Source organism: Pinus tabuliformis, chromosome 4_2, assembly GCF_031772625.1.
Source record: "Pinus tabuliformis cultivar Carrire ecotype Pingquan chromosome 4_2, CPIR1, whole genome shotgun sequence".
Lineage (NCBI taxonomy): Eukaryota > Viridiplantae > Streptophyta > Pinopsida > Pinales > Pinaceae > Pinus > Pinus tabuliformis.
Window position 1 is genome coordinate 526951312 of NC_142304.1, and position 144179 is coordinate 527095490.

The 144179-nt window shown below is 39.5% G+C and overlaps 1 protein-coding gene across 2 annotated transcripts; it reads left to right on the forward strand.

The window, feature by feature from the left end:
• Nucleotides 1-502: 502 nt before the first annotated feature.
• RPS15AE (ribosomal protein S15A E) lies at nt 503-106879 on the forward strand. 2 transcript variants are annotated; one of them, XM_089428990.1, is made up of 3 exons: nt 503-862; nt 52159-52319; nt 72012-72222. In XM_089428990.1, exons 1-3 carry the CDS (start codon nt 733-735, stop codon nt 72084-72086), a joined length of 366 nt encoding a protein of 121 aa, XP_089285116.1. In that variant the 5' UTR covers nt 503-732; the 3' UTR covers nt 72087-72222. The 2 variants fall into 2 exon arrangements, with proteins under 2 accessions (XP_089285116.1, XP_089285115.1); XM_089428989.1 differs by lacking the exon at nt 72012-72222 and adding an exon at nt 106029-106879 and having other exon boundaries at nt 529-862.
• The last annotated feature ends 37300 nt before the right edge of the window (nt 106880-144179 follow it).

Sequence of the window (144179 nt, forward strand, 5' to 3'; positions counted from 1 at the left end):
TAAAAGAAGCAACTAATTGACATACATTTTGCTAAATTTTAGATTAACTTTGTAGAATCTATACTATTGATATGTACTATTTTTTTGGTCAATAAACATATTAAACTCGATTATAAATTGGCAAATAGTATGTCATTTTATTACTATATAAAAGCTTTAATACAAACTTAGATGTATTTTCTTTATACTTTTATTGAAATTTTTGATTGATATAAAATATCCCTATTACCACGTGGTTAAGAGCATGTGTTTCCTCCTAAGAAGTCATAGGTTCAACACTTGAAGGGTAGAGTATGTATGCCTTCCTAGACTTAGCTATCAAATAGCTGGGAGGTGGGTCCCATGTCCCACAAACAAGGGGTCTCATACATGTTGAATAATAATAATATATGTAATCTATAAAAATAACGGTTATGAATCTGTCCTAATTGCTGAGTTATGATAGGTTTTCTCTATTGTGTAAAAAGAACATGTTTTTTTGTAACCTGGGCTCTAGTGGACAACCAAAACCACCTCGATTATATGCACCATCTTAAAATTAACTATAAAAAAAGGTATTGAAAACGAACCAGGGTATCAATCGAAGGAAACCAAAGTTCGGCTGTCTGGCGCAGTTCAGTGGGAAAGCTTCACCGTCTGCGAGTGTGGAAGTGCATTCCAAGTAGTAACATTTTGATATTATTTTTTAAATCCTCAACCCCGAGGGAGGGAGGGAGCGAGTGATAAGCAGCAATGGGGATGCGAATACTGAACGAGGCGCTGAGAAAAATGGTGAATGCAGAGAAGAGAGGTTTCTCCTCCGTTGAGCTCCAGCCGATGTCATTCCTCATGGTCAATTATCTCAAGGTCATGAAAAATCGAGGTAATTATCAGATATCTCGCTAAGACTATATTTATTTATTTGGTTATTCTTATCCACTCTCTCGATGCCCTGAACTTAACCAGCTTTGACAAATGCCTTGAATGGTGTCAAAGTGTCGGAACTTGAATAAATCGAGGCAGCAAGGTGTCATTTCCCTATCCAGGTAACGGGCATGGCATGGTTGTTAGATCCTATGTTATCTATATGGGTTTTGGTGAGCTTCACCAGATTTGGGCAAATCTGGTCTTTACAGGCAGATTCTACAGTAGTCGAGTTGGCAGACTTTCCGAGTACGTAGTTTAGAAAATGAAGGAACATTTTTAAGAAAGTAGAACAAATATTCCATTAAAGAAACATTTCACACTAAAGAAGGCTACTCCTAGCATTATTGAGAATGCGTTTGCTATCACAATCTTTCATGAAAAATAAAATGAAATAGTACTCCAAAATAACGGTCCATAGTAACAGTGGAATAGATGAAGAATGGGCACCTGTTTATATAAGTACGAGAGAACATGGGAGTTACACTTCACATGGGGGTTACAGAAGTGAGGAGAGAATAACCTAAAAATAGTCCATGACATATGACAGTCTACGGCAAGTCTATATAGAGCGAGGACACATGGAAGATGAGTTATAAGGTTGAAAAGAATACCATCTCATGAATCTCAATCGAATATCAGGACCTCACACTTAGGATATTATAAATTACAATCCTAAACATAGGAAGTAATCATTAACTTTAACACCCACCCATAACGCTTAATTCATTATCTCTCACATTAATGCTTTGTAAACTTCTCCGATTTCTCCATTTCAAAGCCTTTGTGAAAATGTTGGCCATCTGATCCTCAGTTGGAATTGAAGCCAACTCAATGCTCTGCTCTGCGTTTCCTTTAGAATGAAATGGTGATTATCACAAGACGATGTTGTAGAATCATATTGTAGAAGCTAAAGTGACTAAGTAGTAAGAATCCTTCTTAGCCAAATTGTCTCATATTTAGCCAAAACAATTACCTTATATTCTAATACTGTTATTGACAAGGAAACAATAGCTTGTTTCTTATTGCACCAAGAAATCACACCAGAACCAATGGTGAGTGCATATCCTAGTGTAGATTTCGTCTCATCAATGTTGCCAATCCAATCTGAGGTTTGTAGCCTTGAAGGTTGAAGTCGTCGCATATAGTGAAGAGGAGTCTGAATATGAGAGTTCCTTTCGTTTATTGCAGAATTCCCTTTGCAGCTTTCCAGTGAGAAGGAGTCTGAATATGAGAGTTCCTTTCGCTTATTGCAGAATTCTCTTTGCAGCTTTCCAGTGAGAGATGGATGGAGCTCTCATAACTGTGACACAACATCAACAATATAACTAGTATCTGGCCCAGTGGTAGTCAAATAAATGAGGTTCCCACTAGTTGCCTATACAACGTACCATCAAAACGTTCACTAGAACTATCCAAAACGTTCACTAGAACTATCCAAAGCAACTCAACACTTTCTTCATACGAGTAGCCGTGGGTTTGAAGTCCTCCATATTTAAATATTGTAATAGACTATGCGGATATTTAGACCGAGATACAAATATTTCTTTTGCCATACTTCCATGCCTAAGCAGTAGTGCAAAAGATCTAGATAAGTCTTCTCAAAAGCTTTACAACGTGGCTCTTTGAGAGAGATGATCTTACAAAGGCCACTTCAAATGAGCATTAAATCATCTTCTACATATAGTGCAACTATAATAATCTGACCTTCCTGATTTTTTACATCCAATGAATGAAACCATTCGCATCTTTAGGGAATCAATGGGAAATAAAGTATTCATAAACGTGAGAATGCTGAGCCCTTGGAGCTTGCTTTAACCCATATAAGGCTTTCTTAAGCCAACAATCAAGATTTCTTTACCAATTTGAACAAAGCTTTCAGGTTGCTCCTTGTAGGCTTTCTTTTCAAGAATGCCACTGCGGAAGGCACTCTTTACATCCGTCAAATTGTGCTGCAATATTAATCAACAATTTTGATTGTAATCATCTTTGCCACTAGTGTAGATGTTTCTTGAACTCTACATCTTCAACTTGAGTATAACCTTACCACAAGTTGAGCTTTTTACCTACCAATAGAACTTTTGTTTTGAGTCAAACTCAATCCATAAACCCATCAACAACCCACTGTTATTTTGTTTGGGGGAAGTTCAACAAGATCACAAGTCTCATTTTTCAAGATAGAATTGAATTCTCCTTTCATGTCGTCTTCCTATTGAGGTTGACTTTGAGCTACTTTATATGACACAGTTTCATCAATGCATTAAAGCATTAGACATTAATGCATAATTAATTTTTATGCAAACTTCTTGTTTGAAAAACTTCATTGGCATTGACATATTCCACCTTCAAGTCTTTATGGTGGAATTTCCATGCACCCTAGGTCTGGTTTATGCCTTAGCTAAGAACACAAACACACTAGAGATGCCCAACTTTAAACAACTTTGCACAACGAAATATGACAAGAAGTAGATCAATATCAATACACAAGATTTATGGTCCAAAACACGTTCCTTATTAGCCCATCAATAAGAAAACCTTAGGACTCCTGTACTAGGGATCATGGCCTTCTACAAACCCCAGTACAATGCTAATAGACATAGTCAGTCCTTTGACCAATACAACCAGGGTCGAGGCCTAGTCCATCAGGCTCTCCTTTGCACCCATACAAGAATATATAAATGTACTTCTTGTTGCTGTCCTTGACAATCAACCCTTTCAGTCATCTTTAGTCCATAAGATCTATTCCTTTAGACCTTTTTCACTTGCTGTAGCTCTCAGCCTTCCTTTGTTGATATAGCCTTGTAATAACTCAACCAGTCCTTTTACACCTTGATTAGCCTTGTAACCAGCCACCTGACAGCCCTTATCCTCCTCCTTGACTTTGTGCAGTTGATCTAGGCACTTTCTAGGCCTTAGCTGCCCTTCTGTAGGTCTTGGCCTACTTTATAACCATAACCAACCTACTGTCATCACCTCGACCTATTTTTCTAGGTTGTGACCAGCCCTTAACAGGCCCTCGTTATCTCAACGACTGCCTTGCAAAGCACAATACAGACTCTCGACCTACTGTGGTCCTTCCGCCTGATCTTGGTCCCTTTCTCTGGCAGATCCTTGGTCTGCTTAACCTTCAAAAAGTCCTCTTGCTTCCTGAACTAGCCTCGACCCTTTCCTCTTGGCAGCGACTGGCTTTACCAGAGCTACAAACCACCTGCGGATTGCTAAACTTGCCTCGACCTTCCAAAGCTGCCTTCCACAGACCTGTGACCAACCTAACTAGGTCTGCGACTTCCTTTGGTTGTCCAACAAGCCCAAACATATCTCCTTTACAACCACAAAAACCACAAACAACTTTCTCCTAGGCTCGGCTAAGTCTCCAACCTCCTTGGCCTTGCTTCAACAGACTTCGACATCTCTCTTTAGCTTTTTGTCTTCTTTTAGGGTATACGACTAGGTCACATTAGCCTCCTTTCTCCACAAGATGAAGTCCTTCTCAGCTTGTGATTAGCCTCTCCTTTGGCTCCATATTTATACTTTTCCATAGGTCATTTAGGGAACCCCTTGGTCCATTAAGGTGTTGCCCACTCTGCCTCTTAACATTAAATTAGAATATAAAATTCATTATCTTGGGTTCTGTTACCACTCAAACCAGCAGGGGACCTAAAAGGGGTTCCTAAGAGGGCAACTGCTAGGTTAAGGGCAACGGTGGAGGCTTAGCCCATTGTCACCACAGCTAAGTCTCCCTGCTCTTTATGGACTTTCATCGATGGGAGGAGTCTCGATAGTGTAAGGATCACTTGTAAAGTATATGTCAACAGATAGGTGGAAAGTGACCCTGGAAACCCTTTCCCAAGGATGGAGTGAAGAATGGAACTTGCTTGCTCTTTAAGCAAGGGACTTGGTCCTCCAGGGGTAAGGGGTGAGGATTGGAGGGTTGAGGGAGAAGGAATAGGCTTATAGATGAGGTTCTCAATCCCTATAATCCTTGGGAAACTTGGATTCCCAAATGGTCCTTGACAAATAATCTTTATTGAGAAGTGGGACCACACGGGGCCAAGTGGACCCAGTGTAGGTTTGGGGATGGAATGTAGCAACCAATGATGTTCCTATTCTGGACAAGGTGAAAGGAAAGGACCAAACAAGAATATTTACTTCAAAAGGTTGAATTGATCCTGTTGAGGTCTAGCCTTAGGGATGCCTAGGCAAAATTCGATCCTAGTGCTAGGGCTTGGGATTCCTCAAGATTCTACCGTTAGAATTGCCTCAAATTTGGAAGGGAGGGAGGGGACTCACCAACACAGTAGCCTGTAAGAGATCGAAATTTTTCCTTGGGTCAATTCTCGGGAAATTGATGCCCTAGGTGACCTAATGGGGCTAGACCTAGGGAAAAAGGGGAAAATGGTAAAAAGAGGGTTAAAATGATCACCCTTTTTGAGGGATCAGTGCCTAATTCACTTGGGGATATGGAGTCAAGGATGATGATGAGTAAGAACTTGGTTTCTTGATCAAGGAGGCTCGGAAAGTCAACTTCATCCAATGTTGAGAGAAAGAAAAGAAAAGTGACCTTCAAGCATTTATACTTCAAAGCAAATGATGCAAGCTTATCGAGACAAATAATCTCTAGGACATTTCATTCATATAACATTGGCCCATACATTAAATTAGCTAAAACATGCTTAATTCCACATTTCAATTATGCAACAACTAGCCCTAATTTTAGCAGTATGCAACAACAAGAATAACAACGTCAAAATTTACTTACAACGTTATAGAATATATCCAACCAGCATTTCGTTTGTAAGACAAAGCTCCAAGATAAGAAAAATAGCCCAAATCCATACGTCAAAATTCATCCATCTCCCAAAAATATCCTCCAAGGAAAAAATGCCAAGTTCTCCATGATTAGAGAGATCCCTAGTCCAGTGATGATCCAAATGAATGTATCTAACATCAATATATAACCTCCTAAGGAGTTCGAATTAGCCTATGGGCATACATTAGCCTCTAATGATAAAATAATGTGCAAATAAAACCCCTATTGGTGACAAGCCCACCAAACTAGCTCACAAGTGTAAAAATAAGCCTCAGAAGGGGCCAAATAATAACATTATATGTCGTGGGGCCCTCCAAAGACCTAATAATGTCCTGAAGTGCCATACTGAGGAAAAAATTCCTTGGAATATGATGGACAAGGGGGTGGCCCCTTGTTCTCCAAGTAGTAGACCTGTGGTGCTCCTAGTGGGTCTGAGGGCACATAAATGACCCCATGGGTCTCCATATGAATCAGAGATGCCTGTAGATCCTCTGCAAGGGTCCGAGTGGTGGAATGAATGCTGTCATGACATCGTACAAGTTCTGGGACACCTGCCAAGAGTGTGGGGCTCCTGTGGGGGCCTGTTGGGCATAATGTACCAAACATATCACCATCATCCCAAAAGTGGATTGCTAGTAGTACTTAAGCATAAATGAAGATTCGTGGAGTGCTGTCTGTTGATGTGGAGGCCAATGACTCTCTATGCCATAGTTTTAAAAACCTGTCGGCTTGAACCAAACACTGGTCAAACCAGCCGGTTCATTGGGCAACGGGTCAAACTGGCCAAAAAATCTGGTTGAAGGGTCCATTTCGCCCAAATTTCACAAAAATGGGACCTAACCGACCGGTTTATGGTCAAACCAGCCGGTTTATTGCCAGGGTAGCTATAGACCCCACATAATGCAATTTTGTGAGTTTTGAAGCTGTTTTGAGGGAAATTGGGTGTTGTTTTTCTCCATGAATAGTCCCTCCAAGAAAAGCATGCCTAACCTCTCATTTGCCTGATACCTCTCAACCGTAGCAATGTTGGCAATTAATGGTAATGTTAAATTCTTCAAGTAAAAGTGACATTTCCTTTATTTTTCATTTTCATTTTCATCCTTTATTTTTCATTTTCATTTCCTTTACTTAAATTTTTAATATTACCATGAAATGACTAAGGATGTTTGAGAGTGGTTTTAACCTCATTGGATTTCATATGGAGAAACTAGAATTTTAGATTTCACTCAAAATTCAACAAACTTAATGGTTTTCAGGATTTCATGGTTTGGGGGTTTGCAATGTTTCCATATGATTCTATCACGCGTGAGGGTATGAGATTGACATTTGATCAAGAGCATGAAGCCCTTTAAGAACCTTGATGTTGGTGGCATTGATTGTTGAACTTTGTTGATGCTAGTGGTATTGATTGTTGAACTCCTCTACCATGGCCTTAATAAGAATGTACCCTTCACTCAAAGGAAAACAACTAGTTAGGCATGCTAATCTTTTTCTACGACATTATAAGGTTGAGGAGATGAACCCTTCACTCAAACCAAAATCATTGGTTAGGCATGTTAAACCTTTTCAATTTCTATTATGTTATAAGGTTGAGTGATCCAAGTTTGAAGACTTTGAGCTAGATGATGTTTATGTATCTCTTGTTGTTAAGTTTAGGTATGTTCTATGCTGAGAGCAAATTTACTTCAATTTTCCATATTAGCTCAATATCAATTCCAGATTAGCAATCACATTTAGCATGATAGTAAAATGTAAATAGAACATAAACATGAATCTCATAAAACAAGCCAGGACAAGAGGACACAAGATGTGGCGCCAGCCAGGGACAAACCCCAATGTGGGAAAACCCTTGATCAATTCTTCTTATGTTCTTCAATAGTTCAGCAGAGAGAGAGATAGTACATATACATCAGAAGTCAACATTTTGACTTATCAAAATAAGAGTAGAGATCTTCTCTAAGAAGATGACACATGAGGTAGCAGATCTGAACTCAGGTGATTCCATCACCATGCTATACCTATCACTGTGCTGCACCCATCATCACTGTGCTGCACTATGCTGCACCCATCATCACTGTGCTGCACCATGTTGCACCATCATACCATGTCCATCATCACTGTGCTGCACCATCACTGAGCTGCACCATGCTACACCATCACTGAGCTGTACCTCATCATGCTGCTCTTCATCATCATTATGCTGCATCCTTCATGCTGCACTATGCTGTACCCTTCATTGCACTATGCTTACTGCAATACATCATCATCATGCTGCTGCAATACATTCTTGCTGTTGCACTACTTACATCATGCTGCTCTATAGGATTGCTTATGAACACAACTCCTAAAAAGGTCTCCACTGCTGGCTATGGCTTGTGTCCTAGCCCAGTTGTGAACTGCAACTAGGTCTCTCCATACAATGATGCTTCCCATACAGAGGAGCAATGTGAATTGATGTCATATCCTAAAGAAAACCAAAGCATCTTGATTCCAACCATATTATAGAGAAACAAAGTGTATTGATCAAGAGAAACAATAATACATACTGTGGATCGTGATACATCAAGCTGTCCACCACGTCTACAATATCATGTTACTAGGGAGACTACCCTGTCATGGATACTATGTTTGCCATGTCATATAATATATATACTGTCTGACATACCAAAATCCTGTCAGCCATACCATGTATATACATGTTATTCACTGCCTGCCATGTCAAAGCACTGTCTGCCATATCATGTATATACATGTTGTTTGCCATACCATGACACTGTCTGCCATATCATGTATATACATGTTGTTCATTGTCTGCCATACCATGCCATACACAATGTGATGATAATATATAATGCAAACAGAGTGCAATGTGTGTTTATACAATGAGTGCGATGTTAATTACAAATCACAAATTATACCATACATATTGAATACATGTATTACAGTGTGTTGTAATTACATACGTTCTATGGAAATTTGATGCTAGCTTGACTGTGCTTTTCAACTAGTCACTGGTTATTCCATATGCGGGCCAGAGATTATGACATACACAGATATACCTTATGAGAGCCAGAGATTATAATGAACTCCATCATACCATATGCGAAAATGGATCTCTCTTCATGATAACGTCAAGATCTAGGGCATCTCTGCTTGGGCAGCGTATCCTCTCTAGATCTCTCCTCCCACCAAAACCCAATGACAAGTGGAGAGAGATCACAAGAGATGATTGTTTAAATGACTAGGAGGCCACCTCTATTTATGCTAAAACATTGAGGAATCCAAGAAAAATATCAGCTGCCATAAATAAGTAGACCCACATGGAGTTTGGCCCTAGTTTCCAATTTTAAGACTTGTTGATGATCCCATTTCTAGTAGCACTGAATCAATGATTTGTTTCATGAGTGACCATGTTGATCAGTGATTTGTAGTTTTGATGTCTATTTTAGCTACTACTACTACTAAAGTTGTAGAGGAGTTTTAGGAGTCCTCAAACTTTGAGCCATATTATTTATGTAGCTCACGTTGTTGATCTCTTGTCTAGTAGTGGTGATGAGTTCGATCATGATGAGGAGTGATCATGTTGTTGATCACTAATATGTAGAATTGTAGTAGGCCAGTGGCCCCATAGCTTAGAGCATTGTTTTCGGACTCTAGAGGCCATTTAGAGCCTCATTGATTATGTATTTTGTTGCTGATGTGTATTGCACTTGATGCCATTTTGATATATTCACCTTTACATGGTAGTATATAGATGAGAAAACCTTGCATATTTTGTCTCTATTGGTTTGGAATCATGGTTTTAAATCTTAAAAAGTTTTTTATTATTATTAAAAACTAATTATTTCATGTATTTTTTGAAATACCGGTTCATTGAGATTTGACCAGTCCCGGTTTGACTGGTTTTGGTTTGAAACTTGGTTTATTAGGTGGACCAGTCTGGTCACCAGTTCCAGTTTTTAAAACTATGCTCTATGCACACCCTATATGTGCCAATGTAGACCTCTGGGGGTTAGGATCCCGTATAGGGAGACCAAACCCAAATGGAAGCCACCTGTAATCTTGCATAAGTTCCAATGCGTCCCCTAGGCTTCCAGTACAACCAATCATTAAAATAATCAGATAAAAGAGTTTACAAACCATAGATAACAAAGTGGGCACTTCATAATGACATGCCCTTCCGTAGTGGGCTTTGGCATGTGCTAGTGTCGCCAATCTCCAAAGGGGGTTAACCAAGTACCTTATTAGGTGGTTTCAACCTTTAAGGGGATAATATGTCCAAGGTACATCCCTTTAATGGGGGTGGCAAGTGATAAATAGGTGGAATGGAGTAGGGAATGAGAGGGGCAACCCTGGGCCACATATTGGGGCATAAGGGTAGCTAGATAAGGGGAAGCCCACATCTGGGTATGTAATGTGTAGGAGGCAACAATCGTGGTACATGAGGTGCCCCGACCTTGATTTTTGCGCCCTTCTTTATATGCCTTTTGCCTTTTATGATTTTTCTTTAATTAACTGTCCGGGGCTCAAAGGACAAGAGCATGATGAATAAGATATAGCAGTGATTACCCCTTTTTAGGTAGGGCGGTTCATTGCCCTCCAAGGGTTGGGACAATCATGGGTTCTTGAATGATTAAGGAGGCTCATCTAGGCCTATGGAACCAGGGTGATGACCATGGATTGGGGCAGAGCTCATGCATTGGCTTTTGCCCACGTGCTAATTATTTTTGTCCTGATCATCTTTTGCATTTTGTGGTACAATTTCTGGTTAAATGTGGTCAATTATGCTTTCTTATTTTTTCTTTTCGCTGCTTCAACCTCCGGGGCATCATTCCCGGCCAGACACAAGGTGGGGGCAAGGGGGTAGGGAGTCTGGCCCTATGTGGACCCAGGGGGGAGAAATGATGAATGGGGGTATAGTGAATGGAGCGGGACCACGCACCCAAAGTCGGGTTTTCCCAAGTAGTACCACCCTAGAACCAAATGGTCGATAAAGTCGATCCCATTGGACTAAGATCCAAGGGTAACATCCAAAAGAGATCAAGGGGACAAGAGCACAAACTAAGCCCACCCTTTCTGCCAAATCCCCCACTCAATCCATACCTAGAAGTATACATGAGAAGTAAACCCAATACTCAATTACCAAATGATAGGACTTACCTTTAGATTTGGGAGGCCCACCTTCAAACATACGATCAATACAGGTGGGTGAGGGACCACATGGCTGGCTCAGGTGGCAGAGAAATGGCACAACGAGCTAGCAGGAGGTTGCAAGGGGCTGCTGGCTGCTGGCTGAGGTCCATCATGGAGAAAAGTTTCTCTTGGGGATATCATCCACGAAGTGGTGGGTAACATCTGGCTCCAACCGGGATGTGATCTCTCTCGAAGTGGATGAGGCCGCTTGAACGGGAGGTCACGAGAACTCCAAAAATCTCTTGGTCACCGTAGACCTGCTATCTGCACATGTCAAAGATCAAAGCCACGGGGCAACATGTTTTTCATGGTGTCTTATGATCACCCTGATCCAGGTGGATATTGGTGGCCACTCGCCTATTCCACTTGGATCCTCACCATTGTTCTTTCAGTTTCCTTAATTGTAGCACAATTTACTATTTTTGGCAGTTTTTTGGGTCTTGAACTTCCGGAGTCGTTTTGAGGCCCTAAACGACGTTTTTTTTGGCAAAATAGAAATCCTGCGATTTCTATGGAAATCGCGTTAGCAACTGTAGTCCTTGGAGAGATCTTTCCAACGAGGCATCATCCGCATCAAACAGAGATAATATGACCAAGTTACGACCCCGAGAAGTTGGTTGCCCAACTAACCCCAACGGGGCCCATAAACTCTTGGTGTTTCATCTCCTCGGGTTAAGGTTTTGGTTGTTTAGGGTTTTCTCTTATTGTTGAATAATAAAAAAGGCCATTGAGCCTCATTGTAACTCAATTCAGAGGCATGTAGCTGCCACATCTCTTCTCAGAGATAAGCTACCATTGCTCGAGCTAGTCTTATTTCCATTATGTTTGTAAGCATATTTCAGTATTTGATATTAATGAAATGAAGTATAATTTTTGCTGCATCTTTGTATTTATGGTTATATCTGTAATTTGTTGCATCCTGTTTAAATCTGGATCAGTGGTATCAGAGTGGTTTTCTCTTTCTGTATTTTTCTTTGCATGTCCCCAACGAGGTCGGGATATAAGGAGTTAGGGCTTGATCTGGTTGAACCTTTGCAAGATCAGCCTCGCAAACCCCGACGATTACCCATGGGGAAAGAAAAGAAAGACGAGGGAGCAGGAGATCCTATCAAAATATTGCTCGAGGATGCCCTCGAGAAACAAAGGAACTCGATGATGGATAACTTTGCCTAGATCCTTCAACGGTTGCCCACCGACGGTGCATCCACATCTAGCAGCCACCCTGGAGGCTCCACACCTTTTAAGGTACAAGTAAACTTTGACATTCCCATACTTGAGGGCCAAATAGATGCAGGCATCGTAGATAAATGGTTAAATATGCTAGAAGGATATCTTTCTGTTCATGATTTTTGCAGATGGGAAAAAATTACTTTTGCTCTTCTCAAAGCCGGCCCCACGGCAAGGACTGGTGGGAAACCTACTGTGAGCAGAAGGATGAAAGTACGACTTCACTGTTTTCAGCTGCTCCCACTTGGAATTCGTTTCGGGATGCCATCAAGGAGCAGTACTACCTTGTCGGGAGCTATGAGGACAAATACATAAAGTGGACCATGCTGCGACAGGGAAGGGACCAAGATGTGCCGGAGTTTACCAATGTTTTTCATACCCTTCGCATGAAGTTGGGTATCAAGGATTCTGATTAACATTTGGTACTCAAGTACCGCAACTGCCTACACAGATACATCCAGGACGAGATGGAGTTCCTGGACATCTCCTCGCTCGGCACGATGTACCGATACGTCGTCAAGATCGAGTAGAAGTTTAAACAGAAGAAGCGAGACTTTGGATCTGCGAATCCGAAGCAAGGGAAAGGTGCTCCCAAACTGCATAGCAAAGGACAAAGCCAAGGCGGGACGACTCAGGACAACCCGCCAAAGCCACAAGCAAAGGACAACACTGCGAAGTCGAAGAAGGACACGGGAAAGTGGTGTGAGTTCCATAAGAGCTCCACTCACAACACAAGTGAGTGTCGGGCCAAGCAGTCACTAGTGGCCAAGATGAAGGCTTCGGAATCAAATCCATGTTCCGACTCTGGGTCAGAACCCGACAAGGGGAATGACAAAGGGAAGCAGATTATTGACGCGGAGCCCAACACCACCGTTGCCACCACGAAGATCCAGAAGGAGTAACCCGAAGATCCAGAGGAGGAGGAGCGTCTCTTCCACTCCCAGATGTGGGTAAAGGGTTCCTCGCTACAATTCATTGTCGACAGCGGGAGCCAAAAGAACCTCATTGCAGCAGAGGTCGTTAAGCAGTTGGGCTTACCGACCACAACACACTCACAACTGTACACCATCAGGTGGCTTTACCAAGAACATGATCTTCGCGTGAACCAACAGTGTCGCTTTCCATACAACATCAAGCCCTTCACGGATGAGTTATTATGTGACGTTGCTCCCCTTGATGTTTGTGATGTATTATTAGGCCAACCATACTTGTGGAAGAGACAGGCTATGTATGAGTCAAGGCCTCGTGCTGTTATTTATACCTTGGGAAATAAGTTGTATAGGATATTGGAGGTAGCACTGCCTACTGCCATTTCTCTAGTTACTGCAAAACAATGCTGTAAGCTCATTTCCAAAACCGAGAAATTTGTTTTCCTGATGATACGCCCTCAGGGAAAGAAGACGGTGGCCACGACCTCCAAACAGGGCCCTTCCGCACGATAACAACTGATGGACAAGGTCGTGGAGGAGTACGAGGACATCTTCACCTCCCCCACAGGGGTGCCTCTGCACTGTCAGATCAAGCACTCCATCAATCTGACCCCAGGTGCGCCGTTGCCTAATGGACTAATCTATTGGCGCTCCGTTCTCGATAATGATGAAATCAAGAGGCAGATTCAAGAGCTGCTGCAGAAAGGTCACATCCAGCCGAGTTCATCGCCCTGTGGGAGCTCGATCATTTTGGTACAGAAGAAGGATGGGACTTGGAGACTTTGTATTGACTATTGGGCGCTGAACAAGATCACTGTCTGGAATAGGTACCCGATCCCATGGATTGATGACCTTCTGGACCAACTCAAGGGGGCAAAATATTTCAGCAAGATCGATTTGAAGTCTGGATATCACTAGGTACCAATCGAACCCTTTGATGTGTGGAAGACTGCCTTCAAAGCCAAGGAGGGCCTTTTCGAATGGTTGGTTATGCCTTTCGGGTTGACGAATGCTCCTGCAACCTTCATGAGGCTAATGGATGACATCTTGCGACCATTCACCAACTCATTTGTAGTGGTATACTTGGATGACATCCTGATCTTCAGACGGAGTTGGGAAGAGCACCTCCACCACATCCGACAGGTTCTCCAAACACTGCGGCAACACAAGCTGTGTGCCAATTTGGAGAAATGCACTTTTGGCATGACCCAGGTTCAATATCTGGGATATATTATTGATGAACGAGGGGGTGCATGTGGATCCAGCCAAGATCCAAGTCATTCAGGATTGGCCAGCCCCAACCACTCTGATAGAGCTTCACAACTTTCTGGGTCTTGCCAATTTCTATCGCAGGTTCGTGTTGGGGTTCTCTCATATCACTTGGCCCTTGAGTCAAGTCACCAAGGGAGGAACGAAAACAAAATTCTTTTGGTCTGAATCTCAACAGAAGGCATTCACAAAGTTGAAACATTGCCTCTGCTCTGCACCAGTGCTCACATTACCAAACTTGCAACAACCATTTGAGATTGAGACAGATGCCTCTGACTATGCTATTGGGGTAGTCCTTACTCAACAGGGCATCCAGTGGCATATCACAGTGAGACACTTTCAGACACAGTCTGAAAGTATCCCACTTATGACAAAGAGATGTATTCCATTGTGCAGGCTTGTCGACAATGGAAGCATTACATTTTGGGGAAGGAAACGATCATCCACACAGTCCACTGACCCTTGTAGTTCATACAGACGCAAGGGAAGTTGTAGAATGATCGCCATCAAAAGTGGTTCACATACCTGCAACAGTGCTATTTGAATATCAAATACAAGAAGGGCATCACCAATAATGTTGCAGATTGCCTCAGCGGACCACCGATCATGGCGTTAACCACCGTGCTCAACTCTTGTGGGCATAAGAATTTTGATTGGCCACTTCTCTACAAAAGCGACCCAGAATTCGGCCACACATACCATATGCTCTTGGAGGGTCAGGAAGTTCTTCACCTCCAGGATGCTCTGTTATGCCACCTGGGACACCTTTGTGTTCCTTCAAGCGAGCGTGCCAAGATGATTTGGGAAGCGCACTACAATAGGGCCTCTTGGCATTTCGGGGTCAAGAAAACGGTGGCAATACTGTAGAAGTATTTCTATTGGCCGAATCTTCGACATGATGTCGGGAAGTACATCAGATCTTGCATTGCCTGCGCCATTGCCAAAACGACCATCAAGAAGCAAGGCCTCTATACTCCGTTGCCTACCCCTAGTCAACCTTGGGAATCCATCTCCATGGATTACATGTCGGGCCTTCCTTCTACTAAGCATGGAAACGACTGTGTTTTTGTGGTTGCCGACAGATTCTCGAAGATGGCCATTATGGCAGCCTGAAGGAAGAATATCACAGCAGAAGCCACTGCTAAACTCTTCTTTAAATGAGTGTGGGTACACTTTGGGATTCCACAGTCTATCATCTTAGATCGGGACAATAGGTTCCTCAGTACATTTTGGTCCAGTCTAACCCTGGACACCAAGCTCACTAAGTCCACAACTTTCCATCCCCAAACTGATGGCTAGACAGAGGTCATCAATAGGATGATCGTACACATTCTGCACATGTACTACTCAAAGCATCCACGCACATGGGATGAGAGCCTCCCCTATGTCTAGCACAGCTATAACCGGGCTCTCCACAACTCGACTGGCCACAACTCTTTTCAGGTGGGCTTGGGATTCCAACCATAATGTCCCATTGATGTGGCCATACCATTTACAGCGACTCAGGCAGATTTGGCTCATGTCCAGTCCGAAGCCGACAAGATAAATAACTTCATTGAGCACATTCAACACATCCGCCAATAGGTCCATGACATATTGGACAAAGGCAATGCTAAGTACAAGCAGTGACATGAGCAACATCGAGTGTCACAAAAGTTCCAGGTGGGCGACAAAGTTTTGCTACATTTGCAGAAGGAGCGCTTCGCTGGGCCCCACCGCAAGATTCGCTCGCTTCGATATGGGTCATACACCATCACCAAGGCTATGGGAGATAATGCTTTTGAGCTCAGCATTCCCCCATTCCTTGGCCTGCACCTAGTGTTCAATGTGGATCGCCTTTGGCCATACTTTCCACCATTACTGGACACATCCGACATTGCAGAACAACTCGCATCAATAGATTTAAATCCATACTGCATGGAACAAGCTGCAACTGATCGGATCATGGACATGCAAATCAAGAACACTCGCCAGCAAAAGATCCAGCTGTATCGAGTTGTCAAAGCCGACCAACTCCTACACCAAGGCAAATGGCTCACTAGGGACCAAGTTCAACATAAGTTTCCTCATGTCATGGAGGAACTCAACACAATGGAGACCATTGCTTCTTAAAGGGGGAGGACTGATCCAGGTGGATATTGGTGGCCACCCGCCTATTCCACTTGGACCCTCACCAATGTTTTTTTTACTAGTTTCCTTTATTGTAGCACCATTTACTATTTTTGGCAGTTTTTCGGGTCTTGAACTTCCGGAGTCGTTTTGATGCCCTAAACAACATTTTTTTTGGCAAAAAATAGAAATCACATCAATAACTGTAGTCCTCGGAGAGATCTTTCCAACGAGGTATCATACACGTCAAACTGAGATAATATGACCAAGTTACGCCCCCAAGAAGTTGGCTGCCCAACTAACCCCAACGAGGCCCATAAACTCGGTGTTACATCTCCTCGGGTTAGGGTTTTGGTTGTTTAGGATTTTCTCTTATTGTTGAATAATAAAAAGGCCCTTGAGCTTCATTGTAACTCAGTTTAGAGACATGTAGCCGCCACATTTCTTCTCAGAGATAAGCTACCATCGCCTGAGCTAGTCTTATTTCCATTTTGTTTGTAAGCATATTTCAGTATTTGATATTAATGAAATGAAGTGTTATTTCTGCTGCATCTCTGTATTTATGGTTATATCTGTAATTTGTTGCGTTCCTATTTAAATCCGGATCACACCCATGCTTAATGTTAGCCCATAAATCAACAAGAAATAAAATATGCAAATTTTTTAACCTAAATGCAATCTAATCTATCATAAGAAACATCATATGCAGTTAGTTCTAATGCAAAAATCATCATGAAATGCATCTTACCCTAACATGCATATCACGAAGCTATTATTAAGTGTAATCATAAAACCAGTGCAACCAACATATCATCAAGTGAATATAAATATGCTTGCTTATATGATTACTCGTGCATCAAATCCAAAAGTAAATGCAAATCCAAACACATGGAGGATGCTGTGGGCGGGAGGTGGGAAAATATGATGCCCACACATGGATGATTGTGCGAGAAGAGGTAAGAAAAGGATGTAATCTAGTCCATGAGATCTTCTCTTGCAACCAAATATAGAGATGTCAACAACCAAGCTCATAAACCTTTTATGGATGGCAACCTTAGGCATATCACTTCCACCATTGTCATTATTATTTACGTCATGGCTTATGGCCTTCATTGTGGTATGATTAGTAGGAAAGGGAGGCCGATGAGATGGAGAAACACAAGTATATGCTTACACTGGAGAAGGGGGACTATGGAATGATCAAAACCTTGAGGGTCCGTCCAAGGAGAAAAAGTGTAATCAATGAAGGGCTTCTCCTTGACACTATACCCAAGAGGGGAAAAGGGCTCACAATTACTTGAGATTATATGACCAGGGGTGAGGGAATCACTTGATGAAGACTCAAGATGATGACTAATAGGAAAAAGGGAGAACAAAATATTGTATTCAACGGGTTGTGCTTTTCCAAAATCATAATCTAAAGGCTCAAGTGATTTGAACATAGAATCATACTCAAGAGAAGTGGGAGCCCTATCAATGTCCTTAGTACCAAAGATTAGGTCTCTTCTAAAAGGAAAATTGATCACTTCCAACTGCTCCTCTTTATGCAAAGGAAAATGAAGATTCTCCTTCCCAAGTTGGGTATGTCATCATAAGTAGTGCTTGAGGGGAAGGAAGATCAATCTCATTCTCATCCTCCTTGTTGGTGTCATAAATGGGAGAACAATCAAATTGAGGACTAACAATTTCCCATTTCTCCTTTTCAATGTGGAAATAATCTTTCATGTCATATTCCAAGGGGCTAATGGGATCATTTCTCTCAATGTTTTCAAAAGAGGTTGATATCCTTGAGAAAGGTAAAGTTGGTCTCAATTTCTCTTTCCATAAATACACCCTTCCCAGCACGTGTCCTCAAAATCATCATTTTCGTTATGTGGACCCAAGGAGGACTCATCTTCTTGCTCATTACCTAGATTCTTAATGTCTTGATGATGCTTGATGAAGGCTTCCTCTTGGATGCTTAATGCAGGGTGTACTTGAAAATGTCTAAGAAAGCCCTCAATGAACTCTTCAATAGATGAGATGCTCCTAGGTTCATGATCATGCAACCATGAGTTATAACCACTGAGAGATCCCATGAACAATAACACAAGGACATCTTGGTGGACAACCTTCTCTCTTGAAGCATGTGCATTAAATCTTTCTACGTGGTCAATTGCGGAGAATGGATCACCGTCAAACATGGGCATGCCACATACCATCCTTTCCGGGGCATGATTGGGATGTCCAAAGATGCTAGCAATGTCCAAATCAGGAAATTTATGAAAGAATGACAACCTATTTGAGGTATACATGAAACATATGTAGGAGTCGCCAGGGTGAAAGTAAAGACGCCTATAAAAATATTTGCTTCACCCTACAAGCATCGACTTTAAAGTTTAATGAAGAACTAGGACTTCGTTCTTCCAATGGAGTCGCCAAGAATGATATGTCAATATGTCGTATGGGGAACAAAACACACGTTTCGTGTCCTCGACAATGACGCCATAAATGTTACCACTCAAACCAGCAGGGGACCTAAAAGGGGTTCCTAAGAGGGCAACTGCTAGGTTAAGGGCAACGGTGGAGGCTTAACCCACTGTCACCACAACTAAGTCTCCTTGCTCTTTATAGACTTTCACCGATGGGAGGAGTCCCGGTAGTGTAGGGATCACTTGTAAAGTATATGTCAATGGATAGGTGGAAAGTGACCCTGGAAACCCTTTCCCAAGGATGGAGTGAAGAATGGAACTTGCTTGCTCTTTAAGCAAGGGACTTGGTCCTCCAGGGGTAAGGGGTGAGGATTGGAGGGTTGAGGGAGAAGGAATAGGCTTATAGATGAGGTTCTCAATCCCTATAATCCTTGGGAAACTTGGATTCCCAAATGGTCCTTGACAAATAATCTTTATTGAGAAGTGGGACCACATGGGGCCAAGTGGTTTAGGGATGGAATGTAGCAACCAATGATGTTCCTATCCTGGACAAGGTGAAAGGAAAGGACCAAACAAGAATATTTACTTCAAAAGGTTGAATTGATCCTGTTGAGGTCTAGCCTTGGGGATGCCTAGGCAAAATTCAATCCTAGAGCTAGGGCTTGGGATTCCTGGAGATTCCACCGTTAGAATTGCCTCAAATTTCGAGGAGAGGGAGGGGACCCACCAACGCAGTAGCCTGTAGTAGATCGAAATTTTTCCTTAGGTCAGTTCCCGGGAAATTGATGCCCTAGGTGACCTAATGGGGCTAGACCTAAGGAAAAATGGGAAAATGGTAAAAAGAGGGTTAAAATGATCACCCTTTTTGAGGGATCAGTGCCTAATTCACTTGGGGATATGGAGTCAAGGATGATGATGAATAAGAACTTGGTTTCTTGATCAAGGAGGCCCAAAAAGTCAGCTTCATCCAGTGTTGAGAGAAAGAAAAGAAAAGTGACCTACAATCATTTATACTTCAAAGCAAATGACGCAAGCTTATCGAGACAAATAATCTCTTGGACATTTCATTCATATAACATTGGCCCATGCATTAAATTAGCTAAAACATGCTTAATTCCACATTTCAATTATGCAACAACTAGCCCTAATTTTAGCAGTATGCAGCAACAAGAATAACAATGTCAAAATTTACTTACAACATTATAGAATATGTCCAACCAACATTTCGTTTGCAAGACAGAGCTCCAAGACAAGAAAAATAGTCCAATTCCATACGTTCGAATTCATCCATCTCCCAAAAATATCCTCCCAAGGAAAAAATGTGAAGTTCTCTATGATTAGAGAGATCCCTAGTCCAGTGATGATCCAAATGAATGTATCTAACATCAATATATAGCGTCCTAAGGAGTTCGAATTAGCCTATGGGCCTACATTGGCCCCTAATGATAAAATAATGTGCAAATAAAATCCCTATTGGTAGCAAGCCCACCAAACTAGCTCACAAGTGTTAAAATAAGCCTCACAAGGGGCCAAATAATAACATGTACATGTCGTGGGGCCTTACAATGGCCTAATAATGTCTTGAAGTGACATACTAAGGAATGAATTCCTCGGAATATGGCGGACAAAGGGGTGGCCCCTTGTTCTCCAAGTAGTAGACCTATGGTGCTCCTAGTGGGTTTGAGGGCACATAAATGATCCCATGGGTCTCCATATGAATCGGAGATGCCTGTAGATCCTCTGCAAGGGTCTGAGTGGTGGAATGAATGCTGTCATGACATCGTGCAAGTCCTGGGACACCTGCCAAGAGTGTGGGGCTCCTATTGGGGCTTGCTGGGCATAATGTACCAAACATATCACCATCATCCCAAAAGTGGATCGCTAGTAGTCTCTGAGCATGAATGAAGATCCGTGGAGTGCTATTTGCTACTGTGGAGGCCAGTGGCTCTCTATGCACACCCTATATGTGCCAATGTAGACCTCTGGGGGTTAGGATCCCGTATAGAGAGACCAAACCCAAATGGAAACCACATGTAATCCTGCATAAGATCCAACGCGTCCCCTAGGCTTCCAATACAACCAGTGATTATGATTAAAATAATCAGGTAAAAGAGTTTACAAACCATAGATAACAAAGTGGGCACTTCATAATGGCATGCCTTTCTGTAGTGGGCTTTGGCATGTGCTAGTGTCTCCAAGCTCTAAAGGGGGTTAACCAAGTACCTTATTAGATGGTTTCAACCGTTAAAGGGAACAATATGTCCAAGGTACATCCCTCTAATGGGGGTGACAAGTGATAAATAGGTCGAATGGAGTAGTGAATGAGAGGGGCAACCCTGGGCCACATATTGTGGCATAGGGGTATCTAGATAAGGGGAAGCCCACACCTGGGTATGTAATGTGTAGGAGGCAACAATTGTGGTACATGAGGTGCCCCGACCTTGATTTTTGCACCCTTTTTTATATGCCTTTTGCCTTTTATGATTTTTCTTTAATTAACTGTCCGGGGCTCAAAGGACAAGAGCATGATGAATAAGATATAGCAGTGATTACCCCCTTTTAGGTAGGGCGGTTCATTGCCCTCCAAGGGTTGGGACAATTATGGGTTCTTGAATGATTAAGGAGGCTCATCTAGGCCTATGGAACCAGGGTGATGCCATGGATTGGGGCAAAGCTCATGCATTGGCTTTTGCCCACGTCTTAATTATTTTTGTCCCGACCATATTTTGCATTTTGTGGTACAATTTCTTGTTATATGTGGCCAATTATGCCTTTTTCTTTTTTCTTTTAGCTGCTTCAACCTCTGGGGCATCATTCTGTGCTTGACCCAAGGTGGGGGCAAGGGGGTAGGGAGGCTGGCCCTATATGGACTCAAAATGGAAATGTGGACCCAGGTGGGAGAAATGATGAATGGGGGTTTAGTGAGTGGAAAGGGAGTAACATATGTGGATAAAGGAGCGGGACCACGCACCCAAAGTCGGGTTTTCCCAAGTAGTACCACCCTAGAACCAAATGTTCGATAAAGGAAATCCCACGGGACTAAGATCTAAGGGTAGCATCCAAAAGAGATCAAGGGGACAAGAGCACAAACTAAGGCCACCCTTTTCGCCAAATTCCCCCATCAATCCATACCCAAAAGTATCCATGAGAAGTAAACCCAGTACTCCATTACCAAATGACAAGACATATCTTAAGATTTGGGAGGCCCACCTTCAAACATACGATCAATACATGTGGGTGAGGAACCACATGGCTAGTTTAGGTGGCAGAGAAAGGGCTGACAATTACTTGAGATTATATGACCAGGAGCAAGGGAATCACTTGATGAAGACTCAAGGAGATGACTAATAGGAAAAAGGGAGTACGAAATATTGTATTCAATGGGTTGTGCTTTTCCAAAAACATAATCTAAAGGCTCAGGTGATTTGAGCATAAAATCATACTCAAGAGAAGTGGGGGCCCTATCAATGTCCTTAGTACCAAAGATTAGGTCTCTTCTAAAAGGAAAATTGATCACTTCCAACTGCTCCTCTTTATGCAAAGGAAAATGAAGATTCTCCTTCCCAAGGGTATCAATGGGTATGTCATTATATGTAGTGCCTGAGGGGAAAGGAAGATCAATCTCATCCTCATCCTCCTTGTCAGTGTCATAAATGGGAGCACAATCAAATTGAGGACTGACAGTTTCTCATTTCTCCTTTTCAATGTGGAAATAATCTTCATTGTCATATTCCAAGGGGCTAATGGGATCATTTCTCTCAAGGTTTTCAAAAGAGGTTTCATCAGGAGTAATATCCTTGAGAAAGGTAAGGTCAATTGTCCAACTCCAAGTGGGGCAATAAGGAGGACCTATCAAAGGTCAAGTGCTATGCTTGTCACGAATTTGGCCAGTGTGTCAACAATTTCCCGCAGCGAAAGAAAAGTGACAAGAAGGCCAAAAAGCAAACAACAACTTCAACGAATGCAAATGAGCTTTCAAGTTGGATGGAACAGGAGTTGACACTCATAGCTTGCTTGACTAGCTCAACCTCATAGGGCGTTTGGTACATAGACAGCGAGGTGTCATTCCATATGATAAGAGTTAGGGAGTACTTCTCCATTTACAAGGAGGAGGAAATAAGATTCTAGATTGATATGGGGAACTAGTCCAAGTGTAATCCAGTTGGGAGGGTGACAGTCCTATTTCAGAGGGAGTCTGGCAAGATGATTCCTATCCCTGATGTGTTGCATGTGCCAAGAATGGGGATGAATTTGATTTCCGTTGCTATTTCTTCAGGAAAAGGGGTGCAATGTGCTCCTTAGAGGACAAAAGGTGTTCATTAAGTGCTAGAAGTGAAAGTCTCCCATAGTAACTAGAGTCAGGAGCGAAAAACTTTACACGTTGCAGATGGATACTCCAAAGGCACTAGTATGTGACAATAATCTGAGAGATCAAGGAGAGCTTTGACATAAGCTCTTGGAAGCTTTGATCAAATTGGAAGTGATCAATTTTCCTTGGGCCATATTTCACAGGGCACTTAAGTTGCTTTGGGAAACAGTGATAGGTGTTTCAGAGGTGAGCATGAAGCATGATGATGTGTGTAAGGGATGTGTGTTGGGGAAGTTTGCTAAGGAAACTTTTCCAAGGAGCGACACTAGGTCCAAAGGTGTTCTTGATTTGATTCATTTTGAAATATGTAGTCCAATGTTGACTCAGTCTCTTAGAGGGTACAAATATTTCATTACCTTTATTGATGATTTCTCTGGGAAGACCTGGATTTACTTCTTAAAGACCAAGGATGAGGTCTTCAATCGCTTCCAAGAGCTCAAAAATCTTGTGGAGAATACGACAAGTAGGAAGGTGAAGGTTCTTCGTTCAGATAATGGAGGTGAGTACACAGGGAAAGTATTCCAGGAGTTGTGGACCAGGGAGGGCATCAAGAGGGAGTGGACGGTTCCTTACAACTTGAAGCAGAATGGGGTTGTTGAGAGAAAGACATGTTCCATATCAGATGTAGCGAGGGCTATGTTGTATGACTCGAATACGCTTCGATACATGGGCAAAGACATCTAGCGCTGCGATATATATTTTGAATAGAGTCCCACATAAGGCGTTGGGAAAGATGACACTAGAGGAAGCGTTTATATGGAATAAGCCATATGTCAGCCACTTCAAAATATTTAGTAGCTTGGCTTATTGTCACATTCTAGGAAAAACACATTCCAAGTTGGATCAGACTGTAGAGAAGGGCTACTTTGTTGGGTATAGTGAGACTTAAAGGCATACTGGATATTTATTCCAACGACGGGGAGGATAATTGTCAGGAGAGATGTCCGAGGCATGGAGGACAATGTATATTGGAGGTCCAGAGATCTGCCAACAACAGTGGATCATAATGAGAAACTAGCAGAAGCTCCAAGGGTAGAACAACAAAATTAGGGACAAGATAGTATGAGTATTGTTACTAGTACGAGCACAGGATCAAGTACATGTGTTTGAGAGTTTGCAGAGCGTGGGGTAGATGCAACAAATACGGGAGATGCATCAGGAGGATGTGGAAGTCCAAATTCCACCATCTATAGTTAACAGGAGGAACCGAAAGGTTCAACATACACTCGGGGATGCTTAAGAGTTTGTGGGGACTCCCAAGACGGGCAGGAGAGAGCAGAGACAACCAGACAGGTACACTGGCTACATGGCATTGGTGAGTCAGATCGTGGATAACGAGCCTTCTAGCTATCAGGAGGTTGCACAACAATAGGTGTGGCGGGATGCAATGGTTGAGGAGTATACCTCAATCATGCAGAATGATGTTTGGGAGGTGGTGCCTAGACCAACAGACAAGGCGGTGGTTGGATCATGCTAGATCTTTAAGATCAAGCAAGATGCAAATGGTAGCATCGAGAAATACAAGGCGAGGTTTGTGGCCAAGTAATCCCTCAGGAGCGAATAGATTATGATGAGACTTTTGCTTCTGTGGTCAGGTATACTTCCATCAAGGTCGTGATCTCATTTGCAGCACAAATGGGATGTCAGATCCATCAAATTGATGTCAAGACAACGTCTCTTAATGGTGAGTTGGAAGAGGAAGTGTACATTGAACAACCAAAAGGCTTTGTTGCACACAACAGTGAGACCCACGTGTGTAGATTGAAGAGAGATTTGTACGGGCTCAAGCAGGCTCCTAGGGTGTGGTATGAGCACATCGATAAATACTTGCAGGGGATGGGCTTCGTGAAGAGTGAGGCAGATGCAAACCTCTACTATTTGATGGTTGGGGGTGAGGTACTCATTCTCGTCCTATATGTGGATGACTTGTTCTTGACAGGTTCATTGGGGCTCATAGAAGAATGCAAGAGGGACCTTGCAACAGAGTTCGAGATGAAAGACTTGGGGTTAATACACTACTTTCTAGGCATGGAGGTGTGGCAGATAGATGGGGAGATTTTCCTTGGGCAAGGGAAATACTGCATCAAGATCTTGAGGAGATTCAAGATGGAAGATTGCAGAGCCATGTCTACACCCATGATAACCAATTGGAGGAAGGTAGATACATCTAAGGAGAAGGATGTGGACCCCACATTATATAGACAGTTGATTAGCTCTCTTATGTATTTGGTCAACACTAGGCCAGATATATCCTATGTGGTGAACTCTTTGAGTCAGTTCGTGGTTGATTCAAAGAGGGTGCACTGGACAACTGTGAAGCATGTGGTGCGTTATTTGTGAGGTACAATCGAGTATGGCATTAGATAAACTCAAAGTGATGGTGTTAGATTGATGGGCTATACTGATGGAGACTAGGCAGGTAGTACAATGGACAAAAAGAGCACATCAGGGTGTTGCTTCAACACGGGATCGGGAGTTGTCTCTTGGTAAAGCAGGAAGTAAAATTTTGTGGCACTGAGCTCTACGGAAGCAGAGTATATAGCAGCTAGCATGGCGACATGTGAGGCCATTTGGCTTCGAAAACTGTTAGTAGCCTTGTTTAGACAGAGGGTGGATATGACATTGATACATTGCGACAATCAAAGTTGCATTAGGCTATCTGAGAATTTGGTGTTTCATGACAGGGTTAAGCATATAGACATTAGATATCATTTCATCAATGATTGTGTATAGCGCGGGACATTTCAACTACAATATTCCCCTACAAATCAACAGGTAGCAGACATCCTAACGAAAGCCTCGGGGAAGGCGAGGTTCATCTTCTTTAGAGATAAGTTGGGTGTTATACAAAGCACCTTCTTTGCTAAGAGTGAGTGTTAGTTTATGGCTTGGACAAGTGTTCTAGTCTTAGGAGGTGTCAATGAGGCTAGGAGCAGAAGAGGATAAATTATCTCCAAGTCCACTAAATTTTTCTAAGGGAAAGTGTCTTAATTAGATTATTAACCAATTTTTAATTATTTTCCTAAGGCTCACTTAGGAAAACATGTTAATTAATCAGTATTAACTGAGACAAGTCGATTTCTCTCTAGTGACTGCTAAAAAAGTGATTTTATGATCTTAGCCATCGATTGGGATTAGATATTAGCTATTGATTGCTCAACAAGAGATTATAAGAGGAAGTCAATGAGCATCTAGGGGACACATAGAAAGCGAATGAGCAAGGGTGCAATGGTAACGTGGGTTGACACCAATGGGGGCTTTAACAATGATTGAGGAGAAATTTGCTGGAGAGATTTCTTCACAGTGATTTCCAGTGTCTTAGAGACAAAAGGATTTTGAATTATTTTGCAGAGAGCCAATTTACTCCAATGGTGCGAATTACCAAAAGGAGGTTGATTTGGTAGAGAGCATGAATTTGCCAGAGATGTCGATTTGTAAGAGTAAAGCCGAGTTTGCTAGAGAAGATAGATTTGCTAGTGGAGGCCAAAATACTTCTCCAAGGGTGGAAGTTGCCAGTGGAGGCCCGAGTTTTCTCCAGGCCACATGTGTGGGTTGAGCCAGTGCCGTACAAGAGGGTTGAATTGATTCTAAGGGGTCGAATTGCTTCCAGGTGGTCGAATTTACTTGCAAAAGTGAAGAAAATAATTTGTTGGAGTTTTGTCAATTTTACAACAAGCAGTTTATGTAATTTTCAATTACAAATTTGCTAAAAAATAATAAAACCCACACCTATTTAATCGGTTTTCCCCACATTGGGGTTTTTCAAGGGACAATTTGTCCAAAAATCTCGGTGCCTATTTTTTATGTGTGGTTTTCTCAATTCCTGTGATTTATTAATTAATGAATATTGCATTAGTGTTTTTAATCAATATTTGCAATAAATTAATTTGTTGGGACAAATAATCTTTAAAGGATAGGAGAATAATTACCAGTTAACTGCAATAGAATTTTCACAAGATTCCCCCCAACCTTGATTGTGTTGATATTTAGGGTGTCTTCTATATGGATAATTACTTCTAATAATTTTGATTTTTCCACACACATATTTATTCATTATTTCATCATTAAGCTATTATAGAGAAGACATCAACAATATATGACATTAGGATCATGAAGAGACCATCACCCAAAGAGATTACCCTGGGAAAACCCACATGGGGGAAAAACCCAACAATCCTTTCCTTAGAGAATCAATTCATCAAGAAATATCAAAGTCAAAGGTATGGACAAACTAATCGGCATGTGCATCCATCAAGTGTCCAAGTCAACGCTCTCAATCTGATTGCAACCACAGAGATAACACAGAATGTTGCTCCCTCTTCCACATAGATATATTACAGACTTTCGACCCTTCTTCCTCAAAGACTAGCCATTGAACTTCAACCTCTTTCCATAGTAATAAACCTCAGAAATGTATTGCAGGAATTTCATCCTCCTTGCACAGAGATGGGCAAATAACTTTGGCTTCCTGGATCAACAAAAATTTGGCCTGCTAGCATAGAGAGATACTCGGCCTTTCCAAGAGTTATATCAAAGAGAAAGTTTGACCCTTCCAAGAGACTTGGCTTGCCTTCTAAATCTTCGATTTGTTTCTTATCTTCATTCGTATGGTTAGAGATAGCAGTGCTTGATGAGCAAAGTGAGTGATAGTTGGAGTGGAGGACAAATGTTATCAATATATATTGAATCCATGGATCAAATGGGTGCCAAGAGTCGCTGAGCCAACTTGAAGTGTTGAGGGCCGACTTGGACCTGTGGTGCTAAAACAAAAGTTTAATTTTTTCTTTGATAAATAAAAAATAATTTAATTTTTCTTTTGAGCATGAAGAATGTGCTTTACATAAATATCAAAAGTATATTATGAAGACTGACCATAGCTACAAACTTCAACACTCCCTCTCAGTTAGGGAGGTATTCATAATCACCATCAAGATGATCTCAAGTTGACAATTTTTCTAAGGAAATATCAAGATTAAGATAAGCATCATCATCAATATTAGAATCACCGACATCAACATAATCACGGTTCACCATCAAACAACTATAGACATAGTCTAGATGAAACACCAAAGACGTCATGAATGATAAACAAGCTCACTCTAGAAAGAGATTTGAGCATGATTTTGGGAGGCTCTGCTCACTCTAGAAAGATATCTAAGCGGCCTCTAGGACTATTCTCCAACCAAGGTCTTGTTGAGAAACCAAGATGTTAATAGATTAGGATTGATTTCTCTTAACTTGGTAATAACTTGTGAATGTTTGTTGGCTTCTTATTCGATTTATGTTCTCTTCATAAAAAAATTACCAAAAAGTACATAACATGAAGATCACAAAGAGACAAAGGACACAAGAAATTAGGCTCCGCAAAACTCCGAGGGGGGGAAACCTAAGAAAGTTTGCTTATAAATCAGATCAAAGTGAGATATCCAAGACCCAAGGCCAAGACCAAGATTGCCACAAAGATCCCAAGTCATCCCTCCTCGAAGTCTTCTCCAACAAGTCAAAGTCAAGAAATTCAACGCTAATCAAACTTTTGAATTTCTGGTCAAACTGCAGAAAATTTTGGTCCTGCAATGAAGGTCGAATTTCAGCCTTGTAACAGCCCAAGAAAACCTCAAAACATCTCGCATGTGTGGACAAAATTAGGGAAAAAACTAAGATTTCTCTCCTTTAACTTCACTCTCTCTCCTTTGACTTTTGCTGATTTTCTTCCTTTTCTTGCAGATAAATCAACGTGTACGGATGAGTGAATGAATTTCTCCTCAAGTGGTCAAGTTGACTCATATTTATAACTGTCCAAGAGGTTGAATAACTGCCTCTTTAGGCTGACTTGACCAAGGAGGGCCGACTTGGTCTTGTGGATGATACTTTGACTCTTTAACTCAAGGTAAAAATAATTTTCCTTTTCTTATAGGAATTCCAAATGGGACTTTGACACAATTACATTTCTTTGACTCATTATAATGTTTCTTTTGACTCAATTGACCCTATAAGCATGAAGAACATGCTTTGACTAGAAATAAAATAATAATAATGAATATAATAAATACATCAATAATACATTTGAATTACATTATGAAGACCGACACTAGTTACATTTTCAACACTCCCTCTTAACTAGGGAGGTATTCATAATGACACAAGATGATACTCATAATCATACTCTTAAGTTGAAATATTCTCATAAGAAGGGATTGAGATTGATAAGAATCAACATAACCAGCATTGTAAAAAATAGCAAGGCCTTGACTAACAAGCTCTATCTCTCCGCTAGATCAGAGCACAATGTTGGGAGGCATAAATTTGGACACCATCGCCTCTCTAGGCACATACCTCATGTTGATGTTCACCAGGTATGTCCTCACGGGACTATTCTTTTCTTGGATACACATCCTCAAAGAATATCGGCCCTCGGGACTATTCTTATCTTGGATACAAATCTTCAAAGAATATCGGTCTCAGATGCTTATCCATTCCACCATTCTCCTTCATGCCTTTACTAGGCTTACCACTGTAGTCCTAGCCATAGTACATGACACAAGGAAAATATGGTGCCCACCCTCACTCCCTTTTAACTAGGGAGGAGACATCGACAAGCCTAAGCTTGTCCCAAAAGTATTCATCAATGGATCGGCTCCCTGTTCTTTCGTGAAGATTTGTTTGTAGCTTTTGAGCTTCTATCTGCATCACTTTATAATGAGCTTCGACCTTCCTGGTTTTCTGACAATCTTCATATCGAAACCGTTTAATGCCTTATGGAGCCAAACTTCTTCATAGTGGATTTGCACAAGCCTTCACATCTTCTTTCTTTGTATTGTGATAGAATTCTGCTTCATACGCTTCCGAGAAATCATATCAACTCCCAATTATCAGTAGGTTCTCTATCAACATCAACACTGTCGACTCAATCAATGTGTTCCTGAATTGAACCAATCATAGCTCCCTCTTTTAGGCTGAGGTAGTTGAACTTGTTTTATGTTTCCATCTATTTTACTTCCTCTTCCTTTTTAATCTACATGCTTTGCCATGTTCTTCCAATTCTTGCTTTTGCTAATCAAGCTTAGATAGATCTTGTCTTGACTTGCAACCTTTATTAGAAGACTATGAAAGAACAAAAAGGCAAAGTACAAAGATAATAACAATAATAGTAATCAAGGAGATGTAGAGTACTTATCTTTTGAAGAAGGTTAGCTCCCTTTTAATCTTGGACCTTGTTCCCACATCGACATGATGTCATGCTTGTCATTCTCAAGAACTAGGTTTTCTTTTTATAGCGGAAACAATTAGTTAGGGTTTTTGTTCCTAGAGTTTTCTAACTCAAACCTTAGCTAGGGTTTACAAACCCTAGATTCTCCAAAGCCTTCAAGATTTGCTATTTAAGAATTGCAAATTCTACAAGCATACTAGAGAGTTAGTTGCAAAACTTTAGAGACATTGACAAGCCTTCTATACTAGAGATTTCATTTTTTGACCATAAAAACCTAGTCCTTATATGCAGGGAGAGATTTCAAATGCTATATCAATGAACTCTAACATATCTAAATATGACACTAACTTTCAAAAGAGCATAAGATCATTAACTTTTTCCTCATGTGAGTTCACCATAATCTAGAAAACTTAGCATTATATGCACAATAGTTTGTAAGACAACTATGAAATGAACAAGAATGATACATACCTCTTTTGACCTTACCTTATCTCTTCTTGCAAAGATCCGATCCTTTGACTTTATGTACCAATTTTCTTTCAACAAAGGTGTCTCAATCCTTCAACCATTGCACGAACCACATAAGTTTCTTTGAGCTGCTAGCTATGTCTTAGCTCCTTTAAAACTTCGTAGATAGGTCGACTTCGTTGATGTAAATCGTCCTTCTTTTATGTATAGGAAAGGAATCTTGGTAGCATTGCTGTTTCACATACTAGTGCTTCATAAAACTTTAGATATCTTGTAATAGTTCTTTACAAAGTTTGCAAGGTATCGGTCTCTAATTGTTTCAATTTCTACAACAAGGTGACTTATATGCATGTCACCAACTTTCTAGGAACTTGCATATAGTCATAGTGCCTCATAAATGCATATAGAGAAGAATTTCTAGGCTTAACAATTTCAAATGTCTTTCTGAATGTCATCGTAGATGCTTTGACTCTTAGAAGTATGTTGCCAAAGTGAGTTTTTGTCAACATGAACTTGTCCATAGAGATAGTTTGCCACGTCACAGAGATATAGGTGCCATGAGAAGCATGCTTTATTGTAGGAAATGTGAAAATTTCTGATCTACACATCAGAAATCCTACTGCAATAACTGGTTTATCATCTCCTACTTGTTTTTACATTCAACAAGTTAATTAATTATTTAAACACTGATGAAAAACACGACTGCAGACTACACTGTCATACAGATCATAAACTGAAATAGATACAAGACAAACACACAAGGGACATCGTTATTTTTGGACAAATGTCCCCGGAAAAACCCAATGCGGGAAAACCGGTGCAGCAGCTCTGAGGGTTTTCTATTATTAAGCAGTGGTTTTGAATACAACTCTGGATGCCCTCTCGGCTATCCAGTTACAGAGATAAAATATACTGGCAGAAACCTGAGTGAGATTACCTCACTTCACTCGGAAAAATCCCTTTGATTCGACAACTGGACTGACTATCCTCGGCTACAACTGCGCTGCCCCTTCACAGTAGCTGCGTGGGCCTGCGTGGAGCACTCTGAGACTTTGCGTTAGCACTACGCTGCCTCCTCTGCGTCTTGTAGCTTTGATGCTAGCCTTCTCGGCTGATCTTGTTGCTCCCCGACTGAATTCAGACTTCTGCAGGAGGAAAACTCTTCCCCTTGCTGACACTGTGTCAAGCAATGTGTGGGTCCTCTTGACCCAGTGTTAGCCTCCTTGGTTTGCGTTGCCTGCTCTGGCTTATATCTACCTCTCTTTGTTGTGTATTCAGGGTCTCGGAGAAGATCCTCCAACCCCAACTATCCCTGCCCCTCTGCTGCAACTCAGATTACCAGTTCGATTTTCTCAGCGAACCACGCCCTAGAAAAATCGAACTTCTTTGATCACTTGGTGTATCTCCGGCTGACCCTCAAGCCTCCTCTTATACTTTTCCTGTTGATGAATCAACGACCGAGATTAAGTCCCTAATCAACGGCTAAGATTAAAACAGATTTGATCCTCATCACTTAGAAGTTTCTCATCCATATTCTTATTAATACCCATTAATATTTTTATTTTCCTAAGTTTAGACTTAGGAACCCCATTAAAAATATTAATTATTTTAATAACTCCTCATTCGGGTGGAATTTCTCCAAACGATTTCTGTGTCTTGGAGATCTCATGTGTTCTAGCCCCTCCACAAAATTTCGGAGCTAGAGCACATCCGATGCTACCCAAAATCAACACTCCCTCTTAGCGAGGAATGTGCTCTGGCAATACTTCCCAATAGAAGCATTGCACTGATCCACTGCATCGGTCCTCTTTGCTGCTACTGCTTGGCTTGTTGCCCTTCATCCACTGCACTGCTGCCCATGACTCTGCGATTGTCACTGCTACATCTGTACCATAGCTCCCTCTCAAAATGCTACATCATGCTACCCATAGCACTGCCACTGCTAACTGCTGCACTGCAACTCAGTTACTGAGAAGTAAGTAATTGAAACGTCACTCCAAAACTGACATGCTGGTCAGTATGGATGCCTCGTGATGCTGAAGCTACCTCTGCTGCTAATCTGTGCTGACCCTCTGCTGCTACTGAGCTGCTGCAATTTGCTCTGTGTCTCTCGCACTGCTACAACATCCACTGTGCTACTTCAGACTTTGGCACTCTAGCTCTGCCATTGTTACTGCATCACACCTCTCCCCAACTGACACCCGTCATTTTTCTACTGTCGTTAAGGGCTCCCATAGCAGTATGTGATCCAAGAGTTTGGGCACCTCAAGGATCCTGCCCTTTTGTGTAGTCCTCCCGACTACAACTCGATGTCGCCCCACCTCTTCTCTAGAGGTGCATGAGCACTCATGGCACAATCCTCGTCATCCTCCTCCTTGTCGGCTTTCGTTGGAGCAACCTTCGAGTCAGAAGCCTCTTCCTTGCCCTTCTTTCGGGGGCACTGAGTGGCGAAATGGCGATATATCCCCTTTTCTTCCTTTTCTGCTGCCCACGCTGTACCGATGATGTGAGAGCTGCATCCTCCTCCTTCTCCTTCTTGACTCGAGCTCCTTTTCCGCTACTCCCTGCCTTGGTCAACCTCCTAATCTCTTCCTATCGAAGAGCTACCCACATTTCCTCCCAACTGGGGAGAGAAGCTCTGCCCAAGATACTCTGGACAAATGTATCCTAGTCTTCGGTGACAACATTCAGGGCAGTCCTGACCATGAACTCAGGATCTGGTGTAGACCCCACGGAAGTCAGCTGGTCTCGAATCCCTTGCAATCTGAGAATGAAGGGATTGATCTCTTCTCCCTTCTACATTTGGTACTGTCTTAGCTGATTCTCCAATAACATCTTCTGTTGAATGGAAGTCCCCTGGTACAAGGTGGTTAGCGTTTCCCACATGTCCCTTGCTGTTTCCTTCTCAACAATGTGTGGGACCACATGATTTTTGACCCCATCTAGAATCATGCATTTAGCCTTCGCTTAGGCCGCCTCGTATTTCTGCAGCATATCAACATCGACCGAAACAACAACTATCTTCAAGGTATAGTCCTTGATGCGATTCTTGTCTAGGACTGCTAGGATCTTAGCCTTCCAGATGACAAAATTAGATGCTCCATCCAATCTGTCCTGATCACTCAGTCCATTTACAGCGATCTCTGCTCAACAAATATAGGACTGGTTCTCTTCTCCCTCTCATGCTGTTAATCCAGCAAGACTCGAAACTGGATTTCTTTGGCGCTAGAAATCCTCTAAGGAACAGGCTCCTCTATACTTCCTCTGAGTCCTGATTTCCTTCACGGAAATCCTCTAGCCAAATGTCGAATCACTCGTCTCCAATCCTCCTTTGCTGCTGCAACCTGAATCTAGATTTCTTTGGCTAGAAATCTGTCAAGGCAGCAACTCCCTCTACCTCGGCTTTGTCTCCACAGACATTGTTCTGCATCGACAACAACAATGTCCCACTAGCTCCACTGATCGAATCTGCTCTGCTCCTCCAACCCCGACAACTGACTGATTTGAGCCTCTCAGGCTTTGTGCTGGCCCAAAGAGCTAACGCAATCACTGCGTGAGCTCCTCTCGAGTACTGCGTCACCCTCTATAGGCTCGAAATGCTGATGCAGGCACTGCGTGAGCCTCTGCGTCACTTCTCTGGCTCTACGTCACTCCTTCAGCTGCTCCTCTGCCTCTGAAACAATGCTGTCACTCGGGACAGCTGCTTCTCTGCAGCAAATTCACTGGATCTCCCGGCTGATGTCTTCAGTGTCCTATGATCTACAATGCTCTGATACCATGTGAAAATTTCTGAATCTACACATCAGAAATCCTACTGCAATCACTGGTTTATCATCTCCTACTTGTTTTTACATTCAACAAGTTATTTAATTATTTAAACACTGATGAAAAACACTACTGCAGACTACACTGTCATACAGATCATAAACTGAAATAGATACGAGACAAACACAAAAGGGACACCATTATTTTTGGACAAATGTCCCTGGGAAAAACTAATGCGGGAAATCGGTGCAACAACTCTGAGGGTTTTCTATTATTAAGCAATAGTTCTGAATACAACTGTGGGTTCCCTCTCGCCTATTCAGTTACAAAGATAAAATATACTGGCAGAAACCTAAGTGAGATTACCTCACTTCACCAGGCAAAATCCCTCCAATTCGGCAACTGGACTGATTATCCCCGGCTACAACTGCGCTGCCTCCTCTGCACCCTGGAGCTCTGACGTCAGCCTTCTCGGCTGATCTTGCTGCTCCCCGGCTGAATTCGGACTTTTGCAGGAGGGCAACTCTTCCCCTGCGCTAGCACTTCGTCAAGCAATGCGTGGGCCCTCCTGGCCCAACATTAGCCTCCTTGGTTTGCGCTGCCTTGGCTGGCTTATCTCTGCCTCTCTTTGCTCTGTATTCGGAGTCCCGGAGAAGATCCTCCAACCCCAACTATCCCTACCCCTCTACTGCAACTCAGATCACTAGTGCGATTTTCTCAGCAAACCACGCCCTAGAAAAATCGAACTTCTTTGATCACTTGGTGTATCTCCAACTGACCCTCGAGTCTCTTATACTTTTCGCGTTGATGAATCAACGGCCGAGATTAAGTCAATAATCAACGGCTAAGATTAAAACAGACTTGATCCTCGTCACTTAGAAGTTTCTCACCCATATTCTTATTAATACCCATTAATATTTTTATTTCCATAAGTTTAGACTTAGGAACCCGATTAAAAAAATTAATTATTTTAATAACTCCTCATTTGGGTGGAATTTATCCAAACAATTTCCGGGTCTTGGAGATCTCACGTGTTCTAGCCCCTCCACAAAATTTCGGAGCTAGAGCACATCCGATGCTACCCAAAATCAACAAGAAGATGTATCACTGGAACTAGCATTAGTATTGAGAGATATGCTACAAAAATTTGCATTACTTCCTTTCTTTATGTATAGGAGAAGGTTTTCGAAAGTATGGTTGCTTCACATCACATAGATGGGCCTTATATCTTAATAAACTAGCATATAGATTCTATCATGGAGTAGCGTCCCTTACTGAAGTCAGATTCTTTGATGACTCAAAACTTTTGATGCCTTTAGATCTTGAATAAATTATAGATGCCTTTTGGATGTCTTAACACGAAGAAGAAGTTTCAGAATTTCACTTGGATAATCTTCGATCCTTTTATAAAGATGACTGTTATAAACTCGACCTTCAACCTTGAGCAAGAGTGAGCTAGAGGAGGCTTCATTGGATACTCTTCATCTTCCTCCACAAATTCCAGAGAATTAGATGTTCAAGATTTCTAGATAGTTCGAATGGACAAATTTGGTTTCCACACAGTTCGTATCTTTGTTATATCACAGAGACTTTGGACTATTGTGACACAGTTCTAATCTTCTACCACAGATAATTCAGATTACTTCTTTTCCAGAGTATCATCATGTTAAAATTGGCAACTAGGGCCAAACTCCATGTGGGTCATCTTATTAATAGAAGCTAATATTTTTCTTGGATCCCTCTCATCGAGAGGTGTAGGATTGATCTAAAGATCATCCGATTCCAATAAGTATTCATGGAGATATGAATTTATTTGTGTTATGGGACAATTCGTCAAGGTCAGCCAGTAAACAAATAAACCCCACTTGTGCTCAACGTTTTAGTATAAATAGAGGTGGCCTTCAAGTCTTTTCAACACACTTGGGATCTCTTCCTCTCTACTTGTCTTTGGGTTTTAGTAGGAGGAGAGATCCTAAGGGACAACACTGCCCTAATCCAGAGGGCAGAAGCCAGAATTGTCGGGAACTACCAGAATTACCGGAACTACCGGGAAAAGCCGGGAAAAGTCAGAACTGCCGGGAAAAGCTGGAACTGCCGGAACTATCGGAAACAACGAGAATTGCCGGAACTGCCGGAACTATCGGAAACAACGAGAATTGCCGGAACTGCCGGAACTATCGGAAACAACGAGAACTGCCGGAACTGTCAAGAACTGCAGGAACAGGCGGGAAAGCTGACACAGAGGGCAGAAGCTGTAATTGTCGGGAACAACTGGAATTGCCGGAACAACCGGAATTGCCAGAACTGCTGGGAACAGCCGGAACTGCTGGGAACAACTGGAACAGCCGGAACTGCCAGAACTGCTGGGAACAGCCGGAACTGTCGGAACTGCTAGGAACTGCCGGAACAGTGAGAGCATCTGTCTTCGAAGGAGAGCAGCATGCAAGGGACAGCTAACTAACATTGGGACAGTTGTATGGTACTTAGCAACAAATACACCAAGCATGCAATGTTACAGCTAGCATGCAAGGGACAGCTAGCATGCAACAACAAGCATGCTAGGGACAACAAGCAAGCAAGGGACAACAAGCAAGCAAGATGCAGCCAACACATAGGTCAATATGGCAACATGGTGCAACAATGGCACATAATGCAATATAGTGATGGGTACAATCATGATTAATGAAGCGTGATGAGATGCAACATAGTGATGATGGGTGCAGCATGGTGCAGCGCGGTGAGGTGCAACATGATGACGAAATGCAGCACAACGATAGGTGAAGGAGTCACCTTGGAGAATCAGTTGAAGCAACATGTCTTCAACTGATCTCATGTATCATCTTCTTAGAGATGATCTATGCTCTTATCTAGATAAGTCAAAGTGTTGACTTCTGTTGTAAACGTACTATCTCTCTCTTTCTGCTAAACTATTGAAGAACATATAAGAAGAATTGATCAAGGGTTTCCTCACATTGGGGTTTGTCCTTGGCTAGCGCCACATCTTGTGTCCTCTTGTCTTGGCTTGTCTTCTGCGATTTATGTTTATGTTCTATCTGCAGTTTACTTTAATGCTGATGTGATTGCTAATCTAGAAAAGGTATTGAGCTAACTGTGAAAATTGAAATAAATTGCTCTAAGCATAGAACATACCTAAAATTAACATGGTATCTGAACTGAGGTGAAGACAATGCCCAAGCAAGAGTGAAAGAGCAATCACCAAAGACAATTGGGAAAGGACAAAAGGATCAGTGGATTCCTCATCCCTCTTCAAATTCATCGAGGGTGAAGTCGAAGCAGAGAATATTATCAGAATGGCGTAGCAGAAGTTTCTGATGGCCTACCTAAAGATCACTTCATTGGGAAGTCCGGATCTAAGGGTGGAAGGAAAGGCAGATGCCTTGGTTGCAATAAGTTCGACCATTATGCGAAGGAGTGCCCGAATGGTAGAGACACATCTCTTGATGAAGATAACAATCATTCCAGGGACATCTTCAATGATTAAAGGAATGACAGGTAATGCAGGTCATCAAGGAAATGGCTGACTCTTCAAAGAAAGCAAGGAACCCCAGTGCTTCAAGGCACTTCATTGGATATAAGGGTGCACTCTCTAATTTGGTAGAGATGGAAACAATCGTGGGATTATACTTGGAGCCGATGCCACCTATACCAGAAAGGGTGTAGGGAATGTTACCCCTCAATTGAATGAGGGTAACTCTATTCATTTACATAATCTCTTTTATGTACGTGATCGCAAGAAGAACCTGGTGTCCATTTCAGCAATGGAAGTCAAAGGTTTCTGGGTGGCATTCATTGATGGAAAGGTACGTTTTAAAAAATAGAATTTTCAAAGATGCTTTTTCTCATGGGTTCAGGGTTGGCAATTTGTATCAAGTTGCAGGATGGTCCATTAGGGATCATGTCAATTGACATATCGCATCTATAACACTGGAGGTCTACCTTTGGGGCCCTACCCGATGTGAGTCAGATGGTGATAGGGATGCCTGAATTCAAGAAGAGCATGAAGGTACATGTCTGAGATGTACCAAAGGAAAATATTATAAGGGGACCATTCCCCTCATGTAGCAGGTCCACAGGTTTGGAACAACCCGAGGGGTTTGAGATTCATGATCAGGAATCTCACGTATGCAGGTGGAAGAAAGCCCTCTATGGCTTGAAGCAAAATTCCTTGGGCGTAGTATGAGAGGATTGATAACTGTCAGATGAAGCTAAGATTCACTAAGAGTGAAGCGATCCAAACCATTGTTTGAAGGTTGTGGATGATAGACCTCTCATACCAGCACCTTCTGAGGACGACCTATTTCAAACAGGTGCAGACCCTCTCACTTGCAGAAGTAAGAGGGAGTTGGATTCCAGATGTGGAATGGTAAACTGCAAGCCGATGACTACCTCAAGGATCTTAACTTTCAGAAGTTATATGGTGATGATGCCGGACCAGATTTGGGAAATGCCTCTAAGTTTCATAAACTCATTTGCATTGATGTTCTCGGTGAACTTCCATCTAGACACATGTTTTGTAGTTAGCATGGTGAGCTCATATTTGGTTGAGCCTCATTGGATTAGTGCCAAGAATCTTTTGAGATATCTTCGGGGCACAATCTCTCATGGATTGAGATACACTGCCGGAAATATGAAGCTGCATGACTATTCGAATGTTGACTGGGCAGGCAGTGTGGAGGATCACTAGGGCACTTCTCAGTGCTGGTTCTCTTTGGATTTTGCTTTGATATCATGGATGAGCAGAAAGCAGAAGTTAGTTGCTAGAAGCACTGCCGAGACCAAATACATAGCTATGAGTATGATCTCGTATGAAGCTGCCTAGTTGTGGAAGCTCTTGAGTGAGCTGTTTGTACACATGATGAATACCATTGTGATTCTCTGTGACAACTAGAGAGGGGATTCAATTATTGAGGAATCTCGTATTTGATGATTGCTCCAGCAAATAGACATCAGACACTGCCTTATCTGAAATATGGTAAGTCAATGAGTGAGGAGGCTCCATCGCATTGAGACTGATGTATAGGTTGTAGACATTTTGTTAAAGCCTTGGGAAAGGTCAAATCTGTGACTTTCTCGAACGACTTGGAGTCGTTGAGAGACCTTCTTATAAGGGTCCTGCATGTTGCATGCATCGAGCTCTGGGAGCTCTGGGGGCTTAGGGTACTTACTGGAGCAACATACGACCACAGGACGATTCACCCTCCCTTGGTGGTGCGCTATGTACAGGATGACAGGTTCAACCTTCCCCTGTGATACCCCGTGGCGACTGTGGAATAGGATGATTAGTTCTCTTGTGGGCCTGGATGATTAGTTCTCCTGTGGAAACTGTGGAACAGGTTGATTAGTTCTCTTGTGGGCCGGGATGATTAGTTCTCCCGTGGCAACCATGGAACAGGATGATTAGTTCTCCTGTGGGCCGGGATGATTAGTTCTCCAGTGGCAACTGTGAAACAGGATGATTAGTTCTCATGTGGGCGGGGATGATTAGTTCTCCCGTGGCGACTGTGGGGTAGGATGATTCGTTCTCCTGTGGACAGGATGATTAGTTCTCCTGTCGAGGCATCATACCCTATCTAGGACTCATGGGAGGACTCATGGGAAGTACCTCTCATCTGATCAATGAGCAGGGAAATGGGGTTAGGGACCATAGTAGTACTATCGGTGGACGCATCGTTGTATCTATCGTACTCCCTATGCTAGGATGACCTCCATTGATCTGGGATCAGTGTGAGTGGTTTGAGACTCTCTTGTGATATTGATCTGGGATCAATAAAACTGACTTCGGGTTAGTGAGAGTGATGTGATAAACTTTCTTCAGATGAAACTGACTTCCGGTCAGGAGAGAATGGTATGAGACATTCTCGATCAATTCTTCTTCTTCATGGTTCAACAGAGCAGAGCAAAGCAGAGCAGAGTAGAGCAGAGAAAAGTAGAGCTCAGCAGAGCAAAGTAGTGCAGGGCATTAATGGCAGAGATAGTACAGTCGGACATATGGATCAGTGGATGGAGTTCTCCCTAGTTGAGAGGGAGTGTTAAAATTCGCAACTAGGGCCAAACTCCATGTGGGTCATCTTATTAATAGAAGCTGATATTTTTCTTGGATCCCTCTCATCGAGAGGTGTAGGATTGATCTAAAGATCATTCAATTCCGATAAGTATTCATGGAGATATGAATTTATTTGTGTTATGGGACAATTTGTCAAGGTCAGCCAGTAACCAAATAAACCCCACTTGTGCTCAACGTTTTAGTATAAATAGAGGTGGCCTTCAAGTCATTTCAACACACTTGGGATCTCTTCCTCTCTAGTTGTCTTTGGGTTTTAGTAGGAGGAGAGATCCTACTGGATAACACTGCCCTAATCCAGAGGGAAGAAGTAGGAACTGTTGGGAACTACCGGAATTGCCGGGAAAAAGAGGAACTGCTGAAATTGCTGGGAAAAGCCGGAACTGCCGGGAACAGCCAGAACTGTCGGAACTGCCGGGAATAGCGGGAATTTCCGGAATTGCCGAAACTGTCGAGAATTGCTAGAACAGGCGGGAAAGCTGACGCAGAGGGCAGAAGCCGGAACTGTCGGGAACAACCGGAATTGCCGAATTGCCGGAACTGTCGAGAATAGCCAGAATCGCCGGAATTGCCAAAACTGCTGGGAACAGCCGGAACTGCCGGGAACTGCTTGAACTGCGGGGAACAACCGGAACTGTCGGAACTGTCGGGTACTGTCGGAACAGACAGAGCATTTGTCTCCAAAGGAGAGTAGCATGCAAGGGACAACTAACTAACATTGGGACAATTGTATGGTATTTAGCAACAAATACACCAAGCATGCAATGTTAGAACTAGCATGCAACAACAAGCATGCTAAGGACAACAAGCATGCTAGGGACAACAAGCAAGCAAGGGACAACAAGCAAGCAAGATGCAGCCAACACATAGGTCATTATGGCAACATGGTGCAACAATGGCAAATAATGCAATACAGTGATGGGTACAATCATGATTAATGAAGCGTGATGAGATGCAACATAGTGATGATGGGTGCAACATGGTGTAGTGCGTTGAGGTGCAACATGATGACGAAATGCAGCACAACGATAGGTGAAGGAGTCACCTTGGAGAATCAGTTGAAGCAGCATGTCTTCAACTGATCTCATGTATCATCTTCTTAGAGATGATCTATGCTCTTATCTAGATAAGTCAAAGTGTTGACTTCTGTTGTAAACGTACTGTCTCTCTCTCTCTGCTGAACTATTGAAGAACATATAAGAAGAATTGATCAAGGGTTTCCCCACATTGGGGTTTGTCCCTGGCTAGCGTCACATCTTGTGTCCTCTTGTCTTGGCTTGTCTATAGGAAATTGTTTCAGAGATCTGACCTTCCTTTCTTACTTGAGTAGATGCATATATTCTTACTTCTAAAACTTGGTCTTGAACTATATCTTGGGTAACAATATAATTTGAGCAAGAATATTAATTTTGGACCTTCCATAGAGTTATAGAACTTGGACAAAGAGTAGACCTTCACATTTTGTTCTCTTTATGTAACACAGAGTAATGACCTTCAAACAATAGAGTTTTCACAGTGCTATGCTCAGGATGCCATAGAGATAAATTTTATGTACCTTTAGACAATAAGTTTTGTTCTTATATATAAATGGATGTCATCTGATTGGGAGTATGAGGATGTCTCCAAGAATATTGATTTGGCTTCCAGGGATGTCCTTGAGTGATGGCTACTACAAAGATGATGGTCTTCAAGTCTTCTTCTTTAGCCTTTGATAGAAAGAGATATAATTGCTACAAGGATATCTTCAAGTGTAACTGCTGCATGAATGTCTTCAAATATGCCAACAAGATGTGATCTTCAGATTGCCTTTCTTTCACCTTAGCTCTAATACCATGTTGAGAAACCAAGATGCTAATAAATTAGGATTGATTTCTCTTAACTTGATAATTACTTGTGAATGTTTGTTGGCTTCTTATTCAATTTATATTCTCTTTATCAAACAATTACCAAAAAGTACATATCACGAAGATCACAAAGAGACAAAGGACACAAGAAATTAGGCTCCAAGCCAGGGAAAAACCCCCAAGGGAGAAAACGAAAAAATCCTCTTCTTATAGTGTTAAATCGAAGTGAGATATCCAAGACCCAAGACCAAGACCAAGATTGCCACAAAGACCCCAAGTCAGCCCTCCTCCAAGTCTTCTCCAACAAGTCAAAGTCAACAAAATCAACGCTTGTCAAACTTCCGAAATTCTGGTCAAATTGCAGAAAATTTTGGTCTTGCAATGAAGGCTAAATTTTGGCCCTATAACAGCCTCAGAAAACCTCAGAAAATCTTACACGTGTGGACATAATTAAGGTGGAAAACTTAGATTTCTCTCTCCTTTGACTTCGCTCTCTCTCCCTTGACTTTTGCTGATTTTATTCCTTTTCTTGCACATAAATTGATGTGTATGAATGAGTGAATGAATTGCTCCTCAAGTGGTCGAGTTGACTCATATTTATAGCTGTCCAAGAGGTCGAATAGCTGCCTCTTTAGGCTGACTTAACCAAAGAGGGCAAACTTGGTCTTGTAGATGACATTTGAACTCTTTGACTAAAGACAAAAATAATTTTCCTTTTCTTACGAGAAGTCCAAATGGGACTTTGACTCAATTACATTTCTTTGACTCATAATAAAGTTTCTTTTGACTCAATTGACCCTATAAGCATGAAGAACATGCGTTGATTAGAAATAAAATAATAATAATGAATATAATAAATACATCAGTAGCAATGTTACTTGGGAGCGAGAGCGAAAACGGGAGTGAGAGTGACATTTTCAGAAGCTCCTGGTTTGGGAGCGAATCCTGGAGCGATTTTTTAAAAATATATATATATTTTTCAATTTTTGATACATATATGTCAACAAAAACATGTAGAATGATGAATTAGATATAAAAAACATTAAAAAAACATAGATTGATCATTGAACCATATCACATCAATCATCTAGAAGTTATAATCTTCATCAACCATGTCCACAAGTTAGTAACATACATATTATAACTGCAACATATTGAGTCTCATGAATCATGATTCATCAAATTCAATCTTAAAGATTCAACTTCAAGATTTCAAAATTGAAAATTCAACATATAACATTTATCATCATTCATCACCAAAGTTGTACTTGTAAGCTAAGTTTAACCATTACAAGAAATAATATCTTAGATATTTTTAAGTTCTAACTTCTAACTGTTAACATGAAATGAAATGTTATAAAATGAAACATGAATAATGAAATGAAATGAAACAACTTTAGTCTTTCATGAAGCATCATATTCATAATTCACAATCATTACCAATGAGTTATAATTGCCAACTTCAAACTTCAAATTTTCATTGTCACAGTGATATATTGTTTACAAAAAATATCATTATGATATGAAAGAGTCAAGAGTCAAGAGTTAAGGACTCAAGACTCAACAGTTATGAAAACTAATAGAAACTAGAAAAGACAAGTAAACTATAAATCTACATGTGGCCCTTGCCATGAGAGTCTCCAGGAGTATAAGCAGGTCGTGGTGGTCTTCTAGGAGTCTCCGGCACATACTGTCGACCAGAACTAGAAGGCACATGCCCTCCACGTGAGGGTGTAGATGGAGGTGGCGACAGCAAAGGAACAAGACTCGGAACTCGAGCACTTCTACTTTATGGTGGAGGTGGCATGGCTGCTGCGGCTGCTTCATCTTCATCCCTTATAAGTTCCTCTTTCAGTTCTTCAAGATGTATAGTGCCATCCTCCAAATTGTCTTCCTTTGGTTGGTTGTCCCAAATTTTATATGTGGGATCCTCATAAGCCTGATCACAGTAATGACTCAACAACCTCAAGTTGTAGTGCACATAAACCAAGCTTTCTGCCCGGTTTTCATTGAGTCTGTTTTTTTTCACATTATGTATGAAGCTGTAGGTGCTCCAACACCTCTCTGCAGAAGAAGTATTTACAACCTACGATAGAACTTTTTTTGCCAATTTTGACAGAAGTCCCTGAACGCCATATGTTTCCCACCATGTGAGAGAATCAAATCTGTCTCTGTCTTCCATTCCATGGAAGTTACCAAACAAACCAGTGCCACGGAAATATTTGCCTATTCCAAGGCACACAACTGCACATTCCTCCCTGTCAGGTATCAACTTTTCTAATGCTTGCAAATATCCACTAGTTACCTCTGCATCTAAATGGGGTTTAGTCCTAATCCCAGCCCTGGTGCAGGTTGGCCCAACCAAGATGTAGAGTAGTATTTTGGCGTAAGGATATACGCCAAGCAATGTAGTGGAAGATTAAGTTTATTCCACCATACACACTCACAATCGTGAATCAGTTTGTACAAGTCGGGATCTCTGTTATGAACAATATCTTGTATTTGCCCCAACATGGTATCCATCTGCTCATACACCTCGCCAATCGCTGGTTTATCTGTATCTGCAAACCGAATCATGTGATAAATGGGCTTGGTGAAATCCAATACTTGCCTCACACTTGTCCAAAACTGACCATCAAGAGCGGCCTCCTCCACCAGTTCAAAAGCTCGCTTGTCAGCTGCATTTGTAGCCCTTTCCTTTAATACTTGCCAATGTGGACTTGATACCATGCTAGCCAATGACTCTCTTACCTTCAAAAGGCGCCTGAAGGTGAGGTAGTAGCTACCAAATCTGGTCTTCGAAATCTTCAACAACTCCAATCTTGAGTGACTACGGAAAAGGCCATGGGTATTGCTATGATTTGTAATAAATTTTATCATTTGTTTGCCTTTCTTGTACAAATCACCAGTCCATTTGTATTGTGCATTTTTGTTGTTGACAACATCATGCATCATAAGGTTCAATGTGTGAACCAAACATGCAGACCAAAATATGTTGGGGTATTTATCCTCAATAATTTCTCCCGCTTCCTTACAATTAGGAGCATTATTAGTGATGACTTGGATGACATTGTATGGCCCAATACGGTCAATTGTTTCAAGTAATGCTTCTGCAATGTTGATGGCGGTCTTGAACTTGTCTGAGTAATCATATGTAGTTAGAAAGATGGCACCACTAACAGACACAGCGAGGACACTTATCAATGGCTTGCCTTTTACATTTGTCCATCCATCAGATACAATGGACACCCCATGGTCAGTCCAAGAACTTGTTATTCTATGCAAAGAATGTGATATTTTTGCTTTTTCATGATCAAGTCCAATGGTTCTTGCCTTGTCATACCTAGGGCTCTTGTATCATTTAGGGGCATCATTTATGGCAGAAACCATTTCGTGCCAATAAGGTGAGCGAAGAACATTGAATGGTATCCCACATGCATAGAGAAACCTGTAAACCTTTGAATCCACATCATTCCTACGCCCCTCATCAAGGAAATCTGATATGGTTCTACGCCTTAAAGTTGGTGACCCTGTGCCTCCATATCCACTGCCTTGGGAGGATTCTGAAGGAGTTCTTTGTGCTTGTGATTGTGAGCTTGGTTCAAAGAAACCCCTTGATTTTTTAGATTTGTATTGGGCTTCCTCCTCTTCCCTTATGTATTTGGCTCTATTTGTTGCTGACACAGCTGCACAAGTTTTGATTCCTATTTGTTTACTTCCATCCCATGGCCTTTTCCCGCAGAGGTGTTTTCTGGCACGGGTGTATGAACTTGTGTAATTTTTGTTGCAATGGGGGCAATGAAATTTAGTGGTTCTAACCCCTTTCCCTGCTTCAGGCCTGTTAACATATTTCCACAATGGGGTGTGGTCTTGTTTAGTTTTTTGAGAGTCATGTTCACCCTCCTCCAACTCCTCCTCACCGGGGTTTTCATCAAATCCACTTTCTCCAGCTTCTTCATCCCCCTTTTCATTTTGGCCCCTCCGTTTCCTACTCTCCAGCACCATAATAACCAGAAAAGGGACCAAGAAGAGGAAAATGCCAAGAAATATAGCCAGGTCCATGATGTTTGATATTTGTAGGCTTTTGAATCTGCAAAATTTAATGGGAATGGGAATGGGAATATGAATGAGAAAATTAATTTAATTAATTTAGATTAATTAATTTAATTTAGATTCATGATTTTTTTACTAAATAAATTAAACTAACTAAACTAACTAAACTGTACTAAATTACTACCTAACTAAGGTTTAAAATACTAAATTACTAAGTTACTAACGTAACTAACCTCTTTGCAGGCTTGCTCCTTGCTCCTCGCTTCTCCTCGCTCCTTTTCTCTTGCTCTCCAGCTTCTCCTCAACTCATTCAAGTGACAATGAATTTTTTTTTGCCCCCAAGTCATTTTAAAACTATTTTTTTTTTGTTTCTCTTTGCGTCCGTGGATTTTTTTCGTGCGAATCGCTCCCAGCGTCGCGCGTGTCACTCCTGGAGCGAAAATTAAACGCTCGGGAGTGATCGCTCTCGAACTGTAATTTTCGCTCCAGGAGCGACGCTCCCGAACTCGCTCCTGATTTTGGCAAGGAGCATAAATTTTTTTATCGGGAGTGCGCTCCCGACCTGCTCCCGAGCTGCTCTCGCTTGGAGCGCGGATTGGGAGTGGGTTCGGGGGGGGGGGGAGAGCGCTCCCCCGCAACTCTGATCAGTAGTACATTTGAATTACATTATGAAGACTGGTACTAGTTACATCTTCAACAGGTCTAACCGACACAAGGAGAATATCCGCTGCCGGACCATTCTTCAAACCAAGGTTAAAGCGACATAGGGAGAATGTCTTCTATCATACCATTCTCCATTCAAGGTCAAAGTGACACAGGGAGAATGTCAGTCTGCCAGATCATTCTTCAACCAAGGTCTATGTACTTTACATAGGGTTGACCTCCCTAATCAAGTCAAAGTACATGACACAGGAAGAATGCCAATCCATGATGCTATATAATATCTCAAACCATTCTCCAACCAAGGTCATAACAACACAGGGAAAGCTTCTCCAACCAAGGTCATAATGACACAGGGAGAGCTTCTCCAACCAAGGTCATGAAGACACAGGGAGAATATCAGACCTCTCTCCAACCAAGGTCATGAAGACACAAGGAGAATTTCCTTTCATAATGAAGTCTCATAAGCTCCCCCTCTCAATGAGAGAGACAATCTCCACAAACCCAAGCTTCTCCTGGAAATACATAAACTTCCCTCTAAAAAGAGGCATCGTAAGAATATTTGCTATCTGCTTGTCCGTGGAGATGTACTAGAGCTTCACAACTTCCTTCAACACCATGTCTCAAATGAAGTGATACGTGCTTTGACTTGTCATCATGGTCATCACCAACATTTGATAAAAAATAATCTAGCAAGTAGCCTCAAAAGTCATACTGCTTCTCAACCACTCTCTGGCCAAACTAAGTCCACAACTGTACTTCTCATCCATGATCAACTATAACATGCTGGTAACAACAGATATTGGCTCAACCATAAACTGTTCTGTTCCCTTCACTGGATCACAAATGTTTTCCAGACACCCAAACTGGGTGCTCTCTCTCACACTGAGACATGTCCTTCTGTGGTAGTTCAGGCTGCTCCTTCTGCCACTATTGTCTTTCAGTATATCAACTATCAATGACAATCCATCATGTTGAACTCTGAGGTTAGCTCCCTTTGAAGTCTTTAATGAGCTTTTCTTCTCACAAGCTTGAAATAGCTCTTATGTACACTTCTTCCTTCTCAATTATTGAGGAAAGCAGTCTGTTGCATCAACTTGGTGCAATCTTCAAAAACAATGTTAATAGAAGTGTACCTCACATTAGGGACAAATGTCTTGTCATGATCCTCTCCCTCTTACTGGGAGAACCTTCTATTGCTAGACCTTCTAGACACTATGATCAAAGCATACTTCAAGCTTGCTGATCTAATCGGTTCTTCTGAGTTCAGATCTTATCTGGTACAATATCTCTCAACACAAGTCATGATTCTGGGAAAGTCCTCTTGCTTTGCTTCATTCTTGCACTTCTTCCATCTGCTTGTCAAAGCCTTGGCAGCCTTTACTATGTACCTGCAATCCTCACGAGGAGGTCATGGAAGAACAATTACAAGCAAGCAAAGAACAGCATTAGTAATAATCAAACAAGAGAGATATAAAACACTTATCTTTTGAGAAGAAATTCAGCTCCCTATTGATCTTTTATCTTCTTGCATCCATCTGCAACATTGTTCACGTCATCATCCTGATGCCATTACTTTCTTGAAAATCCTAGGGTTTTGTCCATAAACCCTAGGGGATTTTTATCCAAGCCTTGTTGCCTGCTAGGGTTAGGGTTTCTTCTCTTCAGCGGAAACGTCCAGATAGGTTTTGTCTCCAAACTCTAGGACTTATAATCCAAGACTTTTATCTTGCTAGGGTTAGTAAACCCTAGACTTCCAATTTTGCAAGTTTCTTTTTCATACCTAAATGTCAAGAACCTAGAGCCTTTTGCTTATGTAATGAAGTTCATCACTGTTTCCAAATCAGCAAAGAATGATCTTTATACCTAACAGTTGATCAGTCGTTAATCCAACACGTCCTTTATGTCTTTGGCCTGCCGCAAAAGGTTTGATCTTTCCAAGTGAGAACCTTTGATTTCTCAACTGAAGACATACTCGGTCTCTTTTCCACTGTAATCAGTTTTCCTTTATCAAATTGTTCTATCTTCAAGGACATGCTAGTGACAGTGAGCTAGACATATCCAGTGCACATTCTTCATTAAGATACATCTTCCAGGTGACAATGCTTTGCAACAACATCCTTCATTCAGAAATACAATGCAATGTTTTTCCAAAGGAGACACAGAACCCTAGGAACAGTTACCCAGATTTTTTTCAAGCCTTTTATTATTGCACCATATCTCGACCATAGTAACAATGAAGAATATGGAGTATCAAACTTCACATCTTCTGATCATTATTTTATTGTGCTCACACAGGATGCTCATGTCATGCTTGAATTCATGCTGTTCATCAATAAAAGGATTTTCTAAGGATCTGCATACGATTCGTAAGGCAATATTTTTCAGAATGTTGACACAGTCCTCTAATATATTCTGGCGCTTAATAATTTCTCTGAACTTTTTGTAGGTCTCCATTACTATGAATCTTTAATGCTTCATCTGTAGCATTCGTTCCAGTAGCTATAACAGAACTATGAGGTTCCCAAATTTTTTTTGAGGAGATTTCGGCGATCATTCGAGAGACTAGAAGGAATGGACTGAGGTTATTTGATTCATTGATACAGGCTTTGGTCTTTCAGCAAGGTTGACTTCTATTAACCGAGATATGTTCCAACAAAAGTACTCTGGCCTTTTCTTTTGACTGAACCAAATCAGAATTCTCTGAAATCATTTGAACGGTTATTAGATCTGAGATCTTTGGACCTTTTGATAGATGGTCTGAGGCCTTTCTATTTATATGAAACAGACCTGAGAATGAGTTAGTTCTGTACTGAGAATCTGAGATAGGACTTCGGTCCTCTTTAAGCAATTAAGAACATGCCTCAGACATTTGGACTTGGAGAATAACCTTTCAAGAAGGGCAGACCTTGGTCCTTCTTTTATGATCAGGTACCGAAACTAGGGCATCTAGGGCTATTTGACAAATTAAGCCCTATATGTCTTGAACCAAAGAAAGATTCTACTTCAAGAGCTTCTCTTTCACCATAGCTCTGATACCATGTTGATTTTTAGGGTGTCTTCTATACAGATAATTACGAATAATTTTGATTTTTCCGCACACTTATTTATTCATTATTCCATCATTAAGCAATTATACCGATTCCAGAAGATGTCAACAATATATGACATTAGGATCATGAAGAGGCAGCCACACAAAGAACACGAGATTACGCTGGGAAAACCCACATGGGGAAAACCCAGCAATCCTTTCCTTAGAGAATCAATTCAACAAGAAATATAAAAGTCAAAACTATGGACAAACTAATCAGCGTGTGCATCCACCAAGTGTCCAAGTCAGCCTTCTCAATCTGATTCCAACCACAGAGATAACGCAGAATTTGGATCTCTCTTCCACAGAGATATATCACAGACCTTTGCCCTTCTTCAACAGAGACTAGCCACTGAACTTCGGCCTCTTTGCACAGTAATAAACCTCAGAATCTCGGTTCTCTTGCACATAAATGTACCACAGGAATTTCGGCATCTTTGCACAGAAATGTACCACAGGAATTTCAGCCTTCTTGCACAGAGATGCACAGAACTTTGGCCTCCCAGATCCACAGAAATTCGGCCTACTAGCACAGAGAGATACTCGGCCTTTCCAAGAGATATATCACATAGAAAGTTCGACCCTTCCAAGAGACTTGGCTTGCCTTCTAAATCTTCAATCTTTTCCTTGTCTTCATTCATATGGCTAGAGACAGTAGTGCTTACTGATCAGAGTGAGTGATAGTTGGAGAGGAGGACAAATGCTATCAATATATAGTGAATCCATGGATCGAATGGGTGCCAAAAGTACCTGAGCCAACTTGAAGGGTAGAGGGCTGACTTGGACTACTTGTGGTGCTAAAATTTAATTGTCTTTTGATAAATACAAAAATAATTTAATTTTTGTTTTGAGCATGAAGAACATGCTTTACATAAATATCAAAAGAATATTATGAAGACCAACCATAGCTACAAACTTCAACAGATTGATAGGAGGGATGGGCCATCTCTATCTACCGCTCCACCAAAGTTTCCTCCGAGAATTGTACAACCAACTTGAAGGGTAGAGGGCTGACTTGGACTACTTGTGGTGCTAAAATTTAATTGTCTTTTGATAAATACAAAAATAATTTAATTTTTGTTTTGAGCATGAAGAACATGCTTTACATAAATATCAAAAGAATATTATGAAGACCAACCATAGCTACAAACTTCAACAGATTGATAGGAGGGATGGGCCATCTCTATCTACCGCTCCTCCAAAGTTTCCTCCGAGAATTGTACAACCATGGACCCTCAGTCCTAGGGAATCTCCAGATGACATTCGTAGATAGTGCATCAACCCCATCATAATGATAGATGATTCAGTTGATGAGGCCTCTTCTTTTCCACCTGTAACAGACCCGACTTTTAGCTCCGATGTGCCTAGATATGTTCTTGTTATATCTGCACTTTTGCATTCATTTTGTCTCTTTTTCTAGCTATGTGTTCAATTCTTGTTGCTTGATAGCAAAGCTGTAGGAGTTGTGTTGGCACTCCAATTATGTACTTTTTCAGTTCCATTGACCCACTTTTGTAGTCACTCATTGGACATTTATAAAATTATCTTGTCGTACCTTATCTAGATAGGCTATTTTGAAAACTACAAAACTATGTTTTGGTTGTGATTATCTATTACATTGGACTCAATTACTTGTATGATTTTTCCATTTAAATAGCAGATTTACTTTACATCGTAATTCTATATGTAATTTATTTTTAAATTTGCTTGGATTGGATTAGCATTACCATTTTGCCTCTAATACAACTCTCTCTTATCTGTGCTGCAGGTTATATCAAAGATTTTGAAGTGTTTGAGCCTCATAGGGTGGGTAGAATTCATGTAAAACTTCAAGGTAGGATCAAGGATTGTAAAGCCCTTTCTTACAGGCAGGACATTCGTGCCAAAGATATTGAAAGCTACAAATCTCAAATTCTCCCTACACGTCAGGTATGATTTTACTGATTGTGATTGAGAACAAGATTTTTCTCTTGGAACTTGCTTGTTTTTCTTAATTATTGAATCTCGTATTCTCCCTACATGTGGGGTATGATTTCACTGATGATGCATTGTTAGGATTGTAATTGACACTAGAGTTATCTTCTGGGAACTTGCTTGTTTTTTCCAATTATTTCATTCTTGAGAGAAAATCCTCTGGCATCTAGGTTTGGGATTTATTGATAGCAAATGAAGTTATGCTACCTTCATTTCTCGGGAACACATTTATGAGGGACTCAGGGAGTAACAAGGTTCTTGAGGTATAACTCAGTTGCTTTAGAACAAATGAAACTTGCTGCTGGGATTCCTTGTGAACTTTTTGTGAACATATTTTATGGAGAGGGTGATCAGTTTAGTGAGGGTCATTAGGGGAGATTCACTGTAATCTGACTCCAGTTCCTCTTTTTAGCGAAATCCTGGCCTCCTATGAATTTGTCATGCTCAAAATTAAAATAAGGATAATCAGGCAAATGTGCTTGACGTGATATGGTAAATTTGTCCATGCATGTTTAGGTGATATCAGTTCCTAACTTCCTACTATCAATCATCATCTAGGTTCTAAGGAATATCTCATTCCCTTAGCATGTAAAGGAATTATTGGTCGTTACTGAATATTTAATGATTATTAATTAATATTTCTTCTACATTGTCAAATAAAATTTGCAAAATGAGTTACATGTTTGATTTGTAATTTGTAAATTTGTTTTTTCATAGTTAGGATTTGTTTCTCGATCTTGCATGTGAATTCACTATCTAATTATCCTTATCTTTGATGGTCTGCTCAGTGCTAATAGGCCTCAACAGGATAAGATTGTTGTGTGGAACCCTTTTAGTTTTAATCCTCACAAGTTTCAAAACTTCGTTTTCATTCTTCCAAGTATCCTGGTGCTCTAATGTGGTGGCTCATAATTTATACTCCTCCTTTCACCCTTTGGTTTCTCTAATAATCTAGTCAATAGAATTGTTAGTTTCCACCATGGAACCTCTGCTATGAAGATATTTTTGTGTCTAATTTTAATTTAGACTGATTAGGATAAGCTATATTAAGGTTATATTTCCATCTCTACTAGTTATTGATCGTCTATTGAGATTAATGATTCTTGAATTCTCAATAATGGTGTACTGTCTTCAATGCATCTGTTTCTAAATAGCACTGGGTTTCTGATAATTTAATATGCTACTGTCTTCTATTAAGAGCTAGTTTTTAGTTTACGTATATGTTAACTAGATGTCATGCGAAAGTTTTGTTCCTTGCTCTGATTTTGTTAATAAATGTATCACTTTGTTCTTTGTGATTCTTAGGGATTTTATGTTTTTGATTCCATCTCGTGGCAGTTCATTTCTTTGAAAACGAACCATTTTTCTTCTTGCTTGTCTATACTTCCTTTTTAAGCTACAAAGATGAATTTATTTCATCGCATTTTCTTCCAAAGGGAATCTCTGTCTGACCTCTACTGTATTTTGGATTCGTTTGTTCTACTAACTTACTAACTTTATAAATGGTAACATTGGAGAGACTTGAGAAATAACTTTGAACAAAGTGGAATACTTTTGCATTGACTTTACATTACAAGATGGCATATCAAGCCAATTAATTACACTTGCTTTTGGCAATTATGTTCTTATTATTAGTGTCGTGGTTACCAATAAACCATGTTTATGTCATGGATACTAATCAATCATGTTATCTTGTGTCTCACACATGGAGGTATATATGAAATTGTCATCATTGCGAGAAGTTTTTGATTAGAGTCGTTCCACTTCTTGACGAGTTTCTTGAGCTCCTAGGCAACTTGGCATATTACTGGGTGCAATCAAGAAGCTGCAGGAAGCTCCAATTTGTATGCCATAGTACCAATCTTTTGCAACACCTTGTACGGACCATAATACTTTGGTGATAATATATTATCCTTTTTAACTTGCTTTAGGGACATTTGCTTATATGGTTGCAGCCGTAGGAATACCCAATCACCTACATAAAAACTTCTTTCACTGCGATGTTGATCTGCCTGTTGTTTCATTCTATTTTGTGCCAACATGAGGTTATCCTTTAAGAGTTGGAGGACTTGTTGTTGATGTTCGATGTGATGTTCCACTGCCTGAACCTTAGAATTTTCTCTTAAATATGATGTGATGGATGGTGGTTGATACCCATAAAGTGCCATAAATGGGGTCATTTTTGTTGCTGTATGGAAGGAAGTGTTATACCACCATTCAGCCAGAGGCAACCATTTGACCCATTGTGTCTGTTTATCAGATACAAAGCAACGAAGATATCCTTCCAAACATTTGTTTACTATCTCAGTTTGCCCATCAGATTGAGGATGATAAGATGAGCTATGAGCTAACTGAGTACCAAGACAAGAAAATAATTCTGTCCAAAAATTTCCAGTGAAAATGGGATCTCTGTCACTTACAATAATCTTTGGGTTTCCATGTAGCTTTTGAACTGTTTCCATAAATGCAGTAGAAACTGTACTGGCTTTAAATGGATGTGATAATGCACAAAAGTGTGCATACTTGGTAAGTCTGTCAACTACCACCATGATGACACTCTTTCCCTCAGACTTGGGTAAACCTGTGATAAAATCCATTGAAACCTCCTCCCAACGTTGGCTTGGAATGGATAAAGGTTGTAATAGACCTGGTGTCTTAATTGTTTCAACTTTATTTTGTTGGCAAACCAAACATTCCGCCACAAACTTTTGAATATCTGATTTAAGGCCATCCCAAAAAAATTCCTTCTTAACCCTGTGGTAAGTTTTTAAAAATCCTGAGTGCCCTCCTAAGGGAGAAGTGTGCAATTCCATAAGAATCTTTTGTTTTAGCTGGGAATTCTTACAGAGGTATAAGCGATCTTTGTACCATAACGAATCATTTTTCCAGCTAAATGTATCAGAAGTACTGGAATCTTGTTGTAGCTTTCGAATAAGTGCCCACACTTCTTCGTCATTCTTCCATTCCTCCCTTGCTTCGTTTATCCAATCTGGTTGGATAATAGAAATGGCACACAACAATGCTTCCACATCCTCATCCTTTCTTGAGAGTGCATCTGCCACCACATTTTGCTTCCCTTTTTTGTAGATGATTTCAAAGTCATAACCCAACATCTTTGTGACCCACTTTTGTTGCTCTTCAGAGGATAATCTTTGTTCTAAAAAGTATTTAAGGCTATCATGATCCGTTTTTACCTTGAAGTGTCTTCCCATTAGGTAGGGTCGCCATTTCTTAAGTGCATGGAGTATTGCCAACATTTCCTTCTCATAAATAGCTTTGCTTAAAAACTTTCCCTTGATTGGACGACTTTCAAAAGCAATGGGTCTTTCATCTTGCATTAGAACAACACCAATTCCATTTCCTGAAGCATCACATTCCACAATAAAGGTTTTTGTGAAGTCCGGTGTAGCTAAGACCGGTGCTTGGCACATTGCCTCTTTAAGATGTTCAAAGGCCTTTGTTGCTTCAAGAGTCCATGAAAATGAATCTTTCTTCAATAATGTTGTTAGAGGTGCTGCTATTCTCCCATAATTCTTAACAAACTTGCGATAATACCCTGTCAACCCAAGAAATCCTCGCAGATGCTTTATGGATGTGGGGATTTTCCATTCCTTAATGGCTTTAATTTTGCTAGGGTCTACCTTAACTCCTTCATGAGATACAATATGACCCAAATATTCCACCTCCTGGACTCCAAAGAAACATTTGGATCTTTTTGCATATAATTGTTTCTCCTCCAATAGTTGTAGCACCCTGTCAACATGTTCAACATGATCCTTCCAAGACTTGCTGTAGATTAGTATATCATCAAAAAATACTAACACAAATTTTCTAAGGAATGGTTTGAAAATTGAATTCATCAAACCTTGAAATGTTGAAGGTGCATTGGTAAGGCCAAAAGGCATGACCAAAAATTCATAATGACCCTCATGAGTTCTAAATGCCGTTTTCGGAATGTCTTCAATCTTCATTCTGATTTGATGATATCCCGAACGAAGATCCAACTTGGTGAAGTAAATTGATCCATGCAATTCATCCAGTAATTCATCAATGACAGGAATGGGGAACTTATCTTTAATAGTGAGCTTGTTGAGCTCCCTATAATCTGGACACATGCGCCATGATCCATCCTTCTTGTGCACCAACTACTGGAGCTGAGAAAGAACTTTGACTCGGTTGAATTATACCAGCCTCTAGCATTTCTGCAACCATACGTTCAATTTCACTTTTTTGGACATAGGGATATCTGTACGGCCTGATGTTTGGAGGAACACTTCCTGGAATCAGATGAATAGCATGATCATGATCACGCATAGGTGGGAGACCTTTGGGAGTCTCAAATACCTTGGAATGATTGTCCAGGACTTTTTGGAGATCTGGAGAAATAGATGATTCCAATGTGGAAACATCTAGCGAACATAATTGTGCAATTACACCTCTTTGCTCCTTTTTTAGAAGCTTTGTCATGCCATTAGAGCTGATTATCTTTCCTGGTTTCCCTGCAATACCCCTTAATTCAACTTCCTTTCCTTCCACAGAAAATTTCATGAAAAGTTCTTGAAAATTAAAAGCTATTGTACCCAAGGATTGTAGCCATTGGACTCCTAGTACAACATCAGCACCTCCCATTGGAATGGAAAGCATTGGGCTAGTCAATACATATTCTCCCATGGATAGCTTGATATTATGGCACTTTCCAGAGCAATTTATTGTTCCTCCATTTGCAATCATCACTTGACACTCTGGTGCTGGATATAGGAAGCAATTCAATTCTTTTGCTACCCTACAATGAATAAAATTGTGGGTGCTTCCTGAATCAATCAACACTATTACCTTTTTCTTCTTGATTTGTCCTTCTATCTTGATGGTTTGAGGAGTGGTAATTCCCGCCAATGCATTACAAGATATGGTCGGATTTATTTGTTCTTCATCTAGGCTTTGTTCCTGGAGTATATCCTCTTCTTTTGACCTTTCTTGCTCCTTTTCTTCTTCCTCTTCACAATCTATGTAGAATAATTTCTTCTCAGCACACTTATGACCTTTTGTGTATTTGCTATCACAATTGTAACAAAGCCCTTTTGCTCTTTTTTCTTCCAATTGTTGTGGTGTCAACCTTGTAGGTTGTGGAAGACTATGGGCAACAACACTTCCGTCTTTATAGTTGTGAATGGTATGCTTCCTAGTTGCCATAATTTTGCTTTCCATTTTTCTTGCTAACCTGAATGCCTTCTCTAATGAATCAGGTTCCCAAAGGCGAACATCATGTTGGATATTATCCTTTAAAGACCCTATGAACACATCAATCCTATGCTCCTCTGGAATATCTTTTACCCTTATGTTCAATTTTTGGAACTCCTCAATGTGCTCCATTATTGAACCCTTTTGTTTGAGACTTATCAATTGGCTAAAAAAAGTGTTGCTTTTTGTATCTTCATAATGTGCTATCAATTCTTCCGTAAAAATTGCCCAAGTGATAAATTTTTTACGAGAGCAAAGCCATTGATACCATACAAACTGATTTGGTTCCAAATATACAGTTGCCATACGTACCTTTTGTGTGTTTTGCACATTATTGAGATCGAAGAATTGCTCCATCTGTAATATCCATGTGGCAGGATCCTTGCCATCAAACTTCCTCATATCGATTTTTGGAATATGGTGGGTCTTCGATCCAACATTAGTGTCTATGGAATCATGATTAACATTTCTTTTGTTCACATCATGAGTTTCCTTTACAACCTTTTCACCATTAGTAAGTATTTCTTGTAGAAAATTTGTCAAATCTGTCTTCAAATCTGCCATGTCTGTCTTCAAATCTGTCTTCAAATCTGCCATGTCTCTCTTCAAATCTATCTTTGAATCATCCATATTAGCTTCCATGCCCTTTATCTTAGATTCCACGCCACTTATCTTAGCTTCTGTTAGCTTTTGTGAGCGTGACATTTGTTGCACTTGTTCTTGTAATTTTGATATATCATGTAGCATTTCTTCTTCTTCTTCATGAGTCATGCTAGAGCTTTCAGGTTCCTTACTAGGTGTTTGCATTTTCTTTCCTCGGGGCATCAGTTACCGATAATAATGCTTTACTATGCCCTTTGAATTCCGTTAAACCAAGCTTACATAACAATTTAAAAAAAAAACTACACACCTTTTTTCACTTTATAGAAGCCTGATATTGAATCTGATGTATCTCTGTAATTTCAGATCATCTAGTTCTGAAATTGCTACCTGTAGTAGCCTTCTGCGTCCTCTTTCCAATGCCACAAGTCTGAGCCAAATTGGATTCTCCAAGGAAGAGTTATGTGAAATCTCCCACAGTGACTTGCTTTTAGACTGGTTCAGTAGAGCGAACTTGTACGACGTGCCACAGTCACTGTTTCAACCTTTGAATCTGAAACACACACACAAGAAACTACAGTCCGTCCTCTTTCTGTACCTTTTTACGAAATTTCAATCCGATCCTCAGAGAGAGAGTTATGACGATTTTCCCCAGGTCACCTGTTTTGAATGTAATTCAGGAGTCTGCAAAAAGACCAACTTCCTCAGATCATATCTCCGAAAATATCGCGCGAAAAGCTCTGAAATTCGGACCCAAGGTTCAGCGCCAATTCTTCTCAAATGGGTTTTTTTTTCGACTTCTGAAACGTCACAGAAAAAAGTTATAGCGAAAATGCCACGATGACCTGTTTGGAGCAGCGAAACCCTAGAATCCAAAGCTCTGATACCAAATGTTATGAAACCAGCTCACAAAAAGATAGAAAAGAAAGATCCACGCCTTAGAATTCAGCCTCTTCGAGGGGGCAACCTCCTTTACATTACATAAATGAACAATTCTTGGATGATACAAATGACAAAACCTCCTTTCTATATATAGGAGTCTAAGGAGTCACAATATAATCCAGCCGACCTAACAATAATAATATAAAGCCACAAAAATAACAATAGAGGGATTCTATGGGGCACAGAAATAACAATATGGGGGTAATAGGGGCACAACAATATAAATAAGGGGTATAACTACAATAGTAATGGGGTAATCACTAGTATTATAGGGACCCAACATATGCCAAGTGGTTAATAATGATGCAAGTCTTGTTTAATTCATTCCTCCATGGATTTAGCACCTTGCACATGCCTTTGATGGATGAATTACATGTTGGAGAGCCACTTGTGTCATTTTGGAGTGTTTTGTACACATGTTGAGGTATGATATTATTATATTGGATTGGAGAGGGCCATCCCATTTTCTTCTTGGAGTTTGAGCTTGTTGACACTCCATATGGATTAGGTGCCTTGTTTCATGGATCCACCTTTTGGCACTTATCTTGAGGATGGCGTCCACCTTGGAAGATTCTCTCTTGCAAATTCTTTTATGCCATTGATGAGGATTCCCATCTTGGAGATGCCACACATCTAATTAAGGAGTTTTGCTTGCACTTATACCTATGCATTGTCGCTGAGGGAATTCATTCTTAAGGGCTTGTTAGTTTCATTACTTATGGTCATTGTTGGAGCACTCCACTTATTGAGGTTTCTTTTTAGATCTTTTCACACATCTATTGAAGGATGTACACCCTTGGAGATTTTATTCATTGTTTATTGATGGGACGTTTCACTTGAACGATCACACATGCCACCTTATGAGGGTTCTTATTTGGTCTTTGCATGTTTTGAGGAGGTCGTTTCTCCTTGGAGAGCTACTTAAGTACTCATTGAGGGTTTTTGCTTGGATGTTTCACCTTAGAGAGCTAAGAATCCATGTTGGAGGAGATCTAGAAGGTTTCAAACACTAGATCTAAGGTTTTGATTGCCTATCTTGAGGAGTTGGTTATGGATTGTAACACTTGGATTACTTTGGAAGCTGGATGTTGAATCTTTGACATATCTTATGCCCTCTTTGATGGAGACGTCACACTTTCATGGGGCTGATTTGTTGGAGACTTGTACATGTAGCTTGCCCACATTGTTATTTTATGTATTGTTGGTTAGTAGTTGGAGGGTATTGATTGTTTACTCCTCCTACTGTTGAAATTCGTTTGGAAGATAGAATTTCTGAACAATATAGTTACTTGTGACTAATATATATGTTTCCTTATGGCATTTTACTTCATTAAGTCATGTCATCAATCAATTATACAATCAAAGAGATAAAGAAAAGTAGAGATCATAATGCACAACAGACAAGAGACACCGTAAATTGGGTTAGAGGCTAGGGCTAAATCCACAAGGGGAAAACACATCCAATTCTTTCCTTATAGATTCTTCATCAACAAGAGAAATCCAAGTCAAACTAACTATAATCATTTTGAAGCATTGAAGCAAAGGGTTGGAGCTCTAGAGGATTGGAGTCCTCACACGGCTAGAGCCTTGTGGAAAACCAGGTTGGAGCTTGAATTGTTGAGAGAATTGGAGTCCTCAAGAAAACCAAGTTGGAGCTTGGTGTAGTAAAGGTTGGAGCCTGAATTGTTGAGAGGATTGAGGTCCTCAAGAAAACCAAGTTGGAGCTTGGTGTAGTACAGGTTGGAGCTTGGTTTGTATTTGAAGATTGGAGTCTTCATCTAGGGTTGGAGCTGTGAAGAAATTATAAGTTTTATTGTACAAATTGATTGATGTAAAAAGAGGATTGGAGTCCTCCCCATTCTTGTTAATAATGTTATTCTTTTGTTGTTCATTTATGTTCTTGTTTTTAAGTGATCTTAACTCGTATAAAATAACAATTGCAAAAGGAAATGCTGATGCATCCCCCCCTTCCTCAGTATTTCCAACACTTCCACTAATTCCATCCACTATTAGAGTTCTTGCAGCCTTTACTACGGAAGAACAATTACAACCAACCAAAGGATGCAAAGACAAGACACTAACTAATAGTAAAACAATAACAATAATAATTAAGGAAGAGAGATCTTAGTTACTTAATCTTTTGACGAAAATGTCAGTTACCTCTTGATTTATGATTTTATCATCCTCGTCTCCTTCATCAATTACATTCCTTCCTTCCTTGCATAGGCTAGGGTTTCTTCTTTCAGTGGTAACGTTGATCTAACTTTCTTGTCGACGCCCTTTTTTCCTGTTAGGATTTACAAACCCTGTGTTTCCAATTGTGCTATTTTTTCTTTTCATATCCAAATGTCCAAAACCCTAGAATCTCTACACCATCATTGTCATCAATCAATCAAGGATGTTTCATCCAATGTTTTCCCTTGGTCCCTCCAAACCAAGTAACTCGACTTTCTCAAATACATTGTAGCAGCAACAACATTTTGTCCTTAGAGACTTAGTCATCATTCTTCATTTCAATGTGCAAAGAATAGACTCTAGAATTCTGCGCTAAGCATTACATTTGCAAAATAGATTTCAACACTCAAATACCCATAACATCAGCAGTAAATGCAAGATTTTCCACAACAGTACATATGACATCAATACTTTGGATGCTTAGAACTTCGCAATAACAGATTCGTTGAAAACTTAATCCAACATGTCTTCAATCGTTTATGTCCTTGGCCTGCTATAGTAGTGATAATACAATACTAGATTTGCAAATTACTTTATCAAGAGAGCTTTGGTCTCTAAACTTGATGAAAAACGTTTTGCTTCAATTCCTTAACATGTCCATTCAATTTTGATTTTGTCTCAACAAAGACTCTTCTTGGTTGTCTTAAAAGCCAAACTTCTCAAAGTTGAATAACTTCTTTTATGGATTGTCAATTTGTATACTAGGCTCAGACAGTCTTACAATACTGCTCAGTGCTTGCATGCTTCAATGCCCTTTTAACTCCCTCTGGCTGAGAGAGGAATATCAATTAGTGATAACCATATTTCTAAAACTCTGCCAAGTAATGGTAGTAAATCTTGACAATACAATACTAGAAACTATTACTCAGTCATAGCTATTTGAGACTGCAATTTCAATGTGACACTTCGTATATCAAGGAAATGTCATGCTATAGGGACCTTATAACATCTTCATAAAAATGAGGCATAGAGTCTGTCCTCTTTATTTCATTTTGACTGTCACCTCCGAGTCCCAAGAACATATTTACAGTGTGCTTGTATTGATAACTTACAAGGTCCTTTGGACACATCACAAAATTGTTGAATGTATGAATGGGCTTAGAATTTGCTTACTAATCAGTGATTCTCAATCTAAGATGGATACCTTCTTTTTGCAATTAGATTCTGTCTTGGTCAGCAGAAGCAATGATGTTGTCAAGCTTCAACATCCATAAAGTCAACCTTATCGGTCATCATCTCTTGCCACATTAAGAGTTTTTCAAAAACATCCTGTAAAGATATTTTTAACATGACATGGACATGAAATTTGTATATATCTTAAATCATTGATTCTAAAATATCATTCCCAAGCTAAGTTGCACGAAACGGGGAAACAGAAACGAGTTTCCGAAACGGGAAGCGAAACGAAACGCGACCTCCCCAAATTTTGGAAACGGGGAAACGCGAATATATATAATAATATATATATATATATATTAGGAATTTAAGAAATATGTGCAATCATAAAGCATATATGATACATTCTAATTTATTACATTATGATAAAATTGTCAATTGTCAATGCATAGACTATAAGTATCTAAATTTACATCACATTTACTCATGAATAATCACATAATGAAAATAGAAATATCCAAAATCAGCCACGAGAAATTTCTAATTTTTTGTCTCGTGGTTGATTGGGAGTCTCCTCCTACATAGTCGAATGACCTTAGTGCTCTTGATTAAATACAAGTTTCATACCCTAGTACCCTACATTCTCTTGATTATTGGGAGTCTCCCCTGCATAGAGGGCTTTGTTCTCTCGATTAAATACAAGTTCCATACCCTAGTACATGATAAAATCCAATGGAAACATTGAAATCCCCCCAATCCTGAAATCCTGAAAAACAGATAAGTCTGCTGGATTTTGAGTAAGATCTAAAATTCTACTTTCTCCATATGAAATCCAATGACGGCGAAACCACTCTCAAACATCCTGAGTCATTTCATGGTAATGTTAAAAATTTAAGTAAAAGGATGAAAATGAAAAATAAAGGAGAATATCACTTTTACTTTAAGAATTTAACATTACCATGAACTGCATATCAACACTAGGGCAAACAAATGTAAGAGATCTACATTAGAAAAAAAAATTAAAAAACAAATGTTTTTTTGGGGGAAACGTGGCCCGTACGGCCTGGAAACGCGTTTCCCGGCCGGAAACGCGTTTCCAGGCCGTACGGTACGGGGAAACGCGTTTCGTTTCGTTTCCCCTGGAGAAACGCCCCCTAGGGCCACGTTTCCTGCAACTTAGTTCCCAAGGGAAGGATATCAACAAACCGTAAATGGTTATCTCCAAGTTGTGATCATGATAATAATTCAAAACCTTCAAAAATCTCGACAAGGGTCTTCCTTCAACCAAGAGACAACAAGAGTGTCATATTAGTAAACCTACCTATCCCTAAGAGAATTCGATAACCCTTACTACAAGTTGTGAACTTGGAATCAACCATGCATATTTCCAAGTACAAATGCATCAATAACTTGGCATCATATTAATGATCTGTTGAAATTGTAACTGGTATCAGTCTTCATAATGTAATGTAATTTCATCATTAATTATATTCATTATTATTATTTTATTTTTGGTCAAAAAATGTTCTTCACGCTTATAGAGTCAAAAGAGTAAAATAGAATTTATTATGAGTCAAAAAGGAAATGTATTTGAGTCAAGTCCCATTTGGACTTTTGAAAGAAAGAAAATTAATTTTTATTTTAAGTCAAAAAGTCAAACAATGACCAAATCGACCCTCCTTGGACAAGTTGGCCTATGTGGCACCTATTTGACCCTCCTGGATTCATTTTCACTCACTCATGACAATCGATTTCTGTGCCTAATTAGGAAGAAAAGACAACTGAAGTCAAAGGAGAGAGAGAAGATGAGTTTTTTGCCCTAGTTCTGCTCACACGTGCAAATTATTTGTGGTTTTCTAGGGTCATTATAGGGCCAAAATTTTCTGTGATTTGACTAGATTTTAGAGAGTTTGACTAGTGTTGACTTTCGTTGACTTTGACTTGATTGGAGGAGACTTGGAGGAGGGTTGACTTGAATCCTTGTAGCAGTTTTTGGTCTAGGGTCTTGGATATCTCATTTTGATCTGACTATATAAGAGAAGGATTGTTGGATTTTCCCTCTTGTGAGGTTTTGCCTTGGCTTGGAGCCTAATTTCTAGTGTTCTTTGTCTCTTTGTGATCTTTATGCTTTGAACATTTGTATAATTGCTTGATGAAGAGGACATAAAAGTAATAAGAAGCCAACTAATATTCACAAGTAATTATCAAGTTAAGAGAAATCAAATATCATCTCCATTACATTTGATTTCTCAACATGGTATTAGAGCTAAGGTAAAAGGAGGCAGCTTGAAGATCACAACTTGTTGGCATATTTTGAAGACACTATTGTAGCAGTTATATCTCTCTATCAAAGCAAAAAGGAAGAAGGCTTGAAGATCATATTGTTGAAGACATCTTGATAGCAACCATCACTCTCTTGGAAATATCATCATAAACAAGTTCTCAAGACATTCTTATAACAACTTCTCCTTCTTTGACAAGTAAGTATTCTCCTATATTCTCTGTCTAATCCTCCCAACCAAATGACATCCGTTTGTAAGTAAGGCAACAAACTTGATGGAGCTTCTAACTTCAAGGTTTGGAAAAAGAGAATTGATTTAGTTCTCAAAAAAAATGAAGTCATGCAATTTGTTGAAGGCAATGTTCCAGTACCAGACAAGAACAATGTTCAAGAAGTGGCCAAATACAATAAGGGTGAAATAAGAGCTCAAAGGATTCTCTTTGAGTCTATCAAAGATCATCTTATCTCTTTTGTTTCAAATTTATTTACATCAAAAGAAGTCTATGATAAATTGGTCAAACTATATTCTGTCAATACTACCAGCTAGAAGATATCTCTAAGGAATCGACTCTATGGAACAAGAATGACAAAAGATGAAGATGTGGCTTCATATTGTTAATTTTTCAATGTTCTATGCTGTAACAATCACTTTAACAATTTCTTCTTTCAGTAACAATCACTTTTTCCAATTTCATTTTCAATCACCCAATAACAATAAGCAACTATATATAGAACAATAAACAACATGCACAATAGAAGACAACGAATATCAATGAGACACAAAGATTTAGGTCAAACCGTCAAAGACTAGCGAAAAACTCCACAAGGGGGAAAACCAAACTAGATTCTTCTTCTATTAGATGTTCATCAAATGTTCAACAAAGATACATAGTCCAAGTACATTCCTTAATAATTCAAAGGTCAAATCCTTTCATTATCCAAGTCAACAATCCAATATCCAATCAAAGATGAGACAAAAGTACTAGTCCTGCAATTTTCGACCCTATCAAAGTTCAGCGAATAATAGTCAATGCAACCTTAACCAATCAGAGTCAACAGTCCAAAGTGCTTAGAAAATTTTGGTCAAGGCGGTAAGAAATTTCACCTTCTTTGCTTGGTCAATCCCAGTCAAAACAATCCTCAAATCTACCTCCAAATTCGGTCAAATTCAAAGTCAACCTACGAAAACCCTAGCTTCAAAACTGCGGTCAAAGATGGTCAATGCATGCCCAAAATTTCGGTCAAAGGTTTCCCGAAATTTGGCCTCCAAGAACAGTTCAAAATTTGGTCAAACTAGTCGAAGTCAAATGAAGTCTCGCACATGTGAACTTGGCCCTGCAATTTTTTTTATGAGATCGAACCAAATGAAGAAGATTGATGTGTGATGTGATTCCTCCAAGTTATGTCAAGCTTGGTCTATCTATATGTGGTTTAGGAGGTCGAATTTTTCCTCTAGGCCGACTTGACAAATTTGAATTGACTTGGACTAGCAATAAAACTAATATTTTTCTGTGCAAATTTGATTTTTCCAAGTGCAAGAGGGGTCTTGTTAAGGTTTTCTATGCTTCTCCAAGGAGGGAATTGCTCCCTCAGTTGCCAATTTTCAACACTCCTCCTCAATGAAGGAGGAATTTTTGATTGCATCATATGTCTCATCTCATCATCGCTGCATTATATCTCATATTGTCTCTGCTCATCTCTGCTTATCTAAGAACAATTATGTTTCGATCTAAAGAAGAAGAATCATCATAGGGGAGATTAATTTACCACTAGGGTAAATTAATCTCAAGGACAATAGAGGAGATACTATTTTCCATGAATGGCAAAGATATTCCAACCCCATGCCCAACCGGCTGATCGAAACTCCATCTAGATAATAGGGAAGATTCAGTTTACCACTAGGGTAAAGGTTTGCCAGCCTTATATCTTCGACAATAGGGGAGATACAATTTGCCATAAATGATAAAGATTATCCAACCCTATGTCAACTAGTTTGATCCTTAGTGATCAAGTGGTTTGAACACCATGCATCCCAGACTAAGGGAGATCAATTTACTAGACGCATTAACCATGGGTAAAGATCTTCCAACCTAAGTCTCCTCACTAATTGGCTAGATGAGTGGTAATCCCAAAAAGCCTAGCTTGTGGGTAGGATGCATGCTGGGGTATGTACTCTGTCAAGTCCCAGACTTGACTAGGGGGGACCAAACTTATCAAAAGATAAGGATCTTCCAACCCTATAACTCCAAAGGAGTACCCCACACCCCCAAGAGCTCCCAGAGCTTAGTGTTCGTGATCAGCCGTGACCCCTTCTCGGAAGGGTCACATCCACTAGTCCAAGCTACTCTCTGAAGACCAAGAAATTCCCTTTCGACAAAGGCTTGGTAAGAATGTTGGCTATTTGCTCATTAGTCGAAATGTGATGGAGTCTTACAAATCCTCTCTACACCATATCCCAGATATAGTGATATTTGATCTCAATGTGCATGGACTTGTCATGAAACACATGATTCTTTGAAAGTCGGATCCTACTCTTTTTGTCGCAATATATCACAGTCATATCCAATACCTTCTCAAACAACTCTACAAAAAGCTTCCTCAACCACACTGCCTCACGGCTAGCCATGCTAGCAAAAATGTACTCAACCTCAACCATACTAAGTGCAATAGACTTCTGCTTCCTACTCATCCAAGAGATCGTGGCAGAGCCCAAGCTAAAACAACACCCAGATGTGGTCTTCTTGTCAACAACATTTCCGACCCAATCAGCATTAGTGTATCCATGAAGTCTCACATCTCCGACAGTGTATCTCAATCCATGATTGATAGTCCCATGTAGGTATCTCAGCACATGCTTAGCAACAACCTAGTGTGCATGTAGTGGCCGCACCATAAATTGACTCAGAGTGTTGACAATGAAACATATGTCTAGTCTAGTGTTCACTAAGAACATCAATACCCCAATCAGTTGCCTGTACTTAGAAGGATTTACCAATTCAGGTCTCACAACTTCACCACATAACTTCTTAAAATTCATCTCCATTGGTGTGGCCATGGACTTGCATTCCACCATTCCAAATCTCTCCAATAGCTTGACAACATATTTCCCTTGAGAAAGGAAAATCTCACTAGGCGACACCCCTAACCCCAGGAAGTCATGCATCAAACCAAGTTCTTTCATCTCAAACTCAGAGGCCAACTCCCTCTTACACTGGAGAATAAGAGGCTCTCCACCTATCAAGAATAAATCATCAACCTATAATACCAAAATCAAGGGAATACCTTGGACGACTCTGAAGTAGATAATTGTGTTAGAAAATCGGAAAGGCATAAATATTTTTTTATACTTGTTAATTACTTGTGAGATTCTTGTGTTCTTATTAACTTTCTTATGTTCTTTCATCTTAGTTCATCAAGTAATTACCAAAACAATAGCATGAAGATCAAGGAAACCAGATGTAGGTGGACAACCAGGGAAAAACCTCAATCTTGGGGAAAACCGAGTCAACAACTCTTCCCTCAATAGTTTTCCTGAGATAATCCAAGACTCTAGAATTAGACACAGACTTCCTCCACACCAAGTCAGCCCTTTCCTTTTTCAGCAGATGATCACTTTCTAGTATTGTCTTTGACCTAGATGCAACAATAGCACTTCGATGCAGTAGTATCTTTGACCTAGCAACTTCGATCTTAATGCAACAACTTCGACCTTGAAGCACTTAGCTCTTCGACCTTGAAGCAACACTTCGGCCTTGATGTCGTACTTCGACCTTGATGTCGTAACAAAACTTCTTGATGCTGTAACAAAACTTCGATCTTGATGCCATAGCAGAACTTTGACCTTGAACCTGCAATTCTCCTTCTTCTACCGCAACTTCTCACTTTTTCACAGCTTCTTCTAGGAGATCGAACTTGTGTGAGTGATTGTCCTTCAAATGAATCAAACTGCTTCAATATATAAGCTGCTAGTGAGGTCGAATAACCCTTCTTGAGGCCGACTTGGTGTGGAGGTGACAAAATTCATTTTTGACTAAAAAATAATTCTTTTTACATGATTCAAAAGCCCAAGAAGGGTCTCTTTAAATGCACGATGACTCTATTGACTTTTACCTAAAACATGATGACCCAAGCATGAAACCCATGCTTTAATAAGTTGTAATAATAATAATAAAATTTCTTTTCATTCTTTCTCATAAGTACATTTTATTATGACTCAAATACAATTATGACGGTTGAACTTAGTTACATTTTTCAACAAATTGGATCAACATTGCTTCTTGTAAATCCAAGCTTCATCAGATAGCTATCAATGTGGGCATACCAAGCCTTAGGAGCTTGCTTTAATCCATAGAGGGTTGTCTTCAGCTTGCTTTAATCCATAGAGGGCTGTCTTTAGCCTGCAAATATGAGTCTTCCTGTCATGCTCCTCAAAGCCCTATGGTTGCTCCAAGTATAGCTCTTCCTTGAGAATGCCATGTAGAAATGTGGTCTTCACATCCATCCGATGAAGTGTTCGTTCCTGGCAAGCAACAAGAGCGACGATAGATCAAATGGTTGTATATCGAGCAATAGGGGTAAAAATCTCAACATAGTCCTCTCCTTCTTTCTGGGAGAATCCTCTAGCCACAAATATCGCTTTGTACTTCTTGATACTTCCATCCGCACCCTGCTTAATTTTGTACATCCATTTAGAAGTCACGATAGACTTCCCTTCGGGTCTCAGGATCACTTCCCACACATCGTTTTCCATGATGGACTCATATTCTTATGCCATAGCATCTTTCCACGTATGTTCTTTCACTGCTTCCTCAAAAGTGCATGGTTCAACTTGTATAATGTTGCACGTATCTACAACATATCCCTGATATCGACATGACTTCTTGCTTTCCCTGAAGGTTCCTCTTGCAACAACATGTCTCTTAGCATCCTGTAAGGTGTCACAAAGCCATAATGGTCTCTTCCTGTGGGAGGATCAGACAAAGGGGGATCCAAGGGATCCATAGGTTCCATGGGATCATCAGCAAGATCAAGCTCAGGCTTAGGCATAGGAGGCTCTTCTTGTACATCCATGGCATCATCCTTTCTTTCAACATTGGTAGGGGGAGGAGTGTCCCTTGCTTTCCCAAGAGCAACATCTTCATCAAATGTCACATCCTTGCTAAACTCTATATTCCTTTGACCAGGTACATATATTCTATAAGCTTTAGAATTTTCACAATAACCAACAAAAGTACCTTTCTTTCCTGAAGCTTCCAACTTGGTCCTCTTCTCCTTCGGCACATGAAAGTAGATAGGGCAACCAAAGATCCTCAAGTGTCCAACCTCGGGCTTTACACCCGTGAAAGCTTCTTCGAGAGTCTTGTCACCTAAGGCTTGATGAGGAGTCCTATTTTGAACATAGACAACAATGTTAGCAGCTTCTCCCCATAGAAATTTTGGCAACTTTTGATCATGCAACTTGGCTTTGGCTGCTTCCATGATAGTCCTGTTCTTCCGTTCAACTACACCATTTTGTTCGGGGTTGTAAGGTACGATCGTCTCCTTCTTGATTCTAACTTTCTTGCAAAAGTCAATGAATCCATTTGAACTTTTTGAAGTGAATTCTCCTCCATTGTCAGTCCTTAGGATTTTGATCTTCTTTCCAGTTTGATTTTCCAGCAGTTCCTTGAAGTCTTTGAACATGTCAAATTCCCGGTCCTTGTTCTTGAAGAAGAAAATCCATGTCTTGTTGGTGAAGTCATCCACAAAGACTATAGTATAGGTAGCCACCAAGAGAGGTCACAAGCATGGGTCCACACAGATCAAAATGTATGAGTTGAAGTATTCCATTGGTCTTGCTTCTACTTGAAGGGAATGGTCCCTTCACATGCTTTCCACTTGCACAACCTTGTGAAATTCCATCATGATCTATTTGAATCTCAGGCATTCCAGAAACCATCTTTCTCACCTTAGGCAAGGCTCATAGTGAAGGTGAGTGAATCTTCGGTGCCACAACTCACATTGATGAGAAGCATCATGAACCAAGGCTTGCATAGGGCTCCCACAAACTTTATATAGGCCTTCATTTCTAGTCCCAAGTGTGAAGGCATCTCTCATACTAGTTCTCCTTGGCCAAGCAAGGACGTTCCCATTAATGAATGCAACCTTGAAACCCTTGTCTTCCATGGTAGAAATTGAGACAAGGTTCTTCTTCAATCCTGACACATATAAGACATCATGTAGATGTATAATTTGACCATAATTCAAATGAAAAGAAACAGATTTGAACCCCTTCATAGGATATGTAGAATTGTCCCCAAGTATTATCTTCAAATCAGACTCCCTCTCAACCAAATTTGAGAGGACTTCTCTATAGCCAGTGAAATGTCTAGAAGCCCCACTATCTACCAACCAACTATCAAAAGAATCTGGAGGAGAGGAACTAGAAAGAGCAGAAACAAGAAAGTATTCAGATTGAGTTTCAACTGCATTATTATCATACCTTGAATTCCTTGATCTCTTGGGAGGATGACGAGTCTCTTCTCGGGCAAGGGGTACTCCTCTCTTCTTCCTTCGATTGTTGCTTTGAGCACTTATTTCTTTCGGACAATCTCGGGCATAGTGACCATGCTTGTGACAATTGTAGCATTGGATGTTGGACATGTCCTTCTTGAATCCTCTGTTGTTGTTCTTGAATCCTTGATTTTTGTTCTTGGAGCCTTGACCTTGCTTTCTTGACTTCCAATTTGAGGGCCTTCCTTTCTCTTTCTTCTTCTTGGCTTGAGCAACAAATGCAGTAGGTTCTCCTTCTTCATGCTTTTGAATTCTTCCTCTAGAGATCATCCTGGACTCCTCTTGAGTGCACTTGCCTAATAGCTCATCAAATGAGGGGAACTTGTCATTGTTGCTAATGGTTGTAATAAATGTTTCCCAAATCGTAGGAAGACCTCCATGGGCAATCAACACTAGCTCTTTGTTAGATGCAATCTCACCTACAGCCAAAAGTTGATCCTTGAGTTGAGATATCCTCATGAAGTATTCTTGAATGGTCTCACCGTTGTTCATCTTGATGTCCTTCAGTTGATTCTTCAAAGCAATAATTTGGCTCAAGTTGTCGACTTCATACACCCCAATCAACGTATCATACATTTCCTTGGACATCTTCAATTTTCAAACATAAGTGATCAAATGCTGTATGAAAGAATCAATAATGATTTTCTTAGCTTTGATCTCACCTTTCTTGTACTTTGATGTAGGTGCATAGATGGAGCACAAAGTTCGATGAAGACTGGACCGAAGCTTGCCAATGTGATGGGATGGTCACATGGTGATGTTGGGAGATATTTTAAATGTTTTGTAGATATTTGCATTAGGATGTGAGTTTTGTTTTTAGAATAAGTTGGAGGAAATATTTCCTAATGTAAATGTAATTTCAATTTCCCTTATTTTGTGAGAAGGGGAAACGAACCATCACTTGTGACTCTTGGTTACCCATGTTAGCTTTCTTTATAAAGAAATGAGTGTTTGAGAAGAAGAGTAGTGTGCAACAGAGGAGAAGTGCAGTGGAAGAAGAGAGGAGAAGCTCCAACGCTAGGAGAAGAGGCAGAGGATGAGAGGCCTGGGCTGCACATGCCCACATTGTAAATTTGGCCAGTTTAATGTATGTCTGGATTTGATTAATGAACAATTTGTTTAATGCCTTTGTACATGTTTATTTCTCTGTTTATATAATGTTAACTTGATTTGTTGAGGGCTGCACTTTTTGAATCAATTTACAATGAGAATTTGAATATGTCATGGCTGTATGCCCTTATGTCAAAGCGATGCTTTGGTTTAAGTGCAATCTGGGCTGAACATATTTACCCTTGTTCGTATGAGCTGTAACTCCAGAGTCCATATTGTGGCCATTATTGTTGCTGATGTGGTTGGGATATGTTGCTGGTCTGAATATTGATGTGTGTTATTGTTGCTGGTACATGGTAGCACCACATATGCATTGTAGATGTAGTGCGTTGCCAGAATCCGTGGAATCGATTTATGTTATGCCCTGTGACTCTAACTGCTGTGTGTGTTAGCCATGCAAACTTGGTATTGTGTTGTAGTTGTTCCCAAACCTGAGGGGAATATCCTCTATGTCCTGGAGTAGTGATTGTGAGTTATTTACAACGAATAGAGCGCTGTCATAGAAAACAAAGTACCAAGTGTTGATGCCTCTTTGACTGTTTCGATTGGTGGAATGTATGGTGAGATTGTCTGTTTACCTTTGTGGGATTCCCTAAGATACCGGATTCGTTCATACCCCCTGGCGAATCCCGAATGGGTCGAATCCGACACGATTTTGGTCGGATTCGTGTCCAAATTGAAGGGCACGTCGTGTCATTTTCTGACACGTTGTGTCACTAACGTGCCGCAATTTTCCCAAATCGTGTCACGATTTTTGTGCGTGTCTTGTCTTTCTGATTCGTTTTGCTAGGTTTTAAACGGCTTGGTTGACGGGTATGCAAAGACAGTTGGTGCGGCAAGTTGTGTTGTTGCGGCGAGACAAGGAGCGGACTCTCAGCGTTGAGCGAGGAGAATCGACCTGTAACCCGTTGACAGACAAATAAAAATAATAAGCATCTGTAGTGGGATTGATTGAAGTGCGGATCAAGCTAGACCCTCGATCTACGAGGTCAAAGGCATGGGTAATAGTAACTGACATTTGATCCACATCAAACCAATCCAGCCGCGTTTTTCGTTAATAGAAATAGATTTTGGGAACAACTTTTCTTAGTTAAGTTTGGAGATCATGCTAACATAGATTAAGCAATCGTAAAACGAAAAAAGAAGGGAAAATAAAGGGGATTGCAGTCGACCAGGGATCAAGCCTGTGGGAAAGAAAAACGTAATGAAAATTAATTGGTTTGAACAGAAAAGAATTGAACTGAATACTGACCACGAAATGGGCGAGATTGACCATGGTCTAGGCGGTGTCAGCAGTGCATCTAATTAGAGAGAGTACGATGATCCATGTGAAGACGAGTATGAGAATGTAGGCCGTCCACACGTCGGGATACTTAAAACATGATTTTCTCTTGTTGAAATTCGGTGAAAGCACCACCTGCACGTACAGGATCCCTAGCCCGATGTTCGGGAAGCTCAAAATATGTATTGGTTCAGATCTAATTTTAGTAAAACATATGTATTTGGTTCAGGTTTAATTTTAGTAAAGCATATGTATTGGTTCAACTCTAATTTTAGTAAATATAAAGAGAGTAAGGAATATGATTGTTTTTAGCAACTTTGAGGATGATTTTTAGTTTAATGAATTTTAATGCAATATTTTTTTTTTTTTTTTATAGTTATCTAGTATTTAACTTTATATCTAACATCACATTAGATATAGCATGTTACTCATTATATCATTAATTAAAATTTGTATAAGAAATATGCTAATATCTAATTTTTAATGTATATATATATATTTTTAATAAAATAATATATAACGTGTCCTAACGTGTCCTGTTCCGGGGGGTCAGCGTGTCCCGAATCCGACACCACGAATCCCGAATCCTACGTGTCCCGAATCCCCGTGTCAGGTGACTTAGGGGATTCCTATTGTAAAGTCCATAGAAGAATGTGTGTCTGCGTCTGGAATAGTGGCTGCGTGTTTCTGTTGGTAATTAATGTGTTGTTGCAATAGAAAACTGGAGGACCCTGTTTTGAATGTTGTCAAGACCATTTCATATTTGTTTGGTTAGTTTGAGTGAGAGTGTAATCCGGTCAAAGAAAGGTGTATGAACTCGTCCCTTGTGTCAAGGACCCATTTAAACCCGTGTAGAAGTGATTAGGAACCAAACCGAGTTGTTTCACCTACCCGGAATACAAAAAGACAAATTTTTGGGCCTACAGGATTTTGATCAATGCCTACAACAAGCTTTTTCCAAGATTGCGAGTTTGGGTTTTTAAAGCTTGTTTTGCTTGCTCGATGTATCATTTGATAAGTGAACCCCATGTGAGTTGGATGAGGTAAAGAAAAGGGTTGGAAGATCCTAGAGAGATCTAGGAAATCTCCGTTCTTATTTTGGCTGCATATTTTAATTAATTTGCTGAAATTATAGACTGTGTTTAAAGCAGAGCTGTGGGGGTTTGTGTTGGAGTATCTTGGGTTATGGGTCGCTGGGGTGACCCGTCCTGTTCTCGTCATACTCGGACTTGGTAGCAGTGGTTGCACTCTCTGGAGGCTCAGGTACCTTGCCTTCAACATATTCCATAACATCATTTTCTTCCAAAGTCAGATCCAACCTAGCCCTCCATGAAGCAAAGTTGGAGGAGTCATTCAACTTCTCCTCAATCTTGAAGTATGAGGTAGACATCTTGACCAAGTCAAATGAACTTCAACAACAGATAAGATCTCTTCAAAGGGGTGATTGCTCTTGTCTCCTTGGGCTTGTCTTCACCTCAGCTCTGATACCATGTTAATTTTTCAATGTTCTATGTTGTAACAATCACTTCAACAATTCTTCTTTCAGTAGCAATCACTTTTTCCAATTTCAATTTCAATCACCCAATAACAATAAGCAATTGTAGATAGAACAATAAACAATATGCACAATAGAAGACAACCAAGATCAATGAGACACAAAGATTTAGGTCAAAGACCAGGGAAAAACCCCACAAGGGGGAAAACCCAACCAAATTCTTCTTCTATTAGATGTTCATCAAATGTTCAACAAAGATACATAGTCCAAATACATTCATCAATAAGTCAAAGATCAAAGCCTTGACTATGCAAGTCAACAATCCAATATCCAATCAAAGATGAGACAAAAAGTCAAATCTGGTCAAATTACCAGTCCTCCAATTTTTGGCCCTGTCAAAGTTCAGTCAGCAACAGTCAATGAAGCCCTAACTAGTCAAAATTAATGGTCCAAAGTTCTCTTAAAATTTCGGTCAAGGCAACAATAAATTTGGCCTTCTTTGCTTGCTCAAACCTAGTCAAAACAATCTTTAAATCTACCTCCAAATTTTGTCAAAGTCAAAGTCAACCTGTGAAAACCTTAGCTTCAAATCTGTGGTCAAAGATGGTCAATGCATGCCCATAATTTTGGTCAAAGGTCTCCCTAAATTCATCCTCCAAGAACAATTCAAAATTCAGCCAAATTAGCCCAAGTCAAATGAAGTCAATGTAGGTCAAAACAATCCCAAAACAGAGGTCAACACAACCAACATAATTTCTCTATCGTCCCCTCGCACGTGTGAACTCAGCCTTGCAATTTTCAAATGGGATCGAACCAAATGAAGAGGATTGATGTGTGATGTGATGCCTCGAAGTGATGTCATGCTTGGTCTATTTATATGTGGTTTAGGAGGTCGAATTTTTCCTCTAGGCCGACTTGACAAATTTGGGTTGACTTGGACGAACAATAAAAATAATATTTTCCCTTGTGCAAATTTGATTTTTCCAAGTACAAGAGGGGTCTCCTTAGGCTTTGCTGAGCTTCTCTAAGAAGGAAATTGCTCCCTCAGCTGCCAATTTTCAACACATACATTATGAAAATATCAAAAATAAAGGATCAACTTGAAGGACTTCGAGAAACCATATTTGATTATGAATTAATCACTTCTGTAATCAATGCTTTATCTCTAGCTTGTGATGGTTTTGCAGGAGGTATTTATGCAAGAAAAGATACTCCATCTTTTGAAGAACTTTGGGCCCTATATGTTCTAGAAGAAACAAGGTTGAAGGCTAAAGATGATACCAAACCCAATAATGAAATCGCTCAAGGCTTTGTTGCTAGATCAAAGAAGAAGTTTGGAAAATTTGGAAAATTTGGATCTCATCACAAATACAACAATGACAAGCCTCAAGGAAATAAGTGTTGAAGAATCTAGGGCAGTTAGAGTTAGAGTGATTCTTCTTAGCATGACAACTATTTGTGAGGTGTTTCAACTTATTCTTCTTGTTCAATCTTCACTTGTTATTATTAGAGTGTGTCTTCTTTAGTTCATCAAATAGCTACCAAAAACAAAGAGACAAGAACACAATATGTTGGCATTCTGCCAGGGCCAAAACCTCTCCCTCTTGGAGAGGAAAACCCGCACTAAATTCTTCTTATAGAGATTCCAATTGACGAATACCAAGACCTTGACCCTTGACCTATTAGGCCACTCCAAGACCAAGACACCAATCCTCTCCTTCGTTACTGCTGAGATCATCATCATCATTGCTGCTTCACCTTCTCTGAGATATTCATTACAATAACGAGATCATTACTGCTGCCTCTTTGTTAGATCTTCACTGAGATCTTCACTGTAGTTTTACTAAGATTATTTCTGCATTCTCATTTGTAATTATGTCTTCATCAAACTGAGACCGAGTTCATGACTTCATCCAAATTGTATGTCATGCCAAATCGTGTTACTGTAGGATCTATTCATCGCAATTGGTGAGATCATTGAGATCCTTTTTGCCACCCTTAATTCGAGACTGTAACTGTGATTATATGATATGCCGAGGGTACACTGCGAGATCACTTAGTGACTGCGTTTAGTTTGTCGAGAGAGCACTGTGAGATCATTTAGATTCGTGATTGCGTTTAGTACATTGAGAGAGCACTGCAACATCACTTGGATCATCTGTTGTGTTTTCTGCCTGCTCAAAGATCCTTATTGTATTACCCATCGAAGAACTGAGATCTAGAGATTGTACATATGCTGAGGGTGTATTGCTCCATCCACGATTATAGTGACTGCGTTTTATATCATTGTGTTGAAGACTGTGATCATGAGGAGGCCGAGGCTGTGATTGCGTTGAGACTGTGATCACAGGAATACCGAGGCTGTGATTGTGTTGAGACTATGATCACAGGAATGCCGAGGCTGTGTATTCTCCTCCTTCACCGAGACAGAGTATCCACCGAGATCGTATGTTGAGATACTATACTTTGCTATGCTCACCGAGACTTATAGAGGAGTTTTGTCCTCTTCCGCAGTTGCAGACACTTATCCGAAATTCCTTGTCTCTGTGGTGACTCCAACTGCGTATTTATAGGTGTTTATCCATGTATGCAAGCCGACATGAACCAGTGAACCGTTGTGACTTCATTTTTGAGCCGACTTGACATCTATATATGCTTTGAGGCTGACATGACTATCTTTCACATCGTTTAGTTGGCATACTTCTTCTTGTGCTTGTCTTGGAGGGCTACTTGACATTTCTATGGACTTGTATACATTACACATATGCTCAAGAAGAGCTCTTTACACATGTCTTTGACTCTTTGACTTTCCTAGACCTATGGAATGAGCAAGAAACTCATTCTTATAATTTACAAAATTCATATTTCTTTTTTTTGCAAGTACAAAGATCAAAATTACATTTGTAAATACCGAACCTAGTTACACTTTCTTCAACACTCCCTCTTAAATAGGGAGGTATTTATAATGGTACTTGGTCATTCTCAATCTGAAGAATTTCTCATAAGAAGAATTGGATTGGTAACCTCTGTTATAGCATCATAGTAACCAACATTGTTTCCACAACAAGGCCTTGATTGACAACTCTATCTCTTATTAGATCAGAGCACAATGTTGGCGAGACCAATGACTATAGACACCTCCATCATTGTCTCTCAAGGTACATACCCACCCGAGTGTTCACTGAGTATTCCCTCCTAGGACTATTCTTATCTTGGGTTCCCAACCCTCAAAGAATATCGGTCCTCTTGCTTACGCTTGTCTTGGATGCCCTACAAATCCTCAAAGAGCATCGGTTGCTAGATGATTACCCAATCCTCCATTCTTTCTTCCAAAGTGAAGACACGAATGTTGTGTCTACCTTTCCCTCTCAACTGGGGAAGATATGCCCAAGTTTCCTTTGATCAAAACTTGCCCAAGCTCCCTTTTAATCAGGAACTTGTCAGAGCTCCCTCTTAGCTAGGGATTCTTCCATACATCAACAACTTCTTCTTTGTGGGTTCTTCAGCTGCTTGATCAACTTCTCTTCTTGATGTCATGAAATTCAGTTGAGCTTCTTCCTTGTAGGGCAACAACCATTGATCACTTTCCTTCTTGATTCGTCATGTCATTTCTCTCTTCATGGAAAGCGGCCTTCTTGGTACATATCTAGTACCTTCTTCATATGGCTACTTCTTTTCACTTCATGCTTCTTTTAGGAGTTTCCATCCATCGCATGAATGCTGGTTGTACTTGTACTTACAAATTTTGTTCCATTAGCCCTGCATGAACTTATCCAGATATTATTCAAGAAATCAAAATATATCATTAAATCAAATTGTACCTTACTAGGTGGCTCTTCATCATGACATCTTTCTGTAGGTATCAACATCTTGCATTCATGTTGACACATCTCCCAAAGATATCCATTGTCAAGGGTCTTCATCTTTTCCATTAGAGTCTTCATATCTTTCCGGGAGATTTTCTAGTCAAGTCTTCTTGATCTTTTGGATGTTGATCTCCTTCATCAGGGTTGCATATCTCACGATCTCTTCCTTCCTTACTCATTCCATTCCCAAGTGCTTTTAATCAAAGTTTCTTAGTTGTGATCAACCACCTCATATATGAGGACATATTATGTTGATTTCATCTAGTGTGTCTTATGTCTTCTTGCATCCTTTCAAAGGAGGAGATTGATCATGCTTCTTAAGATAGAAGCAATGATCCCTGTTACTTGCAACCATATGACATGACATTATAATATTAAACACAAGCATACATACCTTATTTTACTTTTAGGTCATCGAAGCTTCTTCCAACAACTTCCTTGATTGAAAAGATATTCAATCCCTTGATCTGCCTCATGTCATCACACCATCATCTCATGGATTCCATAAGTTGGAGTTCTTGTTGAAACACTTGCTTCCTCTCTAGATTAGTGAACCCTACGATGAGGATTCCATCAGAGGATTTTGAGGATCTTGTATATCCCCATCTGGCAGATGTTTCCCTTTTGTATGATGAGCCTTGTCCTAGATGACTCTTTCCTTCAATGTCCACTGAGTTTTCCAAGAGCTATATCCTTCATGTTTTGTTTGTCATAAATTTTGTCCTTCATGATTCCCATGGTGATGTCATGAGCTCTTGTTTCTAATGCTTCCATGATGCCACGATGCATCTTATCATCATTGTCATATCTTATAACGAAGCTTATGATAGGACCCTTTTGTGAGGGATACCATCTTACTTATAGGAGAGATTTGTTACTTCCTCTTTTCTTGACCCTTTTCTTCAGCTTCCTCCATCTATTTGGTGATATGAGCTTCCAAAATCTTTCCATAGCATTGAGTCTTAGCTATACTTATTATATCTTGCTTGAGGACCAACCTTGCCTTTCCTTTCTGCACATGGTTGAGTTCTTTTATTCTTCAATACTTTTGCCATCAACTTGTCTTTCCCCATCTTTTACTTTCATGTAGATCAGATATCATGTGACCTTCTTTATCACACCTTAAGAGAATGAGTTTATCATCTACATCACTTTGATGTCTCCAATATTGCAATGTGAGGGGATCTTTCATAAATATCCCTTTTCATAAATTCAGAGGAGACCTTTTGATGACTTCAGCTACTTAGAGGACTATGTCTATCCTCCTCCTTCATGCAAGGAATCTTGATAACCCATCCAATTCATAGATGTCCTTGCAATCATGAAGTCATTTAACCAAACTTGAATATAGAATGAATAGATACTTGTCATGTGAAGATGAAATCTTCACCTTGATCACTTTGATGCTGGTTGAAGAAGATGTATGAGGGCTTCTTCTTGGGTGATCTTCTTTCAAATGAGAAAGCCTTTCCTCAATAGAAAAAGGTTGCTCCTTTTGATGAGGATGATTTGCTGCTTCCTTGGATGATCTTCTTCAAGGAAATGATCCTTTCTTTTATAACCTTGAAGATGATGACAATGCTTTTTCTTCTTCAATATGCTTTGCCTTCTTTTGTAGATCAGGATTGTTGCTAGGGTTTCAACTTTCTCCAAGTTGATGTGATCTTCATTTTGAAATTCTTTGAGCTATCTTGTTTTGTAGACATCTTGATGAGGGTCTTGGTGGCCTTTTGATGATGACTGTGGAGACACAAGTTCTTGCTGTTGTAGATTGCTAGGGTTTGATCAAGATCATGGTTTGTTTCTTTAATGCAGATCTTGATGTCCTTCAGCTTGCTTTGATGCCCTGCTAGAAACTTGATCCTTGAAATGTCTCTTTTCTACCCTTCCTTTTACTGTAACCATAGCTTTGATTCCATTTTGTTGAATCTAGGGCAGTTAGAGTTAGAGTGATTCTTCTTAGCATGATAACTATTTGTGAGGTGTTTCAACTTATTCTTCTTGTTCAATCTTCACTTGTTATTATTAGAGTGTGTCTTCTTTAGTTCATCAAATAGCTACCAAAAACAAAGAGACAAGAACACAAGATGTTGGCATTCTGCTAGGGCCAAAACCTCTCCCTCTTGGAGAGGAAAACTCGCACTAAATTCTTCTTATAGGGATTCCAATTGACGAATAACAAGACCTTGACCCTTGACCTATTAGGCCACTCCAAGACCAAGACACCAATCCTCTCCTTCGTTACTGCTGAGATCATCATCATCACTGCTGCTTCACCTTCTCTGAGATATTCATTACAATAACGAGATCATTACTGCTGCCTCTTTGTTAGATCTTCACTGTAGTTTTACTGAGATTATTTCTGCATTCTCATCTGTAATTATGTCTTCATCAAACTGAGACTGAGTTCATGACTTCATCCAAATTGTATGTCATGCTAAATCGTGTTACTGTAGGATCTATTCATCGCAATTGGTGAGATCATTGAGATCCTTTTTGCCACCCTTAATCCGAGATTGTAACTGTGATTATATGATATGCTGAGGGTACACTGCGAGATCACTTAGTGACTGCGTTTAGTTTGTCGAGAGAGCACTGTGAGATCATTTAGATTCGTGATTGCGTTTAGTACATTGAGAGAGCACTGCGACATCACTTAGATCATCCGTTGTGTTTTCTGCCTGCTCAGAGATCCTTATTGTATTACCCATCGAAGAACTGAGATCTAGAGATTGTACATATGCTGAGGGTGTATTGCTCCATCCACGATTACAGTGATTGCATTTTATATCACTGTGTTGAAGACTGTGATCATGAGGAGGCTGAGACTGTGATTGCATTGAGACTGTGATCACAGGAATGCCGAGGCAGTGTATTCTCCTCCTTCACTGAGACAGAGTATCCACTGAGATCGTATGCCGAGATACTATACTTTGCTGTGCTCACCAAGACTTATAGAGGAGTTCTGTCCTCTTCCGCAATTGCAGACACTTATCTGAAATTCCTTGTCTCTGTGGTGATTCCAGCTGCATATTTATAGGTGTTTATCAATGTATGCAAGTCGACATGAACCAGTGAACTTGTGACTTCATTTTTGAGCCGACTTATCTATATATGCTTTGAGGCCGACATGACCGTCTTTCACATAGTTTAGCTGGCAGACTTCTTCTTGAGCTTGTCTTGGAGGGCTACTTGACATTTATATGGACTTGTATACATTACACATATGCTCAAGAAGATATCTTTACACATGTCGACTCTTTGACTTTCCTAGACCTATGGAATGAGCAAGAAACTCATTCTTATAATTTACAAAAATAATATTTCTTTTTCTTGACAAGTACAAAGATCAAAATTACATTTGTAAATACCGAACCTAGTTACACTTCTTCAACAATAGGGATATGTCCAAGGTTCAATGCTTTGGTTGCCATAAATATGGACACATGAGAAGAGATTGTTGCAAGAACTCTAAGAATAATAAAAACAACAAAAGGAAGGAAAGAAGTGAAGCACATACAATAGAAGATGAAGAAGCCAAAAGGAAACCCAAGGTTGAAGACAACAAAGACCTCTACTATTAACAACAATGAAGAATATAACAAGTACCAAGTTAGAGTACTAGTTACAAATTTATTACAGTTAAATTTGGTGGATAGAAGGATTTTGGGATTCACAAATTGTAAAGTCATGAAGATCAAGATTAAGAGGAAGCATATAGTTTTGAAGAAATAGAGTCATCGAAGTTGTCTACACAGTATTCTAGAAAAAAACATACAGTCGCAGTTAAGATGTTCATCGTAAAGATTTAGAAAGTAGTCATCATCTCTTTTGGCAGCAAGGACTACAAGTTGACAATAGAAGCAGAACAATAGCAGAGTCAAGGTCAATGTGCAGAATTATAAAGATTTCTCCCACATGATATTCATTTCAATTTCAGTGAAGATAAGTTGAGCTCATACATCATAGAATAAGTCAAGTGATACTACCAAAACCAAGCATTTCAGAAGCAAAACTAGATTTTGAGAAATTAGATGGAGGAATTAAAGGGAAGTAGCAAAGTTAATTCTACACAAAGAGCAGACAATTTAACCGTATGCATTGAAGACAGTGAATTGAAAGGAAGCATGGATGCAAGCTTCAAAAAGAAGTTTCTATCAATCAAAAGAAAGAAGTTATCTTACTTGAGATAAAAAAAAGTTACTCCTATCATGTAGAGGGAGTGTTATGATCATAGAAGATCTTGCAATTAAAAATCAAATCAAATTCAAAAGGGACTCTTGGATTAAGAAATATTATCTTCAAAGGGAGTTAGAGGCAAAACATGATCAGATATATTAGATTGTTGAGCAGAAAGTCAAAAGATATTTGTTACCTAGATTCTTCTAGAAGGTTGGTTACAGATATATGGCAGCATCACTAAAGAGTTTTGATCCAACAATTGATTGGTTCGTATTTTTGTACACATCATTGGCAGAACTAATGTTGATACTACTATTGGTCGTCTCTACTTGAAATTTCTTGAAAAAGCATCAAGCAGAATTCTATGGGAAGGTAGAAGATGCGAAGGCTTGCACATTCAGCTGAGAAGAAGTTTGGCCTCATAAGATATTTGATGAACTGCTTTATGACATGTTGGATTCAATTAATCAAGGCTACATGAAGATTGACAGAGAACTGGGAAGGTTGAAGCGCTTTATGATTTGTGACATGATGTAGGATGAAGTTGTGAAGCAGCAGTATGTCTCCATTGACGAAGCAGGTAGCTGATGCATTGATGATGTTCCTTTTCATGGAAAAGGATGGGTATTTTTGAAAAACGCTTAGGTTTGTGAATGTCTCCTCCCTAATTGAGAGGGAGTGATGATCTCCTACTTGGTTGAGAGGAAGTGAGGGTGGGCACTGTTGGAATATGTAACTAGTTTCGGTCTTAATAATTGTCAATGTACTCAAATCATTATGTATATCTTATGCTACAAGAAAAAAATAAAGAAAAATATTATTTTAAGCATGAGTTTCATGCTCCATTTTGATGGTCATCTATGTCAAGCATGTTATTCACGCTTCTAGGGTCTGTCATGTCAAAAGAATATTTTTCTTGAGTCAAGAGAGCCCTTGTCAATTGTATACCACCCTATTGGGCAAGTTGTAACATGTAAAAGATATTGATTTTGAGTCTAGAAAGCTTTATGAGCCTCCAAGCACAAGTCAGCCTTGGTAGTGAGAAGTCGGCATAACAAAAGGAATTTGAACCCCACATATGTGTATAAATAGAAGCAGATTTGGTCTCATTAGTCACAAATTCGATCATTTCAAGAAAGAAGTTAGATATGAAGTTGACAACATCAATAAAGCTAGAGAAAAGGTCAAGAAAGCAAGGAGAAGCCAAAGAGAAGAGGAAAATTACTTTTTTGGGCCATTTTCCTCTCACTCGTGCAAAAAAGCTAAGGTTTCTAAAGCTGCTACGTAGCTGAAGTTGCAGGTCGAAGTTGGGGGCTGAAGTTGGAGCTGGAAGCTGGTTGAGTAGAATTGATCCTTGTTGATTTGGTTGATCTCTAACCTAATTGGAAAGGCTTCTTTGAGGGTTGACTTTGTGCTTGGAGGAGGACTTGGTCTAGGGTTTGGGTCTTGGTTTTCTCATTTGAAGCAGATTCTATAAGAAGAGGAGATTCTTTCTGGGTTTTCCCCTTGGAGGGGTTTTGCCCTGGCTTGGAGCCTAATTTCTGTGTCCATTGTCTTTATTGTTTTTGCTCTTGATAATTGTTTGATGATAAGATCTAATTAAGAAACACAAGAAGATAACTAAAGTTCACAAGCAATTATTAAGGTCAAGGAGAAGTTGAATTAATAGTTGCCCCACTGCGTTCTCCAACATGGTATCAAAGTTAGGATGAACAAGAGAAGGCAATTGAAGGGTCATCTTGAAGGGTTTGTTTGTCAAGGGGAATCATATGCAGAAGGACAAAAGGAAAGAAGAAGAAGACCCATTGATCTAGAAGGAGGGTTACTACATCAAGCTTTTGTTGAAGAAGACCTCATCATCAAGCTCTCATTTAAGGAAGGAATGACAAGTATTTGTTGAAGATTCTCTCATTCATCATCTTGAAGAAGAGGAAGCATCAAGGAATCTTGGTATCATCTTTCACTATTTAAAGTTGTTCAAAGATACCGTGGTTGAAGGCATCATAGAAGCCATCATTCTAGGGCATCATTGAAGTCTACGTAAAGGTCTTGAAAGCATCAAGATAGTTGTAGACATAATCGGAAGGAAGGGTTGACTTTGTGCTTGGAGGAGGACTTGGTCTAGGGTTTGGATCTTGGTTTTCTCATTTGAAGCAGATTCTATAAGAAGAGGAGATTCTTTCTGGGTTTTCCCCTTGGAGGGGTTTTGCCCTGGCTTGGAGCCTAATTTCTGTGTCCATTGTATTTATTGTTTTTGCTCTTGATAATTGTTTGATGATAAGATCTAATTAAGAAACACAAGAAGATAACTAAAGTTCACAAGCAATTATTAAGGTCAAGGAGAAGTTGAATTAATAGTTGCCCCACTGCGTTCTCCAACATGGTATCAAAGTTAGGATGAACAAGAGAAGGCAATTGAAGGATCATCTTGAAGGGTTTGTTTGTCAAGGGGAATCATATGCAGAAGGACAAAAGGAAAGAAGAAGAAGACCCATTGATCTAGAAGGAGGGTTACTACATCAAGCTTTTGTTGAAGAAGACCTCATCATCAAGCTCTCATTTAAGGAAGGAATGACAAGTATTTGTTGAAGATTCTCTCATTCATCATCTTGAAGAAGAGGAAGCATCAAGGAATCTTGGTATCATCTTTCACTATTTAAAGTTGTTCAAAGATACCGTGGTTGAAGGCATCTTAGAAGTCATCTTTCTAGGGCATCATTGAAGTCTACGTAAAGGTCTTAAAAGCATCAAGATAGCTGTAGACATAATCAAAAGGAAGAACCCTTGGTTGAAAATTAAGTATCATATTATTTTCTATGTCTCAATCTACAGATCATATGGCTACATTTTACAAGGAAAGCAACAAGCTCGTTGGATCAACAAATTTCCTAACATGGAAGAGGAGGATTGACTTGGCACTTACAAAAAATGAAGTCATGGAATATGTTCTTGGTGAAGTTGCTAAACCAAGCAAAGAAAAGACTCAAGAATTAGAAAAGTACAAGAAAGGAGAGGTAAGGGCACAAAGGATTATTGTTGAATAAATTAAGGATCATCTTGTTGCCTTTATTGCTGATTTGAAGACATCCAAGGCTATGTATGATAAGTTGGTAAAGTTGTACTCTATAAGTACATCAGGTCAAAATATTTCTTTGAGGAATCAACTATATTGAATAAGGAAGTCAAAGGATGAAGACATGGCCATCTATCTAATGAAGATCTCACAAATAAGAGATCAGTTGCAAGGGCTTGGGGAGACTATTTCAGACTCTAAAATGACTATCTGTGTACTAAATGCTTTGCCACCTGATTGGAGTAGTTTTGCAACTAGCATCTACTCAAAGAAAGATACCACACCTTTTGATGAATTATGGGCTCAATGTATCTTGGAAGAATCTAGGATCAAGGCAAAGGATGACACTGAATCAAATGAAAGGTCTCAAGCTTTTATTGCAAGAACCAAGAGTTGAAGAAAGGAAAGTTTGGAAAGTCTAAGAAGACGCTAGATATGTCCAAGATTCAATGCTATGGATGCAATGAGTATGGACACTTTAAGAGGGATTGTCCAAACAAGAAAGATAACAAAAGAAAGGAAAAAAGTGAAGCTCACATAGTTGAAGAAAAGGGAGAACCTGAGAAGAAGCCGAAAGGAGAAGATCCCAAGGATATTTACTATTGAAGGAAGTGTTAATTTGGCAGCTCAGTGAAAAATTCCAACCATGGGACTAGATTCCTCTTTTCGAGAGGACCAATTTTGACTATTGAAGCACTCAATTTGGACAAGGGAACGTGTACTTTTGAATTAAAAGCCCACATGTGCATATTTGATTAGGTTGGCCCTAAAGAAAACTGGACAACCTTGGAAGGCTATAAATACAAGTGACGTCAACCTCATTTGGGCATCATCATGAGACATTCTTCTATTCTCTTTCTTGGTTTTGGCTGCACAAGTCTGAGGCACGTCTGCGGAGAATGAGTTCGCACGAAGGAGAAATTGTAGGGTCCGAGGCTTGCATTTTTGTTTTAGGGTTTTGGGCCTTAGTTCTAGGCATGACACAAAGAGATCTCGACTGCAGTCGCTCGCTGGCTAGCTCATCCATGCGACTGAAGCTTTTCAGTCGCATGCACAACACGTCCTCCATGCGACTGGCATCTAGGGTTTCTGAGTCACAGTCGTAGGCTTTCCAAAGGCTGATTTTGACTGCAGTTGTTGGCTTACAGGCTCAAGGGAGCGACTGGAACCTCCCAGTCGCACATATGACTTCTCCTCCATGCGACTGTGACCTAAATGTTGAAATTTCAGTTCGAAATTTTCGCTCGTTGACTGCAATGTTCGACAATTGACCGCAAACAGTGACAGTTCATTACAGGCTTTAGAATCAGGGTTTTGAGTATGAGCATTGTTGGGTTCATTTCATGGATATTGTTTAGTTGATTTTTGCTGGATAGTTGTATGGATGAAGATATGGATCATTGTACTCTTTTTTGCTAAATCATTCAATGACAATCTAATAAGAAGAAGAATTTGAAAGGGTTTTCCCCATAGTGGGTTTTGCCCTGGTCTCTGACCAATCTTGGTGTCTCTATGTGTGAATACTTTTCTTCTATTGTTCCTTTATGTTTTGCTACATTGATGATGATATTGTTCTTTCTACATAGTTGCATATGTTGCTGAATAATGATGTAAATCTGAATAATGTTATGATGTTATGGGGTGAATTTAATGTGTAAATGAAGAAATGCAATTATCAAAGCAAAGAACAATATAGCCCTAAGAAAAATTAACATGGTATCAGAGTTGGGCTAAAGAAAAGTCATGGAAATCACCCCTATGATGACACCATTGATGGAAGCAAGAGAGGATGGAGGAGACCTAAAAGAATATTAGGGTTTGAAGGTAACCTTAGGCAATTTGTGTATTAGGGTTTGATGGATATTATGAGGTTAGGGTTTGAGAGAAACCTTGGTTTATGGCAAAGATTTGAGATATGAAATCTAGAAACCCTAGCATGGTCAATGTGAAGATGCTCAAGCACTTGTGATAGATTTGATGAAGCCCTAGATGGGATAGTCTCTATTAGGCCTGGTTGCTAATGAAATATTGAAGGCAACATTATCATATGGACAATGGACAATGATGGCTCTTGAAGGCTGGTTCAAGAGGGAGATGATCACCTCTCATTGAAGATAAGTACTTTCCGATTTATGGTGCTCTTTTATATCTTTACTTTTGTTTAGACTTATGGATCTGATTATTGTTCTGATTATTACTTATACTTCTTGCATGTATATTTGAGTATTTGGGCGCTTCTAACCTCCTAAAGAGTTGTGACAAGTGGATCTTTCTTGAGGATCATGGCTAGTTCAAGAAGAGAAGAACTAGCATTGGAAAAAGGCACTTGATGAAAAGTTGTCAAAATGATACAGCTGCCTATGACAAATAAGAAGGTGCATAGGGATTTGAATGCTACGAGGTATATGGGGTATTGTTTCAATGTTATGTTTCAGTTTCAATATTGATGGCAAGGTAAGCGCTAAGGTATGATGGGAATGTCGCCTTCACAAATGGCTCATGCATGCATATGAAAGTGATTTGGATTCATACTACTTATGATGAAATGGTGCACTTGGTATTGAACAAGTATCTTACATGATGAATTTCTTGATTCTATGAAGCTATTTAGAAATATTGATTTTTTGATATATTGATGTTTAGCTAACATCTTACTATTTTGGATACCTTGATATGATAAAGAAGTCTTGCACATTGATTCTTATATATGGTAGCTTGATACTATTGATAATGCTTGTGATAAGCATGATAACCATGATGATAGAAGTGTAACAATGAAATTGATATTTAGGATATTTTGTTGACCGTGGTTAAGTTTTGATGTGCTTAGTAGTTATGACATATGATAAAATTGAATGCCCTGATTTGATGAGTTGATTTATGTGATAAAGAAGTGATATTGTGATCATAGCTATTTGACACTAATCCTTGATGAAAGATTGATGTCATGATGTGCTGATGAAGTAGCTGATGCTAACATGATTATGACCATGATGGATATATGTTTTAGAACATGATATGCTTGAATTTATGATCTAACAGTTTTGTTGATGCATGATGATATTATAGACAAGTTGATGACTTGAATAATATTGGCTGAAGGGGCTGCACATTAAGAGGGAGAAACTCTCCATTATCATTTGCATTATATGTATAGAAGATTATTTATTGTTGAAGTAAGATTTATGGACATGAATAGACAAATATTTGATATTGTTGGTTTGCAACAAGTTCTGGTCTAAGAAGAAAGTTTTCCTTAATCTAAGCCTCAACTGCATGGAAGCAAGCCTAAGGGTGCGACTGTAGCCTCTCAACTACATAGAAGAAGGCCTATGGGTGCGGTTATGCTTGTAGGACACAAAAGTGAAGCTTTGTGCATGAAATCAGAAGTTCTCTTGAAGAATGACAGTCCTACAGACATGGAGTAGACAATAGAGAGTTCTATGAGCAGGGAAGTTTGAATATTTCACTTACTATAGAGAATGTGAATGTGATGACTAAACTTGTGTTTGTAGGGGACCAGTATATGCATATCAATATGTCATTATGACTTAACCATTGAGGCTTGTGTATGACAGTATTTGATAACAGTTGCAAGGGTTTGACTAGATTTGGATGATTGATATAGATAAGTAGTGTTTGGAGTTTTGACATGATGCTTGATAATGATTTAGAACTTTGAGTTGATGTTGAGATATGTTTCGGGCTATAGATCTCACTGTGATAACAAATTTGGGCTTTGACCTAATGTCTAATGATTTGATTTGGCAACTGATGATTTGCCTTGATGACATTGCTATGTGAGCATAGTAACTTTCAGTGACTAATATTGGTATTCAATAATGGTTTTGTATTGGCCTCATTGTCTTTGGAACATTGGTTGAAGTATAAGCAGTTATGATTTAGTATGAACTTGAAGTAATCTCACAATGAATGGATGGAACCTGCATGACTTATCCTTGGTGTATACATTTGCATCTAGTGACATAAATGATTTATATTATGATCATGAGGATGACTTGATGAAAGTTGGTTTGATATTGCTTGGTAATTGACAATTTGTTGGCATAACTTGATATTTGGTTGTGAGCTCTACCTGTCACCTGGTCCAAAGAATTGGTTATAGTGATATAGATGATTTTGATATTAGTTTTGATTTGGCATCTAAGGCTTGATGCGCTGACTTAGTCGATTTGATTGTACAATATTGATTTATGTAAGGCTAAGCATATTGGTTTGTTCAAGTGTTATGTTTGGAGAAAGCATTGTATAAAGCAAGCTCCCTGAGCCTGATATGTCCGCATTGATCCGGTGAAACAGGATGATGTGTCGATCCAAACCTCTACTTCACAAAGTGGTCCAAGGTATGACTTTGATTTTTGGTTTTATATGCTGATGGTCTATTCTTGACATGTAATGAGCCTCCGATGATCAAAGTAAGAAGGAGATGGCCTCTGAAGTTCGAAGTGAAGAATCATGGCATTTGGAAGAGAAAATATATGATGTGAAGCTATTGAAGAATTTGTGAAAAGTGGAATTTTAAATCCTTGGACACTCCGATTGAATTTCAAGAAGTTGTGAAGAGATATTGTTGAACTTGACTTGGCAACTGACAATTGATTGAAGCATTGATGTTCCGTTTGAACACCCGTCCGTATATATGTAATGCATAGAACTTGAGTCAATTCATGATTGAGTTGCTTCATACACATTGAGTTATCATTGGGCATCCTTCGAGATATTTTCATGAGATGATCTATTTTTGGTCTGAGACAGTCTTCCTGTGATATGTGATTGAATGGATGTATTGATGATGTTTGGGATCATTATTAACACGCACATTTGGGTGCTGCCTTAGTATGAGATCTGTCATGATATTTTGGATGAGAGGTCCGTAGCTTTAAGCACGATCGAGGTTGAGTACGATGTTGCTAGCATGGCTAATTGTGAAGCAAGATGAAGAAGCTCTTTGGAGAGTAGTTTGAGCAGGTTCTGGATATGACATGGATACATTGTGATAATAATGATTGGGAATGCGATTGACAGATATCTTCAGTTGGTGCTATTGTACAAGACAAGCTTAGGCTTGTGGTTGCTACCTCTGTCAAAGGGAGGATGACTATGGTATCCTTTTTGTGATATATATATATATATACATATATACTATATATATATATATATATTATTCTAATCAATGTTGCATTAATCGTTATCGGGATAATATCGGTGCGAGGAAAAAATCGGAAAAAATCGTAATTATCGGGAAAAAATCGTTTGGTACAAAAATATTCATTTTTTTTCAATTTTTTTAATATCTAAACCATCTACAACATAAAATAAATACATTGACACATAAAAATGATAAAAGAACTAATATATAAGATGTTTAATATCATTTCTAGTGCTAAAATCACACATAACATTGAATCATGTCCTGAATAGTAAGTCCCGACTCTCGAGTCCCAACTCAACCTCAAAATATCAACAAAAAATATAATAATGTATCTCATCATGTCATAATGTCATATACAATAAAATGAAGAAAATAACTAAAGTCTAAACCTATTGATTTCCTCTGCCCCTCTTGCGAGAAAATGCCACAGTTTTCCCCTTCCCTCTAGATGTAGATGCTGGTGCTGGTGGAGTTGGCAGTGGAGTCTGCTGTGCTTTAGAAGCTGAAGAATTAGAAGTAGGAGCTATAGGAGGTAGACCACGTCCTCTACTAGTGGTAGGGGTAGCCCGGGCAGGTGGTGTCACCTGGAAACATTACAATCTCCCAATCCTAAAATCCTGAAAAACTGATAAGTCTGCTGGATTTTGAATGAAATCTAAAATTCTACTTTCTCCGTATGAAATCCAATGAGGCCGGAACCACTCTCAAACATCCTGAGTCATTTCATGGTAATGTTAAAAATTTAATTACAAGGATGAAAATGAAGATTAAGGAGAATGTCACTTTTACTTTAAGAATTTAACATTACCATGCATAGCATATCAATACTAGGGCCTAGACTTGATCATTAAGCTGCCCCACTCAAAAATTATTTGTTCCTTTAAAAAAAAATTGCATTTCGAACATTTAGCATCCGTTATAAAGCCGCGCTGCCCCGACCCTCAGTGACAAATTGGGAAAAAATCGCATATAAAAAAAACGCGAGTATTACTCGCGATAATGTCGGGTTCGGGAAAAAATCGCGATAAAGCGATAATATCGTGATTTTAACAACACTAATTCTAATATGATATTTGATTTGATGACTTGCATGAACAAGAGATTGTTGCTATTGCGGCATGATGATTAAGCTGATTCCATTTGTGAGCACGATGATATGTTTCTGATCTACAGAGAGCATCATTGATCAAGGACATTGAGCCAACTCTTCCCCCTTGTCTGAGCTCCCAGGTTGTGGAATTGGGATGGAGGGCTCCTGGGGTTGAGGGATCTCTGGACTATAGGGTATAACCCCTATCTGTTACCAATAGGGTTGGAGATGTTGCTCCCCTATCTTGGTCTTTGCAGAGCATACCCTAATTGGCATCATACCCACAAGCCGGGCTTATTGTGATTGTCCCTCCCTGTTTGGCCAACGGGTTGAGGAGGCTTGGGGCATGTGATCCTTACCTTTTGGTAAGTCGGGTATCTAGCCTAAGCTCGGATTATGATGCAGGTGTTCTACCACATGACTCTTGAGGGTCATTGATGGGAAGATCGATAGGTAATAGGATGGGTTGAGATGTGCTCCCCTATACCACCTATTGCTCGATATGGGGTTGAAGATGTTTAGCTCCCCCATGAGATTCTAGGTTGAGATGTGCTCCCTGATGTGATTTTGAGATGTGCTCTTCGATGTTGATGCGGGTCGCAAATTTGGCTCCCCGCTGATGTTTCCTGGGTGGTAGCAGTGGCTCCCCAATGAATAGAGGGTGGTAGCTTAGGCTCCCCTCCGATATCAAATTCTTCTTTTAGATTCGAGAATGTTCAGCATATGAGCAAATACAATCAAGAGATGAGCAGGAATAAGCAGAGATGAACCGAGATGAGCAGTGACGACATTTGATGATGAGATACTTGAGATTGGATATGATTTGATGACAAGATATTTGCGATGATTACATGATGCAGTTGGAATTTTTCCCTAGATGAGAGGGAGTGTTAATTTGGTAGCTTAGTGACAAATTCCAACCATGGGACTAAATTCCTCTTTTTGAAAGAATCAATTTTGACTATTGAAGCCAGCAAGAAATTCCTAAATTAATTGTCCTTAATTAAACTAAGAAAAAAATGTAATTCCACATCACAAGACAACAAGAATGAGTTAACTAAGTTAATTTCACTTAGTTGGCTCAATTAATTCGAGTTGAGGGCCTAACTTGAGTCATGTAGAGTGGTTCCTAAATTTTAGGAGCCTAGGTTGAGTTTAATTTGAGTTGTAATATTTAATTCAGTTAAACTAGTTCCATTTGTTGGAGGAACTAGTAGGAGGTCTAGCAGTGGGGTGCAACTTCATGTGTTCAACCAGTTCACTGATAAATTAACTATAATTAACTCATGCATGCATGAAATTCGAGTTACCCAACTGAGATTGGAGTTCAAGGGCAGTGTACTATCAGTTGTATAATTTTTCGAGTTGTACAGGTGGTGCGTGTAGTATGAGAAGGGCCTATAGGGATTTCACAATTAAGGTTGGGGATTTCCCGAATTAAGAGGGGGCTAATTCCTTAAGAAATAATGCAAGGAAATAGGAGCTTGGCAGGCAACAAATTGGCTAAGTATTGGCCAGAGTCAGCTTTTGAAGTAGAGGATAGAAAATACTTGTGCAGGTTGAGTAGAGCATATTGTATTCTTCTAGATTCTTTGATTAATGTAATACAGATAGGAAGGGGTTTTGAGCAATTGCTTTCCCCTTAGATAAATCTCTGAGCATATGTGATTGAATCTTGTCTCATGTTTATGTTGTGATTTCTCAACCGATTAGTTGTTTCCGCTGATGAGTAGAATAGATTCAAGTCTTTTGTTTTAGCAAATTACATAAGCAGTTTGAATCTACAAGGAAGTTTTACATGGTATCAAAACAGAAACCACAATAGGAGAGAAGAATTCGAAGTTGTCTTTGTAGGTAAATCAAATTTCTAGGATCATTCTTCAGAGCTAGCATGATGTCTTTCTATGGACTGAGACTCGAGTATGCCCTTGAGGGTAGCTCAAATTATATTGCTTGGAAGGACAGGATGGAGGCAGTGTTGGAAGATAATGGGTTGAAGGAATTCATAGATAATGATATTTTGAAGCCTCCAACATCTGATGCTCAATATCTAGCAGAATGGAAGAAGTGTGTAGCAAAGGCGAGGAGGATCATATTGGAAGGAGTTTGAGATCATATTGTCTCGAATCTCCATGGGAAAGAGACTCCATATGCAATGTGGCAAGTCTTGACAAACTTATTTCAGAACAACAGTGACCACAGGAAGCTGGCACTGAAGGACAAGCTTCAAAGCATCAAGATGCAAAAGAATGACGCAATTCCGCAGTACCTTAGCAAGTTTACACAGTGTCGTGATGAACTTAGCGGGGTCGATGTTACTGTCCTTGAAGAAGATTTGGTAGCTCTAACTTTGTTGGGTCTTCCCAAGAGCTGACACAATTATCAAGATTTAGTAAATGGTAGAGATAAACTACCGCAGTGGGAGCGGTTATGGTCCGATATAGTGCAGGAAGAAATAAGGCGGAACAACAACGACGAGACTTCATCCAAAGAAGGGAAGAGGATGGGACCTCATGCAAAGAAGAGGAAAAGGACTTTGCATTAGTCAACAAAGGAAGGAAGGCCAAGGGGAAGAATTCGCAAGGTGAGACTAATTCCAGCCTAGAGGGAAAGCAGAAAGACTTGTCCAAAATCAAGTGCTTTCACTGTCATGAATTCAGGCACTATGCCATGAAATGTCCACAGAAGAAGGCAAGCAAGAAGGAACCTGCAGTAGTAGCAGTAGGTGAAGCTCTAGCTTCACAGTTCGAGCTTGATTTTACTCTCATTGCATGCATGGAAAGCATAGTAATGGGAAGCATGTGGTATCTGGATAGTGGTGCCTCGTTCCACATGACAGGGAATAGAGATTTCTTCAGTGACTTGGAGGAGAAAGACCTCAAGCAGAACATTGAGTTTGGAGACGACGGAAGGTATAATGTGACCGGTATTGGTACAATTACTTTTCAGAGGGAGTCAGGCTCCCCTCTCAGGCTCAAGGATGTGATGTTTGTACTGGGTCTAAAGAATAATCTGGTTTCCGTAGCTGTGTTGGAAGACTTTGGCTATGATGTGATATTCAACAAAGGGAAGGCTTTCTTGAGACATATTGCCACAGGACAAATGAAGCAGATCGAGGTTCGAGTCAAGTACCTGTATGCACAGGAGGTAGAAGATGCATGCAAAGCCTAAGGGAGAAAGGCAAGTGTCAGAGATGTTATGGTTGAGAGGGAGCATGATTTAGCTATCAAGATGAAGCCTCAGTCAGTTGGCAGTTGGGCTAACCAGGAGGATGATGATGAAGAGGACTAGTCAGAGACCTCCAGTAGGAGGAGAGTTTGAGCTAAGTGGGTAGAGGGAGCACATGCAACCATACCTCCAGGTGTGAGGTGGGGAGATGTGAAGCAATAGTCCCAAGAATTGCAGAAATTTGGGCAGGGTCCATTGAGGTGATTTTGTCTCATGGATCATTACCTTGCAACGGGGGCCCATAGTATTTAGTAGCAGAAGGATCAGTGTTAGTCAGATACTGAGGAGTGCAAAGGAGTGTTGACAACAGAGTAGGAGGTTCAAACTTTCAGTAGCAGAGTCAACAACAAACACAATTTTCCTAGTAGACAGTTGCAGACACAGTTGATTTAGTTTGTTTTTCTTGGATGTTTTTCAGTTGCAGATGTTGCAGTAGCAACAAAAAAAGAGAGAAGTGTTGCATGCAGTACATTCGAAAGGTGGTGGATCGGGGTATATGTGAATCTCTTTCTTGCTGAGAGTGAGTGTTGAAAATGCAACAAGGAATTCCTAAATTAATTTTGTCCTTAATTAAATTAGGAGAAAATTGTAATTCCACATCACAAGACAACAAGAATGAGTTAGCTAAGTTAATTTCACTTAGTTGGCTTAGTTAATTCGAGTTGAGGGCTTAACTTGAGTAATGTAGAGTGGTTCCTAAATTTTAGGAGCCTAGGTTGAGTTTAATTTGAGTTATAATAGTTTTAATTAAGTTAAACTGAGTTATTATCAGTTAAATTAGTTCCAACTGTTGGAGGAACTAGTAGGAGGTCTAACAACGGGGTGCAACTTCATGTGTTCAACCAATGAACTGATAAATCAACCATAATTAACTCATGCATGCATGAAATTCGAGTTACCTAGTTGAGATTGGAGTTCAAGGGAAGTGTACTATCAATTGTATAATTTTTTGAGTTGTATAAGTGGTGCATGCAGTTAGAGAAGGGCCTATAGGGATTGTGCAATTCAGGATGGGTATTTCCCTAATTAATAGGGGGCTAATTCCTTTAGAAACAATGCAAGGAAATAGGAGTTTGACAGTGAGCATAATTGGCTAAGTATTGGCCAGAGTCAGCTTGTGAAGTAGAGGATAGAAAATACTTGTGCAGGTTGAGCTCAAGGTTGAGCATAGCATATTGTATTCATCCAAATTCTTTGATTAATGCAATACAGATAGAAAGGGGTTTTGAGCAGTTGCTTTCCCCTTAGATAAATCTCTGAGCATCTGTGATTAAATCTTGTTTCATGTTTATGTTGTGTTTTCTCGATCGATTAATTGTTTCTGTTGATGAGTACTGTAGATTCAAGTGTTTTCTTTTAGCAAATTACATAAGTAATTTGAATCTACAAGGAATTTCTACAAAATCTCTCAATTTGGACAAGGGAAAGTGTACTTTTTAATTAAAAGCCCACATGTGCATATTTGATCTGGTCTGCCCTAAAGCAAATTGGACACCCTTGGAAGGCTATAAATACAAGTTACCTCAACCTCATTTGTACAACATCATGAGACATTCTTCTATTCCCTTTCTTGGTTTTGGCTCGCACAGGTCTAAGGTACGTTTGCAGAGAATGGGCTCGCACGAAGGAGAAATTGCAGGTTTTGAAGCTCGCATTTCTATTTTAGGGTTTTGGGCTTCAGTCACAGGCATGACACAAAGAGATCTTGACTGCAGTCGTTCGTTGGCCGACTCATCTGTGTGACTGAAGCTTTTCAGTTGCATGCACAACATGTCGTCCATGCAACTAGCATCTAGGGTTTTTGAGTCACAGTTGCAGGCTTTCCAAAAGCTAATTTTGATTGCAGTCGCTAGCTCACATGTTCAAGGGAGCGACTGGAACCTCCCAGTCACACATATGACTTGTCCTCCATGCGATTGGGACCTAAATGTTGAATTTTCAGTTGTCCAAAGTTTTTTCTTGTTAACCACATTGTTCGACAATTGACTGCAGACAGTGACAGTTCATTGTGGGCTTCAAAATTAGGGTTTTGAGTATGAGCATTGTTGGGTTCATTTCGTGGATGTTGTTTAGTCGATTTTTGCTGGATAGTTGAATGGATGAAGATATGGATCATTGTACTCTCTTTTGCTGAATCATTCAATGACAATCTAATAAGAAGAAGAATTTGAAAGAGTTTTCCGCATAGTGGGTTTTGTCCTGGTCTCCAACCAATCCCGGTGTCTCTATGTGTGAAAACTTTTCTTCCATTGTTCCTTTATGTTCCGCTGCATTGATGATGATGTTGTTCTTTTTACATAGTTGCATATGTTGCTGAATAATGTTATGATGTTATGGGGTGAATTTAATGTGTAAATGAAGAAATGCAATTATCAAAGCAAAGAACAATATAGCTCTAAGAAAACTTAACAAGAAGCTCCATCACCGTCAGGTTCCTTATCAAATTTGTCTTCCTTTTATTAAGTAGAAAGTAGAGTAGCATGCATAGTTGAATTCTCTAGTAGAAGTCTTGATTTTTTTGAAGTATGACATCATAGATAACAACACAGGATAGTAGAAAAAATTAGAATATACTTGATTAATTTGCTTTGGGAAAGATCATCTAGTTTAAAGAAAATGAGAAGATTGGAACCATATTGCATATTATTGTTCATCCAAGCGTATTCGAACATCATCTTAGAGGTAGTCATTTTGCTAAGAGGGATCATCAAGATCCTAAAAGAATCATCATTTTGGAAGATTCTTGGAAGCAACACTATGGCTGATATATATTCCATATAGTATGGAATCAATACTCTTGAAGGATGAAGGAATGTAGATGGTCAAGGTTGCAGTATGAAAGTCATAATGAAAGTCTTTCTTGGGAGAAGAAACCTATCTTCATCAAGTACAAGAAACAAGGTCGTTCAAGAAGGGATGATTAGATGATTCTATGAAAAGCAAAGGTATGCATATTTTAAGTAACTCTCCTCTAGGGTATGGTTCATATCTTCAAGAATCTTGCAGAAAGAGTCGAATATAAAAGTGTGCTTGATAAAGTCTACCATATGACTGTATGCTGCTCGAAAGGAAAAAAATGACATGCTTTGGAATAGATGGAGATCAAGACTCTCTCATGAGATTGCATGGTATAAATACAACATTATTGATCAACATCAAGCACTCTGGAAGAAAGAAAGGGAGTTAATAATGACAATTCCTAGGAAGATGTTATCGCTTGGTAATCAAGTTCGATCCATGGGCACTCTGATTAAAATGAATGCATGGAGAAGGATTCTTATATAATGTGGAGATGGATCATAAGAAAGGATGTTGATCTCAAAGGACTCAAGTGAACGAAATACTTTGATGAAAGGGCCATCATGATAAGGTAAATCTATATTAATATTTTGATATTGGTTATCTTGTTAACATATTGTTTTGCTTCCTGAAGGATGTTGCAGAAATCGATAATGACAATTGGGGCAAGTTCAACTATTGGTGTTAGAAACTTGATTCAAAGAATATATGGATTGAGTGTCTGTTCTTGGTAATCCTTAAAGGATTGTGAACTCAAGATGTTTATATTATCATCTTGGAATTAAAAGGTAGCAATGTAAGAAGATAACCTGATGTTCATTTTCCTACATCAACAATGACCACTTTCATGTTTAATAGGGAGCTATGTCTAACTTGATGTTTTTTAAGGCTCAATATAATGCCTTCATTGATAATGACTAGAGGAAAGTGATGTGCAAGATTGATGGCCTGAACCTTGCTACAAGATTGAAAGAAAAGGATGGATCCATAATATCCAGGAAGGAAGAAGTTGAATATGATGAGAAGATACAAAAAGGAAAGAGGGAGCCATGCAACCATCTCCATGAAAAATTGGTAGTTGATACATTTATGAAAACAAGATAGAGAGCTTGTGGCTATGACTTCCCAATTGAAAGGAAGTTAGGAATCTCCTCTATATTTGAGAGGGAGTAAAGGAGTCTCCTTAAATAGGAGCAAGGATCTATTCCCTAATCAAGAGGGAATGGGGATCTACTCTCTGGTTGAGAGGGAGTGATGATGAACATCACATTTGTATTTTTTCCTTCATTTGTCATGCACTTGACCAGGACTAATAGCCGTAAGTCTAAGTGAAGCCCATGGAGGGAGAATGGAGAATGGAGGATTAGATAAGCATCTGTGATTTTCTTGAGGATAAAAAAATCCAAGATAGGAAATGGACTGACACTCTTTGAGGATTGGATAGGTATCCAAGATAAGAGTGGTCAAAGAGGACTAATATTCTTTGAGGATTGGGAATCCAAGATAAGAATAGTCCTAAAAGGACATACCTAGTGAACATTCAGATGGGGTATGTGCCTTGAAGAGGTAGTGTGGTATCTCACGTAAAGCCTCCCAACATTATGCTCTTGTATAAGAAAGAGCTTGTCAAGTTAAGGCCTTACTATGTTGACAATGTTAGTCATGATGTTGATGCTTAAAAGATGGCTTACCAATCCGACTCTTCTTATGAGAACTCTTCAATCTGAGAATAACCTTGGATCAGGAGTACAATTATGAATACCTCGCTTGTTAAGAGGGAGTGTTGGAAAATGTAACTAGTTTCGGTCTTCACAATTGTCAATGTACTCAAGTCGTTATGTATATCTTATGTCACAAGAAAAAGAAGAAAGAAAAATATTATTTTAAACATGGGTTTCATGATCCATTTTGATGGTCATCTAGGTAAAGCATGTTCTTCATGCTTTTCTAGGGTTTGTCATGTCAAAAGAATATTTTTCTTGAGTCAAGAGAGTCCTCGTCAATTGTATAAGATCCCATTGGGCAAGTTGTAACATGTAAAATATATTGATTTTGAGTCTGGAAAGTTTAATGAGCCTCCCAGCACAATGACCCTGATAGTGAGAAGTCGGCCTAAAAGAGGGAATTCAAACCCCGCAGATGTGTATAAATAGAAGCAGACAATCTCATTAGTCACTAATTCGATCATCTCAAGCAAGAAGTTCGATCTGAAGCTAGGAACATCAGAAAAGCTATAATGAAGGTCAAGAAAGCAAGGAGAAGAAGAAAAATCCGTTTTTGGGCAAGTTTCCTCTCACACGTGCAAAAAAGCAAGGGTTTTTGAAGCTACCACAAGGCTGGAGTTGTAGGTCAAAGCTAAAGCTGGAAGTTGGTTGTAGCATAATTGATCCTTGTTGATTTGGTGGATCTTTAACCTAATTGGAAGGGCTTCTTAGGGGTTGACTTGTTGCTTGGAGGAGGACTTGGTCTAGGGTTTGGGTCTTGGTTTTCTCATTTGAAGCAGATTCTATAAGATTATTAGGCTATTTTAAAATATTTCCTAAGTCTAAACTTAGGGAAAGGGGTTAATTAATCAATATTAATTGAGATTAGGCGTGAATAATCTAGAAACTCAGACGGATCGACTCCGATATGATATTCGCCATCGATTAAGATTTAATCTGGGCCGTTGGAGTCCCAACAGAGGATTATAAGAAGTTGATGGGTAGATGGAGAACACACACACTTGAGATCGATTTCCTTGGGCAGTTTGACTTTCTAGAGAACAACAACAGTTTGCTGGAAGAGTTCGAGCCAGAGAAGGGAAGCAGAGACAGAGAGGGGTAGGTATAGTGATCTAGAGGAAGATTTCCAGATCTGGAGAGGTAGAAGCAAGAGGCCGAGTTATTCCCAGTGAGGTAGTGCAGAGGATTGCGCAGGCAGCTTCAGAGGGAAATTCGATTTGGGTGTGGGAAAAATCGATTAAGCTTTCAGAAGGTCGGAGAATCTTTTCTAGCAACGGAGATAGGCAAAACGACTTGATCAAAGGAAGTTTCGGGCTAGACATCAAAGGGTCTGCGCAAGGGTTCTAGGAGGACGAGTTTATGAAGCTGAGTTGTGTTGGGGTTGCTTGTGGAGAAAGGGAAATTCCCTCAGATAATTTCAGCTAGATTTTCTTGCTGTGGATTGCCAAGTTTTGGCATCCAGAGTGTACTGAGGATTTCAATGCTACTCACTGACATAAAACCCTCAACTGCTGCATCGGTTTTCCCAAGTTGTGATTTTCCGGGAACTTTAGTCCAAAAATAAGTGTGTCAATTTTTATGTGTGATAACATATTTCTCAGTTTCCAATGGTATTATTTTTCGCAGTATTTTTGTGAATATTGCAGTGTGTTTATTTGTTGTTGTTGTAGCAACATATTGCTAATTTAATTAACAGTTAGAAGAAATAATACCAGTTGCTGCAATAGGATTTCAATGGTGAAATTTTCACAACCCTCCTTGTACAAGTCGACCTATGTGGTAGCTATTCGACCCTCCTGGACAACTATATATAAGAGTCATCCCAACTTCTTGGATTCATTTCCACTCACTCATCACATCACCATCGATTTTGGCACCTAATCAAGAAGAAAAGTCAACAAAAGTCAAATGAGAGAGAGAAGATGAGTTTTCTGCCCTAGTTTTGCTCACATGTGGGGATTTTCTGTGACTTTCTGAGGTCATTATAGGGCCGAAATTTGACTCTATTGCAGGGCCGAAATTTTTTGTGATTTGACCATATTTCAGAGGGTTTAACCAACGTTGATTTTCGTTGACTTTGACTTGATTGGAGGAGACTTGGAGGAGGGTTGACTTGGATCTTTGTGGCATTTTTTGGTCTTGGGTCTTGGATATCTTATTTTGATCTGATTCTATAAGAGAAGGATTGTTGGGTTTTCCCCCTTGTGGGGTTTTTCCCTGTCTTGGAGCCTAATTTCTGGTGTTCTTTGTCTCTTTTTGATCTTCATGCTTTGAACATTTGTGTAATTGCTTTATGAAGAGAACATGAAAGTAATAAGAAGCCAACTAATATTCACAAGTAATTATCAAGTTAAGAGAAATCAAGCATCATCTCCATTACACTTGATTTCTCAACATGATCCTATAAGTGATGAATCTTTCCCCAAATATATACAATCAATGTTGGAAACTTGTTCTATCACAAGAACTTGAGCAATATTGCTATAGTTGTAAACCCTTGGGTCACAACAAAAATAGATCAACCAATATCAAAGTTCTTTGCCAAATTAGTAAATTTCTCATGGGTCATTTGATGTTCACCTTAGCTTTAGACGAGGTTATAGGCATCAAAACTTTAGAGCAAAAACCAATGTTGCTTATTTCCTTTTAGACTGATCCTCAGACAAGACTATTGTCTTAGCTCAGCTTCATGCTAGATTCACACTAGATTTTATGGTCCTCTTTAGATTTGAGGCCTTCGACCTTCCTGAGATTAGACCTAAGGATTTTTGGTCTTCCCTATAATCAACCTCTTGTTGTCCTTCTTCGGCTTCAACAAAACTTCAATCTCCTTTTAACTTGGTCAAAACATTGTTGACTCCTCTTGCTGATCTAGGGTTACAAATCTAAAATAACACTGCTCTTATACCATAGCTATGATCCCATGTTGACTTTTCAAGGATCTCCTAAACTGATAATTACTTCTTATGATTTCTTAGATTAGTTATTCCTTGTATTCATTTTCATCATAAAGTAATTACACAAAAGATCTCAACAAAATGCCAGTAGGATCATAAAGAGACAACCAAACAAGAGACACAAGAATTTACCCTGGGAAAACCCACATGGGGAAAAACCCAACAACCTTTTCTTAGAGAAATCATTAAGTTCAATAGAGATACATCAAGTCAAACATAAAGTCAAACACAACCTTGGTCACACTTGGTCAAGCTACCCTTTAGACAAGTCAAAATGCTGCCCAATGAACTCGACCTGGTCTGTTCTGCTAAGGCTGAATTTTGACCTCCTGTTGTACCCAAGAATCTCGATCTTGGTGCTCTGGAATGCATAGAATCTCTGCTTTAGATCTCTGCCTCAGATCAGCCCTTTGTTTTGCCTCAGATCTGCTCTTTCTCTCTGCCTCAGGTGATTCGAATTCTTTTTGTATAGAAGATGATCGAGTTTCCTTTTGGAGGAGGTCAAAGCCTTTATTTATACTTGTATAGGAGGCTAATAGGTGTGACCATAGGGGCAAGCCGACTTGACTTCTTGGAGGGCCGACTTTATGTTTTGGAGCCAAAAATTTAATATTAGAAATTCAAGATTTTGAAGTGGACATGAAGAACTTGTCTTACATTATATATTTTCAAGGGCTAAAATAAAATGACATGAAGAACATTCTTATATAATTCAAGGGCCAAAAACATTAATTCTGACCATGGCTACAAAATTCAAAACTGCAGTTGACTCATGCGGTCAAATTTGGATCTGTGGTCAACTCCTGCAGTCAAACCTGTGGTCAACTCTGCCTGCGGTCAAATCAATACTGCAGTCAACTCTTGTTAGAAATCTGCGGTCAAATTCCGCATGTGCAACCTCTTGTTGCTTGGTCAAACTCAGTTAAATGGAAGCTTTGTAAACTTGGCCAAGGCTTGGTCAAATAGTCAAGAGACCAGTTTGGTCAGACGTCCAAATCTTCCTCTTTGACTTTGCATGTGTGGCTAAGAATAGAAGAGAATGTGTCTTGAATCCAAATTGGTCAAAGTGGAGATGTCTCATGTGTATATGTATTTGTCCAAATGGGTAAATTTTGACCAAGGGTCACACCTTTTCATCGTGGGGCTGACTTGACCATTTTGAGCGAACATGAAGCTCAAAAAAACAGAATTTAATTTTAATTTTCATAATTTTCCCAGGCCAACTTAGGACACCTTTTGGCAATGCAGGAATACCTCCCAATGCTACACAAAAAAATCAACACCAGTAGGATGGGATGCAGTTCAACTGCAGGAACCACCTATGTAGAGTATATAACAAGAGACGATGAAGGCGGTTGGCAGACAAGATTGAATCTAGAGCATGCTTGTAATGTGATAACCACGCTGAGTTGTCTACCTCTGTATACTCTCCCAATTGTGAATAAACATTGACATTGTTGATGCATTGATCCTTTAATGCTAAGTTGTACGAAATGGGGAAATGGGTACGAGTTTCCAAAACGGGCACAGGGACTAAAAGGGAATGGGTACAAAACATGACCCCCCCAAATTTTGGAAACGGGGAAACACGATATATATATATATATGAATTTAGGACATTTAAGAAATTTTATGTGCAATCATAAAACATTTATAATACATTATAATTTATTACATTTAAAGTTTAAACATTATGATTAAATTTACATCACATTTACTCATGAATGATCACATAATGAAAATAGCAATATCGGAATATCCAAAATCAACCTTTATTATATATCCAAATCTCAAAATCAGCCTTTATTATATATATGAGGCTGCAAGTACAATAAAGACTATGAGGCTGCAAGAACTATAAAGACAAAAGACCACTGCTCTCTTCCTCTTTTCTCCTTTGCTAAAATCGTTCGTCTCCAAGAGAAACGACTTGCTCAATTGTGTGATGAGGGAATGAGGCGAGAGTCTTTTTATAACTTGAGAGAGGCATCTAGAAGCATCCACAAGATATTTATATCACCCAATAAAAAATTAGAATTGAAAAAAGAAAAAAATGAAAGAAAAATCGCAATATGAATTGGAAGCTCTGTCATACGGCTTGGAAACTCGTTTCCGGCCGTACTGGCCATGTTTCCCCAGGTCGGAAACTCGTTTCCAGGCCCTACGTTACGCATTTCCATTTCATTTCCTGGCTGAAACGGACCTGGGGGCAACGTTTCATGCAACATAGTTTTAATGGCTTTATGGTGTCTTGTTGTGTCTAGTTCAGTTTGGTTTTCTGGTTGGCCTGTCATTTATTTCTTTGCCAACAAGATATGTGCTCTAACAGGATCATGGAGTTTGGATGCCATCTATGGAGCTCTTTTCTATGGTGTGTTTCTGTAGTGTTCTGATGCTTGTGTTAGGATGTTTTGTTGTTTCTATAAATTTTGTATATACCTTCATGAACTTAGGAGCTTAGTCTGTAATTTATGTCCAAAACCTTTATAGTGTCAGCATATTATGTCATTCGAGATTGCAGATTTTCACAGTTGATGATATTGCTGTAGTAGTCTTTTGGAAAGATACTGTGAACACACTATATTTCCAAAGACTATTACAGCAATATCATGCCCTTTTTTTCGTTCTGGGTTCAGATTTATTTTTTATGTGAATTCTAGAAACAAGGATTCTGTTTGACACAGTACATGTTCTAATGTTGACTTTGTATGCACTCTACAGTGGGGATATGTGGTAATTACAACAACAAATGGTGTTTTGGACCATGAAGAGGCTCAGAGAAAAAATGTTGGTGGAAAGGTTTTGGGGTACTTCTACTAGTGTAGAAGCAATTGTGGCTTTAGTGGTGCAGTCACATCAGGCAAATCGTTTCCTTAATTTGAAAAACATGGTTATAGTTGGAACATGTAATATTGTTCAATTGACAGGGTTATGATTTCAAGTAAGCAGTTTGTTAATAGTCAGGCGTTATTGGATCCATTACATTCCATAGAATGACAACCAACATAGTCTTGGAAATTGAACTAGTTATCTCTATGTATCCAGTACAACATACTTCCTCTCATCGCTGTTGCCATGGTTCATAGAGCTTTAATTCCTACATGTGAGTGTAGGAAACCAGTGTTACAAATATCTCTGATTTCTCCAGAGTTTTTCATGTTACCTATTTGTCCTGTTTTTTCAGAGTTTTTCAGTTCCAAGTTTATTCTTGCAGATATTTTCCTCAACATTTCCAAGTTTCTTTCTGGACCCTGGGTGATATATTCCCCAAAATGATATTTGCAACATTGTAGGAAATCAAAGCTTTACAAGGAACTGGCATACATGATGCTACTAAGTATTCTGTTTGACTCTTTCTCGATCTGTTGCCATTGTAATGTCTTCAGGTTGACAGTGAACTAGTTACAGAAACAGGGACTGCAAAATAGATATTTTTGGATTCTTGGGATTGGGAACAACTGATATTTTTGGTATTCTCAACATAGAGAATACTAAAAACATAGACTATGCATTCTTTAAAACACAATCAATTAAATCAGCTTGAAAAATAAAGAGGAAGGGTTGATTCACATGTATTATTGCAATGAGTTTTGAAACATCAGAGATGTTGAATCTATTATGGGTAAATGTAGAATAAACAAGATGAACTAACGCTTGCTTTATAATGCATTTCAAGTATCCTTCCACGGTGATGTCTGCATTTCTTATCTTGGTACAATCTTGCTAGTCCATGCCAGTCAAGTTTGATTTAGTTTTGAAACTTTGTGCATTTAAATCCTTTATTTTTTATCAATGACAAGTATGGCTATTGTATGGGTAAATCATGATTTTGTCGATATTAAGCCATAATATTACACAGACAATCACATAAAAACAAAATATACTTCAACAATCACATTGTATTAATTTACAATCATAATAATACACATACCCTTATTCTCAACAATAATTATACACACACCCTCATTCTCAACAATAAAATACATGAGGTCATGTAATATAGAATTGAGGTGCCCATAATTTTTTTTTCAATATGGCTAATTGTTTCAACCATCTCTATAACTATTTCCATAATATCTCCACAAATCTCTTTGCAGATTTTATGTGATCTCCATCTCTAACTTCTCTCATTGTCTTCATCTTTGACCATAGGTAGACTTCTAGGATAAGTCTACATTTATTATTAATAATTTCATCATATCATAAGTATGAATTATTCTTTCATACTCTTTTTTTTTTTTTTAAAACAAGGATGAGTAATTTTCATATTAACTCGGCGCTCAGTCGCAACAAAATACTTGGGAAATTACAGAGCAAATTGTCCTTAGATACTGAGCTCTTCACATGCGAGCTTGGAATCCAAGACCTAGACTATACAAAAATGTTGAATTTCCACGATCTTGGGTCTAGGTTAGAATCTTAAAATCTTTGATGCTACCAAACCAATAATTTCAACAAGAACTATTTTGCACAACGGAAAATATAAAGCAGTGAATCACATATGCACAAGTATACACAATTTATTAACAAATAGTGTACAATAATATAAAACCCAACCTTCGTTATATTAAACCAATTTGAATAATACAACAGTCTATGGTATACAAGATGCAATGACAAACTTCGTTGCATAGACTCGATGTGGTATCTTGTCCTGCCGATCCTTTGCTCCCATACTACTCACTAGCTGCCCCTTAGTCCTTCAAAGGACAACACATTGAGACTCCAGGAGGGATGCAACCTAACACTAGTGCAAGTCACTTCTGTAGCATGTACATGGGCTGATCCAATCTGCTCTTTAGGTAGGCCTAATTCCCGAGCTCTAAACTGCCATGCTAGCAATCACCTTTGTCCATGAAGGTATTGCACTTTGGCGAGCAATCTTCACCTAACCTTCAACTCCTCTTTGTCACGTCAAGATAGCTTGTCTAGGGCTACTTTGGGCTATCAACACACTGCCCTCCACCAGACCAATGATGTCCAATCCTTCATTGTAGATTTTGCTCCTAGGATGGACCTTTCACCTCCATGGAAAGTCCTCCAAATGGCACCCACAAGCTGCTCCGAATCTGATCCAAATCTGCCCCAAAAAGAAGGATCCAACACTCATTAAAATTGTTGTCCAAGTCTACATCACTGCTGTTATGACTACGACTGGTCAGGGCATCTTTGGCTGCTGTAATAGTCCCTAAACAATCACCCCTTGACTGCGGCCCATCCTTGGAGAAGTGCTCATCCACTTGGCTGCTATTCTGGGCATAGCTAGCCTCCAAACAACTCAACGCTGCCCTCCAAAGATGAGGTAGGGCCTGCGACCCACCTACAACAAACTTGGTTGCCTCTCCAAGGCTTCAACACCCAAGAAATCACCTCCACACAGGCTGAAACAACCCTCCCTTGACTTGACCCTCTAGGGAGCTACCTTGACCTCCCTTACAACAAACTCGACCCTTCAAAGGACCCCTGAAACATACCTCAAATGCCCTCACTATCTAGTCCCCTTTGTTGCAGCCAAATCAAAGGTAATCCTCCTCTCCAACAAGTTTTTCTCAAGTGTGAGTGTTGCACAATTGGATGATGAATAAGTCCTCCACTCCACCTCTATATATACACATAAAGAGGGCTCCACGAATTCATTTGAAGAGACATGTCTCTCGGACCAAGCCTACATGAATTCACTGTCCATAATTAATTGTCAACTTTAAAAATTCATAACTTCATTTCTAGAGCTCCGATTTTAGTGATCTTTGAAGTGTTGGAATCGACATGCCAAGCTCTATCACCTCAAATTTTCTCATTCTCAAATTCTTCATGGTTTTGGCCCAATCTCGATGGGTGCAAAACCCTTACTTTGGGTTCCAAGCCCATAAGTGACGCTTGTGGCGCTTTGCCCTCCAAACCCTAAACCCTAGGGCTTGGAGTACCTCCCAAGCTACACAAATCAACAAAAAAGCCATAAGAATTGCAATTACAAGCGCTCTACAAAATTAAAACAAAAGCAAAAGACGCTTGAAAAAATTGCTCATTAAAACTATGATTTGTCCACCTCCTCTGCTGCCTGTTCAAATCAATGTCCCAACTATTGGTAGGGAGGTGGTTTGCATCTCTTTGAGTTTCAGGAGTGCGACCACTGAGAGAGATCTAGAATCTGGCCATGTAGGGCATCTACTTCATCTTCTAGGCGAGAGAGTTTAAATTAGAGGGCTTGAATTTCATCTGAAACCAGAGTCAAGAAGGCCCCTTGCTGACACATACCTAAATGGAGTTCATGATATTCCAGTTGAAGAGCCTCATGTCCCTGTTGGCAATCACTGCATGGACTGGTGTCTGAGGAGTATGGAGGGCTAGAGACAGATGGGGAATTACGACAAGAAGGGCTTGTAATGAGGGGAGGGGGCCATGAGAGCAAAGGCATAGTTTCCATGGGATAGGGGCCGATTCTGAGAGGGAAAATTGGGCTGTTGTGACGACACTAGGGAGAGACAACAAGGAACTGTAGGGCCGAGAGACTATGTCCTAGGGGAAGGAGCATGATAATTTGCAGAGCCAACAATTTGTGTCCCAGGAGACTGAAAGTGACCGAATTCAAGCATATAAACCATACAAAGAGAAAATTATTATAGAACCAATTGAGAAGAACCAATACTAAACTGTCAAGATTACCAATTGAGAGAGCATGAACCTGGGAAGAGTTCCCCAATTTTGAGAGCTGGGTCGATTTGAGAGTCCCTTCAGAATGCTGACTGGCCTCAAAGCCTGAAAGTGTTGTTCTCCAGATCACCCAATTGCAGAAGTGCTGAGACCAGGATATCTCTCCAAGGAAAAGGAAGGCACACTAGTTCAAATGAAGCTCATTGCAGAGCTATGCTTTTCTCAAGCATGACGATGCCATAGTGGAACCAGAGAAGGGATACGCCAAATTCTAAGGGAGCCACTTTAGAGGTTTACAAAGCAACCATGATAACTTCATAATTGGAAAGGGTTCGAGCCAACAACAAACTTTATCCACGAGCGAGTAGGAAATGTACACAATCCCGGACGGGCCATCCTAAGATTATATAATAGAGCAGTTCGAGGGCGTGGCTTGGGATCAAAGAACCACATAACGAAAAGCATTTAAGCCAAGCACACTTGCATGGGAGGAGAAGTTAGCCCATGCCACGTCGAAGTGTTGGCCAACATTACCTTTGGTTGATGCATCCTTTGAATTGGTAGGGAAAATATCCATGTTTGCCTAATGTGCAATGTTGAGTATTAATCGGGGGGACGGGGGGAGTGATGTTCGGGGAGAGGGTAATGGGAAAAGCAAGGGGTAGGTAGAAATTCCTTAGAACAATTTATTTCCACTCGGCTTTCCTCCAAGAGGTAGGCTTGATTTGCTTGGAGGCTTGATTCCATATTATGGGCTTGAAGAATGTGATAAAAGGCTTTAGATGAAAAGAGTTCTAAAGTGCTGAGTGTAAGAGGTGCCAATGTTAATTTTTGCAACTGCGGTCAAATTCCACGTTGGAAAACTCATATGATAAAGATAATGATTGCAAGAGATTTCTCTTTTCGAGAGGACCAAAATCGACCTAAAGATCACCCAATTTGGTCAAGCGGAAGTTGAGTTTTGAATTATTTTATTCATACATGTATTATGGAATGGGTCGGCCCTAACCACGTGTAACTTCTTAGGTCGGCCTCAATCCCAAGTGGACCCTCATGAAATCCTATAAATAGAAGAGACCTCAAGCTCATTTGGACACATTGATCAAGCCATCTTCTCTTCTCTTATTGTCTTGGTTCGCACAGGTCTGTCGGAGGAAAGTTCGCACAAGGGTCCGAAATCTCAGGGTCGAAGCTCACACTCATTTAGGGTTTTCTAGATCTCAGACGCTAGCACAAAATTGGGAATTTTAGTCCCTAGATGTTGGCACACAGTGGTCCTGACAGCGTCTAGGGAGCCTTAGACGCTGGCATAGTGTGTTATGGGAGCGTCTAGGGCTTGAGGGATAGATCAGGCTATATTAGTCCCCGGACGCTCGCATAGAGTGGTCCTGAGAGCGTTTGGGCTGCCATAGACGCTCGCACAACAACCTTATGAGAGCGTCTAGGGCTTGAGGCAGATCTGGGTATGTTTGATCCCGGACGCCCTCATCCAGTTCAGCTGGGAGCGCCTAGATCTATTTCGGATGCAATCATCTAGTTATGCAGAGAGCATCGAAGACTGCTATAGTCGCTAGCATAGCTCCTCCTCCCTGCGTCCAGGACTCATAGATGAGATTTCTATATTCCGAAGATTTTGCTCAGTGACAACAGTGTTCAACAGTATCCTGTAGTTGACTATAGTCAGTGACAACACACTATAGTCCTTAGAATGAGGGTTTTGATTATAAGCATGATTAGATCTGTTTCATGGATATCATAGTTGTTTTGTTGCATATATAAAGTTATGGATCATTGTACTCTCTTTTGCTGAATCATTTGATGACGATCTAAGAAGAAGAAGATTTGCAAGGGTTTTCCCCATAGTGGGTTTTTCCCTAGTCTCAGACCAATCCTAGTGTCTCTATGCGTGTGCATGTTTTTCTTCTATTGTTCTTTTATGTTCCACCGAATTGATGATGATGTTGTTCTTTCTATATAATTGCATATGCTGATGGATAATGGTGTAGATTTGAATAATGTAATGATGATATGGGGTGAACTTAATGTATTAAGAATGAAATGCAATTATCAAAGCAAAGAACAATGTAGCCCTATGAAAAAATTAACATGGTATCAGAGTTGGGTTGAAGAAAAGCCATGGAGATCACCCCGATGATGACACCTTTGATGGAAGCAAAAAGAGGATGGTGGAGACCTAAAATAATTCTAGGGTTTGAAGAAAACCCTAGGCAACTTGATTATTAGGGTTTGATTGATTCTATGAGGTTAGGGTTGGAGAGAAAACCATGGTTTATGGAAACAATATGAGATATGGAACCTAGCTGGTCAATGTGAAGATGCTCAAGCACTTGACAAAGATTTGATGAAGCCCTAGATGGGATAATCCCTAGCAGACCTGGTTGGATAATTGAAGGCAACATTGGTATATGGACCATGGACATTGATGGCTCTTGAAGATTGGTTCAAGAGGGAGAGGATCACCTCTCATTGAAGATAAGTATTTCTTAACTTATGATGCCTCTTACTTTTGTTTAGACCTATGGATCTGATGATTATGTTTATTACTTATACTTCCTGCATATGTATTTGAGTATATGGATGTTTCTAACCTCCTTGATGAGATGTGATAAGTAGATCCCTCTTGAGGATCATTTGAGATGCAGGAAGGATGGCCAGATCTGGAAAGAGGTAAAGAGGTACTTGATGAAAATGTTGCAAGCACTACAAGCTGCCTATGAAAAGGTGCACATGTATTTGAATACCACAAGGTATGCATGGTTTTTTTTATTTCAATTGTAACATTGGATGACTTGGTAAGCCCCAATGTCTCTTTCTTTGATGGCTCATACATGCATATGGAAACGACTTGAATCTATGTTTCCTTTGATAAAATTATGCACGCGGTGTTGAACATTTTGATCTTTTTGAATTCTATGAGGTTATGTAATGTTGATACATTGATACACTTGATGATTGGCTAACATCCATCTGTTGGACATCTTGATCCTATAAAGAAGGCTAACACCTTGACTCTAGTAAATTGATACTCTTGATACTTGTCATGATGGATTTCATATAGAAGGATAGCTCATTGACTCTTATACATGAGTCTGCTGATAATGCTTGTGATAAGCATGATGAAAGCATACGGAAAGAGAGATTGACACTCTTGTTGTTTTGGTAAAGTTTTATTGAATGACCTAACTTGATCTTATTAATAGTGAAGAGCTTGGTAACCTTGATGGTAGAGATATAACTGTAAGATTGATATCTAGACCTCTTATTAACTATGGTCATGTCTTGATGTGATGAGTAACTATGGCATATCTGATTGACCTAACTTGTGGGGTTATCTTGATAGAAAGTGTTATTGTGCTTACATCTGTCGGTTGCTCTAATCTTTCAAGTCTAATCACTTGATAAAAGATGGATGACATGATGTTGATGACCATGATATATATATGTTTATGATCTAACAGATCTGATGTTGCCTGACTTTAGGAGAGACAGGTTGATGACATGAATGAAGATGAATGAAGTAGATTCCTAGTGAGAGGGGGAATCTCTTCTCAAGATTCTTACTCATGTTATTATTTGCATTTTGTGCTCTTGGAGTATGATTTATGTGCATCTGACATAATTGATCTACAACAAAGTCTCAGATTTGAAGCTTGTACATAAATCAGGGTTTCAGCTCTAGATGTAGGCATACAACTGGGAGATCTTGTCCCTGGATGCATGCATGTTAAAGCCCAGAGAGCGTCCAGGCAACTGAAGACGCTCCCATGCTAACTTGAAGGGAGCGTCCAGGGGTTTGACTATAGTTGACCATCATCTGAAGCTTTCTGATGCTATCTAAACTCTGATTCAAGGTGTCTTTGACACATTCTGCCTTTGTAATATGATTTCTGAAGTTGTTGGGTTAAATTGCTGGTCATAGAAAAATGCAGTATTGTGCATGAAATCAGTTGTTCACTTGGAAGATGTCAGTACCATAGATGTGTTCCAGATAACAAGAAGATTTGCAAGTAGGAAAAGCTTGAATGTTTGACATGACATGAACATGCACACTGAACTTGTGTTTGTAGGTGATCGAGACATACATATAGATATGTCACCATGTTTGTGCTACAAGAGGTTGGCATTATTTGGTTGATTGATATAGATGAAAAATGTTTTGTCACGATGCTTGAAAATAACTTTGAATTGATGATTGAGATATTCTTTGACTATAGATCTCTCTACGATAGCTAATTTGGACTTGACCTGGTGTCCAATGATCCGATTTGACAATTGTTGATTTTCCCTAATATCAATGCTATGTGGGCATAATGACTTATGTGGGTATTCAGAAAAATGATTTTGTATTGGCCTCCTCATTCTTAGCACAATGATTGAGGTATTGATAGTTGTGATTCAACATGAAATTGAAACTTGCATGACTCATCCTTGGTGTATGCATTTGCACCTAGCGACATAAATGACTTATGTTATGATTATGAGAATGACCTAATAAAGTTTGAATTGATATTGCATGACTGATTACAACCTGTTGGCATGATAATAATTGAAGTCAAGACTTGATATGAGCTCTCCCTGTCACTCGGTTGAAAGTATTGATACTGTGATAATAATGACTTTGATAATGGTCGTGATCTGGCTTCTAAACTCTAATGAGATGACTTTGTTGTTGTGATGGTACAACATTGATTTATGTAAGGCTGATTATGTTGGCTTAGCAAGGCATTATGCTTAGAGCATTGCATGAAGCAAGCTCCCCGATCCATATATGTCTATATTTGACAGTTATATGATGAAGTCAGGATGATGAGTTCCAAGGTATGGCTTTGATATTGGTTATGGTTTTGGTTTTACATACTGATAGTCTACTCTTGACAGAAGATAAGCCTCTGATAATTTAAATCAGAGGGAGTTAGCTTCTGAAGCTCGGAATGATGTATCATGGCATGATGAATCGATTTCTGGGAAAGAAATTCTATATTGCAAAGCCATTGGAAAATGTTTTTGAATAATGAAAATGCAAATTCTTGGATACTCTGATTTGAAGTTCAAAGATGTTATTGAACTTGACATGGCATCCGACTGTTGATTGAAGCATTGATGTTCCGTTTTGAACATCCATATATATATATATGATGTGCATAGAACTTGAATATATTCATGAGTGAGCCGCTTTATTCACATAGAGTTGGCACCAAGCATCCTTTGAAATATCTGTATGAGATATTCTATTTTTGAGGCTGAGATATTTCTCCTATGATATGTGAATGCATGGATTTATTGTTGTTGATAAATATTTTTTGGATGTTGGTTTAGTGTGAGATCTGCCATGATATCTTGGACGAGAGGTCCATAAGTACGATTGAGGATGAGTATGATGTTGGTGAGGCAAGATGAAGAAGCTCTTTAGAGGGCTGTCTGAGCATGATTTGGATATGACATGGATGCATTATGATCCGATTGGCAGAAAGTCCCATATTTATAGTTGGGACCGAGATACTCTCATATATTGAGACAGTGCAGCTGTTCGAAACAAGCTCAAGCTTGTGGTTGGCACCTCCTTGAGAGGGAGGATGATTATGGTATCCTTTTGTGATTTATATGATTATTTATGTTCTGACATGATATTTGATTTGATGTTCTGCATGAACAAGAAACAAATGCTATTGAGACATGCTGATATCAGATTTGAGTATGATGAGAGATGTGCTGAGCGAGGACATTGAGCCAACTCCTCCTTCTTGTCTAAGCTCCCAGGGTGAGGAATTGAGATGGAGGGCTCCTGGGGCTGAGGGAACTCTGGACAATAGGGAATGACCCCTATTTGTTACTCATAGGTTTGAAGATGTTGCACCACTATCTTCATAGGGTCGGAGAATATTGCTCCCCTGTTTGGTCTTTGTAGACCCCAGTTGGCATCATACCCACAAGCAAGGCTTGTCGGGAATACCCCTCCTCGTTTGGCCAACGAGTTGAGAGTGTAATTGGGGTGTACAACCCAAGTCGATTATGATGCAGGTGTTCTACCATATGACTATTTAGGGTCATTGATGGGAAGATCAATAGGCAACAGGATGGGTTGAAATAACCCTATGCGATTCCAAGTTGAGATTGAGCTCCCTGATGAGATCCTAGGGTCGAGATGTGTTCCCCTCTATGTTTGGATATCCTATTGCTCCATATGGGGTTAGAGATGTATAGCTCCCCCATGAGATTCCAGGTTGAAATGTGCTCCCAGATGTGGTTCCACGTTGAGATGTGCTCCTTGATGATATGCTCTCTGATGACGATTGTATTTCGGGTAGTAGCCCTCTGGCAGAAATTCTAGGTAGCAAACTTGATGGATAGAGGGTGGTAACTTAAGCTCCCCTCCGGTAACAAATTCTCCTTCTAGATTTGAGAATGTTCAACATATGAGCAGGAACAATCAGAAATAAGCAGGAATAAGCAAATGATAGATCGATATGTACATTGATGATTTGTGATGATGAGGCACTTGAGATGGACATGCAATGATGACTACATGACAAAGATGACCATGGATGATACGTGATGACACTTGTAGACTCCAGAATGACATATTGATCAATGGACAAATATTGGCAGGTGGAATTCTCTCTAGTTGAGAGGGAGTGTTAATTTTTGCAATTGCGGTCAAATTCAACTTTGGACAACTCATATTATGAAGATAATGACTACAAGAGATTCCTTTTTTAGAGAGGACCAAAATCGACCTAAATATCACCCAATTTGGTCAAGCAGAAGTTGAGTTTTGAATTATTTTATTCATACATGTATTATGGAATGGGTTGGCCCTAACCACATGTGTGTTGATTTAGGGTAGCATCAGATGTGCTCTAGGCCTCAAATTTTGCAGGGAGACTTAGGCTCATGTATTCCAAAAAACCCATAAAGTGTTTTGGGAAACTCCACCTAGAGAAAATTTTATTTAAATAATTAATATTTTTTAATGGGACCCTAAGTCTAAAATCTTGAAATTAAAAATATTAATGGGTATTAATCTAATTGTGGTTGTAACTTCTAGAAGAAGATACGGATCAAGCTAAAATGATCTTAGCCATTGATTAACTTTTAATTTGGGTCGTTGAATGTCAACGAGAAGATTATTTAAGGGAGCTTGAGGGTCATTTGGAAAACACACTGAGAGATCAAGAGATTGAATTTATGTAGTGAGAAGTTCTAAGGAGGAAATTTTGATCGAGGAGATTTCTTGCAGAGGGGCAGTAAGTATCTAGAAGAAGGAAGCTTTCCTGGGCCAGAGAGTACGAGGCAGAGAGAGGGCATAACGACGTCTAAAGAGAGGTAGACGCTGACCCACGCAGAGCTGATGCAGTGGCAGCGCAAACCTTAGAGGGAGATCGAATTCCTGCTGAGGAAATAGAGTTTCAGTAGCCGGGAGTTGGGTGTGAGACCGAGAGACAGAGATTCGGATTTTCCATCCAGCAGAGGGTCCAGAGAAGGGGCAGCATGATACCCAACAGTGGTGACACATGAACTACGTAGGAGTGATGCAGTTCAGAGGCTACACAGAGGCTCTAGTTCAACGTGATTAGATTTAGATTCTCCCAGTGACAGGGTGAGATCATTTCACCATTCATTTTGTCCAGTTTCTCTCTGTATCAGATTGCTAGTTGAGCATCTAAGAATTGTACTAAGATTTTCTCTTGCATAATAATAAAACCCTCAGATCTGTTGCACTGGTTTTCCCGCATTGGGTTTTTCCAGGGACATTTGTCCAAAAATAACGGTGTCAATTGTGTTGTATTTTCTTTCTGGCCAAGTTTCTTGTTTCCGCATAATATTTAATTAAGTGAAGACTATAGTCTATATATTTTCATGTTTTCCATAGGAAACTGCAAATAACTTGTTCATGTAAATATAACAAGTAGAAGAAATATCATCAGTGCTGCAGTAGGAGTTCTGGTTTTGGAATTTTCACATGGTATCAGAGCTGCAGGTGAAGCAAGAAGAGCAGAGCCGGTAGATCTAACATTGAATAGAAAAGGGAAGTCAAAAAGCTGCAGGAGGCAACAATTTGAAACCCCAGAGGGTTTTCTCAGCGCTTAGTTGGAGCGCTAAAATTTCGAGGTAGTCTCTCTCTGAGAGACTCAACAGAGAGAAGGGCTTCCAAATCGAATTTTTTCTAGGGCAAAGGGTGCAGTGCTGAAGCTTTAGTGAGAGGAGAGCTGGTGGGACACAGATTTTTTTGCAGGCAGTTTGTTGGGCAGAAAATCGTCAGAAGAAAGAGGAGAAGCATGACTGAGGGAATTTCTTCCTCAAAGAATTCCTATCCAAGGAATTCAAATTCTTTAACGCTGAGCAACAACAAGGGGCATCAATTTTACTTAGCTCCAGCAGGGAGTGCGTAGGCTATCCCAACATCAGCATAGAGGAGAGAGGATATTTTCGACATTTGTGGCAGAAATGGCAATCAGTGTCTTGAGGGATCAGGACAGGTTGGACAGAGCATCCAACTATGTCATCTGGAAGGCTATGATGTCATTCCTTCTAGATGAGCATGCCCTCAAGACATACATCGACAACGTGGTGGCTGTCCCTGCAGATGTAGATCCTCTGAAGAAGTACCGATCTGAAATGGCGAAGGCCAAGAGGATGATCCTTGATGGAGTAAAGGATCATGTGGTGTGTCATGTCGCTAGCAGAGGGACTGCTAAGGAGATGTGGTATGCATTGGCTACGTTATATCAATGATCTTCCGAGCAACGAAAGATGTACTTGGAGCAGAAACTGAGATCTTCTCAGATGCAAAAGGGAGAGCATAGGGATCTTCCTATCAATGGAAGATGTACTTGGAACAGAAAATGAGATCTGCTCAGATGCAAAAGGGAGAGCGTGTGGATCCATTCATCACAAAGCTGAAGGAAACCCATGATGAGTTGTCTACTGCAGGACGTACACCTTAGGATTCAAAGTTGGTTAGACTGGCCCTCAATTCCGTTTCAGATGAGTGTCAAGTCTTTGCCCAGAGTATCTTGGGCAGAGCATGTGAAAATTCCTATATTCAACGAACCCCTACTGCAGCAAAACTGAATCTACTTCTCCTACTTGATTTTAATATACATTATCAAGTTATTTTCTGAAAACTATTGAAGTAAATTACTTTTGCAGCCTACACTAATTTAATTTGATTACATGAAACAAGAAACTGAGTAAAGAACAAGATACATAGGACACCGTTATTTTTGGACAAAATAGTCCTCGGAAAAATCCAATGTGGGAAAACCGGTGCAACAAGTCTAAGGGTTTTATATTGTTAAGCAATAGTTTTGAATACAATGCTGAATGCCCTCTCGACAATCCAGTTACAAAGAAAAATATAATTGTGGAAAACTGAGTGAGATTACCTCACTTCACCCGACAGTTTCTGGCTGATCCGTCAACAGAACTGGCAAACCCCTGGCTATCTTTGTGCTGGCCCTACGTAGGCCTTGCGTCAGCCTTACAGGCTTTGCGTCAGCTTTACAGGCTCTGTGTCAGGTCCGCGCTGTCTCTTATGCCTCCTGGAGCTTTTGTTTCAACCTTCCCCCACTGCTCCGGTAGCTCCCCAATAAAATTCCGAATTTCTGCATGAGGACAACTTCTCCTCTGTGCTGACTCTCCTTGATTCAGCGTCACGCATGCGTGGGCCTAGACTGGCCCAATGTCAATCCCTCTAAGTGTTGCGCTACCTCCACTAGTGGCTCTCTGCCTCTCTGCCCAATATTCTAGAACTATCCCTTCCCCTCTACTACCGAATGATCACTTAGTTCAAATATCTTAGCTTCCTAGCCCCAGAAATCGAACTCTAGATCAATTCGTTCTCTCCATGTGTATATGAATGAACCCTAAGCCTCCTCCTTATACTTTTCTCATTGAGACTTCAATGATCGAGATTAAGTCTCTAATGAACAATTAAAATTAAAAACTTGACTTGATCCGCTTTTTAGAACATTCTCACCCATATTTTGATTAATACCCATTAATACTTTAATTTTCCTAAGTTTAGACTTAGGAACCCCATTAAAAATATTAATTGTTTTAATAAAATACAATCCGGGTGGAATTTCACCAAATTGTTGCTGGGTTCTTTAAAACTCATGTGCATTAGCCTCTCCACCAATTTTCATGGCTAGAGCACATCCGATGCTACCAAAACGTAACACTCCCTTTTAGCAAGGAATGTGCTCTAGCAACAATGTCCAACTGCATGCTGCTCTGTATCTGAAACATCTCCTTTCTGCACTGTTGCTGCCACCAACACTGTGCTGCTACTGCTACTGTATTGCTTCCCATGACATTGCCACTGCCACTGCTGCATCTATACTACAACTCCCTCTACATCTGCTGCTAACACTGCCACTGCTAGCTCTGCGCTGCGTCATTTTCCAATTGCTGCTGCTCAACAACAAAAAAAACATCCCAAATTTCTGAACTAACTGTGTTTAGCATAATACCATGTGAATGTTGGAATATGACTGCTACTAGTCTCTGACCCTCTTAATCTTCTGCACTGCTGTTGACTTCTGCACTGTGCCATCTGCACTGCTGTCAACCTTGCTCTGCACTGATCAGTCTTTGGTTTCAGGCTACTACATCTGTCTCTCCAATCAACCCATTGCATCATTTGACACTAATTCCATGTCGCTACTGCTAAATCTCGGGCTCCCGTAGCAAAGGAATTGATCCAAGAGGTGGGGTTCCTCAAGGATCCTGCCCACAAGTAGTCTTCCTGACTACACTTCTATATCGCCCCATTTCCCTCCTGGAGATGCATGGGCACTCATGGAAAACTCGTCTTCGTCAATTTTTGCTGGAGCAACCTTAGGATCATGTTTCTCATCCTTATCTTTTTGCTTCAAAGGACACTAGGATGCAAAGTGGCCCATCTCGCCACATCTGAAACATTTCACCTTCGAAATGTCCTTCTTCTGCTTCTGCTTTTGCTGTCCCTTTGATGCTAAAGTTGCGTTCTTCTCCTCCTCCTCCTTGGCCTTCGTTCCACTCCCATTGTAGCCATTGAGGTTGACCTTAGCTAGATCCTTCCTTAATTCTGTCTGTTGAAAGGCTGCCCACATCTCTTGCCATGAAGGTAGTCTTTCCCTACCCAATATACTTTGGACAAAGACTTGCCATTCATCCGAGACTCCATTCAGGGCCGTCCTTACCATCGCGACAAACTGAGGAGTAGACCCCATTGCAGCAAGTTGGTCTCTGGTATCCTGAAGACGTTGAAGATAGGAGTTAACCCCTTCTCCCTTCTGCATCAATGTCCACTGCAACTTTTGTTCTAAGCACATCTTCCGCTGTTCGGAAGAACCTTCATACAGTGAAGACAAAGCTTCCCACATTTCTTGCGTTGTATATTTGCCTCGCAAGTGTGAGACCACATGATCTCGAACTCCATCGAGTATGAACCTCTTCACCTTTCCCTGCCCGACCTTGTACTTCTTGTTCTGATCATTGTTCGCAGGAACAACCACACCACTCTTACGTAAGCTTCGAGATCGTACTCCTCGAGAAGAACTAAGATTTCGATCTTCCATATGACATAGTTGGAAGCTCCTTCCACCCTGTCCTGATCTTTGAGTCCATGTGATGTCATCTCACCCAAAATGTCGATTGACTCTTCTAGTCATTGCGCAACACTGGTTTGTTGCCCGAAAAGTGAAAAAGTCAAACTTTTGGTGAAAAAAAGTCCTATGAGGAGAAAATTCCCCTTCTATGTGTCTGTGCACTTTTCTGACAGATTTCTGCCCTGACAGAAACTGCGCCCTTCAAGCATTGCCCTGAGGCTTTGCATCACTCCCTCTGCCTCTGCAAGCTCACGAATTGGAAATCGTACCTCTTTGTCGATTCTCTTAGAGAGAGATATCCTCAGAATCTCTGCTTTCACAACAAGGACTGCGCAATCCCTTCAGGGGGATTCAAATTGTTGCCAAATGTAGCTATTGGCCTCTTTGCTCAGCGCTGGATCTGCTCTTCTTGTCTCAAAATCAATGCTTTGATACCATGTGAAAATTTCTATACTCAAAGAACCCCTATTGCACCAAAACTGAATTTACTTTTCCTAATTGATTTGAATATACATTATCAAGTTATTTTCTGAAAAACACGGAAGTAAATTACTTCTGCAACCTACACCAATTTAATTTGATTACATGAAACAAGAATATGAGCAAAGAACAAGATACATAGGACACCATTATTTTTGGACAAAATAGTCCCCGGAAAAACCCAATGCGGGAAAACCGGTGCAACAACTATGAGGGTTTTATATTATTAAGTAGTAGTTCTGAATACAATGCTGGATGCCCTCCCAACAATCCAGTTACAAAGAAAAACATAATTGCGGAAAACTAATTGAGATTACCTCACTTCACTCGACAGCTGAACTGGCAAACCCCTAGCTATCTCTGCGCTAGCCTTGCGTAGACCTTGCGTTAGCCTCACAAGCTCTGTGTCAGCTCTGTGCTGTCTCTTCTGCCTCCTGGAGCTTCTGCTTCAACCTTCCCTGGTTGTTCCGGTAGCTCCCTAGCAAAATTATGAATTTTTGCGTGAGGGCAACGTCTCCTTTGCTTTGGCTCTCCCTGGTTCAATGTCAGGTCTGCGTGGGCCCAGACTGGCCCAATGTCAGTCCCTCTAGGTACTGCGCTGCCTTCACTAGTGGCTCTCTGCTTCTCTGCCCATTTTTCTCGAACTAGCCCTGCCCTTCTGCTGCAAAATGATTACTTAGTACGAATTTCTCAGCTTCCTAGCCCCAAAAATCGAACTCTAGATCAATTCGTTATTTGTGTGTGTATGAATGAACCCCAAGCCTTCTTATACTTTTCTTGTTGAGACTTCAACGATCAAGATTATTCTCTAATCAACAAATAAGATTAAAAACTTGATTTGATCTGCTTTCTAGAACATTCTCACCCATATTTTGATTTATACCCATTAATACTTTAATTTTCCTAAGTTTAGACTTAGGAATCTCAATAAAAATATTAATTATTTTAATAAAATACAATTCGGGTGGAATTTCACCAATCGGTTTCTAGGTTTTTTAGAACTCATGTGCCTTAGCCTCTCCACTAATTTTCATGGCTAGAGCACATCCAATGCTATCAAAAACTAACAGAGCAACATTGATGAATTGGGATGAGATGTGGGCAACTCTAGAACAAGAGGAGCTGAGGAGAGATTTAGTTAAGGTCAAACTTGACGGAAGCAACAAAAACAATGGGTTGAAGCCCAAGGAGGAGGAGGATAATGCATCCCTTGCATCGAAGGGACAACATGAGCAACATAGACGTAAGAAGGACATCTCAAAGATCAAGTGTTTCAGGTGTGGTGAGATGGGTCACTACATTACTCAATGTCCTCTCAAGACGAAGGACAAGAATGAGAAACACAATTTGAAGGCTGCGCCCGCGAAAATCGAAGAGGAGGACTTTGCCATGACAACCGAGATACCTCCAGTAGGGAGGTGGGATGATTTGGAGCTGTAGTTAGAATGAGCTATAGATGGGCATGATCCTTTATGAGTCCACCTCTCAGATCAATACCTTGCTACGGGAGCCCAGATTAGGAGTAGCAGGATGGACTAGTGTTGGATGGTGCTGAGGAGTGTCAGGGAGACAGTTGCAGTGGGTAGGAGCGCTAGAGACTGAACAACGCAGAGCAGAGTTGGCAGTAGTGTAGATGGCATAGAGCAGAGGTCAACAACAACGCAATATATTCAGAGGGTCAGTGCAGAGACTCGCAACAACCAGGCTTCAGCCTTCACGTGGTATTATACTAAACACAGTTAGTTCAATATATTTGGATGTTTTTCCGTCGTTGATAGATTAGCAACAATAGTTTGCAGTGCAGTGGTAGTTGGCAGTGGCAGTGCTAACGACAACACAGATGCAACACTTGAGAGGCAACTGTAGTACGGATGCAGTGTTGGCAGTGGCAATGTCAGCAACAATACAATTGCAGCAACAACGCAATAGTTAGTGGACAACATGTCAGACATCAGCAACGCAGAGGACGATGCTTCAGAGTTAGAGCAATATGCAACAACATATATTGCTAGAGCACATTCCTCGCTAAGAGGGAGTGTTGACTTGGCGTAGCATCAAATGTGCTCTACGCCTCAAATTTTGCAGGGAGGCTTAGGCACATGTATTCCAAAGAACCCAGAAAACGTTTTGGGAAATTCTGCCTAGAGACAATTTTATTAAAATAATTAATATTTTTTAATGGGACCCTAAGTCTAAACTTAGGAAATTAAAAATATTAATAGGTCTTAATCTAATTGTGGGTGTAACTTTTAGAAGAAGACAAGGATCAAGCTAAAATGATTTATCCATTGATTAACTTTTAATCGGAGCCGTTGAATGTCAACGAGAAGATTATTTAAGGGAGCTTGAGGGTCATTTGGAAAACACACCGAGAGATCAAGAGATCGAATTTCTGAAGTGAGAAGTTCTCAGGAGGAAATTATGATCGAGGAGATTTCTTGCAGAGAGGGGCAGTGAGTATTTGAAAGAAGGAATTTCCTGGGTAGGAGAGTACAAGGCAGAGAGAGGGTAGAACGACATCCAGAGAGAGGCGATTTGAGGCGAATCTGATCCCAGGGATGCGGTTTGTGTTGCGCTTGTTCTCTAGAATATGGTATACTCACCCTTAATAAATACTTATGAATCAATTTGGATGTTTTGAGTTGTCTTCATCTTTATTCTTTTGTCCTTTGCATCATCTTCAATGCTCATATTCATCTATATCTTTAGTTGTCGTTGCCTTTCTGTATCCATATGCGTTGCATCCTTCTTTGATAATTCTAGATCCAAGTCAATCATTTGAACTACATCATCATCATATCAAGTTTTTCTTTAACTTACCCTTGACTTTCTCATGGTTTTTTCTATGGATTATCCTTTAAACATTACATCATACTCACGATTTTCTTGACTCACTCTTAAATTCAAAGTGGCCCGACTTACCACGAACCAAAGATTACATCAAGTGGTTTCGATTAACCACAAACCTCCATCTATCATTTACCATGAACTAATACAAAAATACTCATGACTCATTTGACTCAATAAATTAACTACTTTTTCTTAATGACAACAAACCTTTGGAAGACGAACTAACTCGTGAACTTTATATGGGGGATACTGTTGTATATTTAAAGACTTGATCTTGTAAAATATTTTCAACATAGAGGTAATTCTTTACCATTCAAGCACATCTATCCAATCACATTGTACCTATATATGAGGCTTTGAGATTACTTTATTCCAACACTTGTGATGATCATGATTTAGAAGACCACAAACATTGCAATGATGTAGCTTCCAACATTTATATGTCATTTTCTAGTCAAAATGACGACATATTTATTCTTGCTTTTGCACTTGATTTGTTGCACTGTTGCTTGTGGATTAATTTGGTCATTGCATTGTTCATTTGACCTTCATATCCTAGGTCTTCATTTTTTGTCCTTGCACATATTTGTAGGGGCTTCTGAATACGTTGACCACTTTTACCCAACCTTTTTCAATCATAACCCATTTTATTTAATAGTTTGACATCAGTTCCTTTTGTGTGCTTCTCAGAATAGGCTAGTTCATCTTCATCCTTATCAGGATCATTATTTGGAGCCTTAGAGCAAGAGAGAGCCATATTTATGTCAACATTATCATTGTTAATCAAATGACAAGCATCACTAAAACTATCAGTCTTTTGAATGAGGTCAATAGTATCACAAACTACATCACACTTTGCTTATCATTTTCAAATGCCAACAACACATTTTCTTTTGCCAGTAATTCTTGCTATAACGATTCTATCAATTTGTCCTTCTGATCTTGAATTTTAAAAAGATCATCTACAAATTGATTTAGTGATTTCAACTTTTCTTCTAATCTGTTGATGCGTTGTGTAGCAAAAGTAACAAATTCATGACAAAGTTCATTATCTCTTGACCTTAGTTCTACAACTTTACCTATCATGGAGTTATTTTGCTTTTGTAATTTGTCTATTTCTTGCAAAGCATTATCAATATCTTTTTGCAATGGATCAATTTCATGACTAACAATTTGTAGTTTCCTCCACCCAATTTAAAAATGCTAATGATTCATGCTTGCTTGCTAAAGAATAAACACAATAAACATGTAGGTTTTAACCTTGTACATGAATTATCTACAGACAAATTCTAAAAAAAACAAAAAATAAACAATGATGAGAATATAAAACAAATACACAGAGATTTCCCTTGGATCCCAAAACCGGGACTACCAGATTGATTTTTCATTATGTTCTTTTCAATATTATAATACATATATACACATGTCGAAGCATTCATAAACTCCAATCCATTAACCCTAGAGTAGAACATAACTGTAGTTTCTTTGATCAGATCTACAAAATACCATGGGAAGAAAACCATCATGCCCAAAACCGTGCGAAACACATGCCAAAATCATAGGTAGGTCTGCCCACCTAATATAGGGTCCAATTTTTTTTTCTTAGGGTGCTGCCCTAGACCCTGTACAAGGGGGCTATTGCCCCCTTGAAACCCCTCGACAGGGGGGGCTGGGGCCCCCATGTAACCCCCCAATTGCGCCTGACACAACGAATAGGGGACATTGTCGCCCCTCCTGTGACCCCCCCACATGTGTGACTAGTGGAAAAATTATAACACACACCCAACAAAACACATGGTGTTGGGTACAATCAATCACACACATCTTTCAAATACAATAATAATAAAGGTGTTAGGCAACACCGATCATGCACCTTTAATTTAATTTATACACTTCAACTTCAGTGTTGTTTTTGAAACAAACTCTAACTATAACTTACTTTAACTCAAACTCAATTTTTCAAACTTTCAATTTTCACCTTTAAGTCCTAAAATTAAAACAACTCTCTAGACTTTAAATTTGACTTATACCAAAAACCTCATTATTCTTAACTCTAACGTGACTTTGCACTCATTTGTACGCATATGAAAATTTTCAATATTCAAAGATGTTTGGATTGAGTCTAGTTCACTTTACCTTAAACAATGACATCCATCACTTTTCAATAACTTCACTATGAATGCCTAAAACATTATATCAACGTTTTCATTACATACCAATATCTCACGACTCATACTTACAATTTTTTTTATCACTTAGAAAAATAAAAAATACGACCATGTAACTTATGTCATTTCTCTAACTCATTGCATTAAATGCAATCCATTAAAATGGTGTGCATCCACTTTCTCTCCACTTGTGGCTCTATGTTCAACCATTGTTCATGACGTTGTCTATCGAGGTGGTAAATCTGTCCGGATGGCAAAAAATTGGTAGTAGGAGTGTTTGAATTGTGTTTATGATGGTGGAAATGGATTCAACACCATCGAAAACCCCTGGGTACCCAAAATCTTGAAGCTTGACAACTATAACTTGGATTTACAAAAAAATATGCCAAATTTGTGCCGTAATTTCCATGATTTTTTGAGAAATTTGAAGCCTCATTAGACTACCACATTGTTCACGAGAATTTTGTGTTGAATTATATTAACAATCTTAAATCCCCTCCTGCACGCGTGGTGGCTCTCCACACGACGAGGATGCAGACGATTGAAAAACTATGTTATTGTTTCTATGGAATTACCTAATTATAAATTCTTCTTTCAAAACCCCTCCCTCCGATAAATCAATTACTTCACGAAGATAAAGTCTTTAATCTTTCTTTTTTTTGTTTCAAAAGAAAAAAACCACTGGTATATATTAATGATAAAACCAGTACATATATATCAATCATATGAGATCATCATACTGTCTACTCATCAGCATCAAAAAGCTAGATACATCATCCAAAATCTAGTGAACATTCGTTTGTTGTAGCCATGCACATTAAAAAGTCAAAATGTATCTAATTCCTAGAGAAATCTTCAAGAGAGATGCTAAGAATTGCTATTAAAACATCAAAAAGAAAATAAAGTCTGCAGGGATCTAAAATTACACATTCAAAAAGACCACACCTCATATGTCCAATCTATCATTTTTATGGAAAATATATGGTCCCCATTTCACATAAAGTCCCATCCAAATAGTGACAGTAATTTATGGCACCTTCTTCATCATTGAGTCCGACTTTGGAGAGAGAATCTGCAGTAGTATTAGCTTCCCTGTAGACATGTTGTATGTTGAAAACTTGGAAATTTTTGATGAGTAATTTAATATGAGCCATCCAGCCACGAAGATCTGGAGGATCATATAATGTGAAGTCTTGGACTCCATCAATAAGAGTCTTGGAATCCCCATAGACATGCAGGGTCTCCAAGGATTTCTCTCTGACAAACTAGAGAAGGCCCCATAATGCACGTCTCTGCTATGGAATTTGTGCGTTTGCTTACAAACCAATGTAACTTGTAGTGTTCCCTTTCACTGATCCTGAGCCACGCCCCACATCGACAACGTTTGCGCTGCCCAACCCCATTGAAGAAGCCGAACGACATGTCGATCTGCGTATGAACAAGTCTGGCAGTGAGATATTTTGTGATCTCAGGGCATATATCCTATGTCTCCAACCAAGTGATGGTTTTGGAGTAGATGTGAAAGGTGTTGATTTGGATCCCGTAAAAAATGCATTTGTTCCGAGCCCGCCAAATTTCCCAAAAGACAAACAGGGGAAGGTAACTGTGAGCACCGTGAGTGGCAATCCACCAATAGATACATGCTTCCACAAAATCAAATTGACGAAAAGAAAACTTGCAATAAGAGAGAGTTTGCATCGAAATCTGTTTGGAAATATTACAACACAAAAAGAGATGTGTAACAGACTCACCCACAATACCACAAAGGGGACACCATCCTGGATTATGAAATCCCCGTCTGATGAGGTTATCCCATGTAAGAATCTTGTTGTGGCAAGTTAACCAAGTAGACAATATGATCTTCAAAGGGATGTTCCACTTCCATATGTTAAGTAGCCAAGGGGAAATGACAGTGTTGTGTAAATTGTCCATAATATACCTATAGTTTCAGCTACTTCAATGCAACCCTTCTGCAATATCCCACTCCATATCAGTGAGTCACCCCTCTGATTCCTGCAAAGTTCAGCCCACTTGAGATCCTGGACAAATCCATCCCATTCCAGTGCGCTATCTCCGTGTAAATTAATCTCCCTTGCTGTTTTCCATATAGGATGGATCTCGTTCCAACTACCAATAACCTGTGCCAGATAGAACATGCCCCTTTGGTGAAGTGCTTCAATAGTTACAATAGTAAGGTCCGAGTCCTTGTGAACCACCCATAATATGATCTCGTCCAATAATGATATTATTTCCCAAACTGAAAGACCAATGAATCCTTTTCAGGAACCATGATTTGATCTTTTGAAAACTCAACCATATGACCGATCCACTCTTCTTACCAATCTTGCCAATCCTGAGCCAATCCGAGAAGGTCTTGTACTTTAGATATTTTTCCTTAGTAATCTTCGCCCATATACCGACACCAAATAATGCTCTCCAAAGAGATTTGATAAGCAGGGACCAACCAAATTTTTTTGTGTTTAGTATACCCCAACCATCAAGAGTCTTAGGCTTGGAGATATGTTCCCATTTGATCAGATGGATTTTACGACCCATATCCACACCAGACCATAGAAAATGTGATAGAATAGAACGAATCTGGGAGATGATATGAGAAGTGACGAATTGCTGTAATACGACTTGTATTAGAGTATATATTCCCCCAAGTGTGATCCAACAATGAGTCCAACAATTTATCTTGCTATGGAATTTAGCCAGTAACCACACCCAATCTCCAGTCCTGTAGTTGCATGGATTTAGTCTGAAGCCAATATATGTGAAACCCTTCGTGAGTGGCCTAGAGCCCATGCCAAAGTGATCTGAAATATGATCAATCTTCGCTTTCTCTCTAGAAGAGAAAAGTAAGATTGATTTCTGCCCATTTGCTAGTAAATCAGAAGCTTCACCGTATTGATGGAAAATATCATGCAATGTGATCCATTGTGATCTGGATAAAATCCCAAAAGTAAGTATGTCATCAACAAAGAAAAGGTGTGTAATACTGACCTCGAGACATTTTCAAACCAGTGAAAATCCCCAGTTGTTTGGCAGAGTTTATCTTCCTACTAAGGCCATCCATGACAAGAATGAAAAGTAAAGGGGATAGGGAGCATCCCTGTCTAAGACCCCTCTCGACCCGAAAAAAATTAGATGGGAAACCATTAATGAGCACCACGAACCATGCTCCCGTCACACAAGCCATGATCCACTCCACATTGTGTATATCAAGACCAATCTTCTGGAGCACCATCTTGAGGAAGGACTAGTCCATGCAGTCATATGCCTTCTGAAGATCTATTTTCATAACCATCACCTCTTTATTTCTAGAATGTATAGTGTGAATACATTCTTGTGCAATGGAAATGGTGTCATGGATGGATCTGTCATGAAGAAAACCGAATTTCTTCTTGGAAATGTGTACCACAGAATCCCCTTGACATGTTCCTCAATGGTTTTGGATATGATTTTATATATGATATTGCATAACGAAATTGGCTTGAAGTCAACAAATGCAGTAGACTTTGATCCTTTCGGAATGAGAATGAAAGTCGAATTAATAGAACCAACAATGCGCCCTGTGATCTGAGATTCCTCAACAATCTCCAACGGTTCAGGACCCATGAGGTCAATGAAATGTAAAAATAATTCCACCATCCAGCGATCCGGGCCTGAACACTTATCCTTGGCAAAGGATTTTAGTACCGATAGTAATTTGTCCATAGTCACTAGTCGGTAGAGGGTTTCATTAGTATCCTCCCGAAACATAATGGGGTATTCCTCCACCCCCCAGAGTTGGTCTTCAATATCAACCTCTGCACGAGCCTTGAATAGATTCTGGAAATAATATACAACCTCCATCGGGATCTCCCGTGTGGAATGTACCACATTCCCATCTACCCCTTGGATGTGCCAGATATCATTTCGGTTCTTCCAGTGGCATGCATATCGATGGAAGAACTTAGTATTCTTGTCCCCCTCTCTGATCCATAAAGCCCAACTCTTTAATCTCCATGTTGGCTCTTGGATTTGTAGTATTTTCCTTTTCCTCCCTTCCAGTTCCTTTAACCAATTCAAAATATGCTCAATGGTAACTGAATATGTTAGTGAGTCCCCAATCTTCCTGATATACTCAATCAGGTCCTTCAGTTCTCTGTACATTTTGTTTTTTTTTTTTTTTTTTTTGTGTCGCTCCCAGGTGCAGACCTGACTCTGTAAAGAGGTTAATTTTGAGGAAATATTGTCCATAGCAGATGTCCCTGGGGGTATCACATGATTTCTAGACAATCATAACCAAACCATTAAAATCCTCATCCTCGAGCCATACTATGTTAAATTTAAATGGTATACACCTGTGGATCAGTGCCATGTGCCATTGTAGAATAATCAGACAATGATAATATATGAGGACCTATTCCACCTAGGATCTCAAGTTCCCCAAAGACTCAATCAGATTCTCATGAATCAAGAATCTATCGAGTCACTTGCCAATGTACTCCTCCCCAATTCTACTATTGTGCCAAGTAGGCACAATGGGAGCCGGTCTGATATCAATCAAATTATAAGCGTTGAAAAAGGACAGAAATCGGTTTTCCAGAGGGTCATCTCTGCACCGGGGACCTTAGCATTCCTCCCGAGAAAAAGTAGCATTATAATCTCCATCTATAATCAAAGATCCAATCTTCAGAATATCAGACGATTCAACATGATCCCAGAAGGACCGCCTCTCTTTATAAGGGGCATATAAATTCCAGATGTGAATCCTATCACCCGAACCACAAAAATGGCCTGTAAGCAAAATACTAACAAAATATTTGTGGGCAATTAAATTGGCCCAATGAGGGTCCCATAAAGCAGCGAGACCACCAGACATCCCGGATGAATCAACAACGACCATATGCCAATGAGGATAAATGAACCGAAAGTATGAAGGGGACTTTCCAGAGTCAACCATAGTTTCTTGTATGAGAATAATGAAAGGGCGAATAGAGAGAAAGAGGTGCAGGAACGAAATCTGCTTAGTGGCGTCCCCCAATCCATGCAAATTGAGAGAGAGGATATTCATGGGGTCCAGGAACAGAGGGCTCAATTGCTCTAAGGGATCGTCAAACAAAAGGGGTCGACCTATCAGTCTACCATGGAAGTGGCCGCTGCTCTTTCTCCCTGTTTGTCGAACAATGATGTTTTTTGCGGACAAAGGACTTATGAAGCAAGAGGAAGGGCGCTCCTTACCCTTGTGGATAGTCAAGGGGGAGAGGTCCATCGACAAGTTTAACATCATGAAATCTATGTTGTTGCCGACCGAATTATGGAGGGATGGGGGCCGAGGAGGGACCGAAGAAAACCGTGAGAAATAACGAGGCAATCGTAGAGAACGAACATTGTAATGCATGTATAAATGCCTTGGATTGCAATCATACTGAGAATTAAACAAAACTATGACCAGAGCAAAGGCAAAGAATGATGACCCGAATCAAAACGCCATAACCCTTCCACAAATGGTTTGGATTGCCATCGGTCCCAGAACTAACTAGAGCCATAAGTAGAGCGAAGTTAAAGAGCACCAGGGAAGACAGAGAACAATATGATAGAAGACCTAATTCAAAACCACCAACCTTGCTCAAAACCCTGCAAACTATCCAAATTACAATCGATTGTGAAGATTAACAAAGGGCCATAAATTGTACGCCTGTAATTCAACACTATTCCATGGATTCATGAGCAATACATATAACATTCAGATAGCTACGCCATTGTAAGGAAAGTCGTAGACCATGCAAGAAAGTCATGTGTATGCAAGGAAAAGTCATGGTATATGCAAGGAAGTCATGCACCATGTAAGGAAAAGTCACGATCATGCCAAAGAAGTCATGTCACTTGCAAGGAAGTCATGGCCACATAAGGAAAAGTCATGGAACTAGAGATTTGTAAGAGAATGGTATCTTCGAAGAACTAGTTCTTCTAGAAGGACGTGATTGTTGATTAGATTTGGAGGCAAGGCCACTTCTAGGTAGTGGTGGAAATACCTTCCTCATTAAGAGGGAGTGTTGAAATGTGGGTACCTCAGAGGGTATTTTCGAGTGGAGAAAACCCACAAAAAGAGAGCTCGTGGAAAGATACCAAAAGTTTGGGGTTTTGACCCAAATGAATGGGCTTGGAACCCAAGGATATGGTTTTTTATATTCTAATTTAATGTTAATGGGTTGAGTGGGAAACACCTTAATGGACCAAGGGGTTCCGTAAGTGACCTATGGAAAAGTATAAATATAAGCCAAAGGAAAGGCTAATGACAGTGAGAATGATTTCATTTGTGAGGAAGAGAGCCCTAGTAGGAATGCCACAACAAGGAGTCGAGTTTGGTTGTTGTTCTGGACAACAAAGAAGAGGCGAAGGTTCTATAAAAAAGGAGGGTCGTAGAGGGGCCGAAGTCTAGCAAGGAGAGGTTGTGGTGAGGGAGCACTTTTGAGGTTTTGTGGAGATTGTTTTGGAGGGTCGAGGCAAGCTGTTGTGGTAAGGCAAGGTCAGGGCCATCCACAAGCAGGTCAAGGGTTGTTTTATGTGTTGTAGGTTGGTTGAGTTTGATTAAGGGTTGTTATATCGACACCCTATGTAAAGGAAGATGGGCTGCTGGGAAAAATAGGGCAGCCAAGGCTTGAACATGCCTAGAAAAGGGTGGCCACAACTTTGTTAGTGTTGGTCGCAGAGTAAACTAGGTAGCCAAGACCTAGAAGTGCCCAGAACAATCGTTTAGTGAGTTGGTAGAAGGGACCACTACCTAGTTAGGGCTGGCCAAGGGGTTGATGAAGGAGAATAAGGGCTGAGGCTAACAACATGAGATAACATGAAGTCTGTGGGCTAAAGGGATAAGCCTATGCTTAAGGAGCTACTAGTGGAGCTATCTGGTGGGTAGAGGTTGACTGTGAGCATAAAGAAGTTGGTTGAGAAGTTTGAGGAGGGAAAGAAGTGCCCTGTGTGTTGGAATAGACAACTGAAGAGTTTGGTGGCAAAGGAAAACCATGATCAAGGGTAGATGAGGGCTAAAAGGCCTTATCCTTAGCCCAGATACCTTGTATTACATTTTGTATTATTTGTGTTTTTTTTGGGTAGATGAGATCCTAAAGGAACCGGTCTCAGTGCTAGGTTGTATCAGTGAAAGGAAAAACTTGTATTGGGGATTGTAAAGGGCCATGATCCTTGGTACGGGATCCCTATGGTTTTCTTATTGATGGACTGATAAGGAATGCGTTTGGGCCATAATATACTATGTACTGTTATTGATCTCATCACTGTTATATTCCGTTGTGCAAAGTAATTTAAAGTTGGGGATTTCTAGTGTGTTTGTGTTCCTAGCTAGGGCATAGACCAAACCTAGGGTGCATGTAAATTATAACATTCTCGCCTTGCTTTTGATACCAATTGTTGGTATTATGGGTGGAAGAAGCCAAGATATTACACACAAATAATCACATAAGAAAAAAATATACCTAAACAATCATACTATATTAATTTACAACAATAATAAAACACACACCCTTACTCTCACCCATACAGTACATGCAGTCATGTATTATAGAATTGGGGCGCCTTAATAAGTTTTCAATATGAATAATTGTTTCAACCACATCCATAATTATCTCCTCAATATCTCCATAAATAACTCCACAAATCTCCTAGTTGATTTTATGTGATCTCCATCCCTAACTTCTCTCATTGTCCTCATCTTTGATCATACATAAACTTTTAGATTAAGTCTACTTTCATTATTAATAATTTCATTATATCATAAGTATGAATTATTTCTTTAGATATGAAGGCGAGTCAGTCATATGTTGTGGTTATCAAATTTCTCATAAGTAGCTCTCACACTTAAAAAGACAACTGCCAAAATCTCCTTTATACACGAAGAAAAATGGGAAGTCTAGTTTCAAATGGTAGATGGTTTTCTTTTTACATTCGTATTTTGAGTGAATGTTGTTCAAGGATGACATAATTGTGTTAGGGCACTTCTATTCCTACAAATGTTTTATATTATTATGTCAAAGCAAAAAAATTCAAGGATCATATACACACAAAGACATATAGGGTGCTAAAGTTTGTCTACCTCTAGAAAGCTTTGAAAAGGAAATGGTACCTAATCCAAATATTGTAGGTAGTAGTTTGAGTAATTCATCTAAACATTGTCTTGGAAAGATTGATTTTTGGCATGGACTTGGATAATGTTTGCAAGAGCTCTATGGAGCTTCAATTAGTGAAACACGACCACCATGAATAGGGGAAAATATAGAGAAAGTATCTTATGGAGGTTTGACTAATAGAACAAATATAAGCAAGAGGTCCACAACATTTGATTAGTAGGATTTGAACATCTTGTCTCTTAAGTGGGGCAAACGTAGAGCATATTAACTATGTAGATGGCATTTACACAAGGCAATACATAACATGGGTACCATTAAAATAAAGCAAGATAAATTTGGTAATTATAATGTGCTTATTGAAATTTGTTACGTGTGACTTAATCTAGATTTAAGTTTCCACATAAGAGTATACAAGCTCAAATTAATTGTTTGTTGATGATGGATACTAATGTTCTAAATTTAGGTTTCCACATAGGAGTATACAAGCTCAAATTAATTGTTTGCTGATTATGGATACTAATGTTCAATGTAATAATTCAATAGTAGGATTACCTCTAGGTGGTTTTTCAACCAAAAGACAATCAATCATGCATATATCAAGGGATGGACCACAACCCAATGTTGGAACGCACTTGCATTATCACTAATGAAAGTATATACAAGGAATAAATCTTTGTTTTTCCCTCTTCGTACATGTTATGATACATATTTATATGAAAACAAGGCCTGCAAGCAGCGGTAGTCCCTGCCGATTGATAGGAGAATGAAGTTTGTTAAGAGATATATTCATGGTATCGGTATTAAAAGATAGAGAGAAGGAAGATGCTAAAGCAACAATCACAGAAAATAAATATCAGTGCAAACACTTGCAAAATTTTGTTCTAAGTTTATTCAAGTGTGATAAAAATCCTTAAATTTATTAGCTGACTAAACTCATACAAATGTTTATCCAAACTTCGCAAGAGATATATCAAAGTTTTCATAATTTAGCACGATCTATCTGTAGGCACTTGTTATATCCATATTGCGCTTAAGGCATAAAGCTCACGGCCAAGGTTACACCGCAAACACTTGAACAATAACATTTACTATAGATGCAACCATAGATACACTTGTTGCAACACTGCAAAAGTTAGGAAGACTAAGAGTAGAGGACGAGCAAGAAGATGATGAAAATGATGAGTAACATTTCAGATGGCCCACTGCAATATTCAATTTTTCGTTTACAAATTCGACTGAGTCAATCAGTGAATATTTGTACATCAGTTAAAGAAAATCCACGCATTTCATGATGTTTATCTTGGGTGGAAACAAAAATCTTCAAAATTAAATGAATATTTTAGAAAACACACATAGCTCACAGATTGGTTGATTGAACAATTTAAGTTTTAGAACCACTTGTATCTTCTAAAGAACTATGCATGACAAATAAATTATCTTGCTTTTCATGCGGACCCTGATTGGGTAATGATATAAAATATTCTAGGGTATATTGGTTGGTAAGATTCAATGATTATGAAGACACCTGAAGTACCTGGATTATATGAAGGAAGTTTTAGACCTGAAGGAGAGGCTAGGCGTAAACTGAAACAGGTTTTTCAAGAGTGTTATTTTTTGAGTTGCGATTGTAAATTGAAACTGGTTTTTCAAGAGTGTTAATTTTTGAGTTACAATTGTTGTTTTATGGGGCCAAATTAAATTTATTTTCATTTAAATCAGAGTGAATTCAACCTTGTGAATATGATTGATTGAGTTGAGTTTCGGCTAACACGTTTTATTAAGGATATTGAAGTTAAAATTCTTTTCATTTAAATCACAGTGCATGCAACGTTGTGAATATGCTTGAGTCGAGTTTTATATAATACTTTTTATTAAAGATTTTGAAGTTGTGGCTTTTGAGTTTACATGTATATCAATTGTTTTAAGCTTAATCCTGGAATTATAAGAAGAATCTTATAATTAAGCAAAGAATTAAATAAAAAATGTTTGTATTTCAACAAATTATTTAATAAAATTCTGAAGCCAAACATAAGTAAATTTGAATTGAATGAAAAATGTTTGTATTTCAACAAATTATTTAATAAAATTCTGAAGCCAAACATGAGTTAATTTTAGAGAAACATAGAAATTTAATACTCCAATATTCTTGGAAATTTGAATCCTCCCATATTCTTGAAAATTCCAAAATTCAAAAGAAAACGTGAATAAATTTTAGACCAAACATAGATAGTAAAACAAAGAATCCTCCCATATTCTTGAAAATTCCAAAATTCAAAAGAAAACGTGAATAAATTTTAGACCAAACATAGACAGTAAAGCAAAGAATCCTCCCATATTCTTGAAAATTCCAAAATTCCAAAATTCAAAAGAAAACGTGAATGAATTTTAGACCAAACATAGACAGTAAAGCAAATATCAATCAATTTTAGACAGTAAAGCAAATATGAATAAATTTTAGACTAAATCACAGTGCATATATCAAATGTGTAGTTATATCATATTCAAGGGCACTTAGGTTTGCTGTCATGTGTCTTCAGGCTGGCATAACATGGGGAGATATCCTCGTTTCCATAAGTACCAGGAGGAACACACTTTCATTTGGCACAGCATGTACCACAAGCTCTTAAACATACGTTTAAGAGCTGTATGCTTCTTTCTGGTGCGATGCTTCTTTGCATCTTTCTCCGCAAGCTGCCTTACAATCTTAGTTGCCAATTCGGGAAACAATTAGTGATGCCCAGGATGAACGTTGAATTCATAAGAAAAAACTAAAACAAGAAACAATAATAAACACTACAGATTTTCTTGGAATTCACGACATAAAGCTAAAACATCAATAGCTATAACATCAAGAAGAAACACTTAACTTAAGATGGTCCTGCGATTCACAACAAAAAGTTCCAGTAACAAACTCCTAAAATAAGCCTTTGAGTTTGCAAGATAATGAAGAGACCAATAACAAGAACCTAATAATGCCAAATCTGAAATAACAAAGGCCTAAAATGGGTATTCGGGTCTTCGACTTCACAAGAGAAATATTGAAAGCGACCAAAGCAACAACCGCTAATCTATATCAAAGATAAGGAATGGGTAAAATGAGTGTTGAATTTGAACAACCACCTTAGTAACAGAAGCAATAGAAACAACAAATGACGTAAAAGACTAGTTGTGAATCCACAGGGAAAACTTAAACCATCAAAAACATCGAATAATTTCCGGAATGAAGCTCGAATCGGTAAAAAACTGTTGAAGCAGCATTAGCAGCGATGACAATAAATTGATGCCTAAGCTAAGTTTCGAATTCACGAGAAACAGTTAAAGCAGTTGGTTCAACAATTATATAAAATATAATATTTTTGCAGATTGGGGTTTGGATCTATGCCAAGGCTTCAAACGAAATAATCAACCTAATTCTGTACATGCAATCCTTGCCGCAAGCCCTGACATGCTTATATCCTCCATGGCTTCTCAGTTTGCCATATTCAGATAGATCTCTAATTAGACCAACGAATTGGAATCATCCAAGCAACGTTTCAATCCTAAGATCGCACACTGGGAACTTTGCGTAAACTCTCTAAAGGCTTTTTGGCTAAGGAGCAGGGCTGGAGCTAACCAACCATATATTGGGTATTTAATGCCCTCAGAGCAGCACGCCGCTTAGCCCGATAACACGGGAGCGGGCAAATATTATTTAATGTCGAATTTGCCCGCTCCCGTGTTATCGCGTTAAGTCGCGTGCTGCTCTGAGGGCATTAAATACCCAATATATGGCTGGTTAGCTCTTTCCAAGGAGCAGCACTTACAAAGATGTAATAAAACATAGCTCCATTTGCAAAAGACACTTGGAGTGCATGCAGAGATGTCACATACTTTTTGGGTAAGGAGCAGCACTTACAGCTCCATTTGCAAAAGACACTTGGAGTGCATGCAGAGATGTCACATACAAAGTAGTAATAAATCACCAGGTTTTATGGTGTGGGCCCACAAATTTACCATTTGTATAACTCTTTGGGCCCACTACCCTACAACTTGTCTGGCATGCGATAGTTCAAACTGTAATTTGTTATGTGCCCCTCAACACCAATTATGCGTTGCATTATTTAAAACAACGGTTCAACGATGTGCCAATGCTCATAAACCTTTGTTGTATTAATTAAGGCAACTCTTCAAACACGTGGCAAAACACTTTAACCACTTGCTGCTATGACGCAAAATGACTCAGAATCAACCCGAGAGAAGCTCATCGTTGAAACAAATGATAAGGAAAAATGACTCAAAATCAACAACCCGAGAGAAGCTCATCGTTGAAACAAATGATAAGGAAAAATGACTCAAAATCAACATCAAAGGGCAGAAAGAGCTTGATAGGGAAAAATGACTCAAAATCAACTCCGAATGGCAGAAACAACCCATCCTTGAAACAAATGACGGGCCCTAGTATGAAATGCTGGTCCTCCATAGCTCAAGCTTAGGCACAGATCCTTTCTTAAAATTAGTAGTCCTTCAAGCTTGGAATATTCACTGCAAAGAAATTTTTAGTGTTTCTAAGATGCATGATTTTTTCCTGCATTGAATATAGAATCCAACGATGTAAAAACTGCAAGGGAATGAAGGAATGAATTAAGTCATACTCATGGACTTTCCTAGATTTATTTAACTTCTAGAAACTTCAAAACCTTTGAATGATTCCTTATTAATGAAGTTTAAATAGTGAAGCTTGTAGTAAAAAAGCATAAGGCTATAGTGAAAAGCAAATTGTAAGAATTTTTGCTTTGAGATAAATAATATTGTTACCTAATTTATACTATGTTGGATGTATATTATGATTTTTGCATTTTAATTTATAGAAGAAATTAAATAGAAGCAAAATATTAATAAATCTCAGTTAAATTTGTAAATCTCTGTAAAATCTGTAAATTAACTACTACGTAAATCTATTTAAGTTTTTAAAAATCACACCATTGGTAAAACTTGTGGTAAAAAATATATGTTGTAATATGAAAAATTTACTCAATGAAGTTTTATGATTGGAAGCCTCCTCGGTTTAAACGCATAAAATACATAATATATAAAGAAATACAACAAATTCTCATTGAACATTCATGGTTTCTCGAAGTCTATGCCCGTCATGGAGGTGCCGTTTTAGAATGACAATAAATGTTAATAAAATTGTATGTTTTAAGCCGTGAAGATGACCTTTTTACTTTCTAGGCAGTCGAACTCGTCAGATCTCCGGCCACCATTGCCATCGCGGTCTCCCACCATTTCTCCACATCTGTTTCCATGTGTCCATCGTCCTCTGTTTCCTTCCATCGCTCATCTCCCCCTATTGTGCTCATCTCCCCCCTATTGTTTGTTTGTTGGTGGTATGTTACCTGCGACAGGAAGATGCTACGTTGGTCACATGCCTGCAAAGGAGTAGGTGGAAGTGAGGTAATGCACGCACTATTCCACCCTACTTGCCTTTACAAATTCGCCTGCACTACACAATCATTTTGTTCCCTCCACTGCTATCAGCTTCCTTGTTTTGCATTAAGATCCCTCTCTCCAATCCTCTATTTTACTCCAATCCTATATTTTACTCCAATCCTATATTTTACTCTGGTATGCCATCGCCAATTCGTAATTCCACTCATCATTTTTAGAACATCAGTAATTTTGCTGACCGGGATCCCTGAAAACCCAACTCGCAGGATGTTGGACATGTACAAAGCTTACAACCAGCAAGGGGTGTGGATGTGGTAGGCCTGATGACTCTGAAAATAGGAAAAGAAAAATTCAGGCATGTTTTCAACCATGATTTTTTAGTCTAAATACCTACATAAAAAACCTGAGCGCATAAGGTTCATTGGTGGGAAGATGGTGATTCATTCGAAACCTGCAAGTGTTGTGGCCCGTGGGTATGACTCAAGTGCCGAAACCTGCAAGTGTTGCGGATAAAACTCAAGGCCGGATCAATAATCTCTTCAAGGTACATAAAATTTTCCTACTATTTTTTAACTGCAGTATACATGTAATAGAAAATCCAACAAATAACTTAGCCTGTAACTTAGAATCTATTGCATAACCTGGAATCTATTGCACTTCCTAGATATATTTGTTGTTTATATTGTCATATTCATTATATATCGCTCAAGGTTGCAGAAAGATTACCTGAAAGCGTACTTGAGATTTCCGGTACTTGAGATATTTATTTTACTGATTGTGTAGGGTACAAGTAATATATATCACTCAAGGTTGCAGAAAGCGTACCAGAGAAAGAGTTGCCTCAAAAATTCTTATGCCATGCTGTGGTGCTTCTTTCTGGTGCGATGCTTCTTTGCATCTTTCTCCGCAAGCTGCCTTACAATCTTAGTTGCCAATTCGGGAAACAATTAGTGATGCCCAGGATGAGCGTTGAATTCATAAGAAAAAACTAAAACAAGAAACAATAATAAACACTACAGATTTTCTTGGAATTCACGACATAAAGCTAAAACATCAATAGCTATAACATCAAGAAGAAACACTTAACTTAAGATGGTCCTGCGATTCACAACAAAAAGTTCCAGTAACAAACTCCTAAAATAAGCCTTTGAGTTTGCAAGATAATGAAGAGACCAATAACAAGAAGAACCTAATAATGCCAAATCTGAAATAACAAATGCCTAAAATGGGACGTGTTGTGGCTTGCCTATAACTTCAATGCATCGAGTCCTCGGCCCTGGGCTGAGGGTAACACCGGTACCGCAGAGAGCATGCAGAAAGACACAGCGGAAGCTGGGGAATGAAAAGAAGAGTGGATAACATCGGTACCGCAGAGAGCATGCAGAAAGACACAGCGGAAGCTGGGGAACGAAAAGAAGAGTGGATGCACTGCAATGGAAAATCTGTCTGCAATGGAATGAAGAGGGGCAACAGGGAGTGCAATTGAATGAAGAGGGGCAACAGGGAGCGGGAGGGCGGTGGACAATCTGCCTTCAATGGAATGAAGAGGGGTAAGAGGGAGCGGGAGGGCGGTGGAATGGATAGATAAGAAGACAGGTGGTGACAACTATAAACAATCATGTCAGCACGCAATGGTGACAGGCATAAACTAAGTTAAAAAACATTGTATAAAATAATTTCCCCAACCTTATTACTTTGCATAAAATAACTTGATCGGCCTTTGTTTTAAAACACTTAGGATAAAATAACTTACACTCACTGCGCAGGCAAGGCCGGCAATAAGACCTCCAAATAGAAACATTGGATAAAAATTGGTTGAGCCGAACATTTTTTTTTAAAACATAGGTTTAAACCTCAAATGTAGGGGTAATATTATTTGGTCAAAGTGAATTAATAGGAAGTCAATGATCGATCGATCGTTATAGTCCAGGCAGGGACTAATAAGTTGGAACTATAATTGATTAATTAACTATATATGCTAAGTACGTTGGATAAACAACAGGGCTTACTAATCAACTCCACATCCCAATTTAATCAAATTGGCGTGAGTAATTTGGCTCTTATAACTTGACTACTTAATATTTTCTCCAACCTAGATTTCGTGCTTCATTCTCAAGGTATACAAATTTTACAAGATTCTGATTTATAATTGTACTACCTAATATTTTCTCCAACCTAGGATTTTTTCTTAATCTTTGAGGTATACACGTTTTATAATTACAAGCTTTCATAAAGGACTATAAAGTACATAAATTACATTGTTTACATTATTCTAAATTGTTTTTTCCTAGAATCTCACGTGTTGACATAGATACAACTTTGAGGTATACACGTTTTATAATTACAAGCTTTCATAAAGGACTATAAAGTACATAAATTACATTGTTTACATTATTCTAAATTGTTTTTTTCCTAGAATCTCACGTGTTGACATAGATACAACACATGTGACAATAGGTAGAGTTTCAATTGATTAAAATTTGTAGCATGGTTGAATCATTCTATTGTGTGTAATGAGCATTGGTTAGGATTGTGGTTGCAATGTTGGTATTGACATTGTCTTTTTAGATAAATGTTGTCCTTCACGCATTTGTGTATTAAGCGTTTCCAATGAAAACACTCATACTTTTCCAACACTCAAATGGTTTTCCTTTCCTTGGATTTTCAAAATGGAAGAAAATAGTCATTACCAATTGACATTAGTTGGTAACTTCAATGGACTTAATGATGTTAGAAAATTGAAAAGGCAAAAATATTTTATTTATATTGATAATTACTTGTGATATTCTTATGTTCTTCTTTTATCTTTAGTTCATCAAGAAATTACCAAAACATTAACACAAAGATCACAGACACTAGATGTAGGCAGACAACTAGGGAAAACCCAGTCAACAACTCTTCCTTCATAATTTTATGAAATGATCCAAGACTCCTTGACCTAGACTCAGACTTCCACTAACAACCAAGTCAACCCTTTCCTTCCTCTGCATATGATAACCTTCCAACAACAACTTCGACCTAGATGCAACAATAGAACTTCGACCTAGCAGTAGCCCAAGGAAACTTCGACCCAACAGTAGCCCAACAAAATCTTTGACCCAACAGAAACTTCGATTCGACAGATTCTTTGACCCAATAAAAACTTTGATTTTCCTTCTCCAACAAATCTCCTCCTCTTGGAATTTCGCACTTCTTCTGCCTCCTTCTCTTGGATATCGAACTTGTGTGAGTGTGACTTCCAAATGAATCAAACTACTTGTATATATACCCTTTTCTGGAGTTCGATTTACCCTTTTGTAGGCCGACTTGATTAGGTAAGGGCCGACTTGGTGTGGAGGTGTCAAATGACTTATTTTACTCAATATTATTTCTTTTTACATGATTCAAAAGCCTAAGAAGGGTCTCTTTAAATGGACAATGACTCTAATGATTGAAGATAAAACCTAGAAGTCATCAATGGGGACTTTTACCTAAAACATGATGACCCAAGCATGAAACCCATGGTTTAGCAAGTCATAATAATAATAATAATAATAATAATTTCTTTAT

Bases quoted from the DNA above. Each gene is read 5' to 3' on its own strand.
- RPS15AE (XM_089428989.1), top strand. From the start codon at position 733: ATGGGGATGCGAATACTGAACGAGGCGCTGAGAAAAATGGTGAATGCA. The intron at 863-52,158 runs GTAATTATCAGA...TCTGTGCTGCAG, and splicing joins CAAGGTCATGAAAAATCGAG to GTTATATCAAAGATTTTGAA. The intron at 52,320-106,028 runs GTATGATTTTAC...TGCACTCTACAG, and splicing joins AAATTCTCCCTACACGTCAG to TGGGGATATGTGGTAATTAC.